The sequence below is a fragment of the Pinus tabuliformis genome, chromosome 6 (assembly GCF_031772625.1).
Source record: "Pinus tabuliformis cultivar Carrire ecotype Pingquan chromosome 6, CPIR1, whole genome shotgun sequence".
NCBI classification, from domain to species: domain Eukaryota; kingdom Viridiplantae; phylum Streptophyta; class Pinopsida; order Pinales; family Pinaceae; genus Pinus; species Pinus tabuliformis.
Window position 1 is genome coordinate 1,069,682,050 of NC_142292.1, and position 144,179 is coordinate 1,069,826,228.

The 144,179-nt window shown below is 39.9% G+C and overlaps 1 protein-coding gene across 3 annotated transcripts; it reads right to left on the reverse strand.

Moving 5' to 3' along the window:
- Positions 1–5,455: 5,455 nt before the first annotated feature.
- Positions 5,456–68,222, reverse strand: LOC149262633 (uncharacterized). 3 transcript variants are annotated; one of them, XM_089425004.1, is made up of 9 exons: positions 67,212–68,220; positions 66,995–67,097; positions 7,929–8,189; positions 7,618–7,812; positions 7,276–7,494; positions 6,891–7,142; positions 6,388–6,639; positions 6,169–6,257; positions 5,456–5,886 (listed from the first exon to the last, which is right to left on the reverse strand). In XM_089425004.1, the coding sequence occupies exons 1-8, from the start codon at positions 67,862–67,864 to the stop codon at positions 6,210–6,212; spliced, it is 1,983 nt and encodes a 660-aa protein (XP_089281130.1). In that variant the 5' UTR covers positions 67,865–68,220; the 3' UTR covers positions 5,456–5,886; positions 6,169–6,209. The 3 variants fall into 3 exon arrangements, with proteins under 3 accessions (XP_089281130.1, XP_089281133.1, XP_089281136.1); XM_089425007.1 differs by having other exon boundaries at positions 5,456–5,900; XM_089425010.1 differs by lacking the exon at positions 7,276–7,494 and having other exon boundaries at positions 67,212–68,222.
- Between the last annotated feature and the right edge of the window lie 75,957 nt (positions 68,223–144,179).

Genomic DNA, 144,179 nt, shown 5'->3' on the forward strand with positions numbered 1-144,179 from the left:
ATGTTTTCATGGCTCCATAGCCTCGCATGGCAGACCAAGATTTCGGATGGATCTTATGCATGTTTGTGTAGGGTTACATATTCACATGGCAAATCAGATTTACCTTGGCTCACATTCATGATTTTATGGCCATACATATTTGCATGGCAGACCAGATTTACCTTGGCTCACATACATGATTTTGTGGCCATACATATTCGCATGGCAAACCAGATTTACCTTGGCTCACATACATGATTTTATGGCCATACATATTCGCACGGCAGACCAAATTTACCTTGGCTCACATTCATGATTTTATGGGCATACGTATTCGCATGGAAGACCAGATTTAGCTTGTCTCACATCCATGATTTTATGGCCATACATATTCTCATGGCAAACCAGATTTATTAGATGACCTTTTAATGAACTTAGTATGAAAGACATGCCTTTGAATGGTTTGTATGATGATGACAAACCTTTATATGATGGCATTCGGATGGCAGGCCTGTGATAGCAGACCTTATATGACGATGATGAAATTCGGATGTGCAGACCCTTTGTTGATGGCAAACATACTTATGACATGATTCTTATGAAGGCAGAAATAATTCGAATTGTAATCAAATGATATGAAGATAGACTAAGTGATGGGTATGACAGTGGTGCAGCATAGTGCAGCATGATGAATGGTGCGGCATAGTGCACAGTGACAGTGTTGCAGCATATGACAGTGGTGCAGCATAGTGCAACATGATGAATGGTGCAGCATAGTGCAGCATGAAGGATGCAACATAGTGATTGGGTGCAGCATAGTGTCGGGTGCAGCATGATGATGAGGTGCAACACAGTGTAAGGTGCAGCATGGTGATGGAGTCACTTTGAAGGATCAATTGAATCAGTATGCCTTCACCTGAGTTCAGAGCATCCACCTCATCTTCTATCTTCATAGTGAAGATCTCTGCTCTTACTTTGTCAAGTCAAAATGTTGACTTCTGATGTATTACGTACTCTCTCTCTCTCTCTCTCTCTCTCTCTCTCTCTCTGTTGAACTATTGAAGAACATAAGAAGAATTGATCAAGGGTTTCCCACATTGGGGTTTGTCCCTGGCTGGCGTCACATCTTGTGTCCTCTTGTCTTGGCTTGTCTTCTGCGATTTATGTTTATGTTCTATCTGCAGTTTACTATCATGCTAAATGTGATTGCTAATCTGGAATTGATATTTGAGATAATATGGAAAATTGAAGTAAATTTGCTCTCATCATAGAACATACCTAAAATTAACAGAATCATTAAGATTCTTGTTAGGGTGATCAATCTCTAGATTGAATCTACCCTCATCACATTATCTTTTTCCATTTTGTTCATTTTGGTGAAACCCTAACCTTTAGGGTTCACTGTAAAACCCTAACCTTTTGATGCTTATGTTATGTTAATGATGAAACCCTAGTCTACTTAGGTTTGTTGATAAAGTCTAGAACCTACGAGGAAAGCCTACTCTCTTGATTTTTAGGGTTTGTTGATGTTATGGAACCCTAACCTTTTAGGGTTTGTTGAAAATGTCTAAATTATATGATAAAACCCTATATTTTTAGGGTTTGATGAATTAGGGTTTATGACAAAACCCTTGCAATAGTCAATCCTAGGAATGAAACCCTAGGTGTATGAGCTTCTGCATAATTGAAACCCTAGTCTAGTCAAATTGTTGGAGTTTGATGTGTGTATCTAGGGTTTATGATAAAAACCCTAGTAAGAGATTGATATAAGGAAATAATAATGAAACCCTAGATATGAAATGTTAGGATGCTAACTTTATTGTTGATATCTATGATTTAATTTTATTGATGAAATCTAGGGTTTGTGACAAAACCCTAGTAGAGGTTGACATGAAATTGAAAAATCATAATATCGAAACCCCAGATGTAAAATGTTATGATTGGATTGCTAACTTGATTTAGTTATCTAAGGCTTTAAGTCTCGATGATGGAATCTAAGGTTTTTGACAAAACCCTAGCAAAGTTGTTGAAGTCTAGATTATGAAAAGATGTAACTCTTGTTGATTGTAAACCTAACTAGGTTTAGGTTTTAGATGTCTAAAGCTTGATTGTTTTGATGCTTCCATTACAATGACATGCTAACCCTATTTTGATAAAGTTAACTTCATGCTCCTATATATTTGTACTTGGTTGTACTTGTTGAAAGATTTGCAGGTACATGATCTTCAAGATGTTGAAGATGTTCATGACTTGATAAAATTGATGAGCATGATGGAAAGAGGGAGCTATAAGAATAATGATGATGTTCCTGAAGGAATGAAGCTTTGAAAGGTTGAAGTTATTCAGATGATATGATACAAATAAAAGAGCTTGTGTGGCTGGAAGAAAGAGGTTTCTGATATAAAGAAGAAGCTTGGATATAAAGAAAGGGTATATCTCCCCAGTTAAGAGGGAGGGAATATTATGACAACTATAGTGAATACCTTGAAGAAAGAATGAGATCAAAGAATGAATAAAAGCACTACAAATGGATGTTCTTGATTCATGAAGTTGCAAACAAAGACTTGGTTGTGTTGAAAAGTGTTGAGGTTGAGTTTGGTGTTGCTAAAGAAGTTAAAGAAGAAAGCTTTTGACGAGATGTGATTGGATAATATGATGATGATCTACGCAGCATCAAATTGATTAAGGACCCTGAAGGTTTGTGAGATATATATATATATATATATATATATATATATATATATATAGATATATATATATAAAGTTCATTATTGATTGGGTTTGTGATTGTGCAGGATCTCTCCATAAGAAGGTTGAACATTTTGAAGCATGCTTGGACTGGTAGATATATCTAATTTAGCTGATAAGGAGAGATGACGCATCTTGGGTTGACAAGATGCTTGAGAGGACATCTAGTCGGCCTGCGATAATGTGTAGATCCCGAAGTAGGGAGGCTACCGTTGGCCTTGTTGAACTCCGACCTTGGACACAATACCTAGATCCCTGAGTTGGTATTAGAGCTGAAACTTGATGGTGCCTATAGAGGTTGAAGCTTGGAACGCACCTTAGTCCCACCCATTTAGATACCCTGGTCAAGTATTTAATCTGTAGCGCTGCGTGTGTTGAGACTCTTCATAGAACATGTCAATTTGAGTTCATCCTTGTACCTATGTGTGCAAATTATGAATACCTCCGTAGTTAAGAGCAGATGTTGAGAAATGTAACTAGTGTCAGTCTTCATAATTGTATTTGAGCCATAATGTAATTTTCAAAAAAAAGAAAAAGAAAAATTTTATAGCAGAAAAAATATTTTTAGCATGTGTTTCATGCTTTATGTTTTTAGGTCAAACCTTTGTTGAAGGCTTCTAGGTTTGTGTCATTATCATTATTTTATAGACCCTTCTTGGGCTTTCAAATGCAAGAAACAATTTATAAAAGAGTCAAAAATTGTTATTTTAGTCCCCCCCACCAAGTCGGCCTGCTCACAGTTCATGTTGGCCTCAAAGTGCAGCCTCCAACCACTATTTGTAGCAATGAAATTCAACCTATTGTAATTTTGTTCTGCAATAATCAAGTGAAGAAAAAGACGTGAATAATTGAAGGAATCCGTTCTGCTTTAAAGATGAAAAGAAGAAGGATGTGAAGTCAAGTTAAGAAGGAAGAACACCTTATCAAGTTAGAAGACCGAAATTTCTTTATTTTTGTACCACACATGCGAAATATTTGAAATTAATTACAGGGGCCGAAAATGCTAGCTGAAATTACAGAAGTGCAGTAGGACAGTTATTTTCGACCAGTGGAAGTATTTATTTAAGTTGACTTCTCTTTGGTGATTTGAAAGAAGATTCTGAAAGGTTGACTTGGTGGATGGAGGAGAGTATGTGTCATGGTCAATTAGGTCCTTGATTGTCTCACTTTGACTTGGTAATTTTAGTGGAAAGAGTTTGACTAGGTTTTCCCCTTCATAGGGGTTTCTCCCTGGCTTGGAGCCTATCTCTGGTGTTTTTTTGTGTTTGTGATCTTCATAGTATTTGACTTTTGTCTTGATGATCTAAACATAATAATGATGAAGAAAGACTAATAAGAAAATGTCAAGAACAGAGAAATCAGTTAATTAAAGAAGCCCTAACTGCTGCCCTGGATTTCTCAACAGTTTACAAGGGTATTCAAACTCAGATTGGGTAGGTAGTGCAACAAATAAGGAGAGAACCTTAGGGTGTTGCTGTAACTTGGGATCGACAATATTATCGTGGTTCAAAAGGAAGCAATTTCCATGGCACTTAGCTCAGCAAAGGTAGAATACATGGTGGCCAATCCTACTAGTTGTGAGGCCATCTAACCTTGCAAGTTATTTGCAGGATTGTTTGATCAAGACCCCACAGTTATTTACAATGATAATCAGACTTGTATAAAACTCTCTGAGAAGCTAGTGTTTCATTACAAGTCTAAACACATAGAGATAGATATCACTTCATGTAAGACAGGATTCAAAATGGACTAATGAAGCTCTAGTATATTCTCACAATTAGCAAGTTGCTGATATTCAGAGCAAGCCCTTCGCAAAAGGAATGTTTCCAGCATTTAGACACAGACTTGGATTGGTGCAGAATTCATTTCTCGCTAAGAGGGAGCGTTAAGAAATGTAACTCAGGTAGAAACTTCTTACACAGGTTTGAATGTGAATTTACAAGTGATTCAACATATATTTCATTGGTCACCTTGAAAAGGTGGTCATTAATTCTGTCTTGTAATTTCACTTGAAAAATAAAATAACAGTTAAAGTCTTATGTTTTGAAGTTAACTTATTCTTAAGAATCTAAATGACTATTCTAGAGACTAGAAGTTCTACAATATTAATGACTTAGATTAGGATTTAATCTTAGTCACACATCTTAAGATTGAGATAGGTGGTGGCTAGGATTGAGGAGATTAAGTATTTCTCTCAAAGCATAAAAAGGACAAGATCAGAGAGGTTGATTTCACATAAAAAGAGAGCAAAAGAGCTGTAGAAGGAAGAGTGCGTCAAGATGGAAAGGAGCAGATTTGTTAAAGAGACCAGCAAGTGCAACAAACCATACAATTTGTACCACTGTTGTAGCTGTCTTTTCTTTATGGACAGGTCATACATCTTAAAATCTAGCCGTACACTTTCAAATCTGGCCTATCATGTATTGCCTAAGAGTGCTTCAGTGCTGAGAGGGGAGAAAAAGCAATTTGCTATTCAAGAAAGGAAAAGACTGAGCAGGCCACACTACAGTAATTGTACCCGCTTCTGCACAAGTCATGCACTTATATTTGAGGTGATTTAATAACCGTACAGCTGCTGGTTCAAAGCAGGCTACAAAGGTCACCTTGTAAGCTTTGATCAAGGGAATTAAAAGTTGATTAGAAGGAAAAATCCTTGTGTCTGTGTTTTATTTCTTCCACTGTTCATTTTTCAGCTACCATGTAATTGTTGCATTGTTCCAAAAAAAACTGTTTTTAAATGAATTCTATTTTGAGTTATTTGACGAGAGAACATTAGGACAGTAGTCACCTAGGCTTGAAAATTTTACATTGGGATTAAGATTGGGTATTCAGCTATCCATTAGGATGGACAATTTGAGGAAGATATAAATTCTCTTTAGGTTGGAGCCAAAACAAATATGCTTCCTGTACTTGCTTGTGTAGGGAGGAGGGTACCTGTGTGACTGTCCTAATGATGAAACATTATTGATGTACTTTTATAGTGTTTAATAATGGAATATCTGATGCATTTTCCAATCAAGAAAGAAAAAAAATCTGCCCTGGAACTTGCACCAAGGATATTATGAAAATCAGCTACATATGACAATATTGAACAGCATGCCACAACTCAGAAACCAGATTTCCAAGAATACATCTCTCCTGATTGCACTTTGGTCAAATCTGCAATGTCACGTCTACAACAATGTGTCATTTCTGTAATAAATCAGCTAAACCTGAAGGTGCTTTCAGGCCCACTGTAAAACATTTTGATCAACAGGAAACTACAAAACATTTATGGGCTTACAAATTATGTTAAAAAAAGAGACTAGTATGAAGCAGTTTATTGAAGATACCTGAATTGCTTAATTAGAAAAGTCATGACCAGCAAAGATATCACATTATAAAGATATTTATGTACCATTAAAAAAACCACCACATGCCAGCAATGCAAAAATATCTTACATGGTAAAAAAAAACCAAAAGCCGCAAATGTTGGACTCTCCTTAAGGTCTTGATGGAGTTGGTGATGTTGGTGGTTTCAAATCTGGATACTGCACATAAAAGCAGTCCTACAGTGAGATGATGAGCATGGATTGAAAAACAATCTTTCTGCATCAAGTATAAAAACAATTTTTAGATGCACCATTAATGGAAAAGGATAGCATAATTAGACTATAAAACCTGAGGATATGGTGACAATGGTCTGGAGAAGCAAGGGATCTCAGTAGTACGCCCAACCAATGAAGATTGAGATGCTAAATCAATTCCATCTCCTCCACCGAAAGATGACAAGACTGCTGCAGATTTAGTTGTTGCAGAAGAGGCATCAACCTTTTGATTAGAAATAGTTGCAGAACTATTAACAACTGCATCTACAGTTTTGAAAGTTGGTTTTGACGGTGTTGGTGATGTTGGTGGTTTCAAATCTGCATACTGCATGCCAAATCAATCGGGCATCTATAGGATAAGCATAGCTTGAAAAATAGTCTTTCTGAACCAATTATACAAAATACTTCTGAATGCATAAACAAAAGGATTTTCAAATCTGGATACCGCACATAAAAGCAGTCCTACAGTGAGATGATGAGGATGGATTGAAAAACAATCTTTCTACATAAAGTATAAAAACCACTTTTAGATGCACCAATAATGGCAAAGGATAGTGTAATAAGATCACGTGATACCTGAGGATATGGTGACAATGATCTGGACAAGCAAGGGATCTCAGTAGAAGACCCAACTAATGCAGATTGAGATGCTAAATTGACTCCATCTTCTCCACCCAAAGATGATGAGACTGCTGCAGATTTAGTTGTTGGGGAAGACACGTCAACCTTTTGATGAGAAATGGTTGCAGAACTATTAGTAACTGCATCTACAGTTTTAAAAATCGGTTTTGACGGCGTTGGCGATGTTGGTGGTTTCAAATCTGCATACTGGATGCAAAATCAATCGGACAGCTACAGGTTAAGCATAGCTTGAAAAGTGGTCTTTCTGAGTAAAAAATACAAACACTTTTGAATGCACAAACAAAGGAAAAGCAGAGCAAAATTAAAATCTGCATGGTACCTGAGGATATGGTGACAATGACCTAGGCAAGCTAGGCGTCTCAGAAGCAGGTTTGATTGGTGGAGACTGAAAAGAGAATAAGACTGATGCAGATTTGATTGTCTGGGTAGAGACATCAATCTTTTGATCGGAAAGAGTTGCAGCATTATTGCTAAAACCTATAGTTTTTCCAGTTGGTTTTGAAGGTGTTGGTGATGTTGGCGGTTTCAAATCTGGATACTGTAAACAAAATCAGCTAGAGAATGAACATGGGTTGAAAAACAATTTTAACATGTCAAAGATAATAACTACTTTCAGATGCATCGCAAAGTCAAATTAGAACATAATAAGAACACATAATACCTGAGGGTATGGTGACAATGACCTGGACAAGAAAGAAGCTTTAGCTACAGGTTCAGCTGGGGCAAATTCGGTTGCTGCATTAGAGACATCAACTTTTAGATCAGAAATAGTTGAACCAGCATTAGTAACCACGTGTTCTGGTTTGGAAGTTGGTTTGGATGGTGTTGGTGATGTTGGCGGTTTCAAATCTGGATACTGCATACAAAATTCATTGGATAGCCTGAAGTCACACTAGCATGGAAAAGATAATACTGTATGAAATGTGCATAAACTATAATAGAAGGAAAAGTAGCGAAACAAGACTTCAGTACCACGGTGTAAGGTGACAATGGTCTGATTGATGAAAGTGGCTCAACAGCAGGTTCAACTGTAGCAGTCTGAGATGCTGAAGTGATCCTAGCTTCTGTACCAAAAGAAGATGGAAGTTTTGTGGATTCTTTTGTCTGAATTTGTAAATCTTCTGTGTCTACGGCTGCAGAGCCAGAGACAATGACTTTATGATCTTGAGAAACAGTTGCGCCATTTCTGCTATCTGCAAGTACAGTTTTTGGAAAAAGTACTTCTCCAACTGCCTGTATAATACAATGCATAGTCTTAATATTATGTTAGCTCAACAAACTATAATTAAATTGCTACCTAGGCATAAATGAAACGAGTACACTTCATACCAAGTAGCTTCACAAGCTCGGATATATTTAAATTCATCAAAGCCACTTAAGATGAAGGCAGAAATCATCTTAGCTTCACTTCGTAGAATGTTTTCATGTGTAGCTTAGTGTCAACAAAAGCAGCAATTTCTTAAGTGTTATCCTGCTCCTGTAAATCAAAAATATTTATATACTTGCTCTCCATTGAATGGTAAAAGGGGCCAATCTTCCCAGTCAATGTTATTATCGCTCTTCCTTGATAAGCATCATTTTACAATTTGTCCTAGAATAATTTTTGCTGTACTCTAGTGGAATCTTTCTCTAAAAAACTACTGGTGATTTCCCATTTCCCTACTATGAAAAAACAACCTAGAATTTATGGCAGCCTTCCAAAGTTTAAACCCTTAAAGGGGAAAATAAAATAGAGCAAAAATGCGAAGTAGTTTATAGCCTTAAAGTGCCTACCCTAATAACAGAAATAATACAAGGCTTGAAGAAAATGGGGCATTCTCCCAATAGCCTTTGTATATGCATTAAGAGACCTATCACCCACCACCAGTGGGTGACACCCATAGGAGAATTTTTTCTCCTAGACTTGTCTTCAGCCGGCAGCCAGCAGCCCCTTGCAGCCCACCAGATAGCTCAATGTGCCACTGTTCTTCGCCACCTGAGCCAGCCATTATGTGCCCTCACCCATCTGTATGATCGTATGTTTGAAGGTGGGCCTTCCAACCCCGAAGGTATGGCTTTCATTATGTAATTAGGTGTTTTTTCTTACTTATCATGGACACCTCTAGACATGGATTAGTGAGGAGAATCGGCTTGGTATGTACTTTTGTCCCCTTGTCAAACTTGGTGGTTAGTCTTGTATCCTATTCCCGTGGGATCTCCTTTATTGGCTACTAGCTTTAGGAGTGGCACTACATGGGAAATCTCGATTTTGGCTACGAGATCCCACTTCCCAACACCACATCTATCACTCCCCTCCGCTCACCATAACCCCTTTCCACATATTTCCCATTTGGGTCCACATTTGTCCATTGGGTCCATGAGGGGTTAGCCTCCCCTTCCCCTTGTCCACACTTTGGGTCGGGCCTAGAACGATGCCCCGGAGGTTGATGCAGCTAAAAAGAAAGTTAAAAGCATAATTTGGCCACTCTCAACAGGAAATGTACCATAAAATGCAAAAGATGGCCGAGACATAAAAATTTAGCATGTGGGCAAAAGCCAAACATGAGCTCTACCCCTATCATTATGGCCATCACCCTAGTTCCTAGGGCCCCTTATGTGAGCCCCCTGCATCATTAAGGAACCCATGATTGTCCCAACCCCTGGTGGGCGATGAATTGCCCAACCTTAAGGGGGTATCCACTGCTATATCATTCACATCATGCTCTCATTCCTTGGAGCCTCAAGCAGTTAAAAGAAAGAAAAATCAATAAAAGGCAAAAGGCATATGAAGAAGGGTGGAAAAACAAAGGTCGGGGTAACTCATGTACCATGATTGCTCCCTCCTACATCTATACACCCATGTGTGGGCTTCCCTCATTATAGCTACCCTTGTACCATGGCATGTGGCTTGGAGCCTTCCCTATTGCCCCACTCTGTTCCATCATTATTTCACATGACACCTACCATTTGACAGATGTACCATGGACCTGTCATTCCCTTATAGGTTGAAACCAGCTAATAGGGTCCTTGATTAACCTCCTTCTTGAGCTTGGGAACACCCGTACATTCTAAAGCCTATTATGTAAGGGCATGCCACTATGAAGTGTCCACTTGGTTCTCTGATTTGTAAGCTCATTTACTCAATTGTACTAATGAATTGTTGTACTAGAAGGTGAGGAGACGCATTGGATCTTATGCAGGATTGCAGGTGGGTCTTCATCTTGGGGTTTGACCTTCCTATACGGGATCCAAGCCCTCTATAGGGTCATCGTGGCACTTGTAGGGTGAGCATTGAAAGCCATGGGCCCCCTCCATAGCAGAGCATTGATTGCCACGTTATGGGATCCTTCAACACCACAATTGACTTGCTCGTGCCCCACTCATGCAAATATGATGATGCACTTGGACCACATTGCCCAGTCGGCCACATGCTTGTACCAGACACTTGGCATATGATCCAAGGGCCCAGATGGGATTTTATCTCACCTAGGGAGACATGGGAGGGCTTATATCATCATTCTTTCTCTTATGGATGGAGTATCGACATGTTGATCCAGTTGGAGACCCATGAGACCATTCATTGTGCCCCATAGCCACTTGGGAGCACCATAGATGTTTTGCTTGGAAACCAAGGGGCCAACCCCTTGGTCGTCATCATGAGAGCCCTCTTCTTCAATTTGGCACATGGAGGATTTAAATTGGCCTTCCAACGGCCCCATTTCACCATGATTCTATCATTTCAGCCTCATTAGGAGGGCCTATTATTGTATTTTTTAGCTATTCGGTGAGCTTGTCACCAATTAGGGTGTTATTTTGCACATTAGAGCCATGTTAGGGGTTATTAAGGCAAATTAGACCAATTCAAATTGCTAGAGGCTCATATAAATACAAGTGAGGCCTCATTTGTAAATCATCATCACTTGGATTGGATTTCTTCTCTTTAAAAGAATTCGGCCCTGCAAATGATGAACGAATTGGAGGATTCTTAATGCATTTTGATGTTTGGGTTATTGCTACCTTATCTTAGAGCTTCATGTTTGCAAATGTGATGGATGGATATACTCTTTTTGTCATGTAAGTGTTCTTTCATGCGAATTTTCTTATTGATACATGTCTAATGTATGGAATGCTATGTCATGATTTACTTGTGCCCTAAAAATTAATGTGAATTCATGAAACACTTGGAATCTTGATTCATTGCATATGTTATTCATCTTGACAAGAACGAATGTTCCTAGGGGTTGGTTTGTGAACCTTACCTTGAAACTCCATCAAATTTTGTAAAACGAAGTGTAAATTCCTCTTGTGACCTAACTAGTGCCTCTCTAGGCTAGCAAAGCTGCAAGGACTCCTTGGTAGAGCGAAAATCTCAAAATCAAATTTATCTTGACTCCATTCATCCCAATTGGCTAGGCACTGATCCTTGTCCTTGGTGATCACCCTAAAACTTCTTCTTTACCTCCTTCCCAAAATTTCGGCCCTAACCCTATATGGCATAGATAAGGCATCAAGCGAATTCCATTAGAGCCGTCCTCTTAAAAAGTGAGTGGGTAAGGAATTGCGCTAGGGTGTCCTCTCTTAGCCCTCCAAATTTGAGGCATATCCCACGGTTAGTTTGTGAGAAACACCTAGCCCTAGCTCCAAAATTGGTTTGGTTTAGGTCTTCTTTAGTTAGTGGCATTTTGAAGGTCTCTTTACTCAAAAACTCAACGAAAGTTAATTATTCTTGTGACCTTCCCCTATCCTCGCTTAACCTAGACACTCTCTTAAGGATCATTCAAACCCTAGGTCAAGCTTGGATCTTCCCAAGGTTCCTTTGTGGTCCCATATCTTCATTGCTCTTTATCTCGTAAGGCCATTTGAGGGACCTTGTCCTTAAAGAGCCTTAGGTCTAAGACATCCTCATAAAAGAATATCTTCATTCCCTAGGTCTAGCTCTCCCTTTGAGCCTTTCTTTGAGAGCCCCTTACCTTGCCCTTGAAGCAAGCAAGCTATTATTTGGGTCTCTCCTTTGAATGGGCTTAGGAAATCACATTGTGCTCCATCATTAACTCTATCCTTTATAGTGATTTCCTCCATATCAAGACTCCTCCCATTTGTGAAAGTCTGTAAAAAGAAAGGGACATCGACTGAGGTGATAGTGGGTCCTTATCCCATTGTTGTCACTTGGTCTAGAAGTAGTCCCTTCGGAACCCCTCCTAGGACCCCTGCTAGATTGTGTGGTAACAAGACCAATTAGATGTAAGTCAATTATCATTTCCTTTGACTTAAGAAGAAAATCAAGAAAGGCAGCATGGGACATGGCACATGAGTGCAGCCATATGATGTTCAAGAACAACATTATTAGAATAGACACCAAAAAAAATGTACACTAGTACTAGAGTATGGCTAATACTACAAAATAAAAACACAAATACTACCCACATAATCCCTACGCTGCTCCCAACCCCCCCTCCTCCCCCCTCAAAACAATAGTAACACTGCCTGTTACCTGTTCATATGCAAATGGCAGGGAACGAAGACCCATTGCCCAATGGATGAGGCACTTATCAAATTTTTTGAAAATCCAAAGTATAGCAGGCTATTTTTGCCCCTTTCTTCTTTCTCCTCTTCTACTTTCTTCTCTCAAATTTCGTACCCCCACGGGGGAATTGTAATAAATGAACACTAGCATGATGAAATTATGTAACAGACTTAGGCAACTTGGGACCTGGTTATTATGTGAGTCCACTCTAGAGTGTTTTTTTCACTTGACTAATTATTTTCACTTTTTAGCGATAAATAACTAGTCGAGTTTTTTCACTCATATACCTCCAAAGCTAGAGTGCAGCTTAATAACTGGGCCTTGAGTGTGTCCTAATGTCCAAGGGCAATGCATATTACCATTCTAGATCATACCAAGAGTCTTATGGAATTTAACTAAGTCTTTCTACGAATTTTTAAATAATTAAAATTCTCGCAAGATGGGACTTTTAATTAATTTTCTATCTAACAAAGTAATTAAGTGATACTAGGAAATGTTGGTGGCATGTGGGTGCTGAAAATTCATGCTCAGAGCATCAACACTATCCTAGTACCCACTTTGGGGATCCAAAAATAATTAGTTCCCCATGAAAACCCACTTTTACTCATAAAAGTGGAGAAATGGACAAGAAAATTACAAAAATTAGTAAGTGGGGGACATGTTAAAGTCATGTTCCAAGTCAAAGGAGTGTCACTAGCACTTAAGTGGACCGATGTGGCATCAAAAGGCTGAGTTAATTGATGACTTGGAAGCCACCTAAACTAGGGGCGAATTGCTACCTTCAATTGCCAATTAGGGGGGCCAAATCCCACTGAAACAGTTGCCAAATCAGTCAAATCAGCGGTCCAAAATCAGCTCTAAAGGACCATGAGTTTGAGGCCGATTTGTCGGAGATTTTTGGGGAGTTAACTCCCCTTTTCTCCCACCTATCTACACTGCCAGCCAAGGCAGGCCCACGCAGTAACAATCAAGGGATACACAACCCTGATTTGATGTTATCACAATAGTCATATGCAGGCAATAGGTGAATTAATGCCTGCTAATGGAGTCCAAGTTGTGTTACAGTGGTGGGACTTGGTTTGAATCCTATTGTCTGCATTTGAATTCATGGTTCAGTACTCACATGGTTAGTACCTAAACTAAAACCATTTACATCTATAATACAAGAATCATTTTCACCAACTAGAGGACAAGGAAGGAGTTCCAGCTATGTATCTGATGAGACACACAATGGCAGGGCTTGATAGCATCAAATATATGATTCTAAGAAACAATTCCCCAAAACTTCTTGTGCAACACTGATAGGTTCATTAGGTGCCTCTAGCTCAGTAACCATGTACTTCATGTGTGGTTCGTTGTTAACCCCAATTTGATTGTTCTTTCCTTTACATGAGAGCCACAAATGAGACCAATCCGTGGAGAAATATCCTTGAATCTTACTAAACCAATCTCTACTCAAAAGCAACACCTATGCTTTAGAAATTTCCATGACCACAATATCGATATATTGTTGTACCCGTGAGTCAGAGGACAATCTAATCAACACATCTTTAGGCTCTCCTACTACTTGTACTTGAAATCTGTCAAGCTGAATGATTTTTGCGTCTGTCTTCAAAAGCTATTCTCTTGAATTTTTGCATTCTAGATTTAACTATTACATGTGTTTCTAGGTTGAATAACATGTTTAGTTTATCATTGTACAAATTTAGCGTATTTTATTAATCTTTTGGGAAAGATCTTAAGTGTGGTTTACAGGTACCTCAAGGCTTGAAGTGAGGAAGTTTCTTGGTTAAACCATCCACTTTCAAGCATCCTAAGAGGCATTAGTCCCACTTGCACCAAAGACTCTCAAAGGATTCAAAAAAGGGATTTCAAAGAACCCCTCTCTCACTTCTTTCTCATAAAATCTTATTAGTATTATAATATTATTGGTTTTCATTTCAAGCATTATATTGCCATATCTAGCAAATTGAAGGTTTATATTTGTGGTTGTTCCAACAGTCACAAATCAGCCAAGAAAAGTTGATTAAATCCAGCTCTTCTTGGCTTGCTCTAGAATAAGAATTTCATTCAATTAATCTAGAATTTGTTTAGAAAATTTTGATCAAGATTTTGAGTTAACATTGTGGATGTCCAAAGTTTGTTTTAGCATCTCTCACCTTGCATGTTTGCTGATTTGTTTTGCAGGCCCATAGAGTGCAAGGAGTAGTGTTGGTGGATTGTGCCAAACTTTTGAAAATTAGAGCCACTAAGACTCACTTTCCTCTCATTTACCTACAACTTCAAATTTCTTGATCTTTCTCTTTGCTCTTCATTGAAAATCAGACATTTAGGCATCTATTTGGATTGTTGTCCTAATAGTAATCCATTTTGCTAAGAAAGACAAACTTTACTTGGTTATTCCTTGGCAAAATATCATAGGAATCTAATCTTTTAAACTTAGAATTTTTTGTCTTTTATATGATAGTGACCTTAAGTAGTTTTGATCATTTTTGAGCATTTTCCAAACTAATTATCTTGTTGATCTCTTGCAGACTTGTGACAGTCCAAGAGGAGTGTTGGTGGAAGATTAAAACGCCCAAAAGACTACCATTGAATCGTTGATTGTAAAACCATTATTTGTGCCTTGTAAACCCCTTTAAAGGGCTTTCTTCACCCAAGGATCCTCCAAGGAAACCATTGTAATTTTGTAAAGAAGGTTCTCTTTTGGGTTTGCCAAAAGATCCATTGTAACTCCTCAAAATTTCTCTTAACTTGCAACTTTTTTTGGGGGAAGAGCATTTGATCCCTTTGAGGGAATCTTGTTGTAAGCTCTCTCTCCAAAACATTTTTTCAAATCCCTTTTCCAAAAGGGATCTATTGTAAACTCTCTCTCTCTCTCTCTCCATCCCTCATTCTATAAAATGGATTTAATAAAGAGATTATTTTTCTTGCGAGTTACGAGATTTTTCCCGTAAGAATCCCCCCTTCTCCATTTGGGGAAGTGTTCCTTGTGTTGCTTGAATGATTTTCATTTCTTGTTAAACTAGAGTAGAGTAGAGTGATCACACTAATTTGCATCAAATCTTTCTTATGCATGATATTTCCATTTTGTTGTGCAATCCTTTTCATTCCATTTGAGTAATCTAATTTACTTAATCTCTTATTATTTGTTATCTAGCTTAATCATTTTACTTTGCATTTCAAGTAATTCACTAGATTAGATTTAATATTTCAATAGTTAGATTCGTCTTTTGCAATAATTAATCTATCTCCAACTTTGTTGATTGAAATAGTAACTTAGGGACCCTCATTCCCCCCAGACTTCTTATTCTGAAATCGGGGCCCTGACGAGAATAAGGCCTGGGTAAAGAATTGAATTGAAACTTGTTTATCTTGCAACTAACTAATTGGCAATACAACTTAACTTTGAATTAAACCAAGAACACATTCACTACATTTGCCTTGCAGCATTAGTACTTGAATTTTTGTCCCATTTGCCCTCTTACTTTACCAAGTTTATCTATTTTGGGTGATTGTCATTACTTCAAGTACATACATTTTGTTTAACAAAGCATATTGTTACAAGTACTCTCCCATTCAAGTATTTACATTTCTAAGCACTTCATATTGAGCATTCTTGTACTTTCTAATCTTTATTGCCATATTTACTTCTAAAGCATTTACATTCTGGGCATTTTCCTTTTCAGTATTTATTTCCAAGCTTCATTTTCAAAGTCATCTTAATTTGGAATATTTACTTTTGCAACTACTATATATTTAGCACTGGTCTACTTTTGCTCCATCTTGCCCATTATTGAAATATCTCTACTTGTAGACGGTTATTGTTATTATGCTCATGAAATTGATGCTTTGAATTCATTTGATGCAATTTATATAATAATCTAATTTGGATGTATCTTTGATCATTATAATTAACTCTTAAAACTTAACTTGTCTAGCATACATTTGTTAAGCCTTAGTTATTTTTGTAGGGTCCAACCCCCTTGACTTCACTAGGAGTTCGCCTAAACAGAGGAGTTGAGATTTGAGTGACAGCAACTCAACTCAAAACTTGTCCCCAAGGCCACACCAAGTGGAGTTAAAGGTTTTCTGCACATTATCTTAGGCGTGGATTTAGGCAACAACATTGCCCAACCCACACAGATACGTCTTAATAGTCCCAGACATCCTTGGGAACATCCATCCCATTTGGGCATAACCGAGACAGGTATATCCTTGTTTTGTGGTACCCAACCCTTGCGTATTTATAGTATATACCAATATCACTGTGAAATCAAGAAATGCAATAAACTTTTCCGAAAAGGTGAAGTAAACCTAGATTCTAACTTCGGTTTTAAATAATGGTATGTATCAGCAATGTATAAATTGGGTAGATGGGGCAGCAAATTCAAATATAAAATCAGTAAAGGGGAACCACGGTTTGTAGTGTAAACATCATATAGGCTAGTTACAATTAGTGGCAACTCTCAACAATGCCGCTGATCCTTGGATAGTGCTTTCCAGCACAAAAAATCTTAAGGAATGAAAATTGAAGTTTCTTAGATGCGTATAGTTGGGCAAACTCTTTAAAATTTTCACAAAAGAAATATATCTTATTGTGCTTTGATTATTTCTGAAAATAAATTGTGTGAGTGGGAAACATCCAACACTTGGTATGGACACTCCACCCATCATCAGAGACAAAAGACATTACATAATTGTTGATAAATGTAACTAGTATCGGTCTTCACAATTGTAATTGAGTCATGATGTAATGTATTTGTCAAAAGAAAGAAAAAGAAACATTATTTGTAAAAGAAACATTATTTATTAGCATGAGTTTCATGCTTATTTATTTTTGTTTTTAGGTCAAAAACACCCATTGAGTGCTCTAGGGTTTATGTATTGATTCAAAGTCTGAATCATGATGTAAAAGACCCTTCTTGGGCTTTGTGTGTCAAAAAAAGAAAATTATTTTGGATGTAAATTGGTCATATAACCCTCCTCCACCAAGTCGGTGTTCTTCAAGTCGGCCTGCCCACTCTTCATGTCGGCCTAATTTAGGAGCCTTCAACCACTATAAATAGCAGGGTATTCGACCTATTGAGAGATGAATCATCCAAGAACTTAATCTGCAACAAAAGATGCGAAAAAGATGTCAAGAAGATGTGAAGGGTGAAGAAAGGAGAGACAAACAAGCGAAGAAAGAAGGAATCTTTGTCCAGTCGAGATTCTCCATTTTTTTGCCACACATGCAAGCTAGGGTTTCTGCAGATTCAGTCTATTGCAAGCCGAAATTTCAGATGTTGCAGACAGATAGTTTGACTCAAAAATTTGGAGGGTGGTTGATATTGATTTATGAGAATTTGACTAAAGTTGGACTTGTCTACGTGGAGGTTGACTTGGTGGAATGGAGGGTATCTTGGTCTTGGTCAAAGGGTCTTGGTTGACTCATTTGATTTGGTTCATGAATGAAGAGAAGAAGTTTTTGGGTTTTCCCCTAGAAGAGGGGTTTTGCCCTAGCTGAGAGCCTACATCTTGTGTCAGTGATCTTCATGCTTTTGTTTTGATAGATGCTTGATGAAAGAACTTAAAGAAGATAATAAGATTACAAGAATATCACAAGTAATTATCAAAGTTAAGAAAATATTTATACCTTTATGATTTGCTAACATGGAATCAGAGCTATGGTGAATGAGCTCAAAAAGACAGCCTGAAGATCAAGTATCCTCATCATCTGTTGAAGGACTCCACTAAGTAGAACTCAGATGCAAAGAGGATCAGGAAAAGACAATAAGCTTCAACATGAGAAGAAAGACTAAGACCGAGATTAGCAATGTTCAGACTTTGGGGATCCGAAATTTAGAAGGTTGATATTTGAATTTCCAGAAGTATATGTGAGAATATCTTCACTCCTGTTCAAAATCTGAAAGGCCTAGATAGAGACTTATAGCAAGAAAGTAGCCTCCTTATCAAGTCTGAATATACACAGTGGCAGCATAAAATCTTTTTGTAGGAATCATGGTCATCCTTCTCAAAAACTTCATAAGTAGTCTTTCAATCTAACACCATGTGACATTCTGTAAGCCTATTTCTTTGGAAAAGTATTCCCATATGCAAGCAAAAGAAGTAACTTTACAGAAAGCTCTAGACCGCACTGTATAAAGACAATTATAGACCTAATCTAAAGGTCGTCTACAATGAAAAAAATGAGGCCCTAACCAGAAGGCCAAAGGTTCGGTGATCATAAAGATTCCAAATCGAAGCAGAAATTCTTGTCCTATATATACAAGGAAGACTATGATTGTAGGCTGAGATTGCAGAGGACAACAGACCTAGGCTAGTAATTAGAGGAGCAGAGTAGGCATCAAAACTTTGTTATAGATATCTTACTTTGAGCAGAATCCAGTGACATAAAAAGAAAGCCAATTAACTTAAGAAGGAGCATCTTGACTTGGCATCCTTGAAGACAGAACCAAGAAGGTACACTTTTATCCTTAAAAGGAAGTCACTTGCAAGATAGGATGAGGTAAGAATGATATTAGGTACATATAATTATTTATGTTCTTACAAGGTCTAATCCATATTAGAATAGAATTTCGAAATCTCATTTTTTTCTAGGGCTTGTAGCTTTCATAAAGTTGTTGGCATCTAAAATTCTTGTAAACCCTAGTTGTTTGAGAAACCCTAACCCTATTCTCTTTTTCAATTATAGAAACCCTAGTTTTGGTCTCTAGGGTTTGTAGGTAGTCTAAGATGAAATGAAAAACCCTAGTAAGTATAAAATTTGCTTTGAAACCCTAGAATAGATATTTTAGGGTTTGGATATGAAAATCATACTTGTAAATTTTTTATGGTACTTGACAAGTAAATGTTGCAAGTACATAAAAAAAAATTGATCTTATGCTATGCTTCACGATAAGAGGAAGCTCTTCAAGAAGCAGCTTCCACATTCTCACAAAATATAAGTATCATTTTTAATCTCCCATATATTTAGCTTTATCTTTGTTAGTTGATCCTTTCTCTTGTATTTTCCTTGGAAAGACTAAGCTTGCAAGTAGATTCAGAGGGAGACTTCAAAAGACTTGTGTAATGAAAGAATCTTTGTTCCAGAAGAGACTCTACAAGGTTTGTGAAAGAAACAACTCTAGGTATGTATAAAGGCTTGTAATAGGTCTTCTTCATATAAGTTAGGATCATTTTGCTTATTACTAACTTTCATGTATAGGGTTATCCTATAAAGATTCTCATGTTGTTGAGGATGATTGATCTTTCGATCAAATCAATCCTCGTCACACTATCTATCCTTCATTAACTTTGGTAAAACACTAATCTTTAGGGTTCACTATAAAACCCTAGCCTACTTAGGATTAGTTAATAAAGTCTAAAACATATAATGAAATCCTAATCTCTTCATGTTTAAGGCTTGTTGATATGAAACCCTAGCTTTTAGGGTTTGTTGTTGATGTCTAGGTCATATGATGAAACCCTAGATTTTTAGGGTTTATGACATAACCCTCGTAATAGTTACTGAAAGATCCTAGGAATAAAACCCTAGGTGTATGTGCTTTTGTATGATTGAAACCCTAGCTTGGTCAAAATTGTTGAATATCTAACATTGAAGTTTTGATGTTGTATCTAGGGTTTACAACAAAAACCCTAGTAGATATTGATATGAGATCCTAGGTCACGATAATGAAACCCTAGATGTAAAATGTTTTTGTTATGATTGAAGTCATAATTTGATTTAGTTGTTTAGTCTTGATGATGAAATTTAGGGTTTGTAACAAAACCCTAGCAAGTTTGTTGTAATAGTCTAGGGTATGAAAGATGTAACCCTTGTTGATTATAAACCTAACTATGTTTAGGTCCTGGATGTCCAAAGTTTGATTTCTTATTCTAAGATGTTCCCACTATGATGACATGCTAACCATATATTAATAAAGTTAACTTCATGCTCTTGTATATTTGTGCTTGGTTGTACTTGTTAAAGATTTGCAAGAACATAGTCTTCAATATGTTGAAGATGCTTACCTACCTCATACTTGATGATAACTTGATAATGATGATGAGCATGATGGAAAGAGAGAGCTGAGAACCCTGATAACTTGAAGTTTACATTGGTGATTGATAGTGACCTTGTTACTATATGAAGATTAAGGATGATGCTCCTGAAGGAATGAAATTTTGGAAGGTTGAACTTCTTCGATGATATGATAATGCAAAAGAACTTGTGTGGTTGAATTGGTTTGTTCCCTAGTAAAGAAGAAGCTTGGATAAAGAAAAGTATATCCCCCTAGTTGAGAGGGAGCTTGGTTGAAGAGAAGTGAATCTCCTCCATAGTTGAAAACATGATGTGAAGGCACTGAAGCACTGCTTCGTGATTGATGAAGTTGTGAACAAGACTTTGATGATTTGAGAGAAGTGTTGAGGTTGAGTTTGGTGCTACTAGAGAAATTGAAGAAGGAATCTTCCATTGAGATGTGTTTCGATATTATGATAACCCAAGCAGCATCAGAAAATTTGAAGACCTCGGAGTTTTGTGCTAGAATACAAGAACATATACATTGGAAGTTTGATACTAATTGGGGTTGTGAAGCTACTAGATGTTCTAATGGTTGAACAAGTAGCTGATGTGTGGATCTCTCCCTGAGAAGTTTTGAATATTTGACAAGCATGCTTGGATTGATGATTGAGAGGGAGAGATGAAGTACCATAAAACTGCCTATATGATGGTACTTGGGAGGACATCGCGGTCGGTCGTTGACGATGTGTGGACCCCAATGAGGGAGGGTATCATTGGTCTTGTGGAGCTCTGACCTTGGATATGATACCTAGATCCCTGAGGGTTGGTGTTAGGGTTGAAGCCTGATGGTACCTATAGTGGAAAATGCTTGGATAACACCTTAGTCCCTATTAGTATCTTAGATCCTTGCATGTTGTATGACAATAGTGTTGTGACACTTGGATCATTGATGAGTTGGATGCCTTGGCAATTAGGGTATCCCTAGCATTGTGTATGTTGTTCTACTCTTCTTAAAGAACACTTCAAATTGAGGTCAACCTTGTATCAATTGAACAATTATGAATACATCCCTAGTTAAGAGGGAGTGTTGAGAAATGTAACTAGTATCGGTCTTCATGATTGTATTTGAGTCATGATGTAATGTATTTGTCAAAAGAAAGAAAAAGAAAATTATTTATTAGCATGGATTTCATGCTTATTTATTTTTTGTTTTTAGGTCAAAAGCACCCATTGAGTGCTCTAGGGATTGTGTCTTGAGTCAAAGTCTAAATCATGGTGTAAAAGACCCAAGACCCTTCTTGGGCTTTGTGTGTCAAAAAAAGAAAATTAATTTTGATGTAAATTGGTCGTATAACCCTCCTCCACCAAGTCGGCCTGTCCACTCTTCATGTCGGCCGAATTTAGGAGCCTTCAACCACTATAAATAGCAAGGTATTCGACCTATTGAGAGACAAATCATCCAAGAACTTAATCTGCAACAAAAGATACAAAAAAATAAGTCAAGAAGAAGATGTGAAGGGTAAAGAAAGGAGAGACAAACAAGCAAAGAAAGAAGGAATCTTTATACAACCGAGATTCTCCCATTTTCAGCCACACATGCAGGCTAGGGTTTCTACAGCTTCAAGCTATTGCAGGCCGAAATTTCAAATTCTGCAAAGAGATTGTTTGACTCACATTTTTGGAGGATGATTGATGTTGACTTATGATAATTTGACTAAAGCTGGACTTGTCTACATGTAGGCTAACTTGGTGGAATGGAGAGTGTCTTGGTCTTAGTCAAAGGGTTTTGATTGTCTCATTTGATTTGGTTCATGAAAGAAGAGAAGAAGTTTTTGGGTTTTCCCCTAGAAGAGAGGTTTTTCCTTGGCTAAGAGCCTACATCTTGTGTCATTGATCTTCATGCTTTTTTTTTATAGTTGTTTGATGAAAGAACTTAAAGAAGAAGATAATAAGATTACATGAATATCACAAGTAATTATCAAAGATAATAAAATATTTTTGCCTTTATAGTTTTCTAACAATAATGATGTCAGAAAAGAGTGCCAGAGCTTAGATTTATAAATAAAGGATAATAGTAGTTGAGAAGAGGGTGTAAATAAATTAAACTAACTAATTGGGAAGTGGTGTGAAGTAAATTGAAAGGGAATGTAAGGTAATATAGATAAGTAGAAACACTGATAATTTAATGATTGTTTTTTAGGTTAATAAAATATATATTAAAAAATAGTTTAAAATTAATTTTAGGGTTACAAAAATATTTTAAGGTAATAAAAGATTTTAGGTTTATAAACTAATGATCCGGATTGGATCATTATATTATTTGTCATCCATGTCGATGCTTTCAAAGTGGAAAAAGTGGAGGAATCATCTCACAGGACTCTTTTTACTGACGAGACCTAGTTTGGCAAATTGGGGTCTGAAACCTTCCAAGAGCATTTTAAGGCATCAAACAACACTTTTTGGGGGTAAAATTTTGCCACTTTAGCATTGCACTTTTTTTATCTTATTCTACACACAAATCCCTTTCCAGCAACGCAAGAATCGCGTCAATCGAAATTTGTATTCGAAAGTTGTGCCACTCAGAAGTTGACCTTCTTGTTTTCACCACCATAATTCGAGAGGATGTCACATCATCCCCCATTATTTATGAAAAAAAGGGCTAGCTATGTGATTATGATGTAGAAGACTCTAGAAGAGTCTATATTTTAACTTTGTTTAAGAGTTGAGGTAGTCAAACCTAACCACTAGTAGGTTATCGGGTTGTGTTATAACCAAGCCATTAGGAGGAAAAGGGGTTCCATTCTTTTGAGTGCATTTGTTCCATAGCAGAGCAAAAATAGCCGAGATGGTAGGAGATAGAGCACACACAAAGGATTTGTGCACTATAGTAGCCCACAGGCCATACTTATTTGCACTCGCAGACATTTTATATTAAGCGAAAGAGAGCAGAGCAGCCTCACCTTCCAGCTGGGTTTTTCTCCCAAAAGGGTTTTCCAAATCATATCTTGTGTCAAATGTGTGTGTGAGCTTTTATTTCGTTGACCTCTATTTTCTGCATAATTTTTAATTTGCATGCATGCACTATTAACAGTAGTCTACAGGTCTAGAAATCTAAAAAGAAATAAAACTATAAGTGTAAATTTTCAAATTTTAAATATAATTTTATCAGATCTGTTGTGACTAACTATCTAATGGAATATCCACGGCAACTTACCTATCATATAATATCAGAGCAGGTTTCTTTGGGTATATTGTGGAGATTTGCAGGGGATCTAGATCAGCTGGGCCAAAAATCATAAAACCCTAATCATGGCCTATGAATCTGTGAATAACCCTTGTGATCCTATAGAGGAGAGGTTTTCGTAACTAGAACAAGTCACTGATATAAAGCGTAATGTAAATCTCCTCATGGCGGCCCTGAGCAATTAGCTAGGGATATTTGGGGAAGATGTGGATTCTAATGCAGAGGACAAATCAAAAGGGGAATCAGGAGATCAATAAGAAACAAAGAACCAGTCGAAGAAAGAACCCAGAAAGGATCAACCCAGTTTGAGTGCCATGAATCAATCATAGCCCTTGTTCAAAATGGAAGCAAAGATCGATATCAGGTCGTACCACGGCAAGATCAATCTTTGAAGCTAATTCACTGGTTGTAGCGGATGGAAATGTATTTCAGTGCCCATCAAATTGAGGAAGAACAAAAGATTTCATTTGTGCAATTGAAATTACAGGGTTATGCTAACTTGGTGGGAAAGCCACATGGAGACCCGAAGGTTGGAGGGAGAGCCTCCAGTGACTAAGTGGGAGGACTTCAAAACCCTCATTAAGTCACAGTTTTACCCTATTGGGTATGTAGAGGACCAGTGGATACGGTAGCACTACTTCAGGGAAAATCCAAGGCAAAGCGTGCAATACACCACAAAGTTTAGAAAGATGGCCATAATGTTGGGTATCTCCCTAAAGAACCTAGATATACTCAAGTATTTGGGGGTCTACTCTGCCATCTACAGGAGCAAGTGATGTTGGCTTGTGTACAGGCATAGTTCCTGGAGAATATAGGCCTGAAGAAAGCGCAATCAACTGGATTGAAAGTTGAAACAGAATGAGCAACAAGAAGCTTCTAAGGAGGGGAAGAAGAAGCAAAAAGGGGGAAAGATAAAAAGACGACAACCACGACACATCAGTGCAAAGATCCCAACAACCACTACAATGTTGACGGCCATACAAAGGAGAAGTGTTGGAAGTTGCTTCCAGAGCTTAACCCGAAGAACAAAAAGAAAGGCAATAAGAAGAAGAATCTCATGGCTATTGATTCAAGCAACCAAGTTGAAAGCATCTTGGATGCGGATGAGAAGATCGTTTGTACGTTAGTGCAGAAGGAGATTAATTTGAATAGCCTTCAGCAATAGGAAGAGAAACAAATGACCAAACTCTTCCATATAAAGATACCGGTCAAGAAGACCAATATTGATGCTCTATTTGACTCAAGATCGTAGGCAAATCTCATTGCAGCAAATTTGGTAAAGAAGTTGGGGTTGGAAGTTCATGATCATCCAAACCCATATCCACTAGGATGGGTAAATAAGGATGCAAAGTTGAAGGTAACAAAATAATGCAAAATTAGAAATTCCATTAGTGCTTATTTTATTGATGAAGTAGAACTAGATGTGGTTCCCCTTGATGTATGTGGAGTCATGTTTGAAAGACCCTACATGTACATGTGAGATGCAATATTCATGTAGAGAGCCAACCACTATCACATTAGTGTAACATCGGATGGTGTTCTAGTCTCGACAACTGTTAGAGATTCTAAGAAACACTAGGACTCCAAAACTCAAAAAAGGTTTCAGGAAAATCCACCTAGAAATGCCTTAATTAAGTTAATTAATCAATAATTAAATTTTTCCTAAGTCTAACTTAGGGAAAATGATTAATTAACAAAAATTAATTGAGGAAAGTGAAACTTCTCTAGAAACTCACGGATCGACTAGGAAATGATCTCAGCCATTTATTAAGTTTTAATCTTGGTCGTTGGAGTTCCACAGTGAGATTATCAGAAGAAATCTATGGGTAGATGGAGGAACATACTTGAGATCGATTTCCTTGGGTCGTTCGACTTTCCAGAGGGCAACAGCGTTCTGCCGGAAGAGCTCGAGCCAGAGAGGGGACGTAGAGACAGAGGGGCAAAGACAGTGAGTTTGGAGGAAGTTTTCTAGTTTCGAAGAATCAGCTACAGGAGGGTCGAGTTTCCTTGATGAGGTTGTGCAGGGCCTACGCAGAAGCTTCAGAGGCAAAGTTCAATTTGCCTTACAGAGGGTCAATTCAGTTGCCGGAAGTCGAGAGAATTTCCGAAAGGGGCCAGCAAGACATTCTCAGAGGCTAGATTGGGCAGCTCGCTTAATCAGTTGCAGTTCCAGGCAGAGCGTAAAAGTGCCTACATAGATTTGACGCAAGAGTTTCGTGGAGCCCAGTTTTTTCCAGTTTTGGAGCTGGATCAGTGTCAGGTGAGACAAAAATTGTCTCACTAATTTTTGTGGCCAATTTTCCTATAGAGGATTGCCAGTTTGGGCATCCAGCATAATCAAAATTTTCTCATTGTTTCTTAATAATAAAAACCCTCAACTATTGCACCAGATTTCCCACATTGGGGTTTTCGGGGGACATTTGTCCAAAAATAATAGTGTATATTTTTGTGTGTTCCAGTATTTTCTCAGTTTCCAATTTATCTTCTGTAGTATTTTTATTTGTGATGATTGCAGCGTGATTAATTCGTTGTTGTCGCAACAATAAAGTGCATAATTTTATTTACAGTTAGAAGAATTAAATCCAGTTGCTGCAATAGAATTTCAGTAGTGAAATTTTCACATGGTATCAAAGCGTATTTGATTAGACGGGAAGCTCAGAAGCAGAAGAAGAAATTCGTTTTTCAAAGGGAGCAGCAAGACGAATTTTCTGAAGGTCGTGCAACGCCTAGCCAGGCGGTGTGAATCGCTCGGCAGTTCGATTTTTTCAGTGCAGTGTTGCAGAAAATTTCGGCTTGCCAAATTGAGTGATTCCAGCAGGTAGAGGGAGCACCAGTAGCTCAGATTTTTGTTGAGCAGATTCCTTGTTTGGGTGCAGAAGGGTTTTGCAGTAGTTGCTAGAGCAGAATCAGCGTCGGGTGGAAGAGAAAGTGCACACACAAAGGGAATTTCTCTCAGAGGGTTTCTAGCTTCAGAAATCCAAAATTCCAATTGCAACCGACAGTAGCAGTAGGCAGATTTTCTCACTCCATAAGGGAGTGTGAAGAGCAGATTCAACAGCCTTGTAGGTGAAAGAGGGAGATTTTTGTTCCAGTTTCAGAGATGGCCACAATTGGGCTTAGAGATCAGGATAGGTTGGAGGGAGCCTCCAACTATGTCATCTGGAAGGCCAGGATGTCCTTCCTGTTAGATGAGCATGGCATGAAGACCTTTGCAGAGAGCGTTGTGGCAGTATCGTCCGATGCAGATTAGTTGAAAGAGTACAAGAAAGAGATGGCCAAGGCAAAGCGGATGATCCTGGATGGAGTCTGGGACCATATAGTTTCACATATATCTGACAAGAACATTGCCAAGGAGATGTGGGATGCTCTCGCTCAACTATATCAAAATCCTTCCGAGCAGCGAAAGATGTTCCGGAAAGAGAAGCTGAGAAACATCAGGATGTATAAGGGTGGAGGCATTGATCCCTTTCTCACCAGAATTCAAGAAATCTGGAATCAACTTGCAATAGTTGGGGAGGCGCCTCAGGGCACAAAGCTTGTACGCTTGGCACTGAATAATGTCTTAGAGGACTAGGAGATCTTTGTCCAAGGCATTCTAGGACGAGGTACTCTACCTAGGTGGGACAGGATGTGGTCAGATCTACAACAGGAGGAGATGAGGCGAGCACTTGTGAAGGCCTCCATAAGGGTTCGAAAGGTGAGAAGGAGGAAGAGAAAGTGGCCCTTGCATCAAAGGGTACCAGTGAGGGACAAGGGGAGAAGAAGAAAAAGAAAGACCTATCTAAGGTAAGTGCTTCAGGTGTGGCAAGTTTGACCACTACAGTACTCAGTGTCCTCAAAGGAAGGACAAGCAAGAGAAGTAGGACTAGGCGGCAACATCCACAAAGATAGACAAATTGTCCTCCAAGTTGGAGGAATATTTCGCTATGTTTGCAAGTATACCTCAGAGTGACGTGGGGCGATATGGAGCTATAGTCCTAGAGCTGCGCAAAGTTTGGGCAAGGTCCAATGAGGTGTCTTCCTCGTGGATCATTACCTTACAGTCAAATTCTGGAGTGACAGTGGCAGAATAGGCAGTCAGATGCTAAGGAGTGCAGAGTAGTGTTCACAGCAGAGCAGGAGGCTTAGTGGCAAAGTCAACAACAGCGCAGATTCTTCGGTGGACAATGCAGTGGCTAGTAGCAGTCAGATGCTCAGGAGACAAATGTAGCACAAAGACAATTGATTCAGTGTTTCGGATGCTTTTCAATTTCAGTAGTTGCAGTAGCAGCAACGATAGTTGAGAGGGAGTTGCAGTGCAGATATAGAGTTGGCAACAGCATAGCAGTATTAGCGGCAGCATCAAAGTTGTGCAGTGGTTGGTGGGCAATGGAAGACAGTCACAGTGGCCAAACATCAGCAGCATGTATGGAGGATGATGCAGAGATAAGATGTTGAAGCAGTTCAGCACTAGAACACCTTCCTCGCTGTTATCACTCTGATATTTACTTTGAAGTTAATGAAGAAAGAAAAGTCAAAGGTAACCACAAACCACTTTTGGAGATCAGGACCTAGCCTTCCTAATGCTCAGAGACCACTCTCTCTTTATAATTTAACTTTGTTTTAGTTGAGATGAATTTAGGCTAGTTATTGTTTGCACTTGGGTTTTGTTTTGAAATTGGGTGGTGGGATCACTTTACTTAGATGAACAGAGGTTTGCTTCTACCATTGGGCTATGGAGTCGAATCTCAGACAAACAAGGCTGGATTCAGTTCTAAAAACAGTGTCTACAAGGCAAGATAGATGAGTTACTGCAGATCTCAAAAGCTAAATGGTGGAATGGTTCCAAATCAGATCCAGGGAGCAATTAAGGGTTCCCTAGGCCAAACTCTTGGAAGGAAAGAAGAAGTTAAACAGGATGGGTGAGAAATTAAGGGTTCTCAAATCCGGGTATCAGAGGAAAACATGTAAATGACTAACTGTGCAAAACAAAGTGTACTTAAACAAATTTTGAGTGATATCTCCAGTTAATTCATTCAAATTTAGAACACATTTAAGATTATGAAACACATAAGAAGGTAACAAAATCACACAAAGAAGATACTTCACTGCAAATGGCTCATCTCATGAATCCTGTAGCGAAATGCTTTTATTACTTGCTCCAATCTGTTGACTTGAAAATGGTACAATCACCCTTAGGTTTAAGATCAAAATAACTCTACAAATGTTAAATAATCCACCATAATACTTCGAAGTTTGAAATATTTATACAAAAGGAATTACAAAATATCTCAAACTTTCTTGAGAACTAATCTAGGAAAAAAGAAATATCTTCTTGCAAGAAGATAGAGACAACTATTGAATTGTTGCTTGTTGTCCCTATTATTTAGGTTCTGCTAGCTTTGCTCTTTGATCTTTTGCCCTTTATGCTGCTTGGTTGTTTGGTCTTCACGTTGGATGTTCTGTTTTACTTTTAACCTTTCATCTGATACTCTTTCATCTGATACATTTTAACCTTGTTGACCTGTCAATATCCTTTTACTATCCTGCTTTACTTTTTTCTGTACATTTATATTTTCACTGTATACTTACTATAGTAAATCATTCAGTTTTTCCCATATTTCTTCATCTACTAATTGGATATTGAGCATTTTTCTGTATATCTCATCTGCCTCTGTATATTTGGCAAAAGTAGGCTTATTAATAAACAAGTGTTTTACCTCATGCTGGAGGTAAAACAAGTTTTCAAAAGTTTGGTACAACACTTTGCCTGTTGGCATGCCCTTCATGGATGAAGTGATTACCTGTTCTCTGGCCACTTCCCTTATCTTCTTGTTGTAATCTGCCATGTCATTAACTTGTCATTTATTACTAAGGGATTAGGTAATCCCTTTTCCTTTAAAAGTTTGAACTTAGCCATGACCCTGTCAACGGCTAGTTGCATGTTCTGACACTTATATTCTAAATTCAACATCAAATTCCTCTTAGTGAGGAATTTTCTGACTTCCAAAATTGTATCTGTCCTGTCAGGTATCTCCAATTCTTGCAGTTCATACTTATTCTTGGAGTTGAGGAAGTGGATGATTCTTGTTGCTTCCTCTGGCATATCTCCAAGTTCTGTTTTAACTCTTTCAATGGCTTCTATAGCCTACTTTATTAAATCAATCTGTTTCTGTAGCCTGCTTTATTAAATCAATCTGTTCAAAAATGACCTGGATGGATGGCCAAATATCATTGACAGAGTCAATGATATTGGCCCACAGTTGCTCTTTAGCCTTACCTATAGGCTCAGTCAATGTCAATTCTTTCTCCAGACTTTTTATCCTTTCATTCATCCTTGTAGCCTTTTGTTGCTTTTCTTTATGCATGATCTGGGCAAGCTTGCAATCTGTCTCAAGGCTGGTGACCTTCTCCTCAAGTTTGATCATCTCATTGGTCTGAATGGACATTTCTTCCATTGCTTTGACCAACCTATTTGCTTCATCACTTGTGGAGGCTGTTGCTATTGATCCTATTGTTGATGTAGTCGGTGCAGATGTGAGTAGTGCAGTGGCCATTGGAGCAATGGGAGCTGATGCTACTGCCAAAGTACAAGGTACAGTTGTGGTCACTGTTGGAATGGCAGTTGCGGGAGCATTATCAATACTAGCTTGTTTGTGTTGAATCAAGTTATCCATCTCCTTTAACTAGTCATTCAGTTGCAGCACCAAGTCCATCATTTCCTCATGATTGGTCTGGCTTTCTAGGACTTCTTTTGTCTGTGGGCGCTGCAAATGAGGCAACTTGAGTTGTTTCTTGAGGGTTGCTATGTCCTCATTCTTCTTTTTAATCAGTTTCTTTGTGGCCTTAACATCACTTGGGTCATGGCCCAGTTCAATAACCAAGTCCTCCAAGGACTTTATCCTGGTGTCTTTAGCCTGTGAAGAGGCTCTCTCCAATTTGTATTGAGTTGTTACACTGTCCAATGAATCCTACAACTTGTAAGAAGCCATGGCCTTTGCTGTGAGGGTGGAGTAGATCATTTCTCCAGCCTGCTTGTGAAATTCTATATGATCAATGGGATGAACATCCCTGGCCAAGACCTCAAAATTTGTCTTCTTGTAATCTACTGAGGTCTTTGGTTGCTATACAGTGGGCTGCAAGAATGAGACCTGCATTTTTCCTTCTTTGATGTCAAAGGCTGACATCAGTCTAGTCTGATTTGGTGGTGTGAGCTTGAGGTATTGGGCATATGTCTCTGCCTTCAGTCTCTCATTCCTCATCTTTATCTCTTTAAATCTGTCTTTGATGTCCTTTTCCTTGTCAGCTGGCCTGACATAGGAAGAGATCTCCATACTCGGCTGTCTATCTATCAACTGTGTGTTGGATGTTGAGGGTTGTTGTGTTTCCTCTGATGCAGTTGCTTCTTTACCTTTTTGTCCCATTGCCTCAGTGTCAATTATTTCTTCTAATGCAATGTTATCCTCTTGTTCAAAAACAGGATTCAACTTGGGCCTCTTGCTTGGTTCCATCATCTCATCAGTAGTTTCCATGGCAGAGCTAGATGCCTCATCCCTGCTCCTCTTAGGATTCTTCTCCTTATTTAGTGGAGTCTGTATGATAGGAGGAATGTTCATTGGCCCTCCTTGTTTTGGAACCTGCAGGAAAGAGGTGTGATCAAATTGTCTTTCCAAATCAATAAGTGTATTCTCTACATCCATAACAGTGTTACCCATGTCAATCAAAGTGTTCTCCACCCACTCATCCTGATTAGCAAATTGTTCAATGTCAGGCCTTGAGTGGTGGATGTATGCTCCCAACTTGACCTTGAGCCTGAGCTTGTTTATGACCCCATGAGGGTCATAGTGCCAAATGAAACTGTTTCTGAATTTCATTAGTTGAAGTAACCTGTCGGCCTCTGGTCTAGCCTCTCTGTTGTTGCAAATAAATGGGCCCATTTGGTTCTTCAATTTGAACTGGGTTTTCTTCTTATAGGCTAGGAAGTGGATCTCATCAGAGCTGATGATTTGCGTGAAGTACTCAAAAGCAAATACCCTCATTGGGAGGTATTTGGGCAATTTGTAGGGGGCTAGCTCACAGCCATAAATTCTGATCTCAGTGTGGTTTTGGTACAAGTACCAATCTCCCACCTTGTTGTTCTTGGCCAATTGCAGTACTCTCTTGATCTCTGAGCTGATTCTTGGCTGAGTCTTAGAAGTCAGCATATTCATGACTGGGTATACAAAAGAGTCTATGAAATCTTTGTAGGTGAATGATGTGGAAAACTTGTGGACCAAGGGCGTCCAATAGATGACTGATCCCTCTTTTCCCTTGGTGTCCAATTTCTGGATCCTCAAAGGGAACTTATCTATCTGGTAATACAAGAACATATGAAACAACACTGAAGAGTATTTGAAAACTCTTTTAGTGGGTAGTCTAGTGAACTGTTCATGCATTATGTCTGCAATGAACTGGGCATAATCATACATAATAGCAGGAGGCTTGCCTAGAGTGAAAATGGACAAGAAGGCCATGATGACCTCATCCACATGCTCATCTGATGTGTATCCTAGGATGCATGAGAGCATGGTGATTATTCTCCTGCCAGTCTCTGAAAAAATAGTGGCAGCATAGGGTGGAATGTCTTTAGGAGTATGGCGCTCCTCAATGATGAAATTCTGGAAAATTTGTTTGATTTTGACTGGGTCTAGTGTGATGTACAGGTCCAATAGGTTTCCAATGGACAAAGGAGTCAAATTAGGACTAGGTTGGATTTGCAGCATCTGGTTGATGGATTCAGTAGTAATGGTGAATAATAACTCATGGTTTGGTGCCTCAATAGCCCTATGGCTTGGAACATAACAGGCATGACAAAAATGTACTATGTCTGGGAATGGGTGAACTTTTGGGAATGTATACTTGGGAAAATTGGATTCCCAAAGGTTGATGTCATCAGCATGGTTTAGGAACCTATCCTTAGCCCAGCAGTGGATTCTCAGAAGGTGGCCTGGAGTGGCTGTGTCTTTAATTTGGAAATCCCTATCTACCAGGGCCAAATGGTCAATGTCCAGGTGAGGGGTTGAGACCGGTCTGACATCCAAAGAGGTCGGGGCAGCCATCTTTGTGATAAAATATGGGAATTGGGCTTATAGAGCTTGTGAAAATGAAGTCTTGACAACTCTGGTACAGGGATAGGGTAATGGCAATTTTTCAGGATAGGGGTTTTGGTATTTGAGGGGAAATACTCTCAATTCAATGGAAATTTATTAAATTCAATTAGTTATTTCTTGAATTTATTGTATACTTTTGAATTTGAGAGGGTCATTCTGGTTCTGTGTCGAAATACCTGGAATTTATGGTTCAGGTTGCAAACTGGTTTTGAATGGTGGCTGCAGAGGGTTCTGTGGCTTCAGTCGCGCACTGGAGGGCTGAACTAGGCTTCCGGAGTGTTTTCGGGATGCAATTGGTCATCAGAAAGGGTTGCAGAAACTCGAGGGCGCAAGAGAGCTTAGAATGCTTTCGCAGAGTAAACAAGTGAAAAGGGGTGAAAATGGGGGTCTACAGGCTTTTAACCGAGAATGGTTAGAGAATTGGCACAAAAACCTTTTATGAATAGTGGACGGTTTTCGCGTTGGGCGGGGAGGCGGTTTAGGGAGCCATCGCACCGCTTTTGAGCAATGGGTGGTATTTTCCCGAGAGCACGCGACTTAACGCGGTGCCGCCACATAACCCAAGGGGGCCCGAGCAATACTGCCCATATCACGTGCTCTTGGGCCGATAAAGGTCGGGAGATGAATGGGTGCGATATGGGCGAGGGCCGTAAGATCTGGGGGTGCATGATCCAATGGCCATCATGTGGCGGAGTTGCACAACGGGAGATGGGGAGAGATTTAGCGGGGCCCAGGGGTTAATTACACTTAAAATGTAATTAATCAATATATAATTGCGGTATTAAACTGTAATGTGGGTTTATGGAATATAACGGGGAAAAGTAAATTTGCGGGGTTAGTAAAGTAATGCGGGGGGGAATAATAGTTAGGATAAGAGGTTTTATTGGGTCTTTTCGTGGTTTTAGGGAAATTAAGAAAGGAAAATGATTTTTGCATGGGGAAAAGGGTTTCACACTAGGGAAAAAGGGGTTTATTGGGTAGGGAAATGAATTTGGATGGTGATTTACTAGGGAATGTGTGAAACCAAGGAGGAAGGGTAAAAATGAAGGGAAAAGGGGTTTACATAAGAAAAGAAGTGGTGAAAGGGGAAATTAGTTAAGTATGTAGTGAGGGGTGAAATGGAATGGGGGAAGTTAACCAAATTGTTAAATTATGGTATGTTCTATGCTTAGAGCAGTTTACTTATCTTTCTTTTTATTATCCACAGATTAGCAATCACATGTACATTAAGTAAAGTGCAGATAGAACATTTAAACGATCAACAGAAAACAAGCCAAGACAAGAGACACAAGATGTGGCGGCTAGCCAGGGACAAACCCCAATATGGGGAAACCCTTTGATCAAATCTTCTTTTATCTTCAATAATTCAGCAGAGAGAAATAGTACAAAAGTCTGATTTATATCAGCAGCATCAGCGGCATCAACCCTAAACTAGGGCAGTCAATATCTGTCAAACCAGAGGTCAGATCACCTTGATTCCTTCACCAAAAAATGCAGCCTTCCAAAGAGAGTCAGCTTCACCTACTGCACAGTCCAAAGAGAGAGAATGTTGGTCAACGCTGGTCAAAGTTCTAATCTGCAGTTGCAGCCCTAAAATCTGCGTCCCTTTTCCACATGTGTGAGAGATAGAGTCTTTTCTACGCAGGAGAGAGAGAGATGTGATGAGAAGTGTGTGTCCAAATGAGGAGGAGACATCCTGTATTTATATGCAAATGTTAATGATGAATAGATGCAATTGTTGGGCTTCTGAGCCTACATAAGTTGCTGGTCGATTTTGACAATTAGTCCATAATCAAAATAAATTCATATCTCCATAAATACTTATCGGAATCGGATGATCTTTAGATCAATCGTACACCTCTCGACGAGAGGAATCTAGTAAAAATATTATCATCCATGAATAAGTTGACCCACATGAAGTTTGGCCCTAGTTGCCAATTTTAACACTCCCTCTCAACTAGGGAGAACTTCATCTGCAACCTGTCGGATCGTCACTGTTGTCCATCCATCAAATGCATTATCCTGTAGGGCTTGACCCTTCTTGCTCTGCTCTTCTTTGCTCTGCTCTGCTTTGCTCGAATTATGAAGAAGAAGAAATGATCGAGGATGTATCATACCATCCTCCACTGACCCGAAGTCAGTCTCAGAGTGTGTACCACTCTCACTAGTCCCAGACCAGTATCATTGATCCCAGATCAATGAAGGTCATCCTAGCATAGGGAGTACGGTAGATACAACAATGCATCCATCGATACTACTATGGTCCCTATCCTCATTTCCCTGCTCATTGATCAAATGAGAGGTACTTCCCATGAGTCCCAGACTGCATGGGTAGGATGCCTCGACAAGAGAACTAATCATCCTGTCCACAGGAGAGCGACTCATCCTGTCCAATGGATGCCACAGAGAACTAATCATCCTGGCCTACAGGAGAACGAATCATCCTGTTCAACAATCGCCATGGAGAACACATCATCCAGGCCCACAGGAGAACTAATCATCATGTTCCATAGTTGCCACGGGGTGTCACAGGGGAAGGTTGAACCTTTTACCCTGTACAAAGTGCACCAACAGGGGATGGTGAGTCATCCTGTGGTCATATGTCGCTCTAAGAAGTACCCCGCACCCCCGTGGAGCTCCCAGAGCTCAGTATATCATACTTGACCCTCATCAGAGGGTCACTAAACGACACCAAGTCGTTCTCGAAAAGTCAGCAATTTGATCTTTCCTAGGGGCTTTGTCAGAATGTCGGCGACCTGTTCATCTGTACCGATATGTTACAGCCTTATTGCTCCTCTCTGCACCATATCTTGAATATAGTGGTGCCTGATATCGATATGCTTGGAGCGATCATGAAATACGGGATTTTTTGACAAACGGATCCCGCTTTGGTTGTCACATAGAATCACGGTGGTATCCAATGTAAATCCAAACAGCTCAGTGAATAGCTTTCGCAACCAGACAGCCTCACAGGAGGCCATGCTAGCAGCAATGTATTCTGCCTCGGCGGTGCTTAGAGCCACTGACTTTTGCTTCTTGCTCATCCAGGATATCGAGGCAAATCCCAAAGAGAAACAGCACGTGGATGTGCTCTTCCGATCCTCCACATTGCCTGCCCAATCAACATCAGTATACCCAAGTAGTCTCACATTTCCGGCAGTGTGTCTTAATCCATGAGTGATTGTGCCACGAAGATATCTTAGCAGATTCTTAGCACCAACCCAATGTGAGTGACGAGGCTCAACCATATGTTGGCTCAAAGTGTTGACTGCAAAGCATATATCCGGACGGGAGTTCACCAAGAACATCAATGCTCCGTCGAGCTATCAATACTCAGTAGCATTTCGTAAAACAGGTCCGACAGCACTACCGCTTAACCTCTTAAAGTTAAGCTCCATAGGTGTAGTTACGGGCTTGCAGTCCACCATGCCGAATCTTTCCAGTATCTTCACCACATACTTTCCTTGAGATAGGAAAATCTCCCCTGGTTTCTGCCAGACTTCGAGTCCTAGGAAATAATGCATGAGTCCTAGATCTTTCATCTTGAATTCAGAAGCCAGCTCCCTCTTACATTTGTGAATGAGAGGGTCTGCACCTGTTAGGAAGAGGTCGTCAACATAAAGCACCAATATGAGAGGCTTGTCATCAATAACCTTAAAGTAAAGGTTAGGGTTGGCTTCACTCCTAGTGAATCCCATCTTCATCAAGTAGCTATCAATCCTCTCATACCATGCTCAGGGTGCTTGCTTTAGCCCATAGAGGGCCTTTTTCAACCTGCACACATGAGATTCTCGATCATAAATCTCAAATCCTTCAGGTTGCTCCACATAGACCTCCTCTTTGATCGAACCATGTAAGAATGCAGTCTTGACATCCATCTGATGTAGGTTCCATCCTTGCGAAGCAGCAAGGGCTATGATCGAGCGGATAGTGGTATATCAGGCAACAGGTGCAAATATCTCGTCATAGTCTATACCTTCCTTCTGGGAGAAGCCTCGAGCGACAAAACGAGCCTTATACTTTTCCGTACTTCCATCAGCTGCATGCTTTATCTTGTAAAGCCATTTAGAAGTGACAACTGTCTTGTCCTGGGGTCTGGGGACCACATCCCAGACATCGTTCTTCATAATAGACTCATATTCTTCGGTCATAGCATCCTTCCATACTTGATGCTTGACGGCATCTGTGAATGATGAAGGCTCATTTTGGATGATCGTGCTCATGATAGTCAGGTATCCCTGATACCTGTTTGGCTTCTTACTTTCACGGAAGGTTCCACGGGGAGCTGTGTGTCCTTTAGCATCATCAAGTGTCCCCCTAAGCCATGAAGGCCTCTTCCTTGAAGAGGAAGGCTCAAGTGGTGGAGGATCAATAGGATCCACAGGTTCTTCCACATCGGGCATTGTCTCATCTTTCTTTTCCTTTCCGTTCCCTGGTGTCAGCTTCTTGAGAGCTCCTCACAGTAGGAAGATTGTTCACCTTGCTGAGAGCCATATCTTCGTCAAAGATGACATCATGACTAATCACGACTTCCCTTTGACCGGCTACATAGATTCTATAGCCTTTAGTATTTTCACTATAGCGCACGAAGATTCCTTTCTTTCCAGATGCACCCAATTTGTTCCTTTTCTCTTTCGGCACATGAAAATATACAGGGCTTCCAAAAATTCTAAAATGAGATACATCAGGTTTCTTACCGGTGAACATTTCTTCGGGAGTCTTGGAACCCAATGCTTGATGGGGGCATCGGTTTTGTACATATACGGCGGTGTTTGCAGCTTCGGCCCATAGAAACTTCGGAAGTCTTTGATCATGGAGCATAGCACGGACAGCTTCCACAATTGTTCGATTCTTCCTTTCCGCCACACCATTCTGTTCAGGAGTGTATGGTGTAGTAGTCTCCCTCTTAATGCCAGCCTCTTTACAAAAGTCATGAAACTCATTAGATTCATATTCAGTCCCATTATCAGTCCTTAAGATCTTGATCTTCTTTTCGGTTTGATTCTCGATCAAGGCTTTGAAGTGTCGAAACCAGGAGAACACTTCATCCTTCTTTTTCAAGAAGTATATCCAAGTCTTGCGAGAATAGTCATCTGTAAAAATGAGGTAACATGATGTTAAATTGGCAACTAGGGCCAAACTCTATGTGGGTCGGCTTATTTATGGCAGCTGATATTTTTATTGGATCCCTCTCGTAGAGAGGTGTAGGATTGATCCAAAGATCATCAGATTCCGATAAGTATTTATGGAGATATGAATTTATTTTGTTTATGTAATTATTATCAAGCCGACCAGCGCTTATGTAGGCTCTAGAAGCCCAACCGACGTGTCTATTGATCATCCTCGCTTTAGTATAAATATAAGAAGATTTGATGTCATTTAGACACACTCTTCATGTGATCTCCTCCTCACCACGTTTTGGGTTTTTGGTGAAGGAGAAACACACAAGAAGATGATGCCCTAGCTTATACATGGATGATGCCCTAGCTTATATGCTATTCAAGGAGCCCCAACATCTGAACGCAGTCCTGTAATGAAGTCACTTCACTTAGAGTAAGGGAAGACATTCTTACGCTGAAGATTATTCACAGTTCACACGCTGTCCATGATTGATTACACGCTGTACATGATGAGGAATGCAGACATGGAGACATTGATGCGATGTAATGAGATATGCTGTAACATATACGCATAGCACCTCTCTCGCTGACATTAAGACACTAAGTAACGTAGCATAATACTGTTATGCATACGTTGATATGTATACGCAGACGCTAAAATCTAATGCAGTTATGGCATAGAGTGTCATGTATATGCAGAGACTGAAATATAACGCAGTTATGGCATACACTATTCTTGAAAGACCTAGCCGCAGTTCATGAAGAGATACATGGAGACATATACGTTGTCCGCAGTTCATGAAGAGATACATGGAGACATGTACGCTGTTCGGAAGACATACATCCACGCAGTCTACGCTATCATGAAGTCAATATACGCTCAGGTATGGAAACCCTATACGTTGGGCAGGAAATGAAGAAATCCACGATGGATCCGTTGTCACATCACGTTGATCATCCAATGTGATGCCTGAAACATCAGCAGCCCTAAATTGGATCCGTTGGAATCATTACACGCAGCCAATGTGATGCCTGAAACATCAGCAGCCCTAAATCGGATCCGTTGGAATCATTACACACAGCCAATGTGATGCCTGGAACAACTGCTGTCATAAATTCATAACACACAGTTAATAAAGGGTCCATACGCAGTCATGAAGATACCCTTACACACAGTTCATATATACGGTGTTCAACGTTGCTCATGTTATTACACGTTGTTCATATGTATATACGTTGTTCATGTTATGCACAGAGATATCCATATGCAGTCATAACAACTATCAAGGTATGGGGCTGTTATAAATTCCTATAGCCGCAGTCATGCATACATATATACGCTGGGGTGATACAAGTTATACGATGTATGCTCATATATTCTAAACTATGCTCATGACAAGGTATATGCTGGTTATGGCAATAAATATCTATGCAGGCAGAAGGACGTATTATCATTAGGATGCAGCTATGATATAATGATGCATGGGCAGTATGAGAAGTATGATGCATATGGGTAGTATGAAGCAGCATAAGGCATATATCATGTGCATCATAATGAATTAGATCATGTGTATGGGTAGAACAATGATGCATGGAGCATGAACAACATCATAGTAAATATAATCATGAGAATGGTACAATTGTGATGAATGATGCAACGAGCAGCATCATGATGGTGCTTCACAGTTAAAGGCAGCAACATGATGAGCAGCACTATCAGATCATGTGGATGGCAGGACAATGATACATTAGCAGGGGCAGTAGCGTGATGATGATGCACCTTAGTTTGAACAGCATTATGATGGATAAGATCATGGACATGGGCAGCATGATAATCATGATTAGTGCAGCATGATGCAGTATGCAGTGGTGCAGCTTGAGAACCTGATGTAGGATGATGATAGGTGAAGGAGTCACCTTGGAGGATCAGTTGAAGCAAAATGTCTTCAACTGATCTCATTGTTATAGGAGATTATCTATGCTCAGATCTAGACAAGTCAAAGTGTTGACTTTTGTTGTAAATGTACTCTCTCTCTCTTTCTCTGTTGAACTTTGAAGATAAAAGAAGATTTGATCAAAGGGTTTCCCCACACATTGTGGGGTTTGTCCCTGGCTTGCGCCACATCTTGTGTCCTCTTGTCTTGGCTTGTCTTCTGCGTTTTATATTTATGTTCTATCTGCAGTTTATCATAATGTTGATGTGATTGCTAACTGTGAAAATTTAAATAAATTGCTCTAGCATAGAACATACCTAAAGTTAACATGGTATCGGAGCTGAGGTGAAGACAATGCCCAAGCAAGAGTGAAAGAGCAATCACCGAAGACAGTTGGGACAAGACAGAAGGATCAATGGGTTCCTCATAATTCACCTAGGGTGAAGTCAAAGCAGAGAATGTTATCAGAATGGCGCAGCAGAAGATTCTGATGGTCCATCTTAAGATCACTTCATTGGGAAGTTCGGATCTAAGGGTGGAAGGAAAGGCGGATGGCTTGTTGAAATAAGTTCGGCCGTTATGCGCAGGAGTATCCGAATGGCAGAGACACATCTCTTGATGAAGATAACAATCATTCTTGAGACATCTTCAATGATCAAAAGAATGACTGATAATGCAGGTCATCAAGGAAATGATCGACTCTTCCACGAAAGCAAGGAACCCCAAAATCTCTTTTATGTACCTGATCGAACTTGGTGTCCATCTCGGAAATGGAAGTCAAAGGTTACAGGGTGGCACTTATCGATGGAAAGGTACGTATTTGAAAATAGATCTTTTAAAGATGTTTCTGAGTTCAGGGTTGTATCAAGTTGCAGGAAGTCGATTGACTCAACTCCAGAGGTCTGTGAGTCAGATGGTGACTAGGATGCCTGAATTCAAAAAGAAGCATGAAGGTACATGTCTGAAATGTACCGAAGGAAAATATTATAAGGGGACCTTTCCCCTTTTGCAGCAGGTTCACGGGTTTGGAACAACCCGAGGAGTTTGAGAATCATGATCAAGGAATCTCATGTATACTGGTGGAAGAAAGCCCTCTATGGCTTGAAGGAAAAACACCTCGGGCATAGTATGAGAGGATTGATAGCTGTCTAATGTAGCTGAGATTCACTAGGAGTGAAACCGATCCAAATCATTACTCGAAGGTTGTGGATGATAAACCTCTCGTACTGGCACCTATGTCTGACAGGTGCAGACCCTCTCATTTATAGGAGACAGAGACAGAGGGAGTTGGATTCTGAATGTGAGAAGATAAGCTGCAAGATTGTGACTGCCTCGAGGATCCTAACTTTCAGAAGTTATATGGTAATGATGTCGGACCAGATTTGGGAAATGCCTTTGAGTTTCATAAACTCATTCGCGTTGATGTTCTTGGAGAACCTCCGTCCGGACATCTGTGTTGCAGTTAGCATGGTGAGCCTCACTAGATTGGTGCCAAGAATCTTCTAAGACATCTTCAGGGCACAGTCTCTCATGGATTGAGATACACTGGCGGAAATATGAAACCACATGATTATTCGAATGATGAGTGGGCAGGCAGTATGGAGGATCACTAGAGCACTTCCCAGTGCTGTTTCTCTTTGGAATCTGCCTCGATATCCTGGATGAGCAGGAAGCAGAAGTCGGTGACTCTGAGCAGAATACATTGCTGATAGCATGGCCTTCTGTGAGGCAGTCTGGTTGCTGAAGCTATTCAATGAGCTGTTTGTACACATGATGAATACCACTGTGATTCTCTGTGACAACCAGAGATGGGATTCGATTATTGAGGAATCCCGTATTTGACAATGCTCCAGCAGATAGACATCAAATACTGTCTTATCTGGGATATGGTAAGTCGATGATCAAGGAGGCTCCATCGAACTGAGATGATGTACAGGACAGAGCCCCGAGGAAAGATCAAATTTGTGATTTTCCTGAACGACTTGGAGTCATCGAGAGACCTTTGAAGAAGGGTCCTGCATGTTGCATACATTGAGCTCCGGGAGCTCTGGGGGGCTTGCAGTTCTACTGGAGCAACATACGACCACAGGGTGACTCACCCTCCCCTGGTGGTGCGTACTGGAACAAGATGATTCGCTCTCTTGTGGGACAAGATGATTCGCTCTCTTGTGTAGCAGGATGATTGGTTCTCCTGTGAGGCCTGGATTGATGTGTTCTCCATGGCGATTGTAGCAGGATTGATGTGTTCTCCTGTGAGGCATGGATTGTTGTGTTCTCCATGGCGATTGTAGCAGGATTGATGTGTTCTCCTGTGAGGCCTGGATTGATGTGTTCTCCATGGCAATTGTAGCAGGATTGATGTGTTCTCCTGTGAGGACAAGATTGATTAAGTTCTCCTGTCGAGGCATCCCACCCATGAGGTCTGGGACTCATGGGAAGTACCTCTCATCTGATCAATGAGTAGGGAAATGAAGTTAGGGACCATAGTAGTACCGATGGACGCATCGTTGTATCTACCGTACTCCCTATGCTAGGATGACCTCCATTGATCTGGGATCAATGATACTGGTCTGGGACCAGTGGTAGGAGTTGTACATACAATGACGCTGACTTCGGATCGGTTGAGACTGGTCTGGGACTAGTGGTACATACTCCGAGACTGACTTCGTGTCAGTACAGTACTGGTCTGGGACCAGTGAGAGTCGTACATACTATGACGCTGACTTTGGGTCGGTTGAGACTGGTCTGGGACCAGTGGTACGCACTCTAAGACTAACTTCGGGTTAGTGGAGAATGATATGACTCATTCTCGATCAATTCTTCTTCTTCATAGTTCAGTAGAGCAGAGCAGAGCTAGCAGAGCCAGCAGAGATGAGCAGAGCAGAGCTAGCAGAGCCAGCAGAGATGAGCAGAGCAGAGCCAGCAGAGCTGAGCAGAGCAGAGCTACCAGAGCCAACAGAGCTGAGCAGAGCAGAGCTACCAGAGCCAGCAGAGCAGAGCTACCAGAGCCAGCAGAGTAGAGCAGAGCCAGCAGAGCTGAGCAGAGTTGGGCAGAACAGTGCAGGGCACTGATGGGAGAGATAGTACAGTCGGACTTATGGATCAATGAACGGAGTTCTCCCTAGTTGAGAGGGAGTGTTAAATTGGCAACTAGGGCCAAACTCCATGTGGGTCGACTTATTTATGGCAGCTGATATTTTTATTGGATCCCTCTCGTCGAGAGGTGTAGGATTGATCCAAAGATCATCCGATTCCGATAAGTATTTATGGAGATATGAATTTATTTTGTTTATGTAATTATTATCAAGCCGACCAGCTCTTATGTAGGCTCTAGAAGCCCAACCGACGTGTCTATTGATCATCCTCGCTTTAGTATAAATATAAGAAGATTTGTTGTCATTTAGACACACTCTTCATGTGATCTCCTCCTCACCACGTTTTGGGTTTTTGGTGAAGGAGAAACACACAAGAAGATGATGCCCTAGCTTATACATGGATGATGCCCTAGCTTATATGCTATTCAAGGAGCCCCAACATCTGAACGCAGCCTGTAATGAAGTCACTTCACTTAGAGTAAGGGAAGACATTCTTACGCTGAAGATTATTCACAGTTCACACGCTGTCCATGATTGATTACACGTTGTACATGATGAGGAATGCAGACATGGAGACATTGATGCGATGTAATGAGATATGTTGTAACATATACGCATAGCACCTCTCTCGTTGACATTAAGACACTAAGTAACGTAGCATAATACTGTTATGCATACGCTGATATGTATACGCAGACGCTAAAATCTAATGCAGTTATGGCATAGAGTGTCATGTATATGCAGAGACTGAAATCTAACGCAGTTATGGCATACACTATTCTTGAAAGACCTAGCCGCAGTTCATGAAGAGATACATGGAGACATATACGCTGTCCGCAGTTCATGAAGAGATACATGGAGACATGTACGCTGTTCGGAAGACATACATCCACGCAGTCTACGCTATCATGAAGTCAATATACGCTCAGGTATGGAAACCCTATACGCTGGGCAGGAAATGAAGAAATCCACGATGGATCCGTTGTCACATCACGTTGATCATCCAATGTGATGCCTGAAACATCAGCAGCCCTAAATTGGATCCGTTGGAATCATTACACGCAGCCAATGTGATGCCTGAAACATCAGCAGCCCTAAATTGGATCCGTTGGAATCATTACACACAGCCAATGTGATGCCTAGAACAACTGCTGCCATAAATTCATAACACACAGTTAATAAAGGGTCCATACGCAGTCATGAAGATACCCTTACACACAGTTCATATATACGGTGTTCAACGTTGCTCATGTTATTACACGTTGTTCATATGTATATACGTTGTTCATGTTATGCACAGAGATATCCATATGCAGTCATAACAACTATCAAGGTATGGGGCTGTTATAAATTCCTATAGCCGCAGTCATGCATACATATATACGCTGGGGTGATACAAGTTATACGATGTATGCTCATATATTCTAAACTATGCTCATGACAAGGTATATGCTGGTTATGGCAATAAATATCTATGTAGGCAAAAGGACGTATTATCATTAGGATGCAGCTATGATATAATGATGCATGGGCAGTATGAGAAGTATGATGCATATGGGTAGTATGAAGCAGCATAAGGCATATATCATGTGCATCATAATGAATTAGATCATGTGTATGGGTAGAACAATGATGCATGGAGCATGAACAACATCATAGTAAATATAATCATGAGAATGGTACAATTGTGACGAATGATGCAACAGGCAGCATCATGATGGTGCTTCACAGTTAAAGGCAACAACATGATGAGCAGCACTATGAGATCATGTGGATGGCAGGACAATGATACATTAGCAGGGGCAGTAGCGTGATGATGATGCACCTTAGTTTGAACAGCATTATGATGGATAAGATCATGGACATGGGCAGCATGATAATCATGATTAGTGCAGCATGATGCAGTATGCAGTGGTGCAGCTTGAGAACCTGATGTAGGATGATGATAGGTGAAGGAGTCACCTTGGAGGATCAGTTGAAGCAGAATGTCTTCAACTGATCTCATTGTTATAGGAGATGATCTATGCTCAGATCTAGACAAGTCAAAGTGTTGACTTCTGTTGTAAATGTACTCTCTCTCTCTTTCTCTGCTAAACTTTGAAGATAAAAGAAGATTTGATCAAAGGGTTTCCCCACACATTGTGGGGTTTGTCCCTGGCTTGCGCCACATCTTGTGTCCTCTTGTCTTGGCTTGTCTTCTGCGTTTTATATTTATGTTCTATCTGCAGTTCATCATAATGCTGATGTGATTGCTAACTGTGAAAATTTAAATAAATTGCTCTAGCATAGAACATACCTAAAGTTAACACATGAATATCCTCCCAAGGAGTTGGATGTTGAGGGATGTTGTGTTTCCTCTGATGCAGCTGCTTCTTTACCTTTCTGTCCCATTGCCTCAGTGTCAATTATTTCTTCTAATGCAATGTTATCCTCCTGTTCAAAAACAGGATTCAACTTGGGCCTCTTGCTTGGTTCCATCAGCTCATCAGTAGTTTCCATGGCAGAGCTAGATGCCTCATCCTTGCTCCTCTTAGGATTCTTCTCCTCATTTAGTGGAGTCTGTATGATAGGAGGAATGTTCATTGGCCCTCCTTGTTCTGGAACCTGCAGGAAAGAGTTGTGATCAAATTGTCTTTCCAAATCAATAAGTGTATTCTCTACATCCACAACAGTGTTGTCCATGTCAATCAAAGTGTTCTCCACCCACTCATCCTAGTTAGCAAATTGTTCAATGTCAGGCCTTGGGTGGTGGATGTATGCTCCCAACTTGACCTTGAGTCTGAGCTTGTTTATGACCCCATGAGGGTCATAGTGCCAGATGAAACTGTTTCTGAATTTCATTAGTTGAAGTAACCTGTCGGCCTCTGGTCCAGCCTCTCTGTTGTTGCAAATAAATGGGCCCATTTGGTTCTTCACTTTGAACTGGGTTTTCTTCCTATAAGCTAGGAAGTGGATCTCATCAGAGCTGATGATTTGCGTGAAGTACTCAAGAGAAAATACCCTCATAGGCCAATTGCAGTACTCTCTTGATCTCTAGGATGATTCTAGGCCGAGTCTTAGAAGTCAGCATATTCACAACTGGGTATACAAAAGAGTCTACAAAATCTTTGTAGGTGAATGATGTGGAAAACTTGTGGACCAAGGGTGTCCAGTAGATGACTGATCCATCTTTTCCCTTGGTGTCCAATTTCTGAATCCTCAAAGGGAACTTATCTGTCTGGTAATACAAGAACATATGAAACAAAACTGAAGAGTATTTGAAAACTCTTTCAGTGGGCAGAGTAGTGAATTGTTCATGCATTGTCTGCAATGAACTGGACATAATCATACATAATAGCAAGAGGCTTGCCTGGAGTGAAAATGGACAAGAAGGCCATGATGACCCTGTTGTCGCACAGATTGTCACGACAACGCTCAGACCGGGGGTTGTCACCCTGATCCCCGATCTCTCCGTTTAAGCCTGTCTCCCGCGGCTAAGGGGGGTAGACCCTATGAGGTGAAGGAGACCAACTGTTGACCAGTTGGATTGGGAGACACGAAGGAAAAAGCACTTAATGGATTTTATTAATTTAATGGACCAGTGCCTTGTGGAGTTAATGTTTAAATGATTGATTATCAGATGCTGCAGAAAAGTAAACCATGTAAACTTGCACATTAACCAGATATTATATTCAAGCATGCCAAATCACATAAAAGATAAACATTAATCCCACATCAAAATTTTAGCCTCAGCAAGAAAAATAGAACATGATGAGTTCCCAAGCTAAGACTTCATCTGGCAAAATATTTCCCAAAAAATAAATATTTTTACGTTTTTCAGATAAAAATAAAATTTAAAACTAAATGAAAAATCTAAATCTATTCTTTAAATGAAAAAAAAAAAATTATGATTTTTTAATTTTTAAACAAAACAAAACTCAAAAATTCAAATCTATAACGCATATACATTTACAAACTAAAACTAAAAAAAGATCGAATACGTAATTAAACCTAAACAAAAGAAAGGAAAAATCGATTTTTTAAACTTTATCAAACCTACGCTATGAAACTATACCAAAAGCCCACGCACTATATCAAAATGTGAAATCGTTGTGTTTGCAGGTCCGCGTGGATATGGAAGGACGCAACTAGCAGGCGGAGAGGGTTACGCACGCAGGTGTAGTTTTGAGGTTTGACGGCGGAAGAGAAATACCCACGCTGGATGGCAGACATACGCCCCTCAACAGACGTTGCTTGAACTGGAGCTGATGGCGGGTCAGCGATGCGGACTGGCAGTGCAATACCCACATGCCTGAACTTAAAACATCAATACGCATCACGCAGGCAGACTTACGCTGAACAGCTAGAAGATATACCTGGCCCAAAAAAACACAATTTCTTACAGTTTGCTTGCATATCTTCTTTGACGACGGACAGGGAACAGATTTGCAATTTGCATTGAATTTTAATGGCGCAGATTTTGAACCCAGGATTGTATTTAAAACTGAGAAACTTCCCTGATGCCCACGCTGTGACAATTTGTTGGTCCGTGAAGTAAAACGTGATTCTTTTACCCACGCATACAGTTCATGGCTTTTTATGTGTGCAGGTGAGGAACAGTGTGGAAGCTTGCGTGTGGAGGAAGTAGAGCGATAGACAGCGTTTATTTTGCAAATCGGTTTGATGACGGAAAGCAAAACGGAGGGGATAGCTGGGTTGAAGGAGAACTGGGTAAGGGCTTTAGTGAGAAGATTTGATACCAGGACAGAGAAATGACTGCGTGAATGGAAGTTTCTCAGTGTGCCATGCTGCAACTTGAAGGATTCAGACCTATAGTCCAGAAACCTGATCAAAATTTTAAATCTTTCCTGCTCCAAGTTCCCTGATAAAACCCTAAAAATTTCTTGCACCTGCAACCTGTAATGGAACATGCAACCAGAACCTGGAAACAATAAAAATAAATAAAACCCTAAAAACCAGCAAAAATTATTTACAGTTTTTACAGATCTAAGGCTCTTTAGTAGCCAGATTTATCAATAATCACAGTAATATTATCAGAATTTAATTTAAATGTAAAACGCTTCAGAAAACCCTGCATGCATTCATAAAAAATATATTTCGAATGATAAGCCCGGGATCAAGAACTGGCTGGGCTCTTTCAAAAAACACAACTCGGGAGTTGGCTGGTTCAGCCGAGAACTTCCCCTAACGCCCGGTAATCTGAAAAAGGATTTCCTGCACAGCTTAGAATCAACCATCAACATAGAAGGAGAAAACAATAGTGAAACCCCGATCAAATGGAGATACCTGCCAATATATTTCAGGATCTAAACTATCATTCAAACCTCAAAGATCAGGCAAGATACCTGTGCCTAGATCAATCTTCATTAAGCTATCATTAATGGCTGAAAATAAAATTATGTAGAACAAATAGAACAATCTTACAGCATTTTCAGAAGAGTAACACCAGCAAGATTTTTAACCCCAAAGTCTTCTTTATTGCACAAGAAAAATGAACTACAAGAGAGCTTCTTCAGCACAAGATTCACAGATCCAATGATCTCAAATGACCCCTAGCACCCTATTTAAAGGAAAAGATCCCAACGGCTAGTTCGAGTGATCCATGTCGAAATGATCTCGACCGTCGATGAGAATCAAGATATCTCTTAATCTCATCCGTCGAATTAGTTAATTCATAAAAAAATGAAATTTTGCATGTATTTACTCAAAATATTATTATTTTATTATTTTTTTAGGGTTTTTGCTTTATTTTTTTTTTTTTTTATTTTTTATTTTTTATTATTATTTTTTATTTTTTTTTTTATTTTTTTATTTTTTTTATTTTTTATTTTTTAATTCTCTTTTAAATGGATCCTCGAACTTAGCCTTTGGAAAAAACACCTAGGACCTAGGACTTAGGACTCATGAGGGGATTTAAAACATTTTCCAACCCTCAAAACACTTTACATCATGACTTTTACAACTTTACATCTTAAGGGGAAAAACCCATTTAACATAGACCCTCCTAAACCACCCAGTTCTGTGACACAACTATAATCTAGCAGATTAACACACTAGGCTTCTCCCAAAATTCTAATGACAAAATCCATCCCGGCTTTGGGGTTAGGCTGAAGGAAAACTCTGCCGATCATAGATCGGTGAGACGAGAAACCTTCCGGGACGTAGATTATCATTAGAAAGTTAGGTCCACCCGGGCAATTTACATACACGACTCATATCTGCTAAGATTATTTACAATTCATACATGCAGACTAGGTTTACAACATAAATTGATCAAGCCTGATGACTGCAGAATGGCACGAACATGTCAATCAAGCGCTACCCCTTTTTGCAAAGAAAAGGGGGTGTACTGCTATGGGCAGTTGACCGGTAGTGGTCAACAGACCCCATCCACATGCTCATCTAATGTGTATCCTAGGATGCATAAGAGCATGGTGATTATTCTCCTGCCAGTCTCTGAAAAAATAGTGGCAGCATAGGGTGGAATGTCTTTAGGAGTATGGTGCTCCTCAATGATGAAATTATGGAAAATTTGTTTGATTTTGACTGGGTCCAGTGTGATGTACAGGTCCAACAAGTTTCCAATGGACAAAGGAGTTAAATTAGGACTAGGTTGGATTTGCAGCATCTGGTTGATGGATTCAGTAGTAATGGTGAATAATAACTCATGGTTTGGTGCCTCAATAGCCCTATGGCTTGAAACATAATAGGCATGACAAAAATGTACTATGACTAGGAATGGGTGAACTTTTGGAAATGTATACTTGGGCAAATTGGATTCCCAAAGGTTGATGTCATCGGCATGGTTTAGGAACCTATCCTTAGCCCAACAGTGGATTCTCAGAAGGTGGTCTGGAGTGGCTGTGTTTTTAATTTGGAAATCCCTATCTGCCAGGGCCAAATGGTCAATGTCTAGGTGAGGGATTGAGACCAGTGTGACATCCAAAGAGGTCGGGGCAGCCATCTTTGTGATAAAATATGGGAATTGGGCTTATAAAGCTTGTGAAAATGAAGTCATGACAACTCTGGTACTGGGATAGGGTAATGGCAATTTTTCAGGATAGGAGTTTTGGTATTTGAGGGGAAATACTCTCAATTCAATGGAAATTTATTAAATTCAATTAGTTATTTCTTGAATTTATTGTATACTTTTGAATTTGAGAGGGTCGTTCTGGTTCCGTGTCGAAATACCTGGAATTTATGGTTCAGGTTGCAAACTGGTTTTGAATGGTGGCTGCAAAGGGTTTTGTGGCTTCAATCACGCACTGGAGGGCTGAACTGGGCTTCCGGAGCATTTTCGGGATGCAATTGGTGGTCGGAAACAGTTGCAGAAGCTCGAGGGCGCAAGAGAGCTTAGAATGCTTTCGCAGAGTAAACGAGTGAAAAAGGGTGAAAATGGGGGTCTACAGGCTTTTAACCAGGAATGGTTAGAAAATTGGCGCAGAAACTTTTTATGAACAGTGGATGGTTTTCGCGTTGGGTGGGGAGGCGGTTTAGGGAGCCATCGCACCGCTTTTGAGCAATGGGTGGTATTTTCCCGAGAGCACGCGACTTAACACGGTGCCGCCACATAACCCAAGGGGGCCCAAGCAATACCGCCCATATTGCGTGCTCTCGGGCCGATAAAGGTCGGGAGATGAATGGGTGCGATATGGGCAAGGACTGTAGGAGCTGTGGGTGCATGATCCAACGGCCATCGCATGGCAGAGTTGCACAGCGGGAGATGGAGGAGAGATTTAGCGGGGCCCAGGGGTTAATTACACTTAAATGTAATTAATCAATATATAATTGCGATATTAAATTGTAATGTGGGTTTATGGAGTATAACGGGGAAAAGTGAATTTGCGGGGTTAGTAAAGTAATGCGGGGGGGGAATAATAGTTAGGATAAGAGGTTTTATTGGGTTTTTTGGGGGTTTTAGGGAAATTAAAAAAGGAAAAATGATTTTTGCATGGGGAAGAGGGTTTCACACTAGGGAAAAAAGGGTTTTTTGGGTAAGGGAATGAATTTGGATGGTAATTTACTAGGGAATGTGTGAAACCAAGGGGGAAGGGTAAAAATGAAGGGAAAAGGGGTTTACATAAGAAAAGAAGTGGTAAAAGGGTAAATTAGTTAAGTATGTAGTGAGGGGTGAAATGGAATGGGGGAAGTTAACCAAATTGTTAAATTATGGTATGTTCTATGCTTAAAGCAGTTTACTTATCTTTCTTTTTATTATCCACAGATTAGCAATCACATGTACATTAAGTAAAGTGCAGATAGAACATTTAAACGATCAACAGAAAACAAGCCAAGACAAGAGACATAAGATGTGGCGGCTAGCCAGGGACAAAACCCAATATGGGGAAACCCTTTGATCAAATCTTCTTTTATCTTCAATAATTTAGCAGAGAAAAATAGTACAAAAGTCTTATTTATATTAGCAGCATCAGCCCTAAACTAGGGCAGTCAATATCTGTCAAACCGAAGGTCGGATCACCTTGATTCCTTCACCAAAAAATGTGGCCTTCCAAAGAGAGTCAGCTTCACCTACTGCGCAGTCCAGAGAGAGAGAATGTTGGTCAACGCTGGTCAAAGTTCCGATCTGCAGTTGCAGCCCTAAAATCTGCGTCCCTTTTCCACACGTGTGAGAGATAGAGTCTTTTCTGTGCAGGAGAGAGAAGAGACTCTTTTCTATGCAGGAGAGAGAGAGATGTGATGAGAAGTGTGTGTCCAAATGAGGAGGAGACATCCTGTATTTATATGCAAAATGTTGATGATAAATAGATGCGACTGTTGGGCTTCTAAGCCTACATAAGTTGCTAGCTGATTTTGACAATTAGTCCATAATCAAAATAAATTCATATCTCCATAAATACTTATCGGAATCGGATGATCTTTAGATCAATCCTACACCTCTCGACGAGAGGAATCTAGTAAAAATATTATCATCCATGAATAAGGTGACCCACATGAAGATTGGCCCTAGTTGCCAATTTTAACACAAATGAACTTATGAGCATCATTTTTCTTTCATAACTGCTCCTGCACGCTGAAACACATGATTAAACATGATAAATGTGCTTATGCCTCAAATAGCTTGTATTTCTGCAACCTTTCTTCTACTTACCCTAACATTTTTTCTTCACTTTATTGGGTGCACTTAAGCTAGCAAACCCTTTTCTTTCCTTTTTCTTTTATGAAACAAACTATCTACTTCTAACCTTATATCTTCCAGGTGCTCACATTAAACTGATGAGCTCCTCTTATTTCTCTACCTATCTACTAATCTGCCAAGATTAAACTGTTTGGCTAGATCTTTATTCTCTAACTATAAACATGAAATTCAAAGCATGAGGTAGTCAAGATTTAACAGTTTGACTATCATGGGTTGTGGCATGTATGACAAGCTGCACACAACCATTATTTTAGACAGTAAAATAAAGAGTAGTGGCACTTGGACTCGCACACTTTCATGATCTGTTTTTTGTTTGGGGTTCATATTTTTTCCTTTTTTTTTATTTTTTTTTTGTCTTTTTTTATTTCTTTTTGTCCTTTGATATTTCTTTTAGAACATACCCTCTTTACATTTTTTAATTTTAATATGGAAAACATTTGCAAAAAGCAAAGGTATGTACAATATTACAAGACTTGACCTCAGCCAATTCAAAAATTATGAATCCTATCATTATAGGACTCTAACACTCACTAAGAGGGGGTGTTAGTTTTTGTAGCATCGGATGGTGTTCTAGTCTCGACAATTGTCAGAGAGGCTAAGAAACACTAGGACTCCAGAACCCAGAAAAAGTTTTAGGAAAATCCACCTAGAAATGCCTTAATTAAGTTAATTAATCAGTAATTAATTTTTTCCTAACTTAGGGAAAATGATTAATTAACAGCAATTAATTGAGGAAGGTGAGATTTCTCTATAAACTCACACAGATCGACTAGGAAATGATCTCAACCATTGATTATGTTTTTTAATCTTGGCCGAAAAATCATTGCCACCAACATCAAGGTTCTTAAAGGGCTTCATGCTCTTGATCAAACACCAATCTCATACCCTCATGCATGATAGAATCAAATGGAAACATTGCAAACCCCCAAACCATGAAATCCTGAAAACCATTAAGTCTATTGAATTTTGAGTGAACTCTAAAATTCTAGTTTCTCCATATGAAATCCAATGAGGTCGAAACCACTCTCAAACATCCTGAGTCATTTCATGGTAATGTTAAAAATTTAAGTAAAAGGATGAAAATGAAAAATAAAGGAAATGTCACTTAAACATTACCATTCAGCATTGATTGCTAATGTTGCTAGGGTTGATATGTTTGAGGCAAATGAGAGGGAGACATGTTTTTCTTATATGGGTTGTTTTTGGAGGGAAACAACCCCAAATTTCCCTCAAAACAACATCAAAACTCACAAAACTGCATTTTGTGGGGTCTGTAGCTGGCTTGGCAATAAACCGACCAATTTATGAAGGAACCGGTCGGTTCCTTCATAAACCGACCAGTTTGGACCGTTTTTTGTGGTTTTTCGGTGAGCTGCGAAATAGACCCATAAACCGGGTTTTTTGTCCGGTTTGACCCCATCGCCCAATGAACCGCCCAGTTTGACTGGTTTCCAGTTCAAGCCGACCGGTTTTTAAAACTATGGTAATACCTTGACCATTTTTGCCAAGACCTCCACCTTCATATCCCATCTTAGAATCATACCTATGCCCTTGTTATGTTGCTCAAACGTTGCAAAAGAGTTGTTATGCATATAAACGGAAGGAGTTGAACTTGAGATGCTAATTACCTCCTTAAACTTGCCATTCATCCTTTCAGCTTTTGATGATGACGATGATGGCCAACTTGTAGATGACTCTAGCCACCCACTCTTATCCACTGGCATATGGTGTGCTTCTTGAAGATGTTTGCAAAATCTACATACAACATCTTCCACATGTGGTCCAAAACCACTATTTGAACCATGACCACATACTAGCCTCATTGTAGAGGTTTCCCTTGCTGGAGTAGGAGTTGAACTTTCTGCAACTTGTTCATTAAGAACTCGCTGCAACACAAAGCGCATGTGTCTCTTCTCCTCTTCAGCCATCTCCAACATCCTTCTCAATTCTATGTTCTCCATCCGAAGAGCCAAATTCTGTTCCTCTAGCTCTTCGAGATTCTTTTTGCTGCCCATTCTTGCAACTTAGTCAACTGGTGCCTTAATACCAAACTACTCTGAAATTGGAGTAGGTGATTTCTGCCTCTTTTCCAAAATCAATAAAACAAAACTTAGGACCGTGTCAACGATTTGCAAGGTTAAAAATGGGTCTTGAAACAACAGGTTTTTCAAATGTCTCTTCTCGTCATGAATTAGTCTTCATATGTAACTCAACATAATGAACATAGTAGCACATAAGCCATGCAGGCATAAAGAAGAGCAAGACAAAAGGTTTGTTGATGGAGTTCACCCCTCCTGGGCTACATCTCCGAGCCTGTCAACATGACTAGACCACTCATATATTCAGTATCAATGAAGTACATAAACATTTGCTGCAGGTAAATATGTGGCTATTACCCCTACAAGGTAATTTTCTCCTACAAAGAACTCTCACAACAGCAACAACTCAAAACATCTCCTACAAAGATGACATACTTCAACTGAAATGAGCTAAAAACATCATGTGAACCCTTCAATTCCACATTGAAACACATAATCAAAACTTCATGTTAAGGGAAGTTGAACCTGAGTTGAACCCTACCGATTACAGCCATTGTAGTAGCCTTTTGGAAGTGAGAATACTCCTACAAGGTCTTCTCCATGCCCAAATACCTCCCAGAACTACTTCCAAACCCTGACTGATCCATACACCTTTAGTCTCAAACCTACAAAAAGACTATAGATGTGCTCAAATCAAAAATTAGAGGTTACCAATGGATTCAAAACATCCAAAAACCCCTAAGAAGCCTCTTTCTGAGCTCAATTTGGATAAAAACTCAAAAAGTTATGAGCTTCCAAGCTCTCTCATGAACTTGATTGTTAACCATCCTACAAATTCGCCCTTCTGGCTAATTGTCCTACAAATCTGCCCCGAAAATCGCTAATGGAGAGAAAATTTAGCCCTCCATCGGTGCATTCTGTTGGATGTTTAATTCATCCTCTAACCCCTTGAGACCGAAAAACTAGGTCGCATGGCCACATAAGGCCATGGGTTGGGCCTTAATGCCTTCCCCGACCGGTTAAAACCTTAGCACCGAGCATTCGGTTATATGGTGCCACGAGGCCGAGGGCTGGGCCTTAACACCTGCCAGACCCGCCGAAGCTCCCAACCTACTACGCATCGGTCACATTATGGTCACAACACCTGGGGCTGGCCCACTCGTCGAAGCGCCTTCCGCCTAACACCCCAAGCTTCCGCCTCCGATCACGTGACATGTCCAACGACGAAGGGTTGGACCTTACCTTAGCACCCTCCGAGCTTGCACCTTCCGCTAACCTTCGCCATGGTTATATGTTGTGGCATGTGACTGGGGCTAGGCCCTTTTCTCTGCCCCCACTCCTTAGCGACTCTGTTGATATGGTAGTGGTTCCGTGGCTTGTTGTTGTGGGCACCGAGACCTCGGGTCGAAGCTAAGCCCTAGCCCTTGGCTCCCCTGCCTACGGTCTCATGGGCGTGGGGTGGTCAAGGGCTAAGGCTTAGCCCTGGCCCCTTCCCCCAAATGGCCATACATAAACTTTATATATATGTTTTGCGCTATGGTTAATAAGACCCACCATGCGCCCTAGTGGTAAGGCGCAGCATTGTTACTCAACCAGTCCCGTGTTTGATCCTTGTGGGGGGGGCAGTTTCGCCCATAACAAATTTTGATTGACCATTGGGAGGCCACATGGCTGCCCACCATTAGCCCACGTGGCTCCCACTCATTGGCCATCAAACCACCAATAAGAACACAGTAAAAATTCGAACCAATCACACTTGGACGCTTGTCAACCTGCCATTAGCCCAATATGTACAATCAGCCTGCCCAGTCACCTTGCCCAATCAGCGTACCTTCAAAATTGTTGCCTATTGGGAAAACGATCAGAACGCGTTATCGGGAGCATTCGATATCAGTTTTGAGCGATTCAAGTTGCATTGGATTTAGATCGATGAGCTCTTCGATTTGGCACCGGTTTCAAGAAGTTTTGGGCACTTTTATTTTTGAGCTTAAAATTGATTGCTTGATCACAAGTCAACATCATGGGCTAGCATCAACAAACTCCACATCATGAGTTATCTAAGACATCTTGCAAACATAATCATATCTACACACATGGCCAAGAAAAGTTGATCACATCTATCACAGTCACAAAAATAGAAATTTGCACAAGTCAACTCCTAGAACCTGGAATATCATGCTCTTTGAATATAACAACCTATGCAAGGCCATGAACAACCTATCAACATGAGAATCCCTCTCATGCAACTCAAATCCTCTAACAATTGAGACAAGCTAAACTAGATCAACTATATCAGCCTAAGAGAATCCTGAGGCAAGAGTAATATCATGGGCAACTCCATATATCAAAGAGAATCCATGGGCAACTCCCTCTACTAAAAGAATCCATTAACCCTGTCCCTTTTGCACCCTACAATTCTCCCTGTTACTACAAAATCTAGCAGGCCTAGTGTAAAGCCCCACTAGCCAAATCTAGACCTTATGCAACTAAAATCCTCTAACAATTGAGACAAGTTAAACTAGATCAACTATCTCAACCCAAGAGAATCCTAAAGCAAGAGCAATATCATGGGCAACTCCATATATCTAAGAGAATCCATGGGAAACTCCCTCTACTAAGAGAATCCACTAACCCTATCCCTTTTGTACTCTAGAATACTCCTTATTGCTGCAAAATTTAGCAAGCCTAGTGCAAAGCCCCACTAGACAAATCTATACCTTATGGCAATAAGAGATCGGCCACCATTGTCACCCCAGCGGCCTTTCCCTAGTTGTTTAATGGTGAATTAGATCCCATAAGGGAAGCTTCCCTATAAAGATCACCTAAAGATATTCAATAAAGGAGGATTTAAGGTGATGCAAGGGTCTAACAATTGGGGGAAAGGTACTTGCGAAGCCTAGAAACACTAAAATAAGATTTCCTGAAATTCAAGTACTCTTTCCTAAGACCTCTCAGATAGATTAGCAAGTTGTTATAAGTCATAGTTTGAGAGATATTCAACAATACGACATGCAATGTCATTTAGCAGCTAGAAGAAATAGCCTTTCAAGAATAGATCAATAAAAGAATAAGGCTATCGATTAGGTGAGCAAGTTTTAGGGTAGGCAAATGAGATTTTGTGGCTGAAACATGCATAATACAACAACAAAAGCAATGATGCCATCCCTAGTTATAGGGTCTTACCCTGTAATTAATGTTATTTTTTGTCCTTTTCAAGTTATTGAATGTAATCCCTATTAGGAGGGAAATAACACATCAAAGGAAAATTGTCATTAAATACAAGTTCAAGAAAAACCCTAACCCTAAATACCTAGATTAAAGAGAAGAGAGAGAAAATATATAGAAAGGAGGGGTTGATCAACACCTACTAGACTAGTTTCTTGACCCAATTGGACCATGGAGTCTTTTAGTGAAAAATGTATGAGGACAACCTTGATGAAGAGGGTGAGAGAGCAAAAAACTCTACTTAGAAACCCTAGCGACCTCCTTAGATGGGATATTTTCAATTAAAGAGATGCAGATATCAAAGTTCTCTTAATGGATTCAAGTATGAAAACAATTTTACATACCATAAAGAATCAAGATTTCAAGAAAAATATTGCACTTTTTACATGGCACACACAACAACCCTAATTCACATATTATAGCATGCAAGAATGGAAGAAGATCAACAATAAAGTTACAATAATTCCACAAGAATCTCTTCAATCAATCCCAAAGAATTCTCCTCAATCAAAATTCCTCCTCAAAAGGGAATTCGCTCAAGTGAAGCAATGGTCCGAGAATGCTCCTCACTCCAAGGAATCCTCAATGTGCATGTGTACATCTCCAAAAGGCACCTCCTCCACCATGAAGTCATCCAAAAGGAAGTCTACGTCACCCTTACAAGGAATGTAGGAGTGATGTGGCACCAGCAAGGGCAAGCGTTACCATCACGGAAGAATATGATAGCCCTCCTAAGTCATCTCAATGACAACGATCCTCATCTGGGCTCCAAAATAAGGCATTGTCCATCAAACAAGGTCAAGGCCCACCTAGGGGCATTGTGGATCCATATGGACACACCATCAAATAGTCCAACACCCAAGCTTTCAAGCTCAACATTTCAGCATCTCGAGGTAGATCAAGAGGTGTAGAATCATGTAGAAGCTACCCAAGCCCCAACGCTCATCATTGGGGTAATATTGGGGCAACAAGGTCATATCTACTCTCAGAATAGGCAAAAGTACCTCCTGGAAAATGTTGGAAAGGAGTCAAGCTTACTTTGTGCCTTTCCAATAGCCCTTTAAGATATAGTAGTTTCTCGCTCATCGGGGTCGAGACATTCAAGAGTACCTTTCTTTAGACAAAGCATTAAATGCTTGAGGAACTAGGTGATGGCTACTGAGGAGGGTGGAGCTCATGCTAGGCTTTTGCCCATGTGCTTAAACAAGTCCTAGCCATCTTTTACATTTTAAATTTTCTCTCTATTGTGGATTTATATGTTTTTATCATTCTTTCAGCTACATCAACCTTCGAGGCCAAATTTCCAAGCCCTAGCCCAAGGATGTGGATACAGGGTGCCAATCCCAATGACCAATGGCAATTAACCCAAAGAATGGAGGTAGATAATCAAGAGAGAAGAAAAGTGGTAAGTATGGAATACCCTAGACACACTATATCAATAAGTGTTTGCCCAATAGTACCCTTCCTAAGCCATAGGGCCTCAAAGGAGGTCCCATTAGACTAGAGTCAAAAGCTAACCTCCCATGTGAAGTGTGGGAACAAGGATACAATCAAGAGGGCTCAATCATCCAGTTTGCCTCATGATTCATATCTGTAAGCCCATAACATTAAATGAAATGATATGATCGTGAAAATGGTTAAAGTACTTTGATAGATGACCCACCTCCCTTCAAGAAGAATGCTAGATGGATGAGAACACTAATCGGAACAATAGGTGGAGAACTCAAGCATAATGCTATCTGAAGACCATCATAGGGCTACTGGTTGGCTGGATATCAAATGAGGAGAAAACATTTCTCATATGGATTACCCACTTCTGGTGGGTAACACTCCCATCAGTTGCAAAACTAGAATCAATCTTAGCATCATCCTCCACCAAGTTATCACTCCTCTCCTCCAATGGAGAACTAGAAGTCATACAGATGGAAGAAACCAATGCAACATGACTAGCATATCTCCTAGGAGGTTACACTTTCCCTTAGAATATTGCAGTGCTCCTACTTGCTTTTGAGCCTCCTAGAGACTAGAAGAGTCATCTAGCCTCTCACTAGAATATATACACGCCACTGGATCAGCAAACCTGTAAAGACCACTCTCTCTCACCTCTCTAACCAATGTCATTGGACTAGCTGGACTACAACCACTAATAGTGCATTGCTATCCCTCGAAAGTAACTCTTCCTTGTACATATGCCACACAAGAAATTGAATTAAGGCTCTTCCTCAAACCAAGAAGCAAAAGAATATCACTCAACTAAAGAACATCACCTAAAGGCATCTAAAAAGAAATGGATCTAGCTCCTCTCACACGATACATGGCACTATCACCAAACTCCATAGTCATGCCTCCCTCTTACTCCTAAATCCTACTAAATAAAGACCGACCATATATCATATGTCTAGAATCTCCACTATCCACATACCATCCAGCACTAGACACAATGTTAGAAGACAAGAAAAATGTCATTGAAAAGAAAGTCTCAAACTGAGATTTAATCTACTCTACACCTGCTACAATCCGAGATACACCCTATTGCATACCCTTCCATTCTTCTTCAATGGACACTAGCCAGCATAATGTCCCATCTCATGACATCAGAAACACACCACATTACTCAAATCCTTTCCTTGAAGCCTTTCTTGCTACCATTATCCGTCTTTCCAACAAGACCAATAGCATCTACTTCCCTTTGTTGCTTTGAACAAGACTACAATATGATTTCTTCCTGCACAAGATCAATCCAAAGCTTTGGAAACTTGGGTATATTCTCTTGAGTGCAAACACCCTGAACTAAAGGCATCCAAAAAGTAGCAAGTCCTTTTAATTCAATGCACACCAACTCTTAATCCTCCATCATTGTTCAAATGGCATCAAACTAATCCTTCAGTTCTTTGATCCTAGTCAAATAGCTCAAAGTAGTATCTATCTCACTCATGTGAATGGCTAAAAGCTAGTTTCACAAAAGCATTTGTCGAGAAACACAAGAGTAATGAAACAACTCAACTAAGGCATTAAACATTTTCTTCCCTGTCTCTAGAATGCCTGAGATGAAGTGATCCTTTAAAATCAAGAATGGTTCTCTTCAATTTCGCTTCCTTCTTCCAATAAATGGCCAAATATGCAGGATCAACAGGTTCTAGAATCTCCTTGTCAACATGTTCCTAAAGATTGACTTCCTCCATAAGAATATGAAGCCTAAGCTTCCATGAAACAAAGTTGGAAGCTCCATCGAACTTATCAAACTCTCTAAGACCAAGAGAATCAACTTACACATCTTAAACAAGTCTCAAGTGCAAAAATTGGTAGTATATGAAGTAGACAAAACCCTTTCTAGGGTTCAAATGTTTCTCCCAAGCAATCTAGGATATCGAACCCAACAAGCTTAACAAGTAACTCTCCCAGGTATTGTTCAACTGAAATACAAGTTCCATCTTACTCTAGAGTGATCTTGGCCACAACTAACTCTAATACCATGCAGAAGTTTTGGAAAATTCAAAGTCCAGAAATTTTAACTCTAATCCTACAGGTTTGCCAGATCTTTATGATCTGAATTTCATCCTTAGGGCTGTTATAAAATATAGTATAAAACAGCAGCAGAAAAGATATACTATTTCACTTTATAAAAACCCGATCTTCTAAACAATCAAAGGAAAAAAGATACCAGTATCTCGATAAGTTTCAACACTCTGGGTCAACTTATCATGCATAAATCAGATTTGAAAACTCACTTTTACAGCAAATATAACAGCATCAAAACAGCCTTTAAATTCTTCAAAGATGTTGTCAAATCACACAACAAAATTGCCCTTATGTCAATTCAGTGAGACATGTATAGCTGTGATTAATAATACATGAAGAACATGGATGGCTGAAAATCAAATTTGGAAATTACAAAAGTGTTGGACAGCTGAAAACTTAATTAATAGCATAAAATGAAGTTGATGTATATACCATAACCATATCACAAATCTAGTACAATCCACTAACTCTCGAAAACCCTACCTCAACGAAGGAGCTCCACCATGCAAGAATCATGCAAACAAGTCCTCCAATGCAAGACAACCTCTTCTCTTCTTCATCTTCACCATATATACCCTATAGTTCTATCACAAAACCCTAATCTCAAACCTCCAAGGAATAAACCCTAACCCTAGACTACAAGATGAAAGATAATGAAACCATAACAACTCCAAAAGAGAGAGAGATCAATTACAAATGAAGAGCTCAGAGAGAAGGTAACTAGCACACTCCTCTTTTATGTCTCAGCTCTATGCAAGAGTGAAATAAGAATGAACACAACGGTATGAATGTGGACTCTCACCTTCCTCTATATATGAGAGGTAAGGGAGGCCAACAATACAATGTGGGCCATGTCCATACAAGCAACCTACAATAAGTTGATGTAGACACAAGTGACACACTCCACTATAAGGGTACACAAGCCATGCTTCCGGATGATGTCATACACAATACAAGCTCCAAGATGGTGTTGCTATTCGAGGAGTGCCCACACCTCTCCATCCCAAGCCCACATGAACTCCATCATTCATCCTAAGCCACATACTCCACTAGCTCAACTACCCCTACAAGAACACTATCACAGCCTTAGCATCCCTAAGCCAACTCCAAGCCTCCATCTAAGAATCCAACCTACCCCATGCCATCTAGGACCTAATACCCTCCTCGAAGATGCACAATGCTCCTCCTCCTAATTAGGGCATTTCCAAGCGGGTAACCTCTTTGTGTGGTCACACTAAAGGGCATCCGCCAAACAAGCAAGGGAACTCCAACACCCTAGGTAAGAATGCTAAGCAAGCACCCACTTGAGGTCAAGCAACCACTAAGCAAGTCATTCTCCACTACACAAATCCATCACAAACCATCTCCCATGCACCAATCCATCTCGAACCATCCAAGGGCTAAGCATAAACAATGGACCCCATAACTCATAAAGCACCCCTGAAAATGATGTAAACACTTTCGAAGTAACCCAAAAGCCAACAATAGATAGATAGATAGATAGATAGAATTTTTATTTAATGACCATGAAGCCAAACCAAGGTTACTTGGAAGCAGGAGCGGGAGCGGAAGCGGGGAGCGGGAGCGGGAAGCGACATTTTCAAAAGCTCCCAGTAAGGAGTGAATCGAGAGCAAATTTTTATATAATATATTTTTTATATATTTTGATGCATATATGTCAACAAAAGCATGTAGATTGATGAATTAGATATAAAAAACATAAAAACATGGATTAAACCATATAACATCAATCATCAACCACGTCCACAAATTACAAGTTCTCATTTATATAGCATGTAAGGGTGCACATAACCAAAATAGCATCGAGTGTAATCCATCTCTGAACTGAAAATACATCAACAAATAGGCTCTAGATGGCCTCTAGCATCCAAAAAAATCATGCTACAACAAATAGCTACATATCATCAAAATCATTGCCTATCTTGGGATCTTTGTCATTAATATCACCCTCTAAGCAATTAACATAAGATAGAAAAAATATAGCATGTCAAGTCAAGATTTTGTTTGAGTGATGGGTACATTTTTAGTAGGGTCATGATAGAGGAGTTCGACAACCAATGTCACTAACATGAAGGTACATAGAGGGCTTGGTGTTCTTGATTAAATATGAGTCCCATACCCTAGTACATGACAAAATCCAATGGAAACATTGCAATCCCCCCTAATTTTGAAATCTTGAAAAACTGATAAGTCTATTGGATTTTGAGTGAGATCTAAAATTCTACTTTCTCCATATGAAATCCAATGAGGTTGGAACCACTCTCAAACATCCTGAGTCATTTCATGATAATGGTAAAAATTTTAATAAAAGTGACATTCTCCTTTATCTTTGATGAAAATGAAAGATAAAGGAGAATGTCACGTTTACTTTAAGAATTTAGCATTACCATGAATTGCATATCAATAATAGGGCCATAAGCTTGAATATTAAGTTACCTTACTCAAAAAATCTTGGAACATTTTTGTGACAAAAAATTTGTGAAAAAACCAGGAAGCGAATTTTTTTTTGTCGGAGTGTGACAAGAGCGAATTTTGGGAGCGCGCTCCGAGAGAACTTCTGATCTGAATTTAAACAGGAACGCAACAAATTACAGACTACCATAAACACAGAGATGCAGCAAAAATAAAACTTCACTTCATTAGTATCAAAGAACTTAAATATGCTTACATACAGAATGGGAATAAACTAGCTCGGGCAATGGTAGCTTATCTCTGAGAAGAGATGTGGCGGCTACACGCCTCTAAACTGTGTTACAATGAGGCTTGAAGGCCTATTTATTATTGAGAAACAATGGAAAACCCTAAAACATCCAAAAACCTAACCATAGGAGATGAAATGCCAAACTATGGGCCCCGTTGGGGTAAATTGGTACATCAACTTCCCAAGGTCGTAACTTTGGCATATGATCTCCATTTGACGCACACGATACCTCATTAGAAAGATCTATCTAAGGAATACAACTGTTGACAGCAAATATCGAGTTGAAAACTCATATTCATCGCCGTGATTTTCCACAAAAACGTCGTTTAGGGCCTCAAAACGGCTCCAGAAGTTCAAGACCCGAAAAACTGCCAAAAATAATAAATTGTGCTACAATTAAGGAAACTGAAAAACTGAAAGAAACAATGGTGGGGGTCCAAGTGGAATAGGTGGGTGGCCACCAATATCCATCTTAATCAAATTCGAACAGGGGGAATCACTCCCCCGCAACCATGGGCCAAACACTTTACGGGCTAATAGAAGTTACATCTTAAGGAGGCTATGCTTTTGTTCAAGATAAAGCAACGAAAAATGTAGAAGAGAAGGAAGATGTGTTAAAACGAAAAGGATAGGATGTGATGGGGGGGGCACATCTTGTACAAGTCCATAATCTACTTATCTAGGCAACCCCTCCTAAGGGGGGTAGTGTCTTCAACGCAATGATCCGACACCCACTTGTCCCTTTCCACGACATTCTTGTGGCCCTTCGAGCAATGTATTCTAAGCAGCTGCTCTAGAAAAGCATTGACCTGCTTAAATCTTCCAATGTTGATCCTCTCCCAATGCTGCTATAAGCCTCACAATGTAGCAAGAACTGTTGCTCCATTTCCACTTCCCCCAACTCCCATAGCATGCACCTTTTGTTGCCCCACTCCTCCTTGGAATCCTTACATTTACCTGTCTCTCATCGTAACATGTGGAAGTTTATCCCCAACTAGGCTAAAGTGTGCTTCTCCTTCCAGGGCATGTTCAACTCTAGGTATTCTTGGATTTGATTTCCTCCATTGGGTTGAATTAATCAATGTAGTATCGTTGTATCTGTTGCCCCTTTTTTATCCATCTTCCCTCTCTGTAACATGTCTACATGTGTTTCCTCAAACCCATCTTGTCTAAGAGGAAAATATTTTTCTTTTATGCCCCACCCTTCCAGTGACTTTCTGCACTGGAAGTCACATGTACACTTTCGTCAATGCAACACATCTTTGCTAATTTTACTAGGGATTTGTCCATTGTCCATTTTGGCCATTCTTTGAGAGAGAAGCTTAGTTGGGTGGAGAACACGATCCTCGCAAAGAGAGTGTTAATTTTTTGTTTCTCCAACCCTATTTTGCATTAACCATCAATGTCCTCCATTCCCTACTTTTAAGGATTTTCCATTTTTAGCAGTGCTATTTATAGACTAGGTTGATTTCTCAACTAGCCATTAGTCATCAATGACTAACTTGCATTTTAAACTGTGAATTTGTGAGTAGAGCGCTTGGCACGTGTTGACACGTGTTTGTTACATACAGAAGTGTAATTAGAATTTGTTGGGGTGTGACCCCCTTATGGAGGAGTATGTTTTGCATGTGTTGGCATATGTCTACCTATTCTTGGCACACGTGGGGCACATTACTTGGAGAGTTACACTTTTCTATTCTTGGAAATATATGCATGCATGGACCCTTTCCTTATTCTACAAAAGAGATGGAGAGCACATTAGCAAACAAGTAGTCATTACAATAATTTTTTCAGTGTTAATAAGAAGTTATGTGATTGTTGCTACAGATTTCTAGCTTACTGGTTTTAATTTGCAGATTTAGTATTTCTCTTATTATACTCCATCATTTACGGAATTGATCTGAAATTCTAATAGGCAGTGTCTACACTCCTCATCTATACTCCTATGCTTTTAGTTTTCATATATCCGAAGTTCTAATTGGTGTTTCTTAATGTTTTCAGTTTCAGCTGTAGGGTGAAATCTTTGAGTGTATATCTGCTATCATGAATCGGAAAATTTAAGAGGTGGGTGCTTGGTTTTTCATAATAGCCACTTGCTATATAAGTGGAACTTGTGTAGATTGCTAAGACTGAATGATTAATCGCACTATATGGAACTGCAAAACTGAAGCTTTTTGGGCCGGATCATTGTTGAGTACGGTACCCTCATCGTTGCTCCTCTTCATTGAAAAGGTATCCTGTTTAGCCATAAATAGATGGTTCGAAAGGCAGGGTGGAGTGTGCGAGACATGATCACACTAACATTGCATCTTCTTCTTACGTAAAGGAGAATGCCCAAAAACCCTTCGTAAGAAGTCTACTCAGTTTCATATGAAGTGTTAACTTGTCGACCAGATTTGGCTACGTAAAATTCAGCCATAATTGGCATCTTTAAGAAAGACAACTTCTCTTGAAATTGGCACCCAAGTCAACATGCTAGCTCTCTTTGTTTCTGTAGGGAAGGGGGGTTTGATTATCTGCCCCTTAGACCCATGATGTACCATTCTTTATGCACACTGTTATTGTTAAATAATGAAATATAAGATTCATTACTTAGCAAGAGCTGAGACTCTACGAGGTTGGGGGCCTACTCCTTAAGCCTTATCACAAAGGGGCCAAAAATGTTCCCCATGGGAATTGAAATCAGGTGGAGGGTATATCATCTCATTGTGCCAACCACTCAATCATAAATTCCTAGTATATTTGGATTATGGGCTGTTGGATATACTCTTTGTGTTATAGTGGCAGCCATTAGGTTTGATCTTGGTTCTTGCCCAAAGTACTCTAATGAGTTACCAATTCACCATGGTAAAAAAATGGAATACAAGATTCATTTTTCGGAAGAAATGAATTCTTTATGTAAAGCTTTGATTGTCAAGTAATGGAATATAAGATGCACTCTTCCAAAGGTTCACTGTAATTTTGATACCATTTAGAATTTCCTTAAGAAAAAATCAAAAAACATTTTCCTTTTACCATTGTGAATCGGTAATTTATTGGAGCAATATGGACGAGGCCCAAGATCAAACCTAGTGGCTGCCACTATAACACCAAGAGTATATCCACTATCACACCAAGAGTATATCCAACTATCTGTAAGTCAAATATACCAGGGATTTATGACTTAACAAGAGAGCCAAGACTCCATGAGAGGTGGAGGAGATAACATCCCATTGTACCAACCACTCGGTCCTCTCACTAGGCAATATAAAAACCGAAAAACACATTACTACCGGAAGTCGAAAGCACTTCAGCCTGAATGAAAAAAAAAATTACAGAGATGCAAAAAAATACCAACGATATACCTGCCAACCATTACTGCCTAGGAATCCATCTCTGATTGCATATACTGCCTTGAAACCATTTCTCATCAACATTTGAGCTACTTCCATTGAGTTGCCATCATACCTGTAATCCGTATTGCTTTCGCATAAATATTTGGCATATGCCAAATTCCCAGTCAAAGTTTATATTCAGATTTTTAGTTTAGGATGAAATCTCAAAACGATGAGGGATGCTTACATGTCAAGAATATACAATGTCGTTTGAACTGGCTCCTTGAATCTTTTCCGCATCTCATACAAAAATGCATCCTCGTCTCCTGTGTAAGTCACCTGTACAACCTCTTTGTTGAAACTTGAAATATCTGGAGAACCCACATCTGCAATCTCATAGATACCTCTGATATCTACCAGCTGAGATTCCACTTCGTCCTTCAGAATCGAGTAAGCAGTTTCTGCTGAAACCCATTTCTTTGATCTATCAGCTAGATCTGATACAAGGGGAATCACCAGGAACACAACAAACGAAACTCCAAATGCGAATAAAGGATACTTGTCCAGGAAAGCAGCCACTGCATTCACAAGACCTTCTGCGCCAAAAGTCGAAGAAGGTTCCTGCAGTTGAACAACTTCCTCCGCGAGAGCACTTGAACCCGAACCCAATACGATAGAAGTCATAATTGTGTAGTAGGAAGCCGAACTAATTGAGTTAACCACTTTCATCTTCAACTTCTCTCTGGAAATTGATATTCTGCTGGTATCAAGCCTTCTCTTTGGGTGTGAAGTGGAAGGGGAATTGGGCATGAATGCCAGAGTTTTCATTCTCTTATGAGGAGGCCACCATAAAAATGAGGCTGCAGTTACTACACTGCTGCTTGCTGTAAGGGCTTCCATCGTCAGCTACTCACCTGTATATTAGGCGCTGTAGGAATACAAAGAACCCAACACTCCAATCTTCACTCCAAAGGCTATTCATCCACAAGTCAACAGCATCTCAGCAGTGGAAGACCATGATGGTGTATACCAGTACCACCCAAACCCCATGCACTTCAACACATTAATCTTCAATTTAAACCCCACCCTTCCATTCATGGAGGACACCCTATCCAATATGCAACCATTTATCTTGGGCCGCATTTGAGTCCACTGGTTATTAATGGGGGAATGATTCGGATTTGGTTGTGTTTTGTCTGAATGTCACCTTGGAGTGGCATTTGAAGTTCGGATTTGAAATGGTCGTGAAAACCTCTTTATCAAATCAAAAATTATGGTGATGATCATTTATGCGTTTGAAGCTCGGGTTTGAAATTTCGTGAATACTTCTTATCCAATCAACCAATCAAATAGGGTGATTATTGTTATTATAGTCACGACTAGGAAATTTATCAAGTAATTACATTTTTTAATTTAATATATATATAGAAAATAACAAAATCTGCTTAAGAAATAGAATGTAATAAATTTACATCATATGGATAAAGTTGGCCTACTAAACCCGGATGCGGGTGCCATGCAGGAGAAGGACGGCGCGCCACCTGGTAAGCATGGGCGGCCTCAAGCTTGAACGGGTCATTAACTGCCCTCCGCCGCCCTGGATGGCAAGCGTGAGCAAAGGAGCGAGAGGACGGCAATTCATTGCCGAGGCTGTGCTCCATTAACTGTTGCAGAGGGGAGTTATGGCTTACCAGGATCGAGGCAAGCCAGAGCAGCATAAGTATGCCAAGAATTGGGAATGTTATGCATCGGATCAGGTTCGAATTGTGGATTTGGGTTTTTGGGCGTCAGGTCTCAGAGCACAAGCTCAAGAACTACCTCTGGCAATTGGAGGTGGATACAGGGCATCAAGAGTGGGTGAAGGCGGTCTCACACCCTCATCGGACTTCAAGGAAAACATGGTGCCGCCGAGACAGAGGCTCATTAGCCGTCGAGGCACGGGACGAGGCGGATCTTCACGCCCCCCGGTTGCCAATCCATCTTCAAATTGCTGCCGTTGTCTGTGCCACCGGGTGGCTGAAGCAAACCCCATTCAGTCGCAGCAATTCATGGACGCCAGGACGCCGGATTCGAGCGCTGCCCCGCTACCTGCGTTTGGTACAGCGGTATTCTCCTTCAGCAGCGCCCAGGGCAATTCTAACATTCAAGCTCACGTCTCAGTCCTATTCTTGGAGGAACCGAAAGAGGAGGTTGGGGAGCAACCCAATGCCCAAATTCATCTTGCTGAAAGCTCCAGAGCAGCTGAGGAAAAGGCAGAGGCACAACCTGAGCCAGGGGTCGCTCCACCATCATCTCAACCAGCGCCCGCTTCAGGCAAGGCCAAGTATGATTGGGGACCTCCCCCGGAAGGCGAGTACTGGATTTATCCGGAAGACTCGGATGAATAGACGCCGGCTCAACCAAGCTCCTGCCCTCAGACAATGCTCAAGTTTTTTTGTGAACTGTTTCTCTTCTCACAAGTGCTCAATGTATGTCGTGAATGTCTATGTTTGGCTTGATAATTACGTAGTTCTGTGCATGATCATGCCCTCGCGGAGGATTTTGATGAAAAACTTCCTTTTCTCTCTCTTGCCCCTACGTGGGATAGATAATTTTGCTTTTTCTGGTCTCCAAAGCTCTACAGCCCCTGCGTGGGTTACCAGTCTCAGTCACGGTGCCCTTGCATGGGTATTTGGTCTCAATGGTGTTGCCCCTGCGTGGGTGTTCAGTAACGATGAGGATGCCCCTGCGCGGGTAGTTTTTTGTGAATACCATCAATCCAGAGCGCCACCCCTGCCCTGCGGCGACATGTACTCCTGGCTGTAATTTTTCTCTCCTGTTAATGTAAATAATAGAAATAGCATAGTTTTAACGATAAAAAAAAAAAATTGGCCTACTAAACAAACAAGAATCCAAACTCTTGTAATTAAGGATTGAAATTGAAAATCTCGAACAAAATATAAAATTAATTAAATTAAATATATTTAAAAGGGTAAAAAATAATTAAATATAAATTATTTTAAATCGACGCAATTGTAAATATTAATATTAATAATAATAAAAATATTTATAAATAGTACACAAAAATAATAAATTTTATTAATTTAAAATTGTAATTCTAATAAAAATGGCTTAACTTAATCTTCATGATGGTAAAGTCTAAATGATAAAACATGTAACTTAATAATGTGATTAATCTGAAAGACATTATCTTCAACATGTAATTTATTTATTAAAAAAACACAATTTTATAATAAAGTATATATATATATATATATATATCAACTAATATTTAATATATAAACAAAAGATACTAAATACAAACACTTTTCCACCATTTTAGGCATAATTGATCTCAATGACTATGATGAAATGATATTTAAGAAAAATACCCTACTATGATGCTAGTTTGTAGTTTGGAGTGTGACTAAAAGAGGACCTATGATGCTAGTTTGTAGTTTGGAGTGTGACTAAAAGAGGACCCATAATAAGTTCATTGTGGATCACAATCTATGACGCATATATTCATCATTGTTTCCAACATAATCATAACTTATTTGATCTTCCATAGTATCCTTCATAAATTTTTAATTAATTCTAGATTCTCAAGCTTAGTTAATATAATCTTACCATTGAAAACCTCAATGTACCAACCATCCATGGTGAGAAAAATTAACTAAGACAATGTGAATTTCAATAATTAATTTAGAAACATACGATTGTTTATAAGATTTGCATTGAGTTATTACAGTCATATTAACTATGTCATTGTTTTATTAACTTGTATCTTATATGTTTACTTGTATAAATATGTTAACATCTCATACATAGATGATCATAGTTTTGACCACTAATAGGATCAAGTTGTGTTAGTTTTTAAATGATGGATCTAAGCTCAATGTCTCTTTGTGTGGCTAGATGTTGATCAATATTCTTTTATCAATGTATGTATAATTTTATATTTCTTTTTCATTAAGCATTATTTTATATGTCGTCCCTTAGTTTCATTCAAATCTTTTAAAATTGTGGAAAAATAAGCATATGAAACCTCTCCACATAAGCAATTTTTGCGTGATATACTTTTGTAATGCTCCCCAATTTTTAACATAATATGCAAAGGATTGCATTCACCAACCTTCGCATGAATCTAACTCCGCAACGTTATAATACTTAATCATTTTGTGGAATGCATAACATAATTTACTAAACTAGTCTATTGTAAGGTATCTTACCCCTCAAACCTTGATTAACATTGTAGGGTATCCAAATCGAACCTCCTATGTTACCTCAAAGAAGTGGGGTTATCAAAATTTCATCTTGTTGTAATCACCTCGAAATTCATTCTTGATGGCACGATCATATTCTACTCTTCAAGAGCTTTTCAATGATATAAAATTTGCCCAAAATTGAGTCTTCGATGAGAAGTTATGCCCATCTAAAAAAAATTCCCCTCAAGGGACACCTCATCATCTATATCACCATGTATTATTTACCTCGCTTGCCCACATTCACTAGCCTAATCAGTTGGTAGGCATATTGACCATTGACCCCCTCGGGCAAGAATTCACCAATTAAACTCATTTAACTTTCTTTCACTCAACCTAATAACGAGTCATCTATTGAAAAAATTTGACTTCTCGCAACTTCCATCACTCGACAGACTTGTTGGGTTCTACTAATATAAAGTGTAAGCCCAATATAGATGGCCAAGCTACTTAAAACCTTGACACCTAATAGTCAACCACCCAATAGCTGATAACAAACATCATTTGACAATGGACCTTGTGTTAAATGACAAACAATGTGGGTTTCGTTAGTATCAGGGATGAGGCCAATATAGAGGCCATAACCTCCTAAAAGTATGACACCAGAATATTGATCTCCCGACATCCGATGTCCACGTCACTTGCCACCTCAATTTCCATCTAACACCATCTTGGCATTACTATGCACTCTAATCCATGTCATTGTACCACATCATATCAACATGCCATCACCATGTCAATGTCATATTATCTCCACCTGGGTAACATGTAATCTCCACATTAGTGTCACATCATCACTACGTTAGTGCCACACGACTGACACATTATTTGCACATCAATGCCACATGGCATGCCACGTCCTCCAACCCACCTATGCACCTTATTGGGCTACATCGATATCAGGAGGAAGTCCCTAGAGCTAATTGTTGTTCTCGTGATGTAACACCCTCCTCCCACATCTACCCAAGTAACTAGCCAACTAGGGTAAACATGTGACAAGAGTCTACTATGATTGGATTCAACCTCCTATGTGACCTTAAAGAAGTGGAATTGATGGAAACACAACATACAGACCTTCCACATCAGCTACAAGACTCCCAGGAACCATCCCAACCACTCAAGTAGCTAGCCCCTCGGTCCCACTGAGTTTTTAGACCAATTAACCCCTCGACGCTCCCATGATATGGACATGCCAGTGTCCTAAAGGCTCTAGATGCTTCCACAGCATGACATGCCAGCATCCAGGGACTATTTTGCTTAGTGATGTGTTAGCGTCCCCAGGATTTGAGCCACTTTTTTAGGCCCAAAGCCCAGGTCACTGCCCAAAATTAAATGACGCCTTCAGAACAGAAATATAACAAGGGAATGATGATACAAATGCAATTAAATTATCAAGGGCTTCATTGGACCCCTACTAGCCATGACAAACATTTCGTTACACATATCACAAATATGTAATCTACAGGTGTAAACAACAGATATGAGCATAGGGGTCTCATATTTACCTGAGAATCACTAAGAAGCATTGTTCCCTTATATCATTAGTTGCATTATCGTATCTTAGGTCATAGATACATTGTTCATTCATTTACCAATCAAAACATGAGGGAAGCCATACATCATCACTATTATAATACATGCTTATAACCAACATAATAACAACAGAAATATCAAGGATACTGTTGAGTCTTGAAAATGTCATTCATTTCCATTACACTTTCACTATTATGTCCATTATATCACCTCCATTTCACCTCCATTTCACTACTATGTCACCATTTTCATCCCACTTTCATTGTCATTGGGCTACCTTTATGTTTTTCCAATATTTATTATTTCTAAGCCTTTTAAGTGAATTTGTGGTTAAACATTAGAAAATAATGTGCATATGCTTATACCTAACAAATGGGTTGAGTTTGTTGACATGTGTAGGTTGAAAGGAGACTTCTAGAAGACCCTTATGTGGCACTCTAAGGCCAAATTCGAATTTGGTTGGAAAGAATCATGGGATCATGAGGATATGTGTCACATCTCCTAATTGTATTGTAACTCTAAAAGACATGTGTCTTATCAGTTCCTATTTTGATTAGGACTCTAGAGGTAGAGGGAGAGATTCATGGATTATCATTAATGAGATGGCTCTCATCTTTTTGTATAAATAGGAGATCTCTCTCCTTCATTAGTTAGTCTCTTTTTAGTCTCTCTTTAGTCTTTTCTTAGTCCTTTTAGCTTGTTAGTTCCATGGCTTTTGAAAGCTTTGTTGTACTTTGCACTTTTGAAGAAATTGAATAAAGCTTTGATGTTCTCAACATGGAAGGAGATGTGAAGTAGATGTCATGGAGCATATTAGGATGTAAGTAGATTAGATTTCATTTTGTAAATATTGCTTTGTAGAATGTAAGGTAGATTAGATTTTCATTCATGCAATTTTAAGTATGCTTTGATTTCATAGGTAGAAGGGGGCCCCTGCCTTGTACAGTTTGAATTATTGCATTTTATTTTCTCCCGGGATTGTGTGTGTTGTATTTGCTTTAATATCTAATGGTAATTGCAGTTGTCTTATTCATAGTGCTGCCCTTTTTGCTCTATTTTCTAGATTAGTTCTTAGCTTAGTTTTACAAGTTGGATGCTAACAAATTTATGTTCTCTTTATCATGAATAATTTATCTTTCAGAGAACAGAACACTAATTGATTGCAACTTGTTTTTAAGTAGCTTTGGCTTGTAACACTAATACTTTTTCCTCTTATTTGCCCATAATCACATATGCAAGAAACAGTATGATGGACAAAGCATAGTAGTGTTATAATTTGTCACTTAGAGTTTTTATCAATTCTTGGATTTGTCTTTAGCTACTTCCTAATCGTGTTTTACACTGTACATGTGGTAGAAGCAGGGAGTTAGGAAGAGATAACCATTATCATCAGTCCTTGAAGTGATTTTCTTATTTTCTTTTATTTGCAGCAATATGAATAGAGACTAATGCCATTAGAATGTGGTCATTTACTTTCAAGTCATTTCAAGTTCTTTGCTTTCAGTTTCATTTCAAGTTATTTCTTTCAAGCTCTTTCTTTGCAAGTTTAAAGTTTGATTACTTTCTAGACTTATTTATAACTACTTCTTAATCGTGTTTAACATAGTACTATATGTTGAAGCAGGGAGTTAGGAAGAGTTGAACATTATAACTGGTCTTTAAAGTGGTTTTTCTTACTTGTCACCTTAGAGCTTGATTACTTTTTGGACTTATTTCTGACTACTTCTTAATCGTGCTTAACATAGTACTATATGTTGAAAGCAGAGAATTAGGAAGAGTTGAACATAAACTATAAAACAACGAAGTAGGAAAGAGGTTAACTAAGCACATATAGTGCACCACACTTCATCAGTTTACGATACCCGGATTGATAATTTATGTAGAGCAATTTAAGACATTAAATTGACTAAACATTTTGGCGCCGTTGCCGGGGAAGTGTAATTAGGAGACCTTATTTCTTACATCTGGAAAAAAAAATTAATAATCCTTGAGTATGCTCTCCTCTTGCACTTGTGTAAGAGAAAAAAGAAAAAAAATAATAAATGTATGAGCCTGAAAACCAATCTCTGATTGGCAGTCTCATGCAGAAAACATGAGGTGAAAATCAGGGTCACCTGGCACCTCATGTTTTCCAAAAAAAAAAAAAATCGCTCTCTCTCTCTCTCTCTTTCATCTCACTTCGCCATTCCATCTCACCATCTCATTCCATCTCACCATCCTCACTTCACCTCACTGTTTTCCACCCATTCATCCATTCATTCATTCCATCTCATTTCATTAATAAAAGTTTTTTTTTCAGACAACTAAGGTTATTCTATGCAGCTGGAGGACACTATTGCAGTTCCCGCAGCTATTTGGCAATTCTGCAGCCGTTTAGCCTTTCTGCAGCCCCTCTGCACCTGCACAAAGAAATACAGTCTGTTTGAGAAATTTTTCACAGTTCAGAAATCACCAATAACAAGGAGGAAAGAGTCATGAATAAAGTTGACAAAGGGTTAGTGGCAAATTATTAGAAGGCAAATCAAATGCGGATCTGAGGTATGTTTTAAAATCTTAAACCTATAGTTATTTCATTACGCAGAATTTTCTGGGTTATGTCTTTTTGGCCACTAATTGTAATGATTACCCATTTTCTCTACCACGCGACCACATATCCACGAATCCTCCACGTCTATCAGTTCATGATACCCACGATTTTTGAAATCACATATGGCTGTTTTTGTCATTAAGGTTTTTGTACCCTAATGACGTAACCTACCGTATTACGACTCTCTCAGTCCTCATCCCGCAGCCATGTGTTAACCTACAACCAAAATCTGAGAATCTAGCCGTTTCACTCATTATTTCGAAACCCTCTACGCTCATAACACTCCATTTCATGTTGTTCCATTCTCTCATCCCCCTCATTCCGTTTCACTTACTACGATTGCCTCCATAAACCATACTCTGTTTTTCCTCTCTGCTCATTCTGAGAAACAGTGAACACGTATAGCCAGTAAACGTATGTTACGGTTGTATTACGACCGCTAGCCACCGTTTCACTGTGTTAACGTTGTTTATCCACCATTTAAGCCGTGAATTCTCTGTGTCTAAGGCTGTTGCTAAACCCATATATCCTCTGTTCCACAAAGTCTGAACAAGAACCGAGGATTTACTGTGTAAAGCCACCATCAAAGTCGTGTTTTAAACAGAGCTGAGGAGTCAATGGGAAAACTTTTAAGGGCTGAACCAGAAGGTTCGAAATTCTTGGAGGCATATCCTCAAGTTGAGGAGGCATTGCAAAAAGCCAATTGGCTACAGTGCATCAAGAAGTTTAAAGGCTACCACAAAGAAGTAACAAAAGCCTTTGCAAGGTCATTCAAAGATAAAAACAGTCAAGTAGAGGTGGGTGATTTAACATTTGCAGTCAGTGAGGGAAGCATAGCAAAGGCTACATCTCTTCCACAAACCGGGGAACGTTGGTTCAAAAACCGGGCAGTCCAGGATCAACAATGGAAGCGGATTTTTAAAAACCCAGGTATGGATACAAGTGTTTTCACAAAAGGAATTCCTATCTCTCATGTTAAGGAAGAATGGAAAATTCTACTATTGTTAGTGCAAAAAATTTTCACGTGTGAAGGGAGATTTGGGGTATTATACGTTTATCATGGTAAAATTATGCTGCAATTTCAAGGAGAACATGATATAAATCTTCCCTACTTTCTATTCCAAAGCCTTAGGAAAATGTGTTCCATGGCCCAACGGAATCCACGAAACATTGAAGCATACCTCTGTCATCATAGTCTTGTTAAGTTGTTAGTGGAGGAACAATTAAAAGCAAAACAAGACACATGGGAGAAATTTCTTGTAAGGAATCATTTTGAAGAACCTGGAGAAACTTCTATACCTAGGAAAAGCAGAAGGAAAAGAAAGGAAAGTACCTCTGAGACTGATATCTTAGAGGGAACTGTTCAAGGACAAACTGTAGAGGAAATAGAAGTACATCATCCTGAACCTGAGATTGAGCTTGAACCTACTGAGGACAGTGCTCAAGAGATTATCTCAGAAACCCTCGCTGAACTTGCCAAAGAAGCTGCCAAAAAGAGAAGAGAAGATAAAAAGAAACAAAAGCAAGACAAGGGAAAATCCATAATTCAATAAACTTATCAGACTCCAGAGCATTCTAGTGATGAAGAAAGAGATAGCCAGCCCTTAGCACAAAGGTTAGCTAAACTCCATGAGAAAATTGCCCTCTCCAAGAAAGTAAAAGTACAAAAACCAAGGAAAAAGGCACAAAAAGAAACACAGAGTGTTGCCACTGTAAGAAGGAGTAGCAGATTGCAGAATAAAGGGAAAGCCACAAGGACACTTTTCATTGATCTAAGCACACCTGAGAAGGGTGCTATAAAAACAGACCTTGTATGTTGAGTCTTGAAAATGTCATTCATTTCCATTACACTTTTACTATTATGTCCATTATATCACCTCCATTTCACTACTATGTCACCACATTCGTCCCACTTTCATTGTCATTGGGCTACCTTTATGTTTTTCCAATATTTATTATTTCTAAGCCTTTTAAGTGAATTTGTGGTTAAACATTAGAAAATAATGTGCATATGCTTATACCTAACAAATGGGTTGAGTTTGTTGACATGTGTAGGTTGAAAGGAGACTTCTAGAAGACCCTTATGTGGCACTCTAAGGCCAAATTCGAATTTGGTTGGAAAGAATCATGGGATCATGAGGATATGTGTCACATCTCCTAATTGTATTGTAACTCTAAAAGACATGTGTCTTATCAGTTCCTATTTTGATTAGGACTCTAGAGGTAGAGGGAGAGATTCATGGATTATCATTAATGAGATGGCTCTCATCTTTTTGTATAAATAGGAGATCTCTCTCCTTCATTAGTTAGTCTATTTTTAGTCTCTTTTTAGTCTCTCTTTAGTCTTTTCTTAGTCCTTTTAGTTTGTTAGTCCCATGGCTTTTGAAAGCTTTGGAGAGCTTTGTTGTACTTTGCACTTTTGAAGAAATTGAATAAAGCTTTGATGTTCTCAACATGGAAGGAGATGTGAAGTAGATGTCATGGAGCATATTAGGATGTAAGTAGATTAGATTTCATTTTGTAAATATTGCTTTGTAGAATGTAAGGTAGATTAGATTTTCATTCATGCAATTTTAAGTATGCTTTGATTTCATAGGTAGAAGGGGGCCCCTGCCTTGTACAGTTTGAATTATTGCATTTTATTTTCTTCCGGGATTGTGTGTATTGTATTTGCTTTAATATCTAATGGTAGTTGCAGTTGTCTTATTCATAGTGCTGTCCTTTTTACTTTGTTTTTATAGCTGATTTTTAATCTTATTTCTCAAAGAGCTGCTAACACATGAATGATCTTCTATCATAAATTGTTATCTTTTAAGATCAGAATACCACTAACTTGCAGCCGACTTTGAGTGCTTTTTATACTATTCTTTCACTACTTTCTAATCATACTTTGCATAGTACATATGGCTGAAGTAGAGAGTTAGAAAGAGCAAAACGTTATCACTAGTCTTTAAAGTAGATTTTCTCATTTTTAATCACTTTTCTAATTCAACTTAAGCTACTTTCTTTCCGTGCTTTACACAGTACATGTGTTTGAATCAGCGAGTTAGAGAGAGATAATCTTTATCCTTGGTTTTAAAAGTGATTTTCTTATTTTCTTTTATTTGCAGCAATATGAATAGAGACTAATGCCATTAGAATGTGGTCATTTACTTTCAAGTCATTTCAAGTTCTTTGCTGTCAGTTTCATTTCAAGTTATTTCTTTCAAGCTCTTTCTTTGCAAGTTTAAAGTTTGATTACTTTCTAGACTTATTTCTAACTACTTCTTAATCGTGTTTAACATAGTACTATATGTTGAAGCAGGGAGTTAGGAAGAGTTGAACATTATAACTGGTCTTTAAAGTGGTTTTTCTTACTTAGAGCTTGATTACTTTTTGGACTTATTTCTGACTACTTCTTAATCGTGCTTAACATAGTACTATATGTTGAAAGCAGAGAATTAGGAAGAGTTGAACATAAACTATAAAACAACGAAGTAAGAAAGAGGTTAACTAAGCACATATAGTGCACCACACTTCATCAGTTTACGATACCGGATTGATAATTTATGTAGAGCAATTTAAGACATTAAATTGACTAAACATTTTGGCGCCGTTAAATTGAGTCTTGAAAATGTCATTCATTTCCATTACACTTTCACTATTATGTCCATTATATCACCTCCATTTCACTACTATGTCACTACATTCATCCCACTTTCATTGTCATTGGGCTACCTTTATGTTTTTCCAATATTTATTATTTCTAAGTCTTTTAAGTGAATTTGTGGTTAAACATTAGAAAATAATGTGCATATGCTTATACCTAACAAATGGGTTGAGTTTGTTGACATGTGTAGGTTGAAAGGAGACTTCTAGAAGACCCTTATGTGGCACTCTAAGGCCAAATTCGAATTTGGTTGGAAAGAATCATGGGATCATGAGGATATGTGTCACATCTCCTAATTGTATTGTAACTCTAAAAGACATGTGTCTTATCAGTTCCTATTTTGATTAGGACTCTAGAGGTAGAGGGAGAGATTCATGGATTATCATTAATGAGAAGGCTCTCATCTTTTTGTATAAATAGGAGGTCTATCTCCTTCATTAGTTAGTCTCTCTTTAGTCTTTCCTTTAGTCTTTTCTTAGTCCTTTTAGTTTGTTAGTCCCATGGCTTTTGAAAACTTTGGAGAGCTTTGTTGTACTTTGCACTTTTGAAGAAATTGAATAAAGCTTTGATGTTCTCAACATGGAAGGAGATGTGAAGTAGATGTCATGGAGCATATTAGGATGTAAGTAGATTAGATTTCATTTTGTAAATATTGCTTTGTAGAATGTAAGGTAGATTAGATTTTCATTCATGCAATTTTAAGTATGCTTTGATTTCATAGGTAGAAGGGGGCCGCTGCCTTGTAAAGTTTGAATTATTGCATTTTATTTTCTCCCGGGATTGTGTGTGTTGTATTTGCTTTAATATCTAATGGTAGTTGCAGTTGTCTTATTCATAGTGCTGCCCTTTTTACTTTGTTTTTATAGCTGATTTTTAGTCTTATTTCTCAAAGTTCTGTTAACACATGAATGATCTTTTATCATAAATTGTTATCTTTTAAGGATCAGAATACCACTAACTTGCAGTTGGCTTTGAGTGTTTTTTAGACTATTCTTTCACTACTTTCTAATTATACTTTGCATAGTACATATGGCTGAAGTAGAGAGTTAGAAAGAGCAAAACGTTATCACTAGTCTTTAAAGTAGATTTTTGGTTTTAAGAGCTTTCTAGACTATTCTTTCACTACTTTCTAATCATACTTTGCATAGTACATATGGCTGAAGTAGAGAGTTAGAAAGAGCAAAACGTTATCACTAGTCTTTAAAGCAGATTTTTCTCATTTTTAATCACTTTTCTAATTCAACTTGAGCTACTTTCTATCCGTGTTTTACACAGTACATGTGTTTGAAGCAGCGAGTTAGAGAGAGATAATCTTTATCTTTGGTTTTAAAAGTGATTTTCTTATTTTCTTTTATTTGCAGCAATATGAATAGAGACTAATGCCATTAGAATGTGGTCATTTACTTTCAAGTCATTTCAAGTTCTTTGCTGTCAGTTTCATTTCAAGTTATTTCTTTCAAGCTCTTTCTTTGCAAGTTTAAAGTTTGATTACTTTCTAGACTTATTTCTAACTACTTCTTAATCATGCTTAACATAGTACTATATGTTGAAAGCAGAGAATTAGGAAGAGTTGAACATAAACTATAAAACAACGAAGTAAGAAAGAGGTTAACTAAGCACATATAGTGCACCACACTTCATCAGTTTACGATACCCGGATTGATAATTTATGTAGAGCAATTTAAGACATTAAATTGACTAAACATTTTGGCGCCGTTGCCATTAATATGCTCCATGACGGCGCCAAAATGTTTAGTCAATTTAGTGTTGTCTAAATTGCTAGTATTAATTGTCAACCCGGGGCTCGTAAGCTGATGAAGTGAAGGTGTACTATATGTACTTAAGTAACCTCTTAGAGTTTTTTTTATCGTTGGGGGTGTTGTTGCGGTTAATTATATTCCTAAGATGGAATGATGATTTATAAACAAGTGAGTGATGGTGTGTGTGTAGTGTGAATCCTAAATGAGTGAGAGTGTGTGATTAGTGATTTCTAACTATTTGCTTGAAAGGAAATGCTTGAAAGAAATAAATGACTTGAAAGATCTTGAAATAACTTTGAAAGCAAATAACCACTTCCAATGGCACTAGACACCATTCATGCAGCTGCAAATAAAAGAAAAGAAAGTCACTTTTAAAACCAAAGATAAAGATTATCTCTCTCTAACTCGCTGCTTCAAACACATGTACTGTGTAAAGCACGGAAAGAAAGTATCTTGAGTTGAATTAGAAAAGTGATTAAAAATGGAAAAATCTGCTTTAAAGACTAGTGATAACGTTTTGCTCTTTCTAACTCTCTACTTCAGCCATATGTACTATGCGAAGTATGATTAGAAAGTAGTGAAAGAATAGTCTAGAAAGCTCTTAAAACCAAAAATCTACTTTAAAGACTAGTGATAACGTTTTGCTCTTTCTAACTCTCTACTTCAGCCATATGTACTATGCAAAGTATGATTAGAAAGTAGTGAAAGAATAGTCTAAAAAGCACTCAAAGCCAGCTACAAGTTAGTGATATTCTGATCTTAAAAGATAACAATTTATGATAGAAGATCATTCATGTGTTAGCAGCTCCTTGAGAAATAAGATTAAAAATCAGCTATAAAAACGAAGGTAGCAACTTGAATTTGTCAACTTCAAATACCATTAGTTTGTAAAGCAAACACACACATAAAAACAAATCTCGGGCTAAAAGAAACCTGCAAAGAAGTAATATTGATCAGCGTGAAAGAAAAGAAAGCAAATAAATGAAACTATACATGCTTAAAGGAATGCTGAATGAGAAAATAAGTAAATATTGAACATAAAATACTTTACAGAGGCTAAGATGAACAGGGGCCCTCTATTCATTCAGCCACAAGAAAACTCAGAGATCTGGAAGCTTCAAAACAGTACTATGTCTATTCCTCCATTTGCAAAAGTGTACAAAACAGAGTGCTAGAATAGCACTAAAAAAACAGAGTTCACAACGCTCTTAAAATTAACACAAGTTCAGAAATTACAACTGATAAAAAGTCTATTGAGCGTACGCAGACGCAGCTATTTATAGACATTTCTAGGATAGCCTAACACGTACAGCTACTAACTGAAAAACAACTAACTGTAATGCGTAATTATGGTTCCTGGACACATCATACGGCTGCGTGGATGAGCTGGTGCTTCTGTCGTCATGGGCAGTGAATCCCATGTTGGATCATGTCCCCTACCATCTGCAAAACGTGGACAAGTCACCGTTTAAGCTGACGTGACCTAGCAGCTCACAATCACCGTTAAACAACCTTTAGTTGACCGTATCTTGACCAGCTTTGACCAAGGGTAAAGACGACGTGGATGGCTGGAAAAATGGGACAGGAACCTCGAGCACGTTGATACCTAAGTGCCCATGTGGCTCATCTGGCAAACTGACACGTGGAACATTGCGTTTAACAAAAAGGCTGCAGGATCATCAGATAGCTGCAGGATCATCAGATAGCTGCGGGATTCCTGCAAGTAAGTCAAAATCTAAACAAATAGTCATCCATTAGCAAAACTTGCTTGATCATGCTTAATGACACCTAATGTAATGATCTGGGTGGTTTTATAGTGAAAATGAGGCAAAAGTGAAGAAAAGATGAGGAAAAACTGAGGAAAATGGTAGACAAGTAGGTGTAGAGTAGAGGCTCTACATACCCCCACTCCGAGGGTATTGCATGTCCTTATGCAATGAAAACACAACTCAATCCACCTGCTGGGATGCCTCTGCTAAGACATCCAATCTCTTCTTCTTCTTTTGTGTGGAAACATTAACTTTTGGTCTCTTGAACATGCATCTGAATTTCAAATTGATTAAGGCTCTGTTTAGCCTTCTACATTTCTTCTTGAGTCTGCTGTTTTTCTTCTGCCACATGCCCATGTGAAGCAAGGTGTTATCTTGGATTGCTTTGGCAATATCAGCTTGCTGCTTCATTTCTTCATTTCTCTGCTTAATGTGGCGGTTTAGCACCTCAAGTTCATAGATCTCTTGTTTGAGTAAGTCTATTTGCTGCTCATGAGGTATGACATTACTTGGGCCAGCAGTGTTCTGCTCCAATGTTTCAAAATAGTTGTACACCTCTTGTTGAACTGGGTCAACAATTGGTGACTTCCTTGGACTGTATTCATGCTCAATTTCAGTTTCAAACTCCGGCTGAAATGGACTGTCCTTCCTTGGAGGAGTAGCTGCCTCACGTTGTGGACTATCCTCAAGGTCTGTTTTTATAGCACCCTTCTCAGGTGTGCTTAGATCAATGAAAAGTGTCCTTGTGGCTTTCCCTTTATTCTGCAATCTGCTACTCCTTCTTACAGTGGCAACACTCTGTGTTTCTTTTTGTGCCTTTTTCCTTGGTTTTTGTACTTTTACTTTCTTAAATTGCTCTACATAAATTATCAATCCGGGTATCGTAAACTGATGAAGTGTGGTGCACTATATGTGCTTAGTTAACCTCTTTCCTACTTCGTTGTTTTATAGTTTATGTTCAACTCTTCCTAATTCTCTGCTTTCAACATATAGTACTATGTTAAGCATGATTAAGAAGTAGTCAGAAATAAGTCCAAAAAGTAATCAAGTTCTAAGGTGACAAGTAAGAAAAACCACTTTAAAGACCAGTTATAATGTTCAACTCTTCCTAACTCTCTGCTTCAACATATAGTACTATGTTAAACACGATTAAGAAGTAGTTAGAAATAAGTCTAGAAAGTAATCAAACTTTAAACTTGCAAAGAAAGAGCTTGAAAGAAATAACTTGAAATGAAACTGACAGCAAAGAACTTGAAATGACTTGAAAGTAAATGACCACATTCTAATGGCATTAGTCTCTATTCATATTGCTGCAAATAAAAGAAAATAAGAAAATCACTTTTAAAACCAAGGATAAAGATTATCTCTCTCTAACTCGCTGCTTCAAACACATGTACTGTGTAAAACACGGATAGAAAGTAGCTCAAGTTGAATTAGAAAAGTGATTAAAAATGAGAAAAATCTGCTTTAAAGACTAGTGATAACGTTTTGCTCTTTCTAACTCTCTACTTCAGCCATATGTACTATGCAAAGTATGATTAGAAAGTAGTGAAAGAATAGTCTAGAAAGCTCTTAAAACCAAAAATCTACTTTAAAGACTAGTGATAACGTTTTGCTCTTTCTAACTCTCTACTTCAGCCATATGTACTATGCAAAGTATGATTAGAAAGTAGTGAAAGAATAGTCTAAAAAGCACTCAAAGCCAACTGCAAGTTAGTGGTATTCTGATCTTAAAAGATAACAATTTATGATAGAAAATCATTCATGTGTTAGCAGCTCTTTGAGAAATAAGATTAAAAATCAGCTATAAAAACAAAGTAAAAAGGGCAGCACTATGAATAAGACAACTGCAACTACCATTAGATATTAAAGCAAATACAACACACACAATCCCGGGAGAAAATAAAATGCAATAATTCAAACTGTACAAGGCAGGGGCCCCCTTCTACCTATGAAATCAAAGCATACTTAAAATTGCATGAATGAAAATCTAATCTACCTTACATTCTACAAAGCAATATTTACAAAATGAAATCTAATCTACTTACATCCTAATATGCTCCATGACATCTACTTCACATCTCCTTCCATGTTGAGAACATCAAAGCTTTATTCAATTTCTTCAAAAGTGCAAAGTACAACAAAGCTCTCCAAAGCTTTCAAAAGCCATGGGACTAACAAACTAAAAGGACTAAGAAAAGACTAAAGGAAAGACTAAAGAGAGACTAAAAAGAGACTAAAAAGAGACTAACTAATGAAGGAGAGAGACCTCCTATTTATACAAAAAGATGAGAGCCTTCTCATTAATGATAATCCATGAATCTCTCCCTCTACCTCTAGAGTCCTAATCAAAATAGGAACTGATAAGACACATGTCTTTTAGAGTTACAATACAATTAGGAGATGTGACACATATCCTCATGATCCCATGATTCTTTCCAACCAAATTCGAATTTGGCCTTAGAGTGCCACATAAGGGTCTTCTAGAAGTCTCCTTTCAACCTACACATGTCAACAAACTCAACCCATTTGTTAGGTATAAGCATATGCACATTATTTTCTAATGTTTAACCACAAATTCACTTAAAAGGCTTAGAAATAATAAATATTGGAAAAACATAAAGGTAGCTCAATGACAATGAAAATGGGATGAATGTGGTGACATAGTAGTGAAATGGAGGTGATATAATGGACATAATAGTGAAAGTGTAATGGAAATGAATGACATTTTCAAGACTCAACATACCCCCCAACTGAAGCTATTGCATGTCCTCATGCAACATATATTACATTGACTCTTTTGATCCTTGAGCTTTGGCTTAACTTTGCATGATATCATTTGATAACTTCATATTTCTGCAAAGTGTTTTACTTGAATTGCAACATGGTTGGTTCTTGTGTTACAACCATTTTTTTTTTTTTGTTGTCTTCTATTTTGATCTTTGAACTTTGCATAATGATATTTTGCAAAGTACATCTTTATTGGATTGCATAATGGTTGGTTCTTGTGTGACAACCATGATTTTGTTTGTATCCAATTTATCCTTTAAGCACTTTTTCAAAAGCCATTGTATGCTCATAATAGCAATGTAATAATTAATATATGTTGGAAGTATGTGAGCCCTTGAATATGTTATGGACATGGAAAGATATGAATATGAATGTATTTCCCCCCCCCAACTGATGGTATTGGCAATTTTATGCAATGAGGAAGAGAAATGTTTTTCCAACAAGTATCATTCTAGCTTTTTATGGAATTCTATGGTTAAAAGTTAGAAAATTCCGTACCTTTACTTACCCTTTGGAATGGATGAGTTGTATGTGTGTGGTGGCTGAAAACTTCTGATCATATTCTTCTTCAAGTGGCTGAACAAGGGGAGTCATGGATAGAGAGATAAGATGGTTTTTTATTGCTTCTACTAAAACTTGCTGAATCTGCTCCAAAATGCTGAAAATAATAGTCTTCATGTCTTCAAAACTCATTGGCACAATTCCTACTATGTGAAAAGATGTTCTGATGTCGAACATAGTAGGAAATTGTTGGCTTAGTGGCCATTAATGGATGCCACTAGTCAACACGAGTACTCTCACCATTGATGTCAATGAGAGTCAAGATGCCCAAACACATCTTGCTAGGTACGAATGAATTTGCTGATGTCGAGTCACCTAGAAGATCTAACGAACAAGGGACATTAATGTATTCCCTTGTTTGTCAGCATGAGGACTTGCCATTAAGGCATGCAAGTCTCAAGGTGTTTTTACAAAGAACTTAGACTCAAAGGACTATGGACTCAATAATTTGCATTGAAGCAGGGCTTATTTGCGGAATGAAAATGACAGGAATGGAAAGTGAAAATGGAAAATGGCAATGGAGAACAGAAATGACAATGGGCAATAAGCATGTGAATGAGCCTTTTGCTTTTATTGGTGGGTTATGAATGGACAAAAAGAGATGGAAAGTGTATGTGAATGAAAATGGAAAATATGGAGTGGAATGAGGTGAATGGTTTATTATGGAGTACGGATGTGATGGAGACAATAGTATCTGAAAGTTTTTCAAGTATTTGGATCTGATTTTGCATCAACATATTTCCTCTTTGTTGTTGATCATCCTCTTATGAAACAAATTGGTCTCTTAGAGAGACATCATTCCCTTGTAGTCATTTGTCCTTCCTCTTGGAACCTGCAAAAAAACTAATACTTCTTCTGCAATGGAATGTAAGATTATCAAAGGAGAGAGGTGATCAATCTCTCTAGTTATGATATTTACACACAAAACTAAGAATTTGTATTAATGAAACAAGTTCTCAAAGGAAAAATCAAAGGAATTTATACCTGCTTTGGAATTAGTGCCTCAATTTGATGTTGCTTCTTTTCAGCAATTTATTTCATTATTTGCCATTTCAAACTCTAATGATATATTTCTCATTGTATAGATCTTGTTGAGATCTTTCCAATGGTACTTAAATCATCAAAATCTGATTCTGTATGAGAAAGATAGGCTGATTTGAACAATGAGGTTTTTCTGGCTGCGGAATTGAGGAACAGCTCTGTAGCTAAAAATCTTGAATAAAAAGTTAGCCATTCAATTTTCATTATCAGTCCAAAATTAATCAATACCTTCAGAAAAGTGAGAAAATAACTTGTTCATTTCATTGATTCAAAATTATTATTTTTTCTTGACATGCAGCGACTTAATGTGGCGACTCAGTGTGGCGACTTTATGATAACACCCAATTTGACTTCCCTTTGACCGGGGTCTTTTTCATCAAATTTGACCGAATGAATAGGACACCATCCATGTACTGACATTTCTCTAGCTACCCATGTGACCTGCTTTGCCTGATGACACCTACAACCTAGAGTTTAACAAAACAGCTGCGGGATCACTAAATGGCTGCGGGATTGCAGAGTGTAGAAAATACTGTTTACATATTCAAAAATCAAGCTAGGAGTTTTTAGATTGCCGGTCCCGAACTATATCAAGCAGCTTCACAATATTTGGACCTCCACAAAGGTTTTGCAATATTTTGATCTCTCTCTTGATCTTCTTCTTCTTGACAGGTTTCAAGATCTTGATAACGCATCGCTCATTGTTAATGCTATTGACACCCTTAAAAACCTCGCTGTACTTGCCCCCTTTTCTCACAACCTCATAGTCTTCCTGATCACTTTTGCAGTGCAAGTAAGGTGAATCGATCTCAAAACCCTCTGCCTTTTCTGTTTCGGTTTCTTGCTGGAGATGCGAAAATTAACCGGCAGCGATTAATGACCGAGAGTCGTGTTTGATTGAAACACGTCTCTAAACAGGTGTAAATTTATTGTTTATGCCAGCATGTAATTGATCCTCATTAGAACTCTTTCCCTCAGGCACGCGGAGTTATTCAAACAACCAGTTAATAACTCAATTTTTCACGCGCGGCAGTCAGAAACGGGCTCCAAAGAACCAAACATTTCTCCCAGACCGCCACGAATTTTCCCAATCGGTTTCTGGGTTATCTAATTGACCCACCTGGCAACAAAACCCATGTTTTATTTTTTTGAAATTCGATACCATTTGGGCAAATCGAGCGTGTAAAGTTTGACGTTTTTCTGCTGTTTGCGTTTTTTCTCTGAGTTAATTTTTTCTGTTCTGCACTTCTTGCATTCGTTTTTCTTATATGATCTATTCTTTTGCCGTATGTTTAGTAGGTGGAGCGAGGAAGTTTGAGCTTACAGGGCCTTCTCTGCTGAAATATGTACTGAATATGTATAATAATACAGACGTTTTCCTGTACGCCCCCTTTGATAAGGACTCTCACAAATTCCACTTTCTCAAGAATGCAAACAGTCTCGCAGCTGTCCGCATCTTTAGCCCTCTAAGGATAGATGTGACCACTGTGCATTCAGAAGCTTTGACATCAAACGGTTCTCCAAATGGATTACAGGGATTATTGCAGTACTTCAATTTGGTTGAGGGTCTCAGTTGAGAAAATAAAGGATGATTTAGTAAAGCAATGGGAAGTTTCACAACTAGATGCTCAACTATCTCTTCCATATGCTCTTGCCCATTATTAGTAAGTTTAATTCTCTGCTTCTAATTGATAAGGTAGCTATCCAAAGGTGAAATCAACTCAGAAATCTGCCACTGAATGATGAATGCCTCCTACAGGAATCAACAGGTCAAAGCTTGAACAGGGAGGCATATTATTATTTTTTGTTTAAGCCACAGTGAAAACTAAGAATGGAGATAGCCATAGATTGTTTTTCTCTCTTTTTTCTTCTCTGAAATTGTAAAATTTTTATAAAAAGGATTAATGATTTTCAATTTCAGGCAGCAAATACTTCAAGAAAAACATGTTAAAACAAGACTTTGACTAAGGTCCTAGGCTGGTTTTTCATCGATCTGAGCTGGGTGACTAGGATAGGATCCATGTCGGGACAATTCTGGAGATGCCCATGTGGTCAGTTTTTTTATTAGATGCCTGTAACTTGTTAAACCTTGAAACAACTACGGGATTGTCAGATAGCTGCGGGATCAGGGCAGTTTCTGCAACTAAGTTGCAAAACCTTATTTGAACAAGATACAATGTTTTGAAGACCACTACAAAGCATAACCAGACAATTTTGGACAATTTGAACCTATCAAAGCACTTGAGTTTTATTTTTTTCATTTTTTTTTTTTTTTTTATTGAATCAATTGAAGTGATGAAGTTTATTTTGTCTCCTATTTTTTTTTTTTTTAACAATTCTTTTTCTGATCCTCCAGATCACACAGAGTGCAGGAGGAGAGCATACTCAAGAATTATTATTTTGTCTTTTTTACTTAACAATCTTTTTTTCTGATCCTCCAGATCACACAAAGTGCAAGAGGAGAGCATACTCAAGGATTATTAATTTTTTTTCCAGATGTAAGAAATAAGGTCTCCTAATTACACTTCCCCGGCAACGGCGCCAAAATGTTTAGTCAATTTAATGTCTTAAATTGCTCTACATAAATTATCAATCCGGGTATCGTAAACTGATGAAGTGTGGTGCACTATATGTGCTTAGTTAACCTCTTTCCTACTTCGTTGTTTTATAGTTTATGTTCAACTCTTCCTAATTCTCTGCTTTCAACATATAGTACTATGTTAAGCATGATTAAGAAGTAGTCAAAAATAAGTCCAAAAAGTAATCAAGCTCTAAGGTGACAAGTAAGAAAAACCACTTTAAAGACCAGTTATAATGTTCAACTCTTCCTAACTCCCTGCTTCAACATATAGTACTATGTTAAACACGATTAAGAAGTAGTTAGAAATAAGTCTAGAAAGTAATCAAACTTTAAACTTGCAAAGAAAGAGCGTGAAAGAAATAACTTGAAATGAAACTGACAGCAAAGAACTTGAAATGACTTGAAAGTAAATGACCACATTCTAATGGCATTAGTCTCTATTCATATTGCTGCAAATAAAAGAAAATAAGAAAATCACTTTTAAAACCAAGGATAAAGATTATCTCTCTCTAACTCGCTGCTTCAAACACATGTACTGTGTAAAACACGGATAGAAAGTAGCTCAAGTTGAATTAGAAAAGTGATTAAAATTGAGAAAAATCTGCTTTAAAGACTAGTGATAACGTTTTGCTCTTTCTAACTCTCTACTTCAGCCATATGTACTATGCAAAGTATGATTAGAAAGTAGTGAAAGAATAGTCTAGAAAGCTCTTAAAACCAAAAATCTACTTTAAAGACTAGTGATAACGTTTTGCTCTTTCTAACTCTCTACTTCAGCCATATGTACTATGCAAAGTATGATTAGAAAGTAGTGAAAGAATAGTCTAAAAAGAACTCAAAGCCAACTGCAAGTTAGTGGTATTCTGATCTTAAAAGATAACAATTTATGATAGAAGATCATTCATGTGTTAGCAGCTCTTTGAGAAATAAGATTAAAAATCAACTATAAAAACAAAGTAAAAAGGGCAGCACTATGAATAAGACAACTGCAACTACCATTAGATATTAAAGCAAATACAACACACACAATCCCGGGAGAAAATAAAATGCAATAATTCAAACTGTACAAGGCAGGGGCCCCCTTCTACCTATGAAATCAAAGCATACTTAAAATTGCATGAATGAAAATCTAATCTACCTTACATTCTACAAAGCAATATTTACAAACTGAAATCTAATCTACTTACATCCTAATATGCTCCATGACATCTACTTCACATCTCCTTCCATGTTGAGAACATCAAAGCTTTATTCAATTTCTTCAAAAGTGCAAAGTACAACAAAGCTCTCCAAAGCTTTCAAAAGCCATAGGACTAACAAACTAAAAGGACTAAGAAAAGACTAAAGGAAAGACTAAAGAGAGACTAAAAAGAGACTAACTAATGAAGGAGAGAGACCTCCTATTTATACAAAAAGATGAGAGCCTTCTCATTAATGATAATCCATGAATCTCTCCCTCTACCTCTAGAGTCCTAATCAAAATAGGAACTGATAAGACACATGTCTTTTAGAGTTACAATACAATTAGGAGATGTGACACATATCCTCATGATCCCATGATTCTTTCCAACCAAATTCGAATTTGGCCTTAGAGTGCCACATAAGGGTCTTCTAGAAGTCTCCTTTCAACCTACACATGTCAACAAACTCAACCCATTTGTTAGGTATAAGCATATGCACATTATTTTCTAATGTTTAACCACAAATTCACTTAAAAGGCTTAGAAATAATAAATATTGGAAAAACATAAAGGTAGCCCAATGACAATGAAAGTGGGATGAATGTGGTGACATAGTAGTGAAATGGAGGTGAAATGGAGGTGATATAATGGACATAATAGTGAAAGTGTAATGGAAATGAATGACATTTTCAAGACTCAACATACCCAACCATGTTGCAATTCAAGTAAAACACTTTACAGAAATATGAAGTTATCAAATGATATCATGCAAAGTTAAGCCAAAGCTCAAGGATCAAAAGAGTCAATGTAATATATGTTGCATGAGGACATGCAATAGCTTCAGTTGGGGGGTATATTGAGTCTTGAAAATGTCATTCATTTCCATTACACTTTCACTATTATGTCCATTATATCACCTCCATTTCACCTCCATTTCACTACTATGTCACCACATTCATCCCACTTTCATTGTCATTGGGCTACCTTTATGTTTTTCCAATATTTATTATTTCTAAGCCTTTTAAGTGAATTTGTGGTTAAACATTAGAAAATAATGTGCATATGCTTATACCTAACAAATGGGTTGAGTTTGTTGACATGTGTAGGTTGAAAGGAGACTTCTAGAAGACCCTTATGTGGCACTCTAAGGCCAAATTCGAATTTGGTTGGAAAGAATCATGGGATCATGAGGATATGTGTCACATCTCCTAATTGTATTGTAACTCTAAAAGACATGTGTCTTATCAGTTCCTATTTTGATTAGGACTCTAGAGGTAGAGGGAGAGATTCATGGATTATCATTAATGAGATGGCTCTCATCTTTTTGTATAAATAGGAGATCTCTCTCCTTCATTAGTTAGTCTCTTTTTAGTCTCTCTTTAGTCTTTTCTTAGTCCTTTTAGCTTGTTAGTTCCATGGCTTTTGAAAGCTTTGTTGTACTTTGCACTTTTGAAGAAATTGAATAAAGCTTTGATGTTCTCAACATGGAAGGAGATGTGAAGTAGATGTCATGGAGCATATTAGGATGTAAGTAGATTAGATTTCATTTTGTAAATATTGCTTTGTAGAATGTAAGGTAGATTAGATTTTCATTCATGCAATTTTAAGTATGCTTTGATTTCATAGGTAGAAGGGGGCCCCTGCCTTGTACAGTTTGAATTATTGCATTTTATTTTCTCCCGGGATTGTGTGTGTTGTATTTGCTTTAATATCTAATGGTAGTTGCAGTTGTCTTATTCATAGTGCTGCCCTTTTTGCTCTATTTTCTAGATTAGTTCTTAGCTTAGTTTTACAAGTTGGATGCTAACAAATTTATGTTCTCTTTATCATGAATAATTTATCTTTCAGAGAACAGAACACTAATTGATTGCAGCTTGTTTTTAAGTAGCTTTGGCTTGTAACACTAATACTTTTTCCTCTTATTTGCCCATAATCACATATGCAAGAAGCAGTATGATGGACAAAGCATAGTAGTGTTATAATTTGTCACTTAGAGTTTTTATCAATTCTTGGATTGGTCTTTAGCTACTTCCTAATCGTGTTTTACACAGTACATGTGGTAGAAGCAGGGAGTTAGGAAGAGATAACCATTATCATCAGTCCTTGAAGTGATTTTCTTATTTTCTTTTATTTGCAGCAATATGAATAGAGACTAATGCCATTAGAATGTGATCATTTACTTTCAAGTCATTTCAAGTTCTTTGCTTTCAGTTTCATTTCAAGTTATTTCTTTCAAGCTCTTTCTTTGCAAGTTTAAAGTTTGATTACTTTCTAGACTTATTTCTAACTACTTCTTAATCGTGTTTAACATAGTACTATATGTTGAAGCAGGGAGTTAGGAAGAGTTGAACATTATAACTGGTCTTTAAAGTGGTTTTTCTTACTTGTCACCTTAGAGCTTGATTACTTTTTGGACTTATTTCTGACTACTTCTTAATCGTGCTTAACATAGTACTATATGTTGAAAGCAGAGAATTAGGAAGAGTTGAACATAAACTATAAAACAACGAAGTAAGAAAGAGGTTAACTAAGCACATATAGTGCACCACACTTCATCAGTTTACGATACCCGGATTGATAATTTATGTAGAGCAATTTAAGACATTAAATTGACTAAACAGATACATCAGCCATAAAATCCACATATAAACCAATACATATATACATAAGATATCAAGGAGAGAACCTCTTGTTAATGAATGGAAAATCCAACCCGGGATGGGACTACCATGTTCCACCCGACCATAGAATGGCGGAGCCAATTCTCTATTCAACCATTCACCCTTGTGCCATATTCTAACCATGAATGTGAGATTCAAACCAAAAGAACCAACAAAGGCATCCTGAGGCTAAACCACCTCACCCTCATTAATAGAAACCATGCTTTATCGTAATCCATCTCGGATCATTGGGCCAACACAATAAACATGTAATAACTGGCTTTACCATGAGCTCCATAAGATCACTTGGCCAAACAAGCATGGATGCCACCAGATTTCTCCATCTACACCATGAGGAATTTTCATGTCTCCTAGTCTCTCAAGCTTTACCATAATCCACACTGTATCAATAGGTCCTAAACCGAGACCCACTCTCCAGGATTTACCGCATATCCCATCCTGGGATTACTAGGCCTGATGGAGAGCACCCACCTCTAGGCCTTACCATATATCCTGCCATTCACTGGCAAGGATTCCTAGGCCCATCGGGCAACACAAAATTCGGCTGTACCACAAGCCATAGTCTGGTTTAGGGGTTACCAGGCCATGTGTTCTATCATTCGAAGATCCACCTCACTCAACTTCGAATCCATCCGGCAATCCAGCTCAACCAAAAGATGAGAACCCATCACACCATGGCTATTCGGAAATGGAAAGGCTAGGCTAGAAACACTGTCACACCTAGCAAAACCCATGCAATAACAACAAAAGAACCACATGCAATACCATGCATGCCAAATATAGCAAGGAAAAAACACATACAAATCGATACCTGTAAAGAATCTTGTTCTAGCTGCTTGATCCTGCTCTTTCTTGCTTGCTCCTTCCTTCCTCTTGCCTTCTTTGCCTTTCTTGATCCAATGCCAAAGTGCTCTAAGAAAACTCAAGTGTCCAAGAGTGAGAGAGAGTGTTGGGATGGGGTCCCCTGGGTTAGTTTGGGGTTAAGATAACCCAATTTTTGGTACAGCTTTGGAAATAATGTAAAGTCTCTGCGATTTGTGGATGCGGAGCGCATAGATGAATAGGAGTCAAAGGGACTTAGCCCCTAGTTTTATGTAAAGTTTTGAGTCAGTTTTGAGATTCACCCATGGTCTGTGGACCATGGCATTGTATGAAAAGTCTATAAATAGTGAGTCTTAGCAAAAAGAAAAGTAGACTTAGACTTGGAAGCATAAGAAGGAGAAAAGAGAGAATTGGGGGATTCTAACTCTAGGGCAGGAAGGCTCTGCTTCCTGCGCTTAGATAGGGAAAGAAAGGCTCTACAGTTGAGTGTGTGGAGGCCTAGGTAGAGTCTACAACTAAGTGCGCGAACACTTGCAACTATGTGCACGGGGCAGTTTTGAGTCTGTAATCCTGAATTGAAGATCAATAAAGACAGTTTTCCGAAGAATTCTTGAGTATTTCTATTTATCTCTGTTAATGTTATATGTTGTCAATGAATGATTTGTTTTATGAGATATTGATTGAATGTTACGCGATTCTCTTGAATAAGTGTTAATGATGTACGCAATGCATGTCTAAGTACTTTCGCGAAGACTCTGATGAATTCTCTTATGTTTACTAATAACTTAAGTAAATTTGCGCAAACACTAATTTAGGACTACTCTCTGATGCACGTAAGTAGGCGAATTAACTGTTAAAGGTCCGCAAGGACTGATCGTAGACCTTTGCGAAGGTCTGAAGGCTGTTTTAACAGAGTGCAACAACGAGCCCTAAGAGTTTATTGATCTGCGTGAAGGTAGATCTAAGGCACTAAAAGACATCACACTAGTCTCTGGATGCAGAAACTTGGTTCTTGCATCCCCCCATACTACTTCGGGTGAGACTGCAGCCTGCGCTACACGGGTTGTTGTCGAAAGGGCCAGTAGTGTAGGGTTTTGTTGGTTGGCGCAACTAACTCCAAACCTGGGTCAGGACCCCCTAAGCCAACAAATGGTTCCGTTGTCAGGACCAGGATCTACTTGAAAGATATGTGATGTCGCATCATTGGAATCCAACCAAGAAAGAAATTGAAAAGTGGTTGGATCGAAAGATTCACGAGTTCGCAGCGCAAGAAAATAGGAATCCACGCCTGTCAAAGGAAGAATGGTTGAACAGGTATCTGTATATGGAGATACATGAGATCTTTTTCTGCACCTTCCACATTGAGATGTATGAATGATTGGCTAAATTAACAGATAGCTAAGGAAGGTGGAAGCTCAATAATCCTAATAATAGTGTGGACTCCAGAATTAGTGCGACGATTAGAAGCCTCTGAAAACAAGATCACATGGGTTTTTGATCACTGGCTCGATCGAATTATAGGAGGATTTGTTACAAAATTTGGAGTTGATACCTCAGTTAGCTATAGCGAAGCGAAGCAAAGATTTTTCAAAGCACCGCGTGGTAAGTATTCAAGATCATTCAATACTTGGATTAAAATGTTGTTATGTGAAAAATGGGTGATGCCATTACCTTGATGTTTGGAGCTACGCGAAGTGGACGATTCTTTAGAAATTGCGAAGGATCGGGACTGGAGTATAGTCCATTAATTGGACCTCCTTCAAGTGACGACGAAGGGGCGGGACAGACTACGCCACGAAGCACGGTTTAGCTAATCACTCAGGGGATTCCTCGAATAAATCATCCTTCCACTTCGCCTCCACCTCCACCTCCACCGCATACACCTTCACCCACACCTCCACCTCCACCACCACCATTCAACATGGTGAACGCGATGAAAATGTCGATCTTCAAAGGCATAGGGAGTGAAGATGCAGAGCAGTTCTGGTTTGTTGCGAATGTTGTATGGACAATGCAACAAGTTACTGATGACAATATAAAGAAGGCACAATTGGTTACCGCTTTGCAGGATCGCGCACTAACCTAGTATATTAAGTATTGTTCTGATAATCCTCTTGCAACGCTAGTAGAGACTAAGGCGACTTTAAACAAAGAGTTTAGTAAGCCTAAGTCTGACTCATAGTCAGTAATTGGATTTAAAGAAATCATGATGAGGGTCGATGAGACACCTTGGGAATTTGATTAGAGGTTGAAGTGTCAGATCAAAGAAGCTAACATGCAGATCACAGATAGCCAGCATGGCCACTGGTTTATCACATCACTTTTTCCCCATTTGAGAATTGCTCTATCACAGTAGAAGATAGCAATGCAGGAAGAAGCCCTAGAAATCGCGATGAGGCTGCACGCATCACCTATTTAGGATACGAACCTAGGGGTACAACAGATCCACTCACAGTTAGCAAGCCTACACCTAGAGTTACAAAGTTTGAAGAAAGACAAGGAGGCTAAACCAGAAGTGCGCGCAAAAGTCTAGTGTTTGAAGTGTAAAGGACAAGGGCATGATAAATATCACTTTCCATTGTACATGAATTATATCACAGGAGGGGGGCCAATTCCCCTAAAGCTGGAAGCCCAACAGGGCCGAGCGTGGGGGCTGCGCTATGGTGTGTTATTTATCAGGTTGTTGGATAACATGCGATGGATAATTTCCATTTACTTCAAAAGTTCATCCAGACACCCCAGTGGTTGTTCTGTAACTTCTACAAATCTGTGGGCCACGAGGACTACCACTGTCGAAGCTATGAACTAATGATGGAAAGAACGCCTACATATCGGATGCAAGCAGAAACTCGACCTCCAGATCAAGGTGTCGGAGGAGCGCGCAAAGGATATCAGGGTCGAGGATGGGGCCACGGAGGAGGAGAACCTGGTAAAGGTTGCGGTCAAATTATCTTCTACAATTGCAGACAGCTATGGCACTACGAGCGAGAGTGCCAAAATCCTACACACCCATCATTTCAATACTGCAGACAGTTTAACCATACTATCGACGAATGCCCGGTGCTGATAGCTAAGATGCAAGAGAAGAAAACACAACCTCAACAACCTACGTAGAATCTACAGATGATGAGGGTTGAGCCCTGTGAAGAAGATCAAAACGTTAACATTGTGCTAAGAAGTAGAATGACGACTGGCGCTGAAAAGGGTAAACAGCCTGAAGAAGAAGGATGGGTTCGCAAAGCATCGAACAAAGAAGTCGACTTTGATTTGGATCGCGCTAAGGAAACATTTATGGAAGCCAAAAAGAGCTTCACTGAGGTCTCCACCTCAGGAAGCTAGGACAAGGTGCAAGAAATCAGCGCGTCTGTAGAGGTTGATTCCTCTATACTCACTACGTTTTTGGAGACCTACATGAAACTATTGCGTGATAGCAAGGCTGTGGAGGGTCTGCAAGAATTAATAAATAAATGCGCCAGCAAAGAGAAAGCCCCTAACGGACACCGCGTAGTCAGAAATATTGGCAAACATAAGGCACGAACAACGCGCGAGATGAGGCTCACTGCGCAGATAGGTGATTATGAGATAGACCAGGTCATTTTGGATCTAGGGTCCAATGAGAATGTATTACCAAAACAAACATGGGAAAGGATGGGGAGATCTGCGCCACAGTGGTCTCCGATTCAACTCAGAATGGTGAACCAACCGAAAATCATCCCCATGAGGTAGTTATATGGCGTAATAGATGATATTGAAGGTGCGAGCGCGGTAGCGGATTTTGAAGTTATAGAAATTGTTGATGACAATAATCCCTACCCCGCGCTCCCGGGAATTGACTGGGCTATTGATATGAATGGAGTCATTAATTTGAAGAAAAGGACAATGTCATTTGAAAGAAAGTCGCTCCGGGCGATAGTACCGTTGGACCCTGCAGAAGGGGCGCTATATACTGAACCAGTCCACGATTATGAAGAAAGTGATGATGAACTGGATCAAATCTACAAAATAATAGCGTGAGATCAGGACTGAATCAATCCGAGGGTAGATGGGAGGATTGCATGGAACCAGGAGAGTTCCTGCACCTCTGATTCAGATGAGGAGTTAGAGCATTAGCAAAATCGCTTACATGAAGTGTCTACCTTGTGATGCAATATGATGACGAAGTCACTACGTTGTGTTTCGTTGGAGGTAAGGAAATTACCCTATTATGATGGTTTAACTGACGTAGATCTGTTTTTGGATGAATTTGAGCGCGAAGTCCCTGAGGATCACCGTTTCCAAGCATTAGAGTTGGCACTGCATGCTACGCCCGCACGATGGTGGGTTACACATAAGGATAGTTTTGTTGGATGGCGAAATTACAGAAGAATGATGAAGCTATGACTTGGGCGTGCTAACACTAGAATGACTGAGAAATATAATGGAAGGGATGATCCACGCGATCACCTATCGGAATGGACTAAAGCATAGGGAACATAACCGCAGCCAGAGTGGGTACACATATTTTGCCATATTTTGGATACAATTCCCATGAACTATTATCTGGAAATGGAGCTTCGCCATGGCATCGCGGAATGGGACGTATTGAAGGGAGGGTTCTTATTAACCTTCAGCTTTGAAGATAGCTTTGCAAGCATCGATGAAGCGCTACAAGAAATTAAGGCAATTATCTTCAAAACGCCGACGGAACCTATGGAATGGACCCAACCAGACTGGAGCACCTATTTGCGACATGCGTTGGAATGCTATAATGTAACCATTGAAGAGGAAGATGAAGACCCACGAAGCATTAATATTCCAGAGGCAGAATGGCATCGCGAAGTCGATGGCCCACAATTAGAAAACACGGACATCTTTGCGCCTTTGAAGACAAAGCAAGTAAACATTAGCACTAAAGAAGAACCGAAGTTCGCGAAGATTGGAGATTATTGGGACGATGCTACCGTCGATAAAGTCGCTGAGTTACTCCACAAATACTAGGATCTCTTCCCTACCAAGTCTTCAGATTTAAAGGGAATAGTTGGTGATTTGGGTGTTATGAAGATCACTCTGAAGCCGGAAGCTAAGCTTATTAAATAAAGGCTATATTGCCTTAATCCTAAATACAAGGAAAATGTTCACCAAGAGCTGGATAAAATGCTAGAGGCAGGCATCATAGAACCTATTGAAGAATTTGACTAGGTGAACTCGATGGTGGTTCAGGAGAAGAAACAAAAAGGAGAAATAAGTATTTGTGTAGATTTGCGAAAGCTTAATGATGCGTGTGTTCACGACCCATTCTCGACAACGTTTACAGATGAAGCATTAGACAATGTTGGAGGGCAAGAGGCCTATTCCTTTACTGACGGGTTTTCCTAGTATCATCAGATCAAGATCGCACCAGAGGATAGGAGAAAAACAACCTTCACGATGGAGTGGGGTTGTTTTCAATACATAGTGATGTCATTCAAGCTTAAGAATGCGCCTGTGATATTTTCCCGCGTAGTCATAGCGGCGTTCAAGTTCCTAGAAGTGTACTTTGATGACTGGACAGTGTTTGGATTAGTGAAGCGCCATGTAGCAAGTCTACGCCTGATGTTGGATACATGTCGCAGATACCAGATCGCGATGAATTTGAAAAAATCCATATTCTGTGTTCCCTTTGGGATCTTGCTGGGTCATGTGGTGTGCAAACAAGGATTGATGGTGGACCCAAAGATTGCAGTAATTGTGAATCTGGATGCCCCTAGGAACATTAAGCAGTTGCGCGCGACGCTGGGACATATGAGATACTATAGTAAATTTATCAAAGCTTATTCTCACATTACTGCGCTCATGGAGAAACTACTAAAGAAGGACACAACATTCTATTGGGACGAAGAATGTCAGCGCAACTTAGATGTGTTGAAGGAAAAGATGGTCACGACACCGATATTGATATTCCCTTATTGGAAATAAGAGTTTCATGTACATGTGGATGCCTCTTACATTGCGTTTGGTGCAGTGCTAACACAGGTTGGGGAAGGAGAAATGGACCATCCTGTAGCCTTCGCAAGTAGGAAGATATCGAAGGAGGAGAAAAATTATTCAACGATTGAGCGTGAAGGATTAACTATGGTGTACGTGCTGCAAAAATTTAGGCATTATCTGTTAGGAGGGCACTTCAAGATGTACACAGATCATTCTGCCTTGAAATACTTGGTCAACAAGCCTGTGTTAGGGGGGAATATCTGCAGATGGTTGCTACTATTTCAGGAGTATGACTTTGAATTCATTGTGAAGCCATGGAGGTTAAATGTGGGACCTGACCATCTGTCGTGGATCGAAACAGGAGAGGAGCCTAATAATCTGGAGGAAGGGTTGCCAGATGTGCAACTCTTTGTGGTGCGTGTAGCGAATGACAATTTTGCAGACATTATTCACTTCTTCACTACGGGGATAGGCTAGCAAAAGAAGGAATTAGTAATGTGCGCGACTGATTTTTCAGTGATTGCGGGGCATTTGTATAAAATGGTGTCGATGAAATATTGCGAAGATATGTGCCAGACTTTGAACAGGATAGCATTCTTATTGAAGCTCATGCGGGAGCTGTGGGAGGCCATTATGCAGGTAAGGTAACAGCGCAGAAGATTTTGTGCGTAGGTCTATGGTGGCCAACATTGCATAAGGATTCCAAGGCGTATTGTAAGGCATGCGATGCATGTCAAAGAACTGGCAGACCCTCATGAAGGGATGAGTTACCACTACATCCTTAGGTGTCCCTGCAGGAATTTGAGAAGTGGGAGATTGATTTTGTTGGGCCAATTCAGCCCTTAGGAAAGAAAACATGTGCGTGCTATATTACCACCACAACGGAATATCTAACCAGATGGGCGAAAGCACAATCAGTTAAGGATTGTATAGGGCCTACGGTAGTGAAGTTCTTGTTTGAGTATGTATTAACCAGATTTGGCTTCCCGAAAGTATTGATGAGTGACTTGGGTACGCACTTTCTGAATGAAATGATTAGTGCGTTGATTGAAGAATTCCATGTCTACCACCAGAAGAGTAAACCGTATCACCCGCGGGCTAATGGAACTGTTGAAGCCTTTAATAAAATTATGGAGAACGCGCTGACGAAGATCTGTAACACGCATCGAAATGACTGGAATGTGTGCGTACCTGCAGTACTCTAGTCTTATAGGACTACTTGTAAGAAGCTGATAGGGCAAACATCATTCAGATTAGTATATGGGGTTGAAGCCCGTAATGCCGATGGAGTACATTGTACCTAGTCTGCGCATAGCAATGTTGACGGATATGGTGTATCGTGAGGCCTTGGAGGAACAACTTGCGTAGCTGATGGAGCTCGAGGAAGATTGATTTTGGCAGAATTCCATCAACAAGTACAGAAGGAACGTGAAAAAGCGTGGCATGATCGCCATATCAAGCTTCGCACGTTCAAGGTAAACGATCTTGTCTTGTTATATGATAGTAAATTCATTAAATTTCTGGATAAATTCCAGATGCATTGGTTAGGGCCATATATTGTCAAAGAAATTATAGATGGAGGCGCAATTCAACTCGCAAAGCTGAATGGGGAACCCTTCCCGGGAAGAGTGAATGGGAGCAGGTTGAAGTTGTATATAGGGGATCTTGCACAATGACAATATGGCAGTAGGATAGTCTTAGTGCTCTAGGCAGTTGCAAGGGAGCACGGGACCATAAACTTCACTAGCTTAGTTTGGAAGACAACACGACGAGCAGGCTGCGCGGAGAGTGGCGAAGATGCAACCCATGTAGTTGCACTTAGGAAGCTGCGCCATGGAGGAATGCACCGCGTAGTGTAGCAGGAAAATGACCGTTAGAGTCACTGTTCATGACTTGATGGCCAGAAGATGGTTAAGTGGAGCGGGGTGGTGGAAATTAAGGCAAAAATCTTTGAAGATCTATCGCCAAAACAACATTCATTGTTAGAAATTGGGGGAACGGTCGGATTTGAATTCAAAACCCCCTATAAATTATGCGTGCCAGTCCAACAGAGAACACTTTACGCTCTCAGAAGTATTGGTGAATTTTTTTGTCTATTATCTATGAACCGATTGGTTTGGGAAGATTTAGTCGCGAGCCCTGTGTTTGCCGAATTGCCCGAGATAAGCTAGAAGCTTATTCTCCAACAAATTTTTGCACCAATCTTGTTGCAACTGTTAGTACCGGCGATGTTGCCTCTGAGACCGCTGCCCCAGAAGTTGTAAGTATGGAAGCTTCGGCTACTATGCCTACGGCACCGAGGTCGCCTAGGCCGAAGCCTACCCCTACTAGAGAAATCCAACCTGCCAAGCCCAAACAATCTGTGAAAGATAAGTAGAAGAAGGTGTCGGTGCGTGCCTCCCCAAGAAAACATACCGAAACCCAGGAAAAACAGAAGAAAGATAAGCAGCCAGAGAGGGTAGTGGACCTGGAGGCGGAAGAATTCCAGGGAACATAGGACATTGATGTTGAAGGGGTGGAACCCATGACAAGGCTACCTAAATATATCCCTCCGCATAAGGGAAAAGCGAAGGTCACAAAAGACCCGGATGTTGAGAAGTTTACAGTATCCATGCCCTTGCTACCTGAGCAGGTCCCTATTGAAGACCCTTGGCTTACAAGGATCCCATTGTTAAAAATAGAGGATTGGGACCTCGTAGACCACACTAAATTTCTGCATTTGGCGACGAACAAATATATGTGGAAGGTTTATTATGAAGAAACAGGTGTTACAGTATTGGAAACGTAGGAATGGGTCCGCGGTGTCGAGAAATCAGGGTTGCTCAATCTGCTATTGGTGCCACATTATCATCGCACCCCCATTAATACGATATGTGTGTGCCAGCTCCTCACACTGGTGCATGATGGGTGTTTATGGCTAGGAGAGCCTATCCCCATCACGGACATGCTAATTCACATAATCACGCGGCTGCCTTACAAAGGCGCAAACCCAACTAAGGAGTTTGGAGGGAAGACTAGGGAGAAAGATCTTATAGAGAGGATGAAGAAGGATTACGACCTCCTTAAGAAATCGCGAGGTTATTCTATTCTTTCCATTACAGACTTGGCAGTTCAATTCGTTGCCCAAACTTTAACGGGGAAGGTTATGAGAAATGTCACGCGGATGAAGTTTCGACGCCCGTAGTTTCCCTTGCTGCGCATTGCACGAAAAGTGTGCAATTTAATTGGGCAAGGTACCTCTATCAAGAGTTACTAGCGAACTACTGCAAAGCCCACGACGAGATCAAGTCGTTCCACTACGCTGGTCGTTGCTGTGAATTTTTCTCGTTGCAGAAAGATTGTCGAAGGATAGTCAATTTCCTCCGCTCGAGGAACGATTGCCGAAGGCAACGCAATTCACTTTGTTATGGTCTACAAAGGACGCCGCACGAATCACAGATCGAAGATATTTTGGATTCTGTGGAAATGGATATCCATATGGCGATCAGTCAACGTCCAAGGTTGTCCCCAACCTTGTTCACGCAGTTGTCAGCCTACGCAGCGTTTAAGGTTGACTTCCACATAACTATATCCAAGCACAGAAGGATCCAGAGTAGAAATGGAACTAGTTTCCCTATTTGGTGTTAGAAACGGACGTGCAGGAAATTATAGTGAAATGGCCTACAGAGTGGCGTGCCTCGTCATACTTAGAAGCTGGAACAAGCATGGGTGTGGAGAGTTCTACTGCACATAAGTGAAAGGAGGCTGCAAAGAAAGTTGCGCGTACCCTAGTAGAACAGAAAAAGAAGGAAGTTGTAGAAAAGTGTCATGTCCCTTCTCAAATGAATTAGTCACGGGATGAAACAACACAATTTTGGTAGAAATTTTGGTTTAAGAGGAGGACCCCACACGCAGAAACTTAGGAACTATAGGCAGTTCGAATTATTTTTGGTAGCTAGTGGAAGGTGGGGGTTGCCCATGCATAATTCGAATTTGGCCAAGGAGGACATTGGAGGGAATTCGAGTTAGTGGAAGGAGGGGCCCACAAGAGGATAAGGGAGCCCAAGGTGATAAAAGGGGATGGAGCTCTCATTTTCCAGCATTCTGATTATTCTGACAAACAAACTCATTTTGTACGCTCTGTTGTTCAGCGAGTCTACCAGTTGTTTAGCCACGAGTCTTTTGCAGGGAAGATTCAACCTCTTCTTTGGGGGACCATCTGTTCCTGCCCTAGGGAGGCTATTACATAGGAGTTTCCAAGGAGTCTGGTACAGTCACACACTTCAGTCATTAGTGCAGGGAGGAACTGCATATTCCTGGGCAGCCAGAGAACACGCAAGAAGGGTTAGGAATCAACAAGGGGGATTCACAGCTTTCTGGGAGAGCCTAGAATAGACTAGCAAAGGGATTCACAGCTTGATGGGAGAGTTGGGAGTCGAGGAGGCAGCGTAGAAAGGGAAACTCTGCTGGAGTAGCAACCAGCTAGACCAACGCAACAGTCATCGCAGATGCCACTGTAGCAACAAACTCGCGGCACTGGGAGAGAAGTCATCTGGACCAAGGGTCATCCAGGAAGAAAGGAGTTGGTTAGTATAGGTGGACCCAACATTCTAGGGGTATTTTCAGAGGGATTGGCAAGCTCTATCCCGCAAGTTGAATTTGGTTATAGTAACTGGGGAGAGGCTCCAAGGAGGCCGAAAATCCAAAGTCAAAACCATAGAAATTCCCTTTTGGGATTTTATGGGTTTGGTCCAAGGAGTCTAAGGCTAAAAGGATATAATTTTCTGGGTAGTTTTTGGGCACATTCCAGTAGGTCGAAGTTAGAAAATCAACAGTTTTGCTGGGACAACGCAGTGTAAGTGGTGCGACAACTGAACAACCATAATCTTAGTTATTCCATCACCTAGGTTTAGTCAAGCTTGTCCTTGAGACAAGCACAGGTGCACCATTACATTTATATTGTACCCACTGCTCTCATATTTTATAATATATGGCTCAACAATTCCAGATTTACAACGTTTCACTGTTGTGTAATGCCTGTTTTTAATTTTATGCTGCTACATTGTTTATCTATTTAAATATCACTAATATTCCTACTTGGGAACATTACATTGGTATCAGAGCCTAATTATTAGCTTAGCTGTGGGGTTGGCTTCCTATGAGAGGAGAAGACCGAGAGAACATCACTTACCGAACGCAGAGGTACAGGAGCAAAGAAAGGGAGCTGAAACTTAAACCAGACATGGAGGAAAGAGGGAAAACAGTGGTCAGAGAGGAAGAAATGAAAAAGCCCAAGAGCAGGGAGGAGATGGCTTTCGATAGCCTCTTGAGGGCTCTAAGTGACTTGGCCAAAGGGAAAAAATACATGCCGGAGGAGATCAAATCATAGAGTCGAGACAGAGCCACACTTAGAGGGTTTCTGTGTGGAGAGATCTCTAGGGCTTCTCAACCCTTCTATCATCCCTCACCAGCAGTGCAACTCCCTTCAGTGAGTGTGCCCACTAGGGCCACACTACCCTCCTTCGTGCCGATGGCACAGACCGAACCAGCACAGGAGGAAGAAACTCCACAGATGGGGGATTACTTCAGAGAGTGGCAGGCGATAGACGAAGATTTCAAAGAAGCCCTCTCCTTTAGAGATTATTTTAAGCTCAATCAAAGCAAGAGGAAAAAGGGGTACAGAGGACAGGGAACCCAAAATTATGAGCTGCAAAGAACCATAGGGAGGATGTGCTTCCCTACATTTGATGGCACTGCCAAGTGCACATCCAGGGCTTAGGTTAAAAATATGGACACATACTTTCAGCTCAACCATATGACGGAACAGGAGGCCATTAAGATGACAGCGCTGCACTTGGAGGGGGAAACCCATGACTCGTGGTTTCATGACCTAACCACTTTGGGGTATGCCTAGATAGTTTCATATGAGGACTTCACCATGAGGGTGGTGGAGCGGTTTGATCAGAGGGATCTAGAGGCATCCTTCAGGGAGTTGACACAACTGCGCCAGACAGGCAACCCAGAGCAATATTTTTCTGATTTTTCACGTGTGATAGTGATGATCCCGGATCTATCCGAGGCCAGGAGGGTATACACCTTTATTGAGGGTTTGCTTGAGCCTCTGCGTGGAATGGTGAAGTCACGCAGACCCTCTACACTGCAGGAGGTGGTGGTGTTGCGCCAGAGATTTGCAGGGGGCATCCCCAAGACTAGAGCGCCATTTCCTCCACGAAACCCTTTCCCACATAAAGGGCATGAGACTAGACCCCCACCACCGAGTACCACACAAGGGAGGGGGCAACTAGATGAGGAGACACATAAGGACCTCAGGAGGAGGAAGATGTGCTTCACATGCAGGGAGCCCTGGGCACTAGGCCATAGGTGCACAGCGGGTAGAGCACACTACATTCAGGTCTTTTCTGACAGCCACGAGGAGGACAAGGCAAAGCAGGATTGCGATGGGACAGATGGAGAGAGTTCGGGGGTGTTAGAGTCCTATAGTGATAGGATTCATAATTTTGAATTGGCTAAGGATAAGCCTTGTAATATTGTACATACCTTTTCTTTCTGCAAATGTTTTCCATATTAAAAATTAAAAAATGTAAAGAGGGTGTGTCCTAAAAGAAATATCAAAGGACAAAAACTATAAGAAAATATCAAAAAATGAAAATATATGAACCCCAAAACACAAAAACAAATCATGAAAGTGTGCAACTCTAAATGCCACTACTATTTTACTTCTTCTACAAATAATGGTTGTGTGCAGCTTGTCATACATGCCACAACCCATGGTAGTCAAACTGCTTAATCTTGACTATTTCATGCTTTTAATTTTATGTTTATAGTTAGAGAATAAAATCTGACCAAACAACTTAATCTTGGGAGATCATTAGATAGGTAGAGAAAATAAAAGGAGCTCATCAGCTTAATCTGAGCCCTTAGAAGATATAAGGATAGAATTAGATATTTTACTTTTCAAAAGAAAAAAGAATGATAAGGGTCTGCTAGCCTAAATGCACCCAAATAAGTGAAGAAGAAAAAATGTTAGGGTAAGTAATGGGTAAGAAGAAGAAAGGTTGTTGAAGTATCAAGTTGATTGTACAAAAGCACATTTATCATGCTTAATCATATGTTTCAATGTGCATGAGCAATTAAGAAAGCAAAAACAGAGATTTACAAGTTGATTTAATTGACTTCCCCTCATTCATTTCATCCCTATACTTACTAATTTCCCCATCCACAAGTATGTTCTAATACTAGAAATCCTTCAAGTCATAAAGGCTCAGATCATTTCTCTGACTTTTGCTGGGACTGGATCCTCGGCTTAATGACTTGTGGACATCAAGTGTTAGAATTCCCTTCATAAAAGTATTTTCCCTTCATTACCCTAATAAAACCCCTTTTCCTAAGGTTAAACACCATTTGCCTATGAAAAGTAAAAATCCCAGTTTCATTTCACTCAAAATACCACAAAAAGTTTTTATCCGAAGTATGAGTGTATGTGAAGAAAATGCACAAATATTACATTATGCTTAGTAGTATTTTCACTCCGCTCATTTCAGTTCATATTAATTTTTTAACTTAATAATCTAGCTCCCAATATACCTTTTCCCATATATAAATAAATCCCGTATATAATACCCCAACCCTTAGTTTAAATATAAACTATATTTTTATCCCATGCCCCCGACAAAACCCTCTTAACTCACCAATTCTCGGTAAAGCTAAGATAATCCCTTCATTAACCTCGTCTAATCATTTAATCCCATGTTTAACTCGTAAATAATCACAAACCACCATGGATTAAAGCCCTGGGCCCCCCCAAAACCTTTGCCCATTTCATCCATGCTAATCTGTCACCTGATTATTGTCTGATCGTCAGCACCCAAATCCAACGGTTCACAACGATATCGGGTTCACCTGATATTCGACCTTTACCTGCCCGATAAAGTGGTATTGCTCAGGCTCCCATCTGCTACGTGTCAAGCGTTAAGGTAGATCGGGTGACCTTGCCAAAATATCGCCTACTCCATAAAATGGTGCGATGGCTTGGGAAACCACCTCCCCGCCCAACCCGAAAAACCACCCACTATTAATTTGTAATTCGCTGCCAAAAAATAACCGTTCTTCAGTAAAAAGGTCGAGAAGCCCTAGTTGGCCCTTTTCAATCAATTTCTTTGTAAACCTCTACAAGCCACTGCGACACCTTCAAACCCTGAAATTACTCGTTGACCTCAATTTCACTCCTGAAGAAGTTGCAGAGACCCCAATCAAGCTCTCAGTGTGCACCAGAGCCCATTCAACCTTCTGTAGTTGTAGAGAACACCAATTTAAAGTTAATTCACCCAAATTCCAAGTATTTGAAGATAAATTACCAGACACTCTTTCAATTTGAAAAGGTTCAGTCTTTAATGTGTTTTAATTGAGTAAAATTAATTGAAATTACTTTAAAATTAAAGAGTGTGCCTGACTAAAATACCCAAACCCTTCTGAAAGCTTCCAAATTACCTTCAAACCTCTGATATAAACCTGTATAAGTCAAATTCAAATCCACAAGAACTGAATTATGGCTGCCCCTGTCGCCATGGATGTCAGACCAGTGACAACCCCCCATTTGGACCTTGACCACCTTCCCCTAGCGGACAAGGATTTTCAAATCAAAGACACAAGTGCCTATACACTCCTACTCAAAATTCATTGTTGGAGTAAGGACAAATATCTAAACCATACTGATGACATTGGCCTTTGGGAGTCCAATTTGCCCAAATACCAGTTTCCACAAGTACATGTCTTTCTTGAGATTGTTCATCTGTGCCATGCTTGTTACATTCCCAGCGAGAGAGCTATAATGTCCCCAGACCAAAAAGTCTTGTTTACTATTACAGCTGAGTCAATCAATGAAATGTTGCAAGTCCAACCAGGTCCAAACCTGACCCCACTCTCCATTGGGGATTTGTTAGACCAGTACACCAAATTGAGTCCATCTAGACTGGCCCAAATATTCCAAACTTTCATTGTAGAGGAGCAACACATTCCTACAGATGCCCCTCCATATGTTTCTGCCATTTTCTCTGAAAGGAGAAAACAAATTGTAACCATGATATCATGTATTTTGGGCTATACCACAGATGAATACATTGATGAGCTCATCCTAGCCTTCATGTCCATTTTCACCCCAAGAAAGCCTCCTGCTACTTTGTACAATTATGCCTAGTTCATAGCTAAAAGGATGCATGAACAATTTACCAGAATGCACAATGAGAGAGTATTCAAGTACTCATTTGTAATTTACCACATGTTTTTGTATTATCAGTTAGACAGATTTCCCTTCACCATCCAGAAGCTGGATACTAAAGGCCAGCCTAGGTCTGTTATATTTTGGACACCACTATTCCATAGGTATTCATCACCATACACCTACACAGACTTCATTGACTCTTTTGTCCATCCAGTCATGACCATGCTGATAGGAAGCCCTCCACCCAAAATAAGCCAAGAAATCAAAAGAGTGCTCCAGTTGTCCAAACAAAGTAAGGTGGGAGATTGGTACCTTTACCAAAATCACACCGAAATAAGAATCTATGGTTGCCAGCTTGCCCCATACAAACTACCCAAATACCTCCCCATGAGGTTATTTGCTCTGGAATATTATAGGCAGATAATGAACTTTGATGATATCAACTTTGTCTCAGCCAAGAAAAGGACTGAGTTCAAGATCAAAAATCAGTTAGGCCCTTTTATTTGCAATTCTAGAAGGCAATAGAGGAAGCATATCAAATTCTGCAACAAATGAAGTTTAAGAACAGTTTCATGTGGCGGTATGACCCTCAAGGGTTTATAACCAAACTAAGACAAAAGGTCAAATTGGTACCTTACATTCATTACCCTATACCAAAAATAGAGAGATATGCCAACCAATCGCAGTGGTTGGAAAACACTCTCATAGATAGGGATAGTACAAAGGTAGATGTTGAGAATACCTTGCTTGATTTAGAGAAATTGCTTGATGAAAGCTCATTCCTGCAGGTACCAGAGCAAGAAGGAACCATGAGTACCCCTCCTGTTTTGCAGACTCCTTAGAATGAGGAAAAGAATCCCAAAAGGAATAGAGAGGAAGGCTCCAGCTCAGGTATGGACACTTCTAATGTACAATATGAAGCTAGCCAGAGCAAAAGGCCTAGGCTCAATCCTGTTTCAGAATAGGAAGACACAGAAGGCTCAGTAGAAATAACTGATGCTGAGTTAGACATGAGCAAAGGCACAACTCCATCTGGAGAAACACAGGAGCCATCTACATCAAAAACTCAAATTTTAGAAAGGCAACTTAGTGTAGAAGTCTCCTCATTAAATAAGCCTGTAGATAGAGATAGGGACATTAAGGACAGGTTCAAGGAAATTAAAATGAGAAATGAGAAACTGAAGGTGGAATCCTATGCACAGTATTTCAAGCTTACACCCCCTAATCAAAGTAGGTTGATGTCAACTTTTGACATCAAGGAAGGAAAGATGCAAATGTCCTTCATAAATCCAATTGTACAACAACCGAGAACATCAACAGATTTCAAGAAGATAGAATTTGAAGTATTGGCAAGGGATATTCATCCCGTTGACCAAATTGAATTTCACAAGCAGGTTGGAGAAATGATTTACTCCACCCTTACAGGAAAGGCCATGGCTGCTCATCAGTTGTAGAATTCACTGAATAACATTTCGGCCCAGTATCAGTTGGAAAAGGCCTCCTCACAAGCCAAAGACACTAGAATCAAGTCTTTGGAAGACTTGGTAATTGAATTGGGACATGATCCCAAAGACATCAAGGCTACTACACAACGAATTAAAAAGAAAAATGATGACATTGCAGCCCTCAAGAAATAGTTGAAGATACCTCAACTACAGCACCCCCAGACACAGGAAGTCTTGGAAAGCCAAACTAAGCATGAAGAGTTGATGGAATTAGTCCTTAAACTCAATGATCAGTTGAGGGAGACAAAAAAGGAATTGGGCAACTTAATCCAATTAAAACAAACTGATCTTGGCACTACCTCAGTAAATGTCATCCCAAGAGTTACCATGGCTGTTCCTTCCACATTGGTAGCCTCATTGGCTCCCACAGCTCCAAGGGCCACAACTCTACCAGTTTCTACAGCATCTACATCAACAACAATTACATCAAGTGAAGAAATAGGAAAATTTGTTAAATCTATGGAAGAAATGTCCATACAAACCACATAGATGTATAAGATCAAAGTTAAAGTGACAAGCTTGGAAACTGAATACAAGCTTGCCAAAATCATGCACCAAGAAGAAGTGCGAAAGGCTACTAGGATGAGAGAAATATTGAAAGCCTTAGAAAATGACTTAACACTGAAATAACCCCTTGGGCAGGCTAAGCAACAACTATGGTCCTATATCATTGACTCTATCAATGATATTTGGCCATTGATTCAAGTGATTTTCGAGCAAATAGATTTGGTAAAACTGGCTATAGAGGCCATCCAGAAAGTAAAAGTAGAATTAGGACAAATGCCAGAAGAGGTTGCCAGAATTATCCAATTTTTTAACACCAAGAATAAGTATAAGCTGTAGGAATTGGAAATAGAGGACAAAACAAAGACAATTTTGGAGGTCAAAAAGGTCCTCTCCAAGAGGAACTTAATGCAAAACTTGGAGGATAAGTGTCAGAATATGCAGCGAGCCGTTGACAGATTTATGGCTAAGTTCCAGATTTTGAGAGAAAAGGGATTACCCAATCCCTTAGTGATAAATGATATGCTGATGACACAGGAGGATTACAACAGGAAAATCAGAGAGGCAACAAAATATCAGGTAAATACATCATCAATAAAGGCATTGCCAACATGCAAAGTACTCTACCAAACATTTGAAAACTTGTTTTTCCTCCAGCATGAGGTAAAACACTTGTTTATCCATAAGCCTACTTTTTCCAAATACACAGAAGCAGGTAAAACATATAGAAAGATGCTAAAAATCCAATTACCTGATGCTGAAACATGGGAGAAATTAAATGATTTACTACAGAAATATGTAGTAAAAAGGTTATTGTACAATAAAAGTAAAACAACATGGTAAAAGGATGTTGACAGATCAACAGAGTCAAAGTGTATTAGATGAAAGTGTATCAGATGAAAGGCTAAATTAAACAAAGCATCTAGCATGAAAGATCAAACAATAAAGCAGATTAAAGGGCAAAAGATCAAAGCCAGCAAGACCAAAATAAAAGGGACATCATGAAACAGTTCAATAATTGTCTCTATCTTCTTGCATGAAGATATTTCTTTCTCCTAAATTAATTCTCAATACAGTTTAAGATATTTTTGTAAATCCTTTTGTATAAATACTTCATAATTCGAAGTATTAAGTGTGGATTCTATTAGACATTTCTATAAACTTTTTGATGAGAAGACCTAGAAGGTTATTGTATCATTTGCTAAGCCAGTAAGCTGGATTGATAAATAAAGATCAGATATTTCCAAGGATTCATGTGTTGAGAGAATTTCAGACAAGTATTTTCATGTGTTATTGTTCTCAAAGTTATTCATAATCTTTAATGTGTTTCTCAATCTAAATGTTATAATTGGAATAATATTTCAAAACTTGTTTAATTACACTCTGTCTTAACAGTTATGCATTTAAATGTTTTCTTCTGATATTTAAATTAAAGATTTCTCAATTGCTCTTTGGTTTAGATTGATTTCTTGAATATCCAGATTAAAGGATTCTTAATTTCCCTTTGATCTTGATTACCCCTTCATTCCTCATTCATTATCCGAGTTTGAGAACCCTTAACTGCTCTCTCACCCCAAGTGAAACCCTTTTACCCCTTTGTCTCAAAAGATCTGGAAAAACATTCTGCTATCTTGCCCTTGGAACATTCCCTTTACTGAGTTAATCCAATTTTGCTTCCTTATTATTTGACTCCATAACCCAATGGTCTAAAAGACATCATTTTATCCATCTATCTAAGCAGATCCCACCACCCAATCTCAAATACAAATCAAAAAACCACTTGAACAATCATAACTAGCCTAAAAACATCTTAACTAAAACAAAGTTAACTTTTAAAGAGAGAGCCTCTCTAAGCATCAGGAAGGCTAGGTCCTGATCTCCAAAAGCGGTTTGTGGTTACCTTTGGTTTTTCTTTCTTTTTACTTCAAAAGAATTATCAAAGTGATAACATTTCTAGCGACCATACTGGGGACTTCGATCCTCAATCTCATAAAACTTTAAGGAAACATTAAATTAAATATTGAGCCCCTTAAGGTTATTACCTGAAGTACTTTTTCAGAAAATTTCATAAAAACAGTTTAAAACCTTAAAATTTTGGCTCCTAAAAAGATTCACTATACTAGGGAAAACCTAGATCCGAACCCTACAACTATAGTGGATGACTCAGAGAGGATTTTAAGACAACCTAAAACAACAGAAACTCAAGCCAATAGTAGCAGGTTAGTTAGATCCAATTCACTCCTTGAGGATTTGTCAACTTTAGAGGACATCCCTTTCGATTTGTCATTTGACCTCTCATTATTCAGAAGTAAATTTGAGAATGAAATCCACGGAACAGTCTTAGATCCTGAGTTTGTTCAACTCATTGAATCAAAAAGCATTATTCATTCAGGTTTAGATAAATTAGTTTTTGAGACCTTTGACAAATTAGAAGCTTGGGCCTCTAAATTGATAAGTAATATAGGTGATTCTTACATTCAACAATCTCCTGAACTAGCTGCCCTTACTACTGCTGCCCTTGGAGTTCTTCCACAAACTTCACTCATTGTAAATCCACATTCCTTTACCACAACTTCACCAATTGTATCTACCACAATCCAATCACCTAAACCACTTATTAATCAATTATCTTCATAATCATGTAGTTCACCTCCAACAGTTTCAAGCCCTTCTTCAGCCACCACAACTTTACTCCCCAGTCAAACCAGAATTATAGCAATGGAAAACATATATGCTCCTCTTGTTTTACCTGCCCAACTCCATGCCATGCCTGCATATTATCATAGTAAGATCCTTGTTTGATGCTACTAGTCATTACACTGCCCAACAACATGTAAACAAGATGTATGACTTTTTGAATTGCATGAAATAGATGAAGCAGATGTCCAAATGAGATTGTTTGCCCAAACTTTAACGGGGGATGTCAAGAAATGGTTCAAAGCCTTTCCTGCCAACCATATTGCAAACTTAGCAAATTTTCAAAGGTTATTCATTGATAGATGGGAGAGAAAGAAGAACCCATTGCAAATACTTTCTCAATATGACAATATTAGGAGAGCTCTCAATGAGTCTGTTCAAGACTATTGCACTAGGTTTAATAATATCTACAATGCAATTCCAGCCAAAATTAAGCCTCCACCTAACCTAGCATTAATTAAGTTCCCTGATGGTTTTGATGCTGACATGTCATACCAGCTAAGGGAAAGAAACCCTGAAACACTTAAACAAATGTAGAGCAATGTTGTCAGTGTAGAGGCCAATCTGTTAGCTAAGAAAGCACGAATGAGTAATCAAAAGAAAGTTGTATTTAAAGAAGAAGCTTCAACTTTAGATGGAAAAGTAGATGTTTTAGCTAAAATTTTAGAAAGAATCATGAATAGGTTAGAGAACATGGAGAGGAAAAATCAATGGGAGAATCAACAACATCAACCCCCAATAAGAAACACAAATTTTAGGAAGAACATGTCAGGCGGAAAGAGTCGATAGTGCGGACACAACCAACCTCCCTAGGAGTCTAAGACTCTCTAGTGACAAACAAGACAAACGAGAGCAATCCTTCTCTAAACATGCATTTACCATACGAGAAATCAAGTGTTTAGATCCTACCTGTAATCCAACGTTGTTGTAGTAGTCCAGCCTCGCCGATCCGGATGAGCTCCTCCTTCACTTCGAAACCTGCATTCACTAACAATCAAACGATTAAATAGCACTTGATAATCTCATAAAATAAAACATATTTAACATATAGACCAAGGAGTACATGAAACAACTCATAAATAACAAGTTATTGAGAAGAATGGACTCATTTGCATTAATAGGAAACAAAAGGAACAATTACAACCTGAGCCTTGGTGTTGTGCAAGTCCCTCCCAGGGTCCATCAAGAGTTCTCCTTTACTTTGACAAAGCTCACCCACTTCCAAATGAAACAAGAAAGGATGGGAATCTCTCCTCACAAGCTTCTAAATGGGAGTCCTAATTCCAGCAGCATCTACCCTTAGAAATGTTTAGCTTTCAACCTCCCCTCCTTCTAGCCCAATGCCTGTATTTATAGTGCTCAAGAGGAAGTTAATCAGGTCCACCATCAATGGGATAATCCCCTCTTTGGATGGGATAGCTCCTCTCTTGATGGGATAAATTCCTCTTTCATAGGGGTACATGAACCATCTGGAGGCGATCAATACACGTCGAACAACCTTCTAGAATGCTCTAGAAATGACCACAAGTAACTTTTTAAAGATGAAACTCGCGCCTTTTGACCTTTACAGGGGTACGCACCTGCCCCTTTACATACAGAGCGTACAAGTACGCAGTTTTTGTGAACATTAGGTGCGTATACGCAGGTAAGGCCGAGAGAATCTGCGTACCCAGAGATAAACACATTTACTAAGACTTTCTCTCTTTTTGGAGTTTGACATGGAGAGCAGAGGCATAAGACTTGCCCAGGAGGATAGCATGACTGTTGATAGAGCCATACTAACTGTAAATAGCCATGGTGACATTTTTTAGTGTAACAGATTGCCCCCTAAAGTGCGAAGCCTGTAGTAGATTAGGGTTTTGTATTATCTAGGAAGGGTGAAGCACTTTATCATTTCAAGGATTATCTCGTGGAGAGCCTGGTCAGAACCTGCAATTTTCAACACAAAATACATGTATAAGATTATATCATCGCTGAGGTAGGCATTCCCATACTCAGATCAAAACTTTAACTAACAGACTAACTGCTCTGATACAGGAATGATCTTGCAGTACATCATAATCATAGACTTGCGTAGACACAGTATGGACGCAGCCATCTGTTTATAATTGGTCCACTATATAATGAATACAAAACTCCTCGCAGCCTGGATGGTGGGAACTAGATCCAGGGTCTTCATTTCTACTTCCTGAATTGGTACGATTCTAGCCATGCGAATAAATGAGTTGGTGTCGAGCATGGTAGAAACCACTTGATTACCAGTCAATGATGTAAACTGTTAACAAGTGTGAGAGAGACCACCGGTGATGTCAATGGTTCTCAAAGTACCCAGTACAATCCATGAAATGTGAATAAATGAATTGATGTCGAACACGTCACGGAGTCCTCTGATTGAAAGTCAATGATGTAAACTGTCGTCAAAGGCGAGAAACCTGCCATTGATGCATGCAGACTTCAAGGTACTGTCGATTTCTAAGTCATCTTTCCAGATAATGTGCTGATGTCGATAGAAAGCGACCCGTTGCAAGCAAGCCCACAACACGAAATCATTGTTCAAGTTGAAGAAATGTTGCTGTAAGGACTGACTCAGGGATGGTCAAATGGATGGCAAGTATTTTGCATATGAATGGTTTATTTGCAGAGACCTCTTGAACACATAACGACACGACAGATGGTTTGGTGACGATTGACCCAAAGTTAATACCCGGAAACGGTTGAAGACTTTTAAAGTGGTTTGATCAACTTTTAAGGCAAAGGATTTCCCAACCCAGGTGAACGGAAAGTGTCGTGTCCAAGAGCAGTGATAAGGTTCTTCTGTAACAAAGGATGACAAATTGGTTCATTCTTCTCTCTTTTCCCCCACCATTTCTGGAAAGTACCTCTTTATTTTTAACAAGCTTGAGGAGGATAACATATGCTTGATTATAAGCTCATCCTTCGGACGAGTTCAACCTAGTTTTGATTCGAACCCTAGGAAGGAGTGGTTCGTTCCTGTTTGTAATTGAACAGGTCCTTTACTGTGAAATTTTAACGAGCCCAGTATAGGAGAAACTCGGCGTTTTTCAATTTTAGAGAGTCTGAAAAACTTAAGAAGACTCCAGGTTGAACTTTTTCGTAAATTTGTGTCCCCCAAGCCCGAAAAAGTATAAAATAATACCTGGGAGAACCGCTTGATCTTGCGACCAAGGAGTACTTTCATGATTAGTGCCACTGACCTGAAAAGTAAAAAGCGATCAAGGACACGTCGTTTTATTTCCAGTATCGAGTTTGAAACGACAAAAACCCGGCAATCTTTTCCTGTTTTTACGGTCAGAAAAGGGCTATAAGGGGACCGTCTTCTAATTCCGTTTTAACGAGTGTAAAAGAAACGCTCGGCAATCTTTTCATATTTTTAGGAGTCAGAAAAGGGCTTAAAAGATGACTCTGATGTTTTGGTTCGTGAAAAAATGACAATTTTCCCTCTAAATCCTTTTTGTCCTGCACAAAAACAACACATTACTCATACCTGTTTAAGATAGGCAAAAATACATTGAAAAACATCTTTCCATGGTGAAAAATAAACAAACTTAGCATTCATTCATCCAAAAAACCTATAAAAAGACTTTTTACCATGTCATTTTTACCATTTTACTGTTGAGGTTGAGAAAAGGGCTTTTGACAAGAAAACTTCCTGTGGACATTGCGGAGAATCCGACCGTCAGAATCGAGCGTCGTCTCTTTCAGGTATTCCACAACATCCTCCATCCGTTTAAAATTCATTTTTAGGTTTTAGTTTGATTTTTTAGGGGGTTTAGGGTTTTAGGATATGTTTCTCGGGGTACGCGTACCCTGACCTTTTTCGTATATAGGAAAAAGGTCGGGGTACGCAGCCCGCCTTCAGACTAGCTGCGTACCGCCGCTCTGTGTTCTGAACACGGGGTGCGTACCCCATGAAACACGCATTTTGAAACCCCAAACTCCAATTTCAACCAACCAAATTTTTTTAAATGAATTCTAACTATTGTTTTTTGGTGTGCAGGGCATTCACCATGCTAGATTGGAGAGAAAGAGAACACGAGGACGTTGATTTGGCCGCAATTTGTCATCAACCTTCTATTGATGCGTTAAAAGCATGCAGTTTGTACAAATACTGGGCCATACCTGGCATGAGGGGCCAGGTGCCATTCCTTGAGTGGCTGGTTGAAAGGTGGAACATTCAGGATCAATGCTTCTACATCGGAGAGAACCAGCTCGAGATAGAGCCCTCTGACATATATTTTCTCTCTGGCTTGCCAAATAGGGGCGAGCAACTGACTCTGTCCGGGACTAGGCCGAGTGGCCAATCCCTTGCTAGCCTCCGGCTAGAGTGGTGCAACAATCAGAACCAGGAGAAAGGGATAGAAATCAAGTACATATCCCTGCCCGAACTTATGGTGATAGCCTTTACTGTTACCAGACTCTGCGGCGCAGCCGCCTTGCACATTGCCACCGGGTCCCAAATGCGGATGGCGATAGATTGCTACCGAGGCACCATTTTCAACTGGTGCGATGCTGTGTTGGCCAATATGAAGGGCCAACTAACCAGGGCAAAGAACGGACAACTGAAGACCTTTGGATATGGGCCTTTAGTTGTGAGCTTTGCCTTAGAGAGAGTTCCAATGCTGATCCCCCAGCATCTTACTGTTCCAGTTGGGGCTCCTCGGAAGCCTAAGCTGACGAGATGGGTTGCGGTAATGGCCCGGCATCCTGATGAGGGCGCGACAGTTGTTCGATTTCCTGATGGTTACTTTCACTGGCTAGAGGGCCAGGTCTTTGCTATTCAGGATTTTCCCTATGCCGGAATGGATTTTCGGAATGATCCGGACATGGTTCTTCCACAGGGAGAACAGTGGGACGACAGAGGTATTTCATTCTTCACAAGTTTTTAAATTATGTATTTTTTTTGTTTTTATATATCGCCTCAAAACTGACAACACAAATTTTCAAAATGCAGATGTAGGTCCACGGCGTCCGGCCAACCTCCGGGCTTTTGAGAGGAGAGTACCAGCTGTACCAGCACCAGCCCCACAGGATGCGGCCGCAGAGACCTTAGCCGAGCTGGAACAGGATCTAGAGCGTTTGACGGCGGGTATACCAGAGACCACCATAGATGACATTCCTATTCGACTTCAGCGCTATGTGGTCGCAGTCCCAGGACCTTTTAGGAGGTTCCTGTGTAGGGTAGCGCGGGCAGTGGTCTCGTATAGAGAGCACCACCAGTGATTGGCTAGTCACTTTTGTAGACACATATGACATTTTTGGTTTTTTTTTTTTTGTACTTATCATTTTGCCGATCATAAGGTGTTTTTCAACCTATGATTGAAGACGATGTATATTTTTGACACACTCCTATCTATATATATATATCATTATTACCGGCTTATCTTGTTTTAACATATGTGATGAAATGTTTTTAAATTTACTTGCATGATTATCGCAAATATATGTCCAACATTCGAGAAGCAATTGCATCTGCTAATGTATTTAAAGACCTTGGAATATGCTGATATTCAATGTAATCAAATTCACGTTCCAAGAGGCGCACTCTCAAAAACAACCTTAATAACACAGGATTTCTAATGGCATATACTCTATTAAGCTGTAATACAACGAGTTCAGAATCTAACCTCACTATCAAACGTCGAATTCCAAATGAAATAGATTCAGACAATAATTCAACCACTGTACTGTATTCTACAATGTTGTTCGTCGTTTGACCGAGGCTCACCCCATGCATAGAAACTAACTCGTCAGAGGGCGAATAGATAACCCAAGCTGCGGAAGAGATATTCCGTGTACTACGACAAGCACCATTGGCAAATCCAATGTACGTTTGGAGAGGCGTCGACATCTGCAATATCAAGAGTAAAACCAAGATAAGCCAGAATAACAACGAAAAACACACTTTCTAAGCTAAGCACACTATCTAAACTAACAAACATACTAGCTAGAAAGAAAACCTAACCTAACTAAAAATTCTCCATACCCATCATTTAAGCATAATACCTCTTTAGGTAAAGTCCATTTCTGGGTTTACCCAAAGAGTCCCCATCAAAATCTACCAGCTCATAGGCCCCTTTCGCTAGCTTTCGCTTTACAATGTAGGGTCCATGCCACATAGGAACGAATTTTCCAGCACCTAGCTTATCGTTAGCTTGATCATATAATAGCACTAGGTCTCCCTCCGAAAAACTTCGAGGGGTCACATTTCTATCATACTGAGCTTTCATTCGCTTCGCGTGAGTCTCGATTGCCAATGCAGCGTCACGTCGAGTCTCATCTAATTGAGCTAAGTATAATAAACGTTTCTCCTCTTCGGAAGTAGCTGGGAGTAATTCGACAGCCATTTGAAGTGATGGGATTTCGCATTCAATGGGTAACACAGCTTCCAAGCCATAAACTAGCTGGAAAGGAGTGAACCCTGTTGAAGTTTTCACTGAAGTTCGGTATGCCCATAGCGCTGAAAATAACATGTTGTGCCAATTCGATCGATGAATATCAATGATTCGTCGGATCATGATAACCAGAACTTTGTTGATAGACTCAACCAAACCGTTGGCTTACGGATAATAAGGAGTAGAGATATCGTGGCGTAAACCAAGCTGGCTTGTAAGCTCAGTCATCATGATGTTTCGAAAATGGCTCCCATGGTCAGTGATGATTGCTTGCGGGACACCAAACCTAGTTATAATGTGATTGAATATGAAAACTGCAGCTATTTTGCCGCTTGCGTCGAATGTAGGCATCGCCTCGGCCCATTTAGTAAAATAATCAACCGCGAGGATGATATACGCATGCCCCCCGGCCGAGTGAGGGTTACGAGTAATAAAATCGATACCCCATTTGGCGAAAGGACCAACGACAATTATAGGATGGAGAGGAGGAGGTGGTGCACGCATCTTGCGATCAAACACTTGACAGTTGTGGCATTTTCGGACCGCAATGATACAATCCTTAAACATGGACGGCCAGAAATAGCCAGCACGCAACACCTTCTGAGCTATGGCATACCCAGACATATGACCACCACACGCTCCAGAGTGACAATCATTCAAAACCCTCTCAGCCTCTTCGTGAGTTAAACAACGTCGAAAAATTAAGTCTGCCCCCCGACGATAAAGTGTATCTCCAATAATTCTGTATTGTTGGGATTGAAACCGAATTTTTCGACGTTCCGACTTTGAAGCTTCTGGCCGAAAGGTTTGGGTTTGGAGATAGATGATTATATCCCCATACCACGGATCTAAAGTACTGATAAGAAACAAAGATTCGTCCGCAATGGACTCCTCTGCCACAGTTTCTGTGTCAGCATGCGGGAAATCACACATCAATTCTGCAAAAACTAAGGATTTCTTAGACTTGGACTTCTCGAACTCCTAGTCGAACTCTTGCAGGATAACGATCCATTTAGAGTACTTGCCCCTTAGCAGTTGTTTAGTCAAAATATAAATCATAGGGTTTCAATCCGAAATAACTGTAGTTTTACGGAGAAGAATGTAGTGACGAAAACGCTGGACAGCTTGAACGGCTGCCAGGGCCAATTTCTCCACATGCGAATATTTTAGCTCAGTGGGGTTTAACGTCCTACTAAGATAATATATCACATGTTCCGTTCCGAATTCATCTTCTTGGACTAACACCATTCCAATAGTGGAATGCGAAGCTGCGAGGTATAAGAAGTAGTCTTGGTTGTAGTTGGGAGGATGCAACAACGGTGCATGGGTCAACGCATGCTTAAGTGCATCAAAAGATTGTTGGGCAATCTCGTCCCAAAAGAATTGAGCGTTCTGTTTCAACAACCGTGTAAAACCTTTAGTGACCTCGGCGTAGTTTGGAATGAATCGGCGTAAAAAGTTTGCTTTCCCTTGCAAACTTTGGAGTTGGCGCAAACTCGAAGGAGGAGGCAATTTGATGATAGCTTCGACCTTCGAGGGATCGACGCGAATGCCGGCTTTTGAAACAACAAATCCCAGCAATCGACCGGTCTCTATACAGAATACACACTTGTGGGGATTCAACCGAATACGATAATGCCTACACCTCATAAAGATTGCTCGTAAGTGGACAAGGTGATCAGCTCGATGTAAAGAATGAGCAGGCAAATCATCGAGGTACGGTTGCACAATGTGCTTGATGTCATGAAATGCATAAGACATCGCCCGTTGAAAAGTGGCTCCGGCATTCTTAAGCCCAAAAGGTAATTTGCAATAAGCTAATGTCCCCCATGGACAAATGAATGCCGTTTTTGGTTGATCGGCAGGTAGAATATTGATTTGATTATAGCCGGAAAAACCATCCATAAAGGAAAACATTTCACTTCCGGCACAATCATCAATGATTTGATCGATATAAGGCGTAGGATAGTTGTCTTTTGGACAAGCTCGATTTATATCCCTATAGTCGATACATATTCTTATTGTTCCTTGTTTCTTGTTAACCGTAACAATATTCGATACCCAATCCGTTAACGGGATTGGATAAATGAAACCTCCTTTCAACAGCTTCTCGACTTCTGCTTTAATCGCAGCCGCTTTTCTAGGGTGAATCTGACACAACCGTTGCCGGACGGGTTTAGCATCCGGGTAGGTCTTTATTTCATGAACAACAATGGCAGGATCGATTCCTGGCATTTCCTCGTAAGACCAGGCGAACACATCGCGGAATTCTTGGAATAGGGCCTTGTAAGTTTGAATTTCATCTTCTGTACATGAGGCACCTATATGAATGTTTTCTTCAATTCCAGGCTTCACTGAAATGTCAATGGGAATAGTGCGAGAAATATTCCCTAAATTCAACTCTGAATCAGAATGTTTCGTTGGATTCTGAGCGTCTTTGACATATTCAGCGGTAAAAATAGATGAAAAATCGTTTTCAAAAGCATCATCCTCAGGTAAAAACGAAGATCTATGATGGAGATCTTCCCATGGTAGATCGTCTACACTTAGGATTTCGCGAAGTCGCTCGTCAGATGACACGACTTTGGGAAACGGTATCCGTTCTGAAGTTGATGTGAAAAGTGATTCCTCACTGACCACATTCATTTGGTCGATTTGGGTTGAACGCGAGTCGGTAAAAGACACGACGACTTCATAAGCAATTTCATATGGACTTAAAGGCATAGCATCACCGAATGAGTCTATCACAGATTCAGATGGGACAATCCAAGGATCGTCGTAAATAATGGTGTCTGATGTAATCATATGAATTGATGCAAACGAAGGGTCTACGTTGATTGGAGGGAAAGGAAAAGTTCCCAGTAAACTGGAATATTTAACTAAACCTACGCCAACGTCCCTATAAGGGATTGTCGTCTTACCGACATGCTGGATACTCTCTAAAGAGGCTGGGTCGGATGAAAAGTATGTCAGCTGATCAATTGTCACGATCTTGCCGTTATGTGGAAACTTTATTACTCTGAAGACCGATGAAACAACCGCTGTCATAGCATATGACCAACTTCGACCCAAAAGAAGGTTGTAGTCTAGAGGGGCATCAACCACCTCCACATCCAGACTAACGGTTTTACCTTCTACCCCTATAGGCAATACCTGTAGAATACCAAACGGACGGAACCCACGGCCATCAAAGGCCTTAAGGATGGTCGGGGATTGGTTCAGCGAAGGAGAATCAAGCGATCTCCAACACTGAATCGACATAATACACGTGGAAGCTCCCTCATCAATTACAGTCCGATGAATAGGCCTGTTTTTGACTATCACTGGAATCTGGAAAGCCATTTGATGGGGAAGGCGCGGTGTACTATTTTCTAGATCGAAGATTATCAGATTCGGGTCCTGAACATCAACAGCTCCGATAGCCGACAAAAGTAATTTTCGTTGTGCTGGGCATGATTGCAGCACTTCTAAAGCCGACATTGCTGAGGGTGAAACAGCTAAGTCCTCAACAATGTTGTAATTCTGGGCCGCTCTCGCATGTGGATTGAAAGCAGACCTTCGAAGAACACCCTTGGCGGGCGGTTTGATTACTAAGTCCGGGTTAGGTTTTTCGATCTGTAGTGGATCGGAACCAGGAGCTGAGGTTGATGGATTAGAATGAGAAGATTCTGCTTCCTTACCATCAACAGGATTCTTACTACCATAATCTTGCGACCGAGTCGCAATCCTCACATGAGACATCATCAAAATGGGTTCTTCACTGGCAGTCGAGGAAGAACCTATCATCTTACTCTCCTGCTTTGGAAATGGATCTTTCAACACAGCAGGAGTGGGAGAACCTTTGACTATTTTCACAACCTCGGCCCGATGAGGGCAATCTCTTGTAAAATGATCCTCTTCACAAATAAGACAAGGATATCGAGGTTTGCGCTTTTCGTCATTGGTTTCCGACTTTTCTGTTTTCTCCTTCGGAGCCTTGTCTGCTTTAGCCTTCTTCTTTCCTTTCTTCTTTCCACCGTTTTTTGATTTGGCCGTAGATGACTCTACAGCGTGAATATCAGCGGAAAGTTCAGGAGAAGACTCTCCTGTCGGGGAATCAGGCAAGGTGATTATAGGAGTAGTAGAATTCTTGGAAGATTTCTTCTTGCTCTTTGTGTTCACCGTACCAATCATACCATCAGCGGCATGAGATCCCGAAGGAGCAGCAGCGATTTGATTCGATTTTGGAAGATCTGGGATCTTCTCGTGTAACGTACTCGACTGAGTATAAACTAAGTCAAGGTACTGCGCCTGAGCAATGACTTGCTCCTCAGTAACTACTCCGGCCTTAGCTACATCTTCAGTAATCTTTGGTAATAATGATTTAACAAACCATTCAGCTAAGATTTGGTCCGGAATAAAAACTTTCACTAACCTTCTTCGACGTCTCCACTCATGAATGTGGTCAGAAATATACGTGGACGTCGATTGTTTTAGTGAAGTTAATAACTCCGTGCCGTTATCGTATTTGACCGGCAACTGAAAATGAGTTAAGAACGAGGTAGCTAACTGGCTAAAATTGTAAAAAGAGGCCCGTGGTAACTCAATGTACCACTTGGCCGCGAGACCAATGAGTGTACGCTGGAAAAGACGTAAGCGGATCGAATCATCCGAGATAGAATTTGAAGCACACCAGAGGTGGTAAGTCATCACGTGATTGGACGGATCATCTCCAGACTTACCTTCGAACTTGGGTATATCACTGGGCAAATTATTTGGCATTGGCGGCCAGAACGGAAGATATTGAATTGGATCATTCGTTAGGCGCGTCAAGTCTGGTAAATCCAAAGTTGCGATAAACGGTAATTGTCGGTTAGGATCTCTAAAACTCTGGGTCACAAGACCAGTCCCAGGAGGAGGATATCCAGGATAACTAGGAACAGGAATCGCATTAGGGATATTATATCCTCCTGGAAAACCAGGATTAACCGGACCGTACTGGGGTTGTTGAGGTTGTTGATAAGTGTACCCAGGATATGGTTGATACTGGTAAACCGGCTGCTAGACAGCTTGCCCATATTGGTACTGTCCCTGGTACGGTTGATGAACAAATTGTGGTTGAGTAGTGACAACCGTACTTATACCAGGCTGACCTACAGGCATCTGAACCGTAGTTTGAATCGTAGATCCAGATAAGGGTAAAGATGTCTGAGGAGTAGTTACAGAGACAGTAGAAACAGGAGCTGTCGATACTCCAGAAGTAAGTGCGGCAGATGTTGCGGTAGTTGCAGCAGCCATTTGAGATGGAGTACTAGGTGCAATTGGCGGCTGAGTAACTACCGAAGTTACAGAAGTTTGAACATTTGACTGGACAGGTTGCGGTTGCTGGGGTGGACCAGAAACTACGGGTTGTCCAGCTTGAGGTACCAACTGTATACTTGGCTGCAACACCTGTTGACCTTGTGATGGATCCCACACTATCGTTCCAGGGTATTGACCCGTAACAGGTTGAGGATGCTGGGATCCATAACCGGATTGAGGATAGGATTGATAACTGAAAGGTACAGTTCCCATACCTTGAACATATGACTGACCTTGAGGTGGTTGATAACCTTGACTCGAGTATTGACCTTGAGGTTGATAACCTTGGGGTAAATACTAATACTGGGGTTGACCTTGACCTTGAGGTTGATACCCTTGAGGTAAATATTGATGCTGAGGTTGACCCTGGGGTACATATTGAGGCTGGGGTTGACCTTGAGGCATGTATTGTACCATAGGTACATACTGACCTTGAGGCTGCCCCCCAGACACAATTTGTGTACCTTGAGGTTGCCCCCCAGGCGGTAATTGACCACCTTGAGGTTGAGAAACGGGAACTGAACCTGACATCATGTAAATGTCCCCTACACCCAACGGTTTATTACCATTGTTTCCAGCTAATAACCCATGATCAACGGGTTGAGGAGATGCCCCCGCAAAGATACCAGAAAGTGACTGATACCCGGTGGGAACAGAAGGTCCGCCGTGTAAGAAAGATTCAGGGGATTGAGTGAACACGGACGACTGACCAGACATATTTACAGGAGTATAAATACCTCCAGGTGAAAAAGGAGTACGAGGTGGAGAAAAACCTAGCCCTGAGTTGTCTAAATAATTGGTTAACGAAAGGTACCAAGTAGTACTTCTAGGAGGACTATAAAAAATAGATTCACGCTCCCTTAGATCAATAGTAGGTCGATCTTCAAGGTTAGAGATGCCTATTTCTTCCTCTGGAGCAAGTTCTTCAATAGCAATCAAACCAGTAGGAAGATTTTCGGTGATAACTCGTTCTACTCTTGGTGAATCTGGAACACTAGAAGTTGGAGTAACAGGTTCAGATATTTTAGGTTCTTCGCCTATATCACTAGTAGATGAAAAGCTACCAGCAAGCTCGGAAACTGTAACAGCTTCAGGATTATAACCTGTCTCTAGACTTTGGTAATCTGGATGGACTACCAAGGAAGACTCTCCTTCTTCAGGTGAACCTACTCTACTGCCAGTAGGAGGAGTTACAAGGACCTTCAAACCTTCGTACTGACCCGGGACGTCTTCAGGAGGTCCACCCCGTGATCTACGGAGTTTCCTCAACAAATAAGTTCCGGTAACAATCTCAGGTGACTTGCCCCGAAGTGTACGGGACTGTCTCGGTAATTCCGCCACAGCTAAAAACTTTTAACTACTACACACGAAAACAAAGTAAAATCTCAAATCAAACCACCTAAAGTCTCTAAAGAACCAAACAAATTTGAATCATACGCCTAAAGAATCTAGGGCGTCAAACCAAACACAAACAGTAGCCTTCCAGACCGAAAACGCTAGTTGGAGATGAAACCCAACATCGCTAGATTCAGTACAGAAGTGGCGGGTGGAACAGTTACCCCGACAACCTGCTTAATGAATAGACCGGCACAAGTTCCTCCACTTTAACCGTCTTGAGTGAAGTGAACCCCCCGAAAATCCAAGTGAGTCTAGCCGACGTCTGCTCCAGGTACAGTGGGATCTTCCCTCCACCGTCACCTCGGTAGAATCCTAAAGATAATGGTCACTAAGGTTACCAATTGCAACAAATGCACCTGGGGGAACAGTCTACACTCCGACAGCACGCAAGGGCAGAGTATCAAGCTCAATCCCCTTGCCGATTCCTTGACAATAATCCAAGGTTTACCGACAAGTGACCCCTGGCTCCTCGACAATGGTTAATCCGAGGTTTACCGTTTGTAATACGTGCGTGTCTGGCATCGTTCCCAACGAGGGAGGATTGATCCCCTCACTGGTTCGGACACGAGCTCGTGCTTCTCCTTTAAGAGGAGCTTTCCCAGAGTACAAATGAGACAATTGGATTTATTCTATCACAAGATAAGCTACTTGTTTGGTTTTGTTGTCTTGGAGAGTTAATTACTCTCCTACTCCAAGACACTAGCCTGATCTAAATTGGTGTTTCAGAGCCCTAGTAAATAAAAGTTACTAAGTTGATTTTACTTTAAGCGTTAATTTTATGGTTTTTCTTAAAGACAAAAGGTAGCGGAAATGAAACCAATGGTGTGCAAACTCGACTCGCAACCACTACAAAGATGCACCTAAGATGATTTACGCTACTTTTCTTTTTCAATGAAATTCTTAGCTAAGAAAGTTTAGAGAATGCAAATTTATATAAAAACAACTCTCTTGGCAACGAAAATCAAGGAAATAAAACTCTTTATCTTTCCAAGCATACAAACATGACCACTCATTACGTGCACGAAAAATCCTTTCTCTTTCAAAACAAAACTTTTCAAAGGAGATGTTTTTGTATTTTTTCTTATTTAATAAAGCATATAAATCTATTTTAACGAAAATCAATCTCAAAATCTATAAAATCTATGAAAAATTGACTCACAGGCAAATCAAAAGGAAATTTACTCTAAAGCAAACCTAACGAGGCAAAAGCCTACAAGGATGATTCTAGGTTGTTTTACTTGACCACAATCAAGCCAAGGACCAGCTAATGCAGAATCAAAAAACCAGTCAAAACAAAACTCAAATCTTTTTGTTCTTTTTGTAAAATGGAATTCAATACTCAATCAACAAGCACTTCGAAATTCGCCAAAGAGACAACTCAAAGATAAGTTGCTCTCACAGGTAGACTTTATGACAGGTCTGACTCCTAAGAAGGCTGACAAAACCAGAGAGATCTAAGGCTTGACAACTTCTACCGCCAAAGTCACTACAGGACCTACTCAAAAATAAAACCCTAGGGCTTAAACTTCTATGAAATCCACTAAAACACTTGATGCTATCGAAACAAGTTCAGGTGAAGATCTTTGACAGGAGACTAATGGATCTGGGCAGTAAAAACTAAGAAAAAGCAAAATCTAAGAGGAAAAATGTAAAAAATGGAAATTTCTTAATTTTTAGCAGGGTACGCAGGCAACCTGTTAAGACAGGTGTGGGCCCGCTCTGTGCACACAGCAACAGTGCGTACAGGTACGCACTGTGCAATACTCAGAGGGTGCGTACTACTGGAAAAACCAAGAAACACTAAATCTAATTTAACCCTAAGCTAGCCCACCCAAATACAAAGTCACACAGCAAAAACCAGAAAATAAATGACTTTTCTCAGATCAAAGTTGCATACAAAGGAGAAAACTTTCACATCAATGGAGTCCCCAGCGGAGTCGCCATTTTGTCAGGCGGAAAGAGTCGATAGTGCGGACACAACCAACCTCCCTAGGAGCCTAAGACTCTCTAGTGACAAACAAGACAAACGAGAGCAATCCTTCTCTAAACATGCATTTACCATACGAGAAATCAAGTGTTTAGATCCTACCTGTAATCCAACGTTGTTGTAGTAGTCCAGCCTCGCCGATCCGGATGAGCTCCTCCTTCACTTCGAAACCTGCATTCACTAACAATCAAACGATTAAATAGCACTTGATAATCTCATAAAATAAAACATATTTAACATATAGACCAAGGAGTACATGAAACAACTCATAAATAACAAGTTATTGAGAAGAATGGACTCATTTGCATTAATAGGAAACAAAAGGAACAATTACAACCTGAGCCTTGGTGTTGTGCAAGTCCCTCCCAGGGTCCATCAAGAGTTCTCCTTTACTTTGACAAAGCTCACCCACTTCCAAATGAAACAAGAAAGGATGGGAATCTCTCCTCACAAGCTTCTAAATGGGAGTCCTAATTCCAGCAGCATCTACCCTTAGAAATGTTTAGCTTTCAACCTCCCCTCCTTCTAGCCCAATGCCTGTATTTATAGTGCTCAAGAGGAAGTTAATCAGGTCCACCATCAATGGGATAATCCCCTCTTTGGATGGGATAGCTCCTCTCTTGATGGGATAAATTCCTCTTTCATAGGGGTACATGAACCATCTGGAGGCGATCAATACACGTCGAACAACCTTCTAGAATGCTCTAGAAATGACCACAAGTAACTTTTTAAAGATGAAACTCGCGCCTTTTTACCTTTACAGGGGTACGCACCTGCCCCTTTACATACAGAGCGTACAAGTACACAGTTTTTGTGAACATTAGGTGCGTATACGCAGGTAAGGCCGAGAGAATTTGCGTACCCAGAGATAAACACATTTACTAAGACTTTCTCTCTTTTTGGAGTTTGACATGGAGAGAAGAGGCATAAGACTTGCCCAGGAGGATAGCATGACCGTTGATAGAGCCATACTAACTGTAAATAGCCATGGTGACATTTTTTAGTGTAACAGAACCCTAATACTACAAAAAATGCTACACCAGACCAACATATTAGGCCCCCCTTCTAAGAAAATTTTGTTGAGGATTCACAAAGCCAAGAAGCAGAGGATGATACCCAGATTAAATTACTGGAAACCACAGAGGAAGACATTGTTTCTCTTACTCAAGAAGAACAAGAGTTATATATGCTTCAGCAATTGCAGTTAGAATCTGGTGAATCTTTTGATTTTAAACAGGGATATGAGTCAGCTATATATGAGGTACATAAACAATATAGCTTGAGAAGTAAGAAGAATAACGAGACTCCCATTAAAAGATCCATCCAAACCCAGACTAAGATAATAAAAGAAGCTCCAGTTAACAAGGTGTTGCAAATTCTCCCTAGGGGAACAACTGAAAGTTCAACCCCTAGGATTGTAGATATAACCTCCACTGAAACCCAAACAGAGCCAATCATTGAACAATCAAAATAAAAGAAATCAAGGCAAGGCAGTAGAAACACAAACTGAAATGCATACCACTGAGAAACATAATAAAGATACTCAAACTGCACACATTAAGGAAGATCTGAATCAAACAAACAAACTTCGGCTCCCTTTCAATATTAAAAATGAAATAGATAAATTAAAGATATCAGTTCCTTTTACCGAACTAGTAAAGAATCAATCTTATAGGTCACAGATAACTGAGACTTTGAACATAGGAGAGGGAGAGGATTCTATTAATTTGAATGATGACCAACCTGAATTATTATTTGGCCCTGAGGCCAATGGAATTCATTAGAAAGGGGGAGTTCCTCATTTTTACACCAGCCTAAATATTCATGATAAAAATTTTGCATAACACTATGTTGGACTCAGGAGCATCCCACAATCTAATGCCAAAGGCAATAATGGAAAGACTGAACCTAGACATTACCAGGCCTTATAAGGATTTATTTTCTTTTGACTCCAGCCAGGTTAAATGCCTTGGTCTAATCAAAGACTTATGTGTGACTCTTGTCCAGTTCCCTGCAAAGAGCATTCTAATGGATATTGTAGCTGCAGACATCCCACTAAAATATGGAATGCTACTATCTCTCTCATGGGGAGCAAAACTGCAGGGATCTTTGCAATTGGATATGTCTTATGCCACCATATCTGTTTTTGGCCAACCAAGAAAATTATATAGGGAGACCTTGATGAAGTACATGGTTACTAGTGAGGAAAAGCCACAAAACTTTCCCATATACTCCATGCATTCAGATATGGACTCTTTCATCTTATAAAATGCAGAAAATGATAAAAAGGAAATCACAGCCAAAGACGTCAAGTATAGAATAGCTGATAGTGAGAACATATTCCATGAGTCACTTTGGCATTTAGAATTTGATGGGTCTGTCAATAAGTTAGGGGCTAGTGCAGGAGTGTGGATCCATAATATGGAAAATAACCATGCTGAGGGACATGCTTTCAAATTGAACTTCAAATGTACCAATAACATGGCCGAATATGAAACCCTGATTCTAGGGTTACAATTGGTTAGGAAATTGGGAGCCAAAAGAGTTTATATCATGGGAGACTCAGAGCTAATTATCAAACAGATTAGCGGTGAATATTCTATCAACAACCCTAGGCTTGGTAGATATAGGGATACTGCTTCAGACTTGATCAAGGACCTCTTGGAATCAAACTTTGCTGCCATTTCTAGAAAACAAAACATGCAGGCCCATAGTCTGGCTACCTTTTCTAGTACTTGTAAATTGCCATTTCAACCAAACCACCAGTACAATGCAGAATTTAGACATAGGCCTGTTATCCCAGACAACCTTAAGTATTGGTAGATTTTCTCCCAGGACTCTTAGATCTACGATTTCATGAACAATGAAGGATTTTCGGAATTGTAAGATAGATACTGACTGTACAATAGACAATAATGTAGAAAGTAGTTTAGATGTAAATATTTTCGATGTACATAAACCAACTAAATTTACTAAACTAGAAATAGATAGTCTAGAAAAGGTAGAGATAGATGAAATAATGAATGATTATCTTGAGATTCTTAATTTGAAAAATAATATTTTGCCTAAAGGATTAGTACCTTTAGAGGATTTGTTTGACTCTAATGATGTAGCTAGGAAACCCAAGATGGAACCTCTAAGAGCTGACATAGAAGAGGTTAATATAGGAACTGAAGATAATCCAAAACTCATTAAGATATCTAAAGCCTTACCCCCAGAGGAAAAGGTCAAATATATCAATCTGTTTAAGGAGTTCCAGGATGTATTTGCCTGGAGTTATGAAGACTTAAAATCTTATGACACCAGCATAATCCAACACAAAATACCTCTAAAAGAAGATCATAAACCTTTCAAACAGAAACTTAGGAGGATAAACCCAGTTCTTATGCCATCCATAGAGAAAGAGGTTAAAAGAATGTTTGATGCCCAAATAATAGCGCCCATTAGATACTCAGATTGGATTTCAAACTTAGTTACAACTAGGAAAAAGACAAGTGAAATTAGACTTTGTGTAGATTTTAGAAACTTAAACAAGGTCTCTTTAAAAGACAACTACCCCTTACCAAAAATGGACCATATATTGCAAAGGGTAGTGGGCTCATCTAGGATTTCACTATTAGATGGATTCTCCGGGTATAACTAGATATTAGTCCAACTTGAGGACCAAGTCAAAACTGCGTTTACTACTCCTGGGGGTACCTTCATATATTTGAAGATGCCCTTTGGATTAATGAATGCAGGTGCCACATTTCAAAGAGCTATGGATATAACTTTTGCCAAGGAAATCGATGATTTCTTAGTAGTATACCAGGATGACATCACAGTCTTCTCTAAATCTGACAATGAACACTTAGACCACCTCAGAAGAGTATTTATCAAATGTAGGAAATTTGGGATTTCTTTAAATCCTAAAAAGACACTTTTCGGTCTTGAAGAGGGAAAGCTGTTAGGACACATCATATATAAAGATGGGATTAGGATAGACCCTACTAGAATAGAAGCCATTTTGACCATTTCCCATCCCCGAAACATTAAAGAGCTACAATCATTTCTAGGTAAGATTAATTTTCTTAGGAGATTCATCTCAAATCTAGCAGAATTAATTAGGGAATTAAATAACATGCTAAGAAAGGACTCAACAATTAAATGGACATTGGAGGTCAAGCAATCTTTTGAAGCTATTAAGGAAGCATTAATCAAGACTCCAGTCCTGATTAGTCCTGACTTTAACAAAGGTTTTATTATTTTTTCTTTTGCTTCAGAACACACCATTGCAGCTGTCTCACTGCAAAAAAACAATCAAGGATATGAACAACCAATAGCATTCTTTAGTAAATCCTTAAGAGATGCCATACTAAAATACAATATCATGGAAAAAAAAGCTTTAGCTTTGGTTAAGGCTATCAAATATTTCAAAGTATACATTTTGTACTCTCACATTATTGCTTATGTTCCAAACTCTGTAGTTAAGGACATTTTGACTCAAAATGGGCCTGAAGGAAAGAGAGGCAAATGGATTACCACAATATTGGAATATGACATAGAGATAAAACCCACCAAGCTCATCAAAGGCCAAGGTTTAGCCAAACTCATGGCTGAATTGAACTGTCAGGCCCTTGATATCAACTTCATTAGTGCCCTTGATGATCAGGAGGAGATGGCGACTCCACAGATTAGTGAACCTTTTACTGATTCACCATGGTATGCATATATTACATTTGTTTTACTATACTTACAAGCGCCTCTTGGATTGACAAGAACTAACGCTAGATTCTTAAAAATGAAGTCATTGAGATATTGTGTTATAGATAATGCATTGTTTTGGAAAGACAATAGTGGTATTCTTTTAACATGTTTATTAAAAGATGAAGCTGACAAGATTTTACAAGAGTTTCATGCAGGGGATTGTGGAGGACACTTGTACTGGAAGAGTACTGCCGACAAGATTCTGAGGGCTGGTTTTTATTGGCCTACTTTGTTTGTAGATGTTAAAAAACATGTGATGTCCTGTCATAAATGCCAAATTTTTGAGGGAAAGAGGAAACTTTTACCCTTGCCTCTTAAACCAATTTCCACTGAGATGCCATTTCAACAATGGGGGTTAGACTTCATTGGAGAAATACACCCATTCTTCTTAGCTCACCACAAGTGGATTCTGACAGCCACATAATATTTTACCAAATGGATAGAGGCCATACCTTCTAGGCAAGCCACATACACTGTCATAATCACCTTCCTAGAGAGTAATATCCTTTCAAAATTTGGATGTCCCCAAAAGCTCATGACTGATAATGTAGCAGCCTCTAAATCGAAAATAATGATAGATTTCTGTATCAAATACCACATCACCCTTGGCCATTCTACAACATATTACCCTCAAGGTAATGGACTAGCAGAGTCATCCAACAAAAGTTTGGTCAATATTATCAAAAAGTTACTGGAAGACAATAAAAAGACATGGAACAAGAAGTTAGTCAATGCCTTATGGTTAGTGTTATAGACAATTTTGTGCCTTGCAGCATCAGGCATGAATTGTCAATAATCCAAGGGATCCAAAGTCCCTAAACATGATGTTCCTACCCCTAGAGGAACAAGATCAGCAAACCAACAGCTCTCAGATCAGTTCTCCACCTGAAAACACTAAAAAACAAGCAATCCTGAAATCAAAGCAGGTGCTCCACTAGGCTTCTGCGCTGAAACTCAACTCCTCCATGGTGTACCTGCGTTGCAAAGCAGGTAGAACAAAGACCACCTGCGCTGAGCGAGATGGGACAAGTGGCACACTGAGTCATTGCTCTGGAATCTTCCAAAAATGACACTTGGATCAGGGATTTCGCCTTGTGATGAGTCAGAGGCTCTGTTTCTCCAAGTGGAAGCAAGGTTCTCCAAGTGGACTCAAGAACTGAAGATCAACTGAAGAGAGAGAGGACACAAGGCAGCTACACACCAGTTGCAAGCTGACTCATCCTTTCTCAATTCATCTATATATTGAGCTCTCTCCTATGAGCTCAGGAGGCTGGAATTTTGTGCAAAGTAATGATATGCTGTTGGTTTCACTATAGAACTATTGGGTGATTGCTTGAAGGAGGTGAAGAGGAGAAATTCTTTCTGCTGGGAGGTGTTGCTGGATTGGGGCCTTCAATGGTTGTAACACTCTCAGAACTTTACTTCTTCCATTAATAAAAGCTATTGAGGTTCTTCTATATGCACTTGTTTCAATGATGTATTGTGATAATTGTATATTTGATTTATGCTAATCCTTGAATCAGTTATGATTGCATGCTTCTTGTAGTTTCCTTCTTTGTTATTTTGCAGGATCTCATTGTAGCTGGGCCAGCAAAAGAGCAAAGAGCTAGGAGCAAGCAGCAAAGAGAAGAGATTGGAGCAAATATTAAGCGCAAGGCAACGGTTAGTGCATTTCTTCATTCTCTCTTGCTTTCATAAAGAAGTAAACCTTAAGTAGTTTTATTTACAGTTGTTGCTGAGGTACTATCACCCTTAGAGTGGGATAGGGTCATCCGAATCGGATACTTTTCCCTACAACAAACTGGCGACTCCGCTGGGGATCGTATCTGTTTGATTGTTTGTAGTATTTTGCTATTCATTTCCTGAACAAAAGAGTACCAAATCGAAAAGCTTTTGACTATATCAAAAGCGAAGTAGAGGGCAGCTACTCTAGCTCATTTCTGAGCATGTTCATGATTTGAAGAGCTGATCTACAAGGATCCTTGTAAGCTCTTAGTGATAGCTTTTCATCTTCCTTGTCATCCCTTAGTGTGTGCTTGACTGATAGCTTCTGATTTGAGCAAAAACTGTGAATTTTTGAGAAAATTGTGACCCGGAAACTGAGAAAACGCAACTTTCATTTTCCAAAGCAGGTAGTACACAGGCTACCTGCTTTGCAACGCAGGTCCCGAAGGGGATACCTGCGCTGAGAGCCAAACTGGCTGTGCAGCACCTGCGTTGGCCCAATTTTGCCTTGTGCATTTGGGGTTTCCTCCCTTTTTCTTGCCTGTTTTCACTATAGATTTTGCAGCCAGTTACCAGTCTTGTACCTGTTCTGAAACCAACCTTACTTGCCATCATTCCGCCTCTGTTATATAACGAAATTGTACTTGTTCTTTTGTATTTCTTACATCATTTACAATTTCCCATAACGAAAGTGAACTAGTCTTGCTTTGGCCTCTTAGATCTGAACCTGTGTTAGGCATTTTGCTGGTCTAAAGAGTTAGCTTGTTTGTTGTCCATAGCTGATTAGTCTTTTTTCTTTCGTCATTATGGTTTGATTTCATGTATTTCCAGTGATTAAACAAGTAAATCTTAAGGTGTCTTTTGATTTTGGACAAACTTGTTTGTTTTCGCTTTAAATCGAAATCAAAGTTAAATAACAACTTTCTTTTTGTAATACATCAACATTAAGAAAGGGAAAAGAAAATACATGCATTGTGCATTTTGCATTTGAAAAAGTTTGCATGATGATTTAGGAGAAAGTGCATTAGTTTGTGCTGTATGAACTGTGTGAAAAGATATGCCTTTCTTCTCCCTCAGTAGTTAAGATTTTCATCAGTCAAAAAGATTTGAAAAAGCTTGCTTCTCATCTTAGGCTGCATTTAGGAATTTTTCATATACATCTCGTGGTGAACCTTGAAAGGCAAACTTTAAAAAGATCAACTTAAAATATACTGAATGAACCTAACAACGCATTGAAACATAACGCAAACACATAGAGGTCTAAGCTAGAGACGTGTTCCGGCGTCGTTAAACGTAGTGACTGTCGATCTCTACGAAGGTGGGTGATTCCTCCTGAGGGACGATAGCACTAATACGGACTTGTGCTCCCACGTACCGTCGCGTATATATTGGGAGACCCCTATAGGCACTTATCCTTTATCCTTAGGAAGCCGTGTCGGCCGCCCTACTGATCGCGATGCAGTGAACACAGCATTCACGAAGATCGACCACCCGTACCGTAAAACGTATTCTGTGGTTTCGCGAAAGGTTTGGCACACCCTCTGCCTAGATCTCCAGAGCAGTTTCTTTTGGCCCTTTTCAAACTCTATAACTGAAAAGGTCCAACCGAGCATTTGTCACTTCGGGCTCGTTAATACATCGAAGGAGACTAGAGTCATCTTTAGCTTTTTCTCGACTCTTAAAACATGAAAAAGCAAAGTTATGTCTAAAGGCGTCTAATAAAATTCATTCAAATCGGAAACACAAATTTTCCCCTTTATATTTTAGTTGATCGAGTAATCCGCAATCGTGGAAGAAAGTCAATTGAATATCCGTCGTTCGCGGAGGCTTGCGAGTCAACCGTCTTTGTCTCCGGAGTCGAAAACAGTCCGGGCAAAGCGAGCTCGTCGAACCAGTTCAAAATCTCCTTTAAAAGTTAGAACAAGTGTTCCAACAACGTCTGAGATTCTGGTTACTCCAAACATTTCCGGAAACCCTGCCTCTATAGAAGAAGTTCAACTGCCACAGAAGGACAGTAATACTGATCCTAGTCTGGGGGCAAATACTTGTATAACTGAACCAGTTCCATCTGTAACCGGTCCAGAGAGTTTTGTTCCTCAAACATCTGTCGCTGTCGATACAACCCCTTCTTCGGCACCGGAAATCTTTTACGGACCTGACGGTCTTCCTCTTCCACCTGGTCTGATTGCGATAGAGGAAATTATAGAGGAACCGCAAGTATCCACTCCAACTCATTTTGGAGTAGGGGTCACTCTATTTCCTGCTACAACAGAAGTTTGTCCATCACCAGTGGAAGTTCCTGTAGAATCACTAGGCAATCAATTGGATAGACTCAAAATGTCTGAACAACCGTCGACATCTAGGACTGTGTCAAATGACACGGCGACGGCAGAATTACCTGCTGCAAATCCAACAATGTTCGCCGGCATACCATCTGTCCCAACTAGCTCTCAATTGCTAGAAGGAGTCCACCAAGGGACTATCTCGGCAGTATGGTCTGTTCCTGTTTGTTCCGGAGTAATGTCTGGTAACTCTTATGGTGAGACTCATCAAATTGACCCTTTTGGGAATCAATTTAGGCCATCCAGTCCTCCAGGACAATCAATTGCCTTGAGTTCTGGATTACCACCGTATGGGGGGCAGTATGCCCTTTCATTACCCCCTCCGGGAGGGTACCCATACGGGAGTTCTCAACCTTATTCAAGTTATGGTGGAATTGCAACGAGTAGTTGGGTACCTATGCTATCCCAGCCACCAAGAGTTGTATATTCTATGCAATAGTGTGTACCTGTGACGAACATCCCAACTACACCGGCTATCGTAACCGTGTCGCAAGTTCAAACGATGCCTGTTGTATGTCAACCTCAGATTTCTCAGGTTCTCATGCAACAGCCCCTTGACCCTGGAACCCAACCACAATCGCCTACTGGTGGGGCGACACAAGTACAATCGGGTACAATTACCCCACATCTTGGTCCAATGGTTAGTGTAGCGCAACAACCCATGGTATCGCAACCGTGGATAGTGCAATACCAACAGCCACAATTCCAACAAGTGTACCAAGGTTCTGAACAGCAAATCTTTGCAAATACTGGACAACCATATATCCAAAATGGCCAAAATCAACCACTTTATAGTGGTCAAGTCCATCAACCGTATCAATCATACCAACATCAACTCCATTATGCTGGTATGCAAAGACCAACTGTTCAGGCAATTCCATCGTACCCTGGTTACGCTTCCCCTAACTTGAATCAACAGTTACCATTCGTGGCGACTTTAGAGTTGCCTGATTTACATCGGTTAACCAATGATCCAATTGCTTACGCCCCATGGTGGCCAGTGATCCCGCACAAACTTCCATCCGACATTCCTAAATTCAATGGAAATCCAGGTGAAGACCCGTCGAATCATGTGATGACATTTCATCTATGGTGTTCGTCGAACACTTTAAATGATGATTCGATAAGGCTTCGCCTCTTTCAGAGGACATTGACAGGTCCAGCGGCGAAATGGTATATAGAATTGGCAAGAGCTTCGTTCGACAATTTTAGCTCCCTTGCCACGACATTCTTAACCCACTTTCAATTACCAATAAGGTATGAAACGGGAACAGAGATATTGACCAACTTCAAGCAGACAACCGCCACTCATATATCAGATCATATACATGAGTGGCGACGTCGACGAAGAATGGTTAAAACATACGTTCCTGATCAGCTTTTAGCTGAGTGGTTTATAAAGTCGTTACTTCCGGCCATAACGGAAGATGTGGCAAAGGGGGGAGTCGTAACAGAAGAGCAGGTTATTGCTCGTGCGCAATATTTGGACTTAGTATATACTCAGTCCGGCACGCTCTATGACAAAATACCAGACGCCCCTAGACCATAGTTTTCAATCCCTCCTCCTCCTAAATCAAATAGTGACTCTCATGCCGGCGATGGCGTGATTGGCACGACAAACACAAATCCAAAAAGGGCCAATCAAAAGAAGGCCCGTAAGGATTCGAATCAAAATGCGCATGAGGAAATTCTTGCTTCGGAAGTAAATGCCGTATCGACAGATAAAGGCAAAGAAACCAATCAACCAGGAAGCAAGAAGAAGCAAAACAAAGGGAAGAAGAATAAACAAGGTGAGTCATCCCCTAAGAAAAATTCTTCGAACCCTCCTGGGAATAGGAAACCGAATCCATGTCAAATATGCGATGACAAAGATCATAACACTAAGAATTGCCCATTCAAAGCTGAGCTAAAGAGGTTCTTTAAGAGTCCGCATACCTCAGCTGTGTCAAGTGATCCATTTCCTAACCCAGGTCAAAATCTGGTTGATAGTGGAAACGCTTCCCCGTCTCAAGTACTTATGTTGTCGATTTCGAAACAGCAAAATGATGCTTTGATTTCGACAAGGAACAAAGATTACGGGAATCCACAGGTGTCGAACGATAAAGGTAAAGATCAACCTAGCAGTTCGACAACAACTTCGGCAGAAGTTGTACCCCCCATTACGCATGAATTAACGATAAAACCGCCAAAGGGAGTAGTACACAAGTCGACATTTAATCCTCGTGCCAGAGCGGCACAGCATTATAACATATTGGAAGATTTGGCGCAATCGCCATCTGCTATGTCGACTCTTGAGGTACTACAACATTGCCCATCCCAAAGGCAGGCATTGTTATCAGCAATTGGTGGGGTGGATCCTAAAGATTCCAATCTGGTATCCTTTGATCACAAAGGGTATGATCCTCAGTTACCAGCTCAACTAGCTTTCCTCGTCCAAGTGAAAGCCCTCAACAAAACAGTTCATCGAACGATTATTGATGAGGGAGCATCGACATGTATTATGTCGATGAGTTGCTGGAAAACTTTAGGATCTCCAACCTTGTCGCGATCATCGACAACATTAAAAGCATTCGACGGAAGGATATATACCCCTTACGGTATCCTTAGTAACCTGAAAGTTGAACTAGGGGGCAAAACAGTAGAAATAGATGTTGAAGTCATCGATGGCAATCTTGACTATAACATCCTACTGGGAAGGCCATGGATTTATGCCATGCAAGCTGTTGTGTCGACTTATTTTAGGAAGATCGCATTCCCCTTTGAAGGAGGGATTATGGTCGTCGATCAACAAAACTTCCTCCCTAATGGTTCACAAGTTACAGGAAGCGTTCCTATGATCCATGGCAGTGACCGATCGATTCAGGATATTGGAGTAGGTCTGTTGAAAGATCCCACCATGATGGGAACTTTCGCGCTACCACCTCCTATTTGCATAGGAAATGTACCGTTTGTAGCAACATGCAATATGGTATCCACCTTGAAAGTCACAGAAGGCAGAGCCGCTATGGATCATGTAATGGTTTTGCCACCAAGCCCCATTGAAATATTGTAGCAATCAATGTTTCAAGCTTGGGAGGCGAACCCAAATCAACGCTCGTCGAGCGTTTGGGTAGATAGGTCTAGAGAATATGGTACCTCATTAGATCCTTGGTCGAAAGTGCATGGGACTGACGAAGGAATCTTACAATCAATGTTGATTGAGGGGGCACCATGGAATGATCACCACCATCGTTCCCTTCTTCCGGAATATGAAGAAGATACTCGACACGACCTATACCACCCTTCAGTATTTGAATTCCTAACAAATACTGTAAATACGGTGGATTCCGAGCGAAACCTATCCAATATTGAAGAGACTATAGCCATAAATATCTCGACAAAACCTGATGTTGTAGAGAATATTCATGTCGGCAAAAGTTGTTCCCCTTCAGAACTGGAAATATATGACGCTCTCTTTCGCGAATTTAGAGATGTCTTTGCTTGGTCGTATGATGAAATGCCAGGCATCGACTCGAGTATCGTTGAACATGAAATTAAAATGTATCCTGATGTCAAACCAGTAAGACAACGGCTTCGACAGGTTCATCCTAAGAAAGCCGCTGCCATTAAGGCAGAGGTTGAGAAACTTCTCCATGCTGGATTCATCTACCCGGTTCCTCTAACCGATTGGGTATCGAATATTGTCCCTGTTATGAAAAAACAAGGGACGATAAGAGTGTGCGTCGATTATAGGGATGTAAACCAAGCTTGTCCGAAGGACAACTACCCTACGCCCTTCATCGACCAGATAATTGATGAATGCGCCGGATGTGAAATCTTTTCCTTTATGGATGGATTTTCCGGGTATAATCAAATAAATATCCGCCCACAGGACCAGTCAAAGACTGCATTTATTTGTCCGTGGGGCACATTCGCTTATCGGAAATTACCCTTTGGTTTAAAGAACGCAGGGGCGACGTTTCAGAGGGCAATGAATTATGCCTTCCATGACATCAAGAACATCGTTCAACCATATCTCGACAACCTTCCAGCTCATTCGCGAAAGCGGACTGATCATCCGCAGCATTTGAGAGCAATATTTCTACGTTGCCGACACTACAAGATAAGACTCAATCCACACAAATGTGTGTTTTGTGTCGGTTCTGGTCGTTTACTTGGCTTTGTAGTCTCTAAAGATGGGATTCGTCTCGACCCCTGTAAGGTTCAGGCAATCATCAATTTGCCTCCACCTTCGAATTTGCTTCAGATTCAGAAACTCCAAGGGAAAGCAAACTTTCTGAGAAGGTTCATTCCAAATTACGCAGAACTTGCTAAAGGTTATACACGTCTTTTGAAAAAAGATGTACCCTTCGACTGGGACCAGGTTGCGCAAGCTTCCTTTGACGCTTTGAAAGAGTCTCTAGTAAAAGCATCATTAATGTACGCCCCAGATTATCTTAGGGATTTTAACCTGTATCTAGCTGCAGCAGATACAACCATTGCGGTGGTTTTAGTTCAAGAAGTCGATGGAGTTGAACATCCTGTATATTATTTAAGTAAAAACTTAAATGATACAGAAAGTAAATATTCTTACGTTGAAAAGCTAGCGCTTGCTGCTGTTCAAGCGGTACAGAGATTTCGACATTATATCCTCTTTAGGAAAACTACCATTCTGTCAGATTGCAACCCCATGACTTATATACTGTCGCGACAGTTGCTGGGGGGCAAGTATTCCAAATGGATAGCGATCCTTCAAGAGTTTGATCTGGAATTTGTGAAATCCAAGTCAAAGAAAGCTCTGGTATTCGCAGAATTATTATGCGATCTCCCATCGTCGTCCAACAACGAAACTTCCAGGGAATCAATCGTGGACGAGACTTTATTTCTGATATCTGCAAGCGATGAATGGTATGGAGATATAATTATCTATCTCCAAACCCAAAAGTTTCGGCCAGACACCTCACACTCCGAACAGAAACGTATACGATACCAAGCAAAAGACTACGTGATCGTCGGTGATACCCTTTACCGTCGTGGTATCGATACAGTTCTGAGGAGGTGTCTCACCCATGAAGAGGCTGAAAAAGCCCTGAATGAGTGTCATTCAGGCGCGTGTGGGGCATCAATCCGGTTTCGCTACAGCCCAAAAGATATTAAGAGCAGGATATTTCTGGCCAACCATGTTTAAAGATTGCATAATCGCAGTCCGAAGTTGTCATTCCTGCCAAATCTTTGATAGCAAAACCAGAAGACCACCCGCACCGCTGCAACCAATAGTTGCGGTTGGGCCTTTCGCCAAATGGGGCATCGATTTCATGCAATGTAACCCCACCTCGACCGGGGGGCATGGGTATATTATAGTCGCAGTTGACTATTTTACCAAATGGGCCGAGGCGATGCCTACATTGGACAATACTGGTGAAACAGCTGCCCTATTCTTTTTCAATCATGTAGTCGCCAGGTTCGGCGTACCCCAGGCTATAGTTACAGATCATGGATCGCATTTCCGCAATCACATGATGGTCGAATTAGCTGCCAAACTAGGGCTATCTCACGACAGCTCTACTCCGTATTATCCACAAGCCAACGGACAAGTTGAAGCAATCAACAAGGTCCTGAAGCGTATGTTGCAGAGGATGATCGGAGTTCATAAAAGAAGATGGCACCTAATCCTGTATGCAGCCTTGTGGGCCTACCGAACTTCGGTAAGAAACGCAACCGGATTCACACCTTTCCAATTGGTGTACGGTCTAGAAGCAGTCTTACCGATCCAGTGTGAAATTTCGTCGCTTAAACTCGCAATTGATCTCCTCCCCGAAACTTCGGAAGAAGAGGCTCGTTTCTTGGAATTAATCCACTTGGATGAAACCCGTCGTGATGCCGCTTTGGCTAACGAAGCCCATAAGAAACGAGTCAAGGCTCAGTTCGACAAAAATGTCAAACCCCGTCTCTTCTCAGAAGGTGATTTGGTCTTGCTTTATGACCAAGAATCCGATAAATTAGGAGCAGGTAAATTCAATTCCTTATGGATGGGCCCCTATATTGTTAAAAGAGTGTTAGCGAAAGGAGCCTACGAGTTAATAGATTACGACGGAATTCCACTGGCGCAGCCCCGGAACGGGCTGTACCTCAAGCGTTACTATGCTTAAATAGTAACCTGCATGCTTTTGTTGTATTTTGTTTTCGCCAAAGTTCTTGTTCTGGTTGAGTGATTCCCC

Bases quoted from the DNA above. Each gene is read 5' to 3' on its own strand.
- LOC149262633 (XM_089425004.1), bottom strand. From the start codon at position 67,864: ATGGAAGCCCTTACAGCAAGCAGCAGTGTAGTAACTGCAGCCTCATTT. The intron at 67,098-67,211 runs GTAAGCATCCCT...TACGGATTACAG, and splicing joins ACATTGTATATTCTTGACAT to GTATGATGGCAACTCAATGG. The intron at 8,190-66,994 runs GTATATCGTTGG...TGTATTATACAG, and splicing joins TAGGCAGTAATGGTTGGCAG to GCAGTTGGAGAAGTACTTTT.